This window comes from Cyprinus carpio, chromosome B24, assembly GCF_018340385.1.
Source record: "Cyprinus carpio isolate SPL01 chromosome B24, ASM1834038v1, whole genome shotgun sequence".
In the NCBI taxonomy this organism is placed as follows: domain Eukaryota; kingdom Metazoa; phylum Chordata; class Actinopteri; order Cypriniformes; family Cyprinidae; genus Cyprinus; species Cyprinus carpio.
The window spans coordinates 20,624,001-20,734,472 of NC_056620.1; the positions used below are offsets into that span (position 1 = coordinate 20,624,001).

A 110,472-nucleotide genomic window follows, 5' to 3' on the forward strand; every position below is an offset into this window, starting at 1 on the left:
AGTTACGCAGCCTGTGCAATCAAAAAATAACCGTAAATGTGGCCTTTTATGAAGCTGAGGCTGATGGTGGTGAGGTCAGAATATCACAACAAAGTGAGGTTAAACATCAAATAAAAATGATTTAGACAACAAAAACCTATGTTAGAATATAAAATCATATTCTTCATTGTTTCTTTACTGAAAAATTAAAATTCTGTCATCATTTATTCACATTGATACAAACCTATATGACTTTACTTTCTTCTGTGGAACATTAAAAAGAAATATTTTGGGATTTTTTGGTCCACACACTTCCACAGAAGAAAGAAAACCACATATAATGAGTAAATGTTGACAGAATGGTGATTTTTGGGTGAACTATCCCTTTAAGACCCATTACCGTTGTTGTGGAAGCAGTTCTGTACTTTACTAAGAGACCAGCAGTCTGACTGTACATAAGAACAGACCGCCGAGCCCGGCGACGGCTGCCACGGCGACGGCCCTGACGACCAGGAACTCCATTGAGTCCTCCAGCTTGGTGTGCAGCCGCAGCACCTGTCTGTGAGTGTCCTCGCGAGAGCCCGAGTTCTCGATCACATGACTGGCGAGTCCACGCTTCTCTTTGAGGGGCATCTGAGCGCCGATCCTCTGTTCGGCCTCCTCCGGACTCAAACCGTCCCTCTGCATGAGACGGGACAGCTGCGTCGCCGGGTCACTGCCGAAATACAGACACATGAGGTGAAGGCTTATTACTGTTAACTAAAATTATTTAAATCGCTAACTGTAATACAGCTGAAATAAAAGACAAAATAAAATATTACAAAAAAGTAAAATAAAAAATTACATAAAAAAAGTCCTTCCCTGAAAAACTGAAGAACTAAAATGACAAAAAAAAAAAACTGAAAATAAATTGTAAATAAATAATAACTTAATAAATTTAAATTAAATTATAAATTTATAATAAAAAAACTATTTAAGAAAATGAATGGTATATAAATAATGCTAAAATAACACTGAAAGACCCTTTATTTGCTTTAAAAACTAACACACAACCCAGTCTGACTTATGTTATAGCAATTCATGAAAACAAAGAAAGTGAAAGAGAATATAATATGAATATAATACCAGTATACGACAACAGTGTGGGTTAGGAAACGGGTGAGACGTCGTGTTTCGAAAAGCAGGGGCACATCCAAAATCACATATCTGTAGCCTAAAGAACAACCAACAAAAAACATTAGTTCATGAGATTTAGCCACACTTTTCTCATTATTCTATTTGATTGCATGCATGTGTGCGTATACCTTTAAGGAAGTACAGCAGTATTTGTTTGAACATTTCTTTATGTATTTCTGGGTGTGTGATGGAGTTGAGAAGTTTTCGTTTCTCGGGGCTGGAGAAGATGATCTGCCCCAGTTTCTGTCTGTCAATCTCGCCATTGTCTAACAAAATTTCACGTCCAAAATGCTGCACGATCAGTCTGTACGCTGGGCTTTGGGGCTCCACCACTGACACACAAAGAAAAATCACACAATTAAAGCATTTAATAAATAAATAAATCTATATTAAGTAAATAATATAATTAAATAAATATTAACAATTATTTTTTAATTATTATATTTAAAAATCAATTTTAAATATTTTATAAAATATGTACTAAATACCAAATATATTATTTTTTTATTAATTCTTTTTTTTTTTTTTTTTTTTTTTTTTCAATTTTAAATCATTTAGTGTGTATTTTTCACTGAAGTAATTTTGTCAATAAAAAAAAAAAACATTATTTTTATTATTAAATGAAATAAAAATCTATACACATAATTACACTTATATATTGATTTAATATTTAAGCTATAAAAAATGAATCTAGAATACACACTTACTAAAGTTATTTAAGGTTTTACATTTAAATTCTATTGAATTTATTTTATTTTTCATTAATTTGTCATCTTAAAAACTATTTTATTTATTTCAAGTTAGTTTTCTAAATGGTGCCTACCTTTTTTTTGCAAAACACAAAATCCTATAAATTTATTTACAAAATAATGTTATGATATACTTAAGACGAACAAGCACTAAACACCTTTCCGGGCCACCACATCTGCATCGATGACAGGACAGCCCAGTTCTTTCAGCTGAGAAGACACTGTGCTCTTCCCTGAGGAGATGCCTCCGGTCAACCCCACCAGAAACATGCTGAAACACACAAATCATAGTTATTTACCCTCTAAACATCTTATTATACAGTATGTGGCTGATGAATATTGGTCGTTGGCGCCTTCTAGCGGCCTCTACTGGAACTTCAATAAAAATTTGACCTCATAAATATGTAAAAACACGAGTAATAGGTAACCTAGATTCAAACAACATTTCTAATTACAATAACGACTTGCATTATAATAGATGTCGTGTTATGTTTACCACATTAAGTGGTAAAACTTAAGTTAAATTAGCTAATAAATTTTGCTTGGGTTAAAAATCACCCATACCACAACAATAATGTGACTAACGACGTTAATAAACAGCACTGACATTTAAAAATGTTACAAATATACAGAGAACGCACTTACCCAACAGCACTGACCTACTTCATATGCTGGAAACACAGATTATAAACGCGTTTCTGCACAGATATACAAGAAAACAGAGACGAACCTCAAAACACAATATGACGGTTAATAGCAAGTATCTAAAAAGTCTGAGGGCTCTATAATAATGCTAGATAAATATAATCCCATTATTTTTGTTCATAACATTGACCTGTGCGCTTTTGACGTAATGTCTGTCTTCCTCCTCTTTGTAAACGAGTTCAACGCGTCAAATAAGCGCCGCCACGCGGCCTGGAGCGCAACGACGACCCTGTTTTGAAATAAATAGCTATTTCTGGGTGTTCAGCAAACGTTGATTATTTTTTGTATTTAGAGTTTGGAATTATTTGTTTGGAATGATTGATGTTTTTGACACAACATTACACAAAAATGCAAAAAATCTCAAGCCTGCATTTATTTGATCAAAAATACAGAAAAATATGTAATATTGTGAAAATATTATTACAACTTTAAAATAATAGTTTTCTATTGAATATACTTTAAAAAAAAATATATTCCTGTGATGCAAAGCTGAAATTTTCAGCATCATTACTCCAGCCTTCAGTGTCACATGAGTAACATCCAGTCTATCTACATGATCATTTAGAAATCATTCTAATATTCTGATTTATTATGAGTGTTGGAAACAGTTGTGCTGTCTAATGTATTTGATGAATAAAAGGTTAAAAAGAACTGCATTTATTCAAAAAAAAAAAAAAATTCTAATAATATATTTTTCTAATAATATATTTTTCTTTACTATCACTTTTTATCAATTTAACACATCCTTGCTGAATAAAAGTATTGATTTTATTTTAAAAAAAGCAAAGAAAAAAAAAATTACTGACCCCAAATTACTGACCAGTAGTGTATATTTGTTATTACAAAATATTTATATTTTAAAAACATAGTTTTTTTTTTTTTTTTTTTTTTTTACTTTTTATTCATCAAAGTATAAAATATTTATTTTTTAGTTATGTAGTTTTATTTAGCAGCAGAACTGTTTCCAACTTTGATAATGAATCATCATATTAGAATGATTTCTAAAGGATCATGTGATAATGATCCTAAAAATTCAGCTTTGCATCACAGAAGTAAATGATAATTTAAAGTATAATAAATTTAAAAAACAATTATTTTAAATTGTAATAATATATCACAATATTACTGTTTTTTTCTGTATTTTTGATCAAATAAATGCAGGCTTGATGAGCAGAAGAAACTTCTTTCAAAAACATTAAAAATAGTAATGTTTCCAAACTTTAGGTCTGTACTGTATATATATATATATATAAAGAAGGATAAGAATGTAGACGTTTTTAAGTAAAACGTCTTCATTGCCATCCATTTGTAATGATTGCTAAACACCTGTCTGAACCAACAAACTGATTTAATGCCATCTTTGGTATTTATGCGATGACAGACAGCCATTTCAGAACAAGAGCAGAAATTGTAGATTTCCAAGAAGCTATATTGAAAAACCTTGCACTATTGTGACATTTGGTTAATGATTTTATCCAACACACTGTGTGGTTATCTTATGCTATGACTCTATGCTTGTAGACAATGAATGAATCCTTCTTTTTAAACAAATAATGTTTGGGGTGGAACAAAGGTGATCAACCTAGAACCAGTTAATCTTGTTCGAACACACTGCATCTAGTTCTCTAGTGAGCATAAGGACTATTATTGTTAACAAGTTTGACTGTGTTTAATTAGATGATAGAGCTTTATACGGCAAAGTACAAAGGTATTAATATGTACTGTACCTTTAAGGTAACAATATGCACCCAGTAGGGATAAAAAGTCACAAAGGTGTATCTTTTGAAAAGGTACCGCCCCAGTGGCAACTTTTGTACATTTTTTGAGTGTATGCCAGAGGTCCGAAGTCATTTTCATACTTTGTGTATGATAATAAATCTAATTATTGTCCCTTAAATTTTGTTTTAATTGAAGTGTAAAATTGTATATCTATTAAAGTATATGTATTTTTTCCAAGAAAATTAAAGGATCAAACATCGCCAAAGATCACGCCAGACTTTAGTGCACAAAAGCTTTTGAATGTGGGTAGGTAATATATCTCTATATCAATATCTGGTCTAGATATTGTCACTGAAGTGAATTCACTCTTTTAGTGAGTTTTGTGTATAATGTTTTTCCTTGTTGCATCAATGCAGTTTTTACATTTTAATAATGACCTTTGGCCTTTATTATGTGTAACCAGTACAAGTTTTTAAAAAAAAAGGCCTAAAAGTTCTAAACTATTAATACTTACAAAAAATGGAAAATTACACAATTTTGTGAAATTGCAGGACAACAAAAATGCAGGAAAAACCCCACAAGAAATTGAATTTATTGTACAGCACATGACTTTTGGACACGTCAGAAGTGAAACAGTTTATTTCACATGTGATTTATTTTTTCTAGGATATTATGAACAAATTATAAAATTGCAAAAGTTCCATCTGACATGATTTTAGAACAATTAAGCAAAGCCGTTGTGCACAATGGAAACAACATCATAATATCATCAGAGTCATATTCATATTCAGTCAGAGAGAAAAATATTTACATAGTACAGAGGGAAATGTGTTTCAGAGCACCACGTCACGTGATAAATGTACACTGACAAAGGCATATCGAGATTTCCTGTAAAAAAAAAAAGTACCCACAGACTGTGAACAAAATATAAACAGACAGAGGAAGAGAATGGCTTTGATTTCAGTTCTAGTAGGTTTGAGTGAAACTCGTGCTAAAAACAGTGTGCAAATCTAAAATCAGTGAAACTGTGGGTCAGTATGTAAGGATTAAGGGTTTCAGCACCTAGTATATAATATAAAACATACTAAAATCCTCTTAAGAATTCCACCATTACAGTTTACACTAGATGTTAAATCTCACTCTTAATCACCATCTTAGTATAATATAATCCAGTACTTAATCTCAGTTCCAGTTATATTTGTGTCAGTTATTATAAGGAGGTTACGAAGGGTTGCGAAACAAATGACACACATATGAGACATGTTGCAACAGTGGTGTCATTTGTGGCAAGTTGACAATCATCAGAAGAGACAGCGTTAATCACTGCTCTACATGTGATTGGCACCAGATCAGCATGAGCAGAGCTATTTTAGTTAAAGTCTCTTTGTATTATGTTTGATAGTCGTCAAATAGCTCTCGAGTGTCTCAGCCTTCACGCTCCTTATGGTACTCAGTCTTAATTATTCATAAAATGTTGGTCTTGTGCTTGCTTTAATTGTGGGAAAAACAATAGAAAAGTAACAGGTAAGAAGTGTCATAAATTATTAGCTTTTAATATTTGAATGGCTTGTTAAAAAGATCTGAGTCAGAATTTTGTCACAGTCAAAGCAATATATTAACATATTAACAGCGCAGGAAACGTTTCGATGGAAATACATTGGCCAAGCACTGGCCTGTAAACTGGCATACAATATTTCATTTGAAATTTTGGCAAATGTCTTCCCATCAGGCATCTGTAGCAAATGTACCTATTATCCACCTTCATGCTTTGATAGGGTCTATTTTAATTTGTAGGCATAAAAAAATCTGTTGTCCTATACTAGTTATCTCATGCACATATAGGCTATCATACATATACACAAAATGCTAATGGCTCTCTTTTGAACAAATGATAAGCTGGACTGAAAATGCTAATGGTGGTGAACATACATTCATATCTACTGTATCACAACCAATGCTTTTTCATTGTAAGTGAGATTGGGGCCCCGATTCAGAATCAGCTTTTCCTATACAAATCTGCACTTTAATGCAACAAGTGCTAAGTTTAGGCCTATCACACTTATAAAGATTATATTCAAGAACAGCATTGGAGTGGAAAATGTGGTATGGCATAACATTTAATACAATAAATTGAAAAATGCATTGTGTAAATTGCTATAACATCACATAAATGTGAATTTTAAGCCTTCTTATCTTAATTAATCTACTTAGGGACAAACAGTAAGAAATCTGGAATGTTTGAAACCTGAACTGTAAATTTCAGATTAGCACTGCACAAAACATATAAAACAGTATGAAAGATTGAAGGAAATTGAAACTGACATCAAAATAATGAGTAGCGAAGATAGAAGAACGGCAAGTTGGGACCAGATATCAAGGAATATACTGCATCGGAACATAAGAAAACTCTAAAAGTTTTACAAGACGTTTTGGAAAACATCAAGTTCTTGATCCAATATATTGAAGAATCAAGCTTTAGCGAAAGCCATCCATTGAAAAAGTCTATCACCAAGCCATTGAGAGTGAAAGGGTACTCGGGTACTTTTGGATGCAATCGTTTGTAAGAGTCTAATTGGTATGGAAATAGAAGGACTGTAAGATAATGTCTTTGTGGACTGCAAGATGAAGTCTTCCTGTTGTAGACCAGCATGTTGTGTTGTGCTTTATTTTAATGCACTCGCCCAGTTGTTTGGTATCTTGTGTTCCTCCATCTGCAATGGCATTCTTTTTACTATAACTAGTCTTGAATTTAATGTGATTCTTGGTGTGCAGAACACTAAGATGGTATAATGCCACCAAATTCATGTTCTTTGACCCCTGAGATGCATTCAAATTGATCATTGAAAGTACATTTTCATAGAAAGACAAAAAAAAAAAATCCAATGGCACAACAATCATTTTGGTAACATCTATCAAATTATAATGACACAAATAGTCGGTCCGTGAAAATATCACTGGGTGACGTTTGTAAAACTTCCATAGTCATTATCAATTTGAACACATCTCTAGTTAGTCCAATTTTTCAAGGCAGCTGCTGGGATTGATTTCTCACTCTATTTCTTGGGATGAAAAACCATTAGGGGGCGCTCTTCAATGCGCTGCCAGGGACTCTTCTTGTTCTCATCCTTGTCATCCAGGTCGTTGTCATCTTCTGGGCTGGTGACGGAGTCACGCCGTGTTTCGCTGTTGCTACTACGTGAGCTGTTCCCCCGGCTTCGACCCCTTCTTGGCATTGAAGACCCCCTTGGTTCCTCAGGACCGTCATCCAAAAGAGGGGTCAATGGGTTTTCCAGTGGTGAACTGGCTCCCATGCGGCTCACCCCTCCACTTAGGTCCAGAGGGTCATGGTAGGTTGGTTTGGAGTAGTGTTTCCCACCACTTGTACTGTTGGAGCTGCTTCCTCCATTGCCCTTACGTCCACTTCCATGGTGTTCCTCTTTGTTCTTGCGACTGGATGCGGACTTGCGCTCATGTTGGGTGGCTTGGAAACTTGTGTCTACGTTTCGGTCTTTACTACTCCCGGCAGGGGCACTCAACGTGCTTTGGGCGCTGTGGTTGCCACTATGTGTTCCACTGTGGCTGAGATCGGTACCTACATCTATGTAGGAGTGACGCACGTGAGCGTTGGCGCGTCCGTCGAGTGATATGAACCAAGCACGAGGATGTTGCTTCACCCCCAGTTCCAGAAGCTTCTTCTCCGTGAGTGCTTGCAGCTCCCCGTTCATCTGGGAGATGGTGGAGTCATTAAACAAAACAGGGATGTGAACCGGTGCTGGTGTTCCACCAGGGGCCCAAACACTCTCGTCAGAGCCTGCTGGAGAATCACCTTGCTGGGATTCTGCATGGCCTGAACCAGGGGTTTGGTTTTGATGGTTTTGGCCTTGAATCCCACTGCTGGTACCTTGCGTACTCTGTCCATCTCGGTCTGCTTGGTTTGCCCCATCTTTACCCTGATCTGTGGCACCAAACTCGGATGAAAACCTCATGTAGTGGGCTGGGATCACAAGAGTTGGTACCATAGAACGGTACATATTCTCCTTCATCTGATCCAGTGAGCTGCAGAATATAATTTGACCTGGTTGTGTGTTGAGCGACGTTGGGCGAGCGAGGTGATCTGGCCCTTGCAAAACCTGCGAATACTCCGGTGGCTTGTCAACAATTGGTGGAGAAGGAGGGTCAGATGTGTAGCCACGGTTATCATTGACAACATGCCTCCGTCGATAGTCATTATCTTTGTCGTCAGGGCTATATTTGCGTCCATAGTCTTCATGTAGAAGACTGCTATCCAGATTGCTCGTATCTGTGGATCGATGTACCTTCATGGGGAAACTCTCTGCATTCTTTTGGGCTCCTTTAGACTGCTTGGTCTTAGAGGAATGGCGAAGCTTATGGGCAGGAATGTGCCTGGTAAACTCATCCCGAGCACTCTTGAAGGCATGGGATGGGGATCCCTCGGATTTGTTGGCGTCCAAGTTGCCATTGGAGGAGGCAGATTCAACATGACCACCACAGATGAGGTTCAAGTGGGACATGGAGGTGCCTTGGTCCCGCTTGGATCCGTTCAGAGCAGATGGAGCTTGAACCTGTTTCTGCTGCCGTCGGGGCTTCAGACATCTTCGTCTGGAAAACAGATGTTGACATTTAGGAAAAGCAGTCTTTTGCTGTAATCTTGTGAAATATACCTTATAATCAACCCATGCTCAGTGGGAAAACATGCCTGTGGTGACAGTTCTTCAAAATGGTATTATGTTGCTTCTTGCACATTTCAAACAACTTTCAAAGTGAAATACCCAATGTTAGGCACCAAAAGTACAATCTAAATAGAGGCATGTCTTTCCAATGAGCCCATGCTGCATTTAATTACACATAATTCAGGCAAACTAGTACAAACCTGCAATAATAGAGTAGGACACAGAGCAAGACTAGTACAAGCAAAGCGAGAGATCCCAAGATGGACAGGAGGAAGAAGGTGTGGTAGGCAGTGATGTCCCTCAGGCCTGGGTGAGACAAACTTGAGCCTAATGTTCAAATATAAAGCCTGATTAGCATTTGTCTTCATGTTATTGTGTTTGAGTCAAAGTACAAGTGTGTATATTGTGGCATGTACCAGTGCAATTGCATTCGAGTATGTTACCTGCTGAAGAACGGAAAGCTGCAATCCAGTAGCCAAGCTGGGAGGCAGTGAAGTCCCACATGAACTGTGATCCTTCTCGAGTGATAAATCCTGTTCCGTTTCGTATCCATAATCCTATCGAACAAATGCATAGCATTATTCCCAAAAAGAGGATCTAGCATTGACTGAACTTATGCAGGATGTTCATGATGCTTCCATTATAACAGATGGGACAATGTTTACACAGTTACACACACTACTTTTTGGTGCCTAAAGCATGGTTGAGCGTACCTGTCTTGGTGTCGTACATCCATACAGGTATGCTGGTGGCAGATCGTATGCGAGTATCAGAAGGCAGTGGCACAGAGATGTGAACTGGCTCGCTGACCTCAACCGCTTGACCCTCACGGTCAAACAGTTGTGCGCTGACCGCTGCTATTGTTGTTAGGTCTGTCCAGCCATTCTCTCCTCCTAAACAATTTACATTATAAATACACTGTATTATCTATAGCTATATTTTATATAACAAGTCTCTCCTACATATTTTTTTGTTTTTGTATGGAGCATTTATAATGGTTAAAATTTTTTAATATCTTTATATAGAAAGACTAGTATTTTTCATACCTGTGTTGTTTGGTTCCAGAGCGAGTGGGTAAGGGAATGAGTTAATTTCATTCTGCTCTCTGGCTGTTGTTAAAACTGCTGTCAGTTCTGTGTAGGAGGAGTTAAACTGTAGGCTCCGCCTTGGAACCTGCAGCCATGGCTGGCTCCGCCCACCTGAAGGTTAAAATAGTAAATTAAGTGTAATGACTAGCAAGAAACATAAATATATATTTTTAGAGAAGTTAACTTATATACTATGTAATTCAATTTAAACTAAATTAAATGTGTTTCTTGAAAAATCAAATGTACTTTTTTTTAATGCCTTTCCCATTATTTGGAGCCTTGGAAGACACACAGAATTGTGCATTTTGTAAAACCAACAATATTCTGATTGCTTAATAGACTGAATTATTAAGCCTGGGAGCCTAAGTAGTGTATTCTGGAATAAAAATATCTTATGCCAGTTTCCAATGTGTGTGTGTGTGTGTGTGTGTGTGTGTGTGTGTGTGTGTGTGTGTGTGTGTGTGTAGGACTTTGTTTTGAATAAGTGTCTGCAAAATGACTAAATGTAATGTAATGATTGCGCTATATAGCTGGGTTGCCACTTGGGCAATTCACTTCTTTTGTTCTATTATTTTCTGAAATGCAAGCCTCTCCGAGGCGCGTAACTGATAACCTTACAATAGATGCCTCTATGCCGCAATAAACGCCCTATCATTACAGTGGAATTAGAGCAATTAGCAGATTCAGATGTCAAACGATTCTGTAATGGAAATAGAATATTTCTGCTGTTGCTATGGTGACAGCTGCAAAAAACTGAAGTGTCAGGTTGACGTAAGCTGAAAGCCTCAATAGCTATGTTTCCATCCAATGATTTGATTTAAACTTATGCGCAAAAATGGAATATTGCATAAAACATTTCCGAATAAAGCACTGTTTCCATCCAAGGAGTCAAAGAGAACAAAATCATCACCTCCTGGCAAACTAGCACTAAATATCACTAAGAAAACTAGGAGAAGCAACTGAATATAATAATTTTCATATAGCCTATGATGAATTACTTGCACCTCAGTGCGAGCAGATGAAACACGATAAATGGAAATAAATGGGAACGCAGTCGTTTAAGACAATTATACAGAAATACTTTGACAACAGACTTTGCTCAGGCATTTCAGAATGAACATATATAGACGCTGTAAACTAAATCAGTCCACTGGTTAGTCAAGTTATCCCTTCTCATAGTGCAAAGTCACATGACTTTTTTTGATGCCAATGGAGAAATGTATTCAGTAAATATGTTTCCATCGTAGTTTATGCACATTTTTTCTTATCGGATAAAAAGTTTATCCTACTCAAATGTGCGCATATGCTTTTTAGGCGCATCTTGGCATTTCCATCCAGCATTTTTTAATGCGATATTCCAAAATGTGCATAAAAATAGTTGGATAGAAACGCACACAATGGGTGAGAAGGAAAAAATATATTGTTAAGGACATGCATATGCCAACTCTCACTTTTTTCATACACCCAAAATAAGCAATAATAATAATCTTGTATTTTCTGATATGAATGTTGAGATAATCATGCTTGTTTTTGTGTGTGTGTATATGTATATATATATATATATATATAAGTTAATTTAATGGTCATTGATGTTTTCTTACTCGGGGAGCCATGAAACACCTGGATGACATCATCATATAGGATTAGTGTGCCGGGCTTCTGGGCCATCAGGTAAAGACTGACAGAGGCATATACTAACAGAGAGAAATACAGATGTGTTAAAAAGGTAGTAAATTAAAACAGGCATAGATGTTATGCCATAATGAACAGCGTGTTAAGGTACATCATTCTAAACTTCCCTTCACAAATGGTAGATGTGACAATGACAGTGTGGTACAAAAAGTCTGAGACTGCATCTCTTTTTCTATCGTTTAACCCTTAGGTTGTGTTCTGGTCATTTTGACCCAGAGAGGATATTCTTTTTCCTGAAAATGCTAGTTAATGTTGTTGCACTGGGCTCAAACTTACTGTCTTTGCTCACACAGTGTATGTCCCCCCCCCCCCCCACCCAAAAAAACAAGAAATTGGATGATTTTTGTACTTTTGTACCCTTGTTAATGTTGGTGTTTCCGGCCAAAAATGACTGGCCTACAAATAATTACTTGTACATTTCTTGTTAAGCTACATTATGATTAAATCTTTGATTCTGTCTTTGTATCTTCTTTTTTTTAACTAGCACAGGCTTTGCATTTCTTTTTTGAACTGATTAATCATAAGCCTCATTGATCTTAGCTTATACACCTCAGTTTTGGAGTGAACATTGCCAAAATTATCCATTTATATTTCTTTTTTCAATTGATTATTGATATGCTTAATTTCATTATAATGAGGCCTACTATTAATCAGTTCCAGAAGGAAATACAAAATCTGTGCTAACTGAGAGAAAACAGGTTGACAAAAAGATTGAATCCAAGATTTGGTGATAAAGTAGCATAATAAGAAATTTAAAAGCAATTTTTCAATAGGCCAGCCATTTTTGACAGGGAAAAGTAAATTGGGTAGTTTTTTTCAGCACAGTATAAGGGTTAAACATGACTAAACATTTTATATGAGTTTATTCAACATTGCATCTTACACTTAACACTTAATAAACAAAGTTTTAGGATTTTGAAAATTTGAAAACAAAGAAAGTTTTGACATTAAATGAAGAAAAATTACATTCTGAACAAGATGAGACTTATATATGCATGGTTAATTCAGTTCACATTAGTGTTTACTCACAGGGTAAACGGCTGGCGTGCCATGGCACAGAGCTGGTGAGGTAATCTCTCCGAGAGGCTGTAATGATTACCCATGTTCCCGTGCGGTACAAGAAGCTGACGACCTGCACGCCATCACTGCCTGCTTTACTTTGTGCCAGCAGAGTCTGGTTACCATGAACAGCAATAGCAGCACTGGCCAGGGGTGAAAGATCACCGCTGTCAAACACCTGGACCCTCACCTGCACCTCTGAGGGGGTCAAAAACAAGTTCATATGATCAGATGCATGGCAAGAATGTCTTCAGACACGTTTGGATTCAAAAATAATAAGTCCATCATAAGATTCTAACCAAAAAATATGAAGAACTAAAAGACCAAATTCATAAAGAAAGATCTGAACACAGACAACTCCATGGTTCTCATAAAAATAATAACAGGTAGCTCTCATATAGCATTCACAGCTCACTCTGAAACAATAGCATGCAATCCTATAGTAGGCAGTTGAAGTAATAAATAAGCACAATTCTATTGAGCTGACAGTGGGCCTCAGTAAATCTCAGATTTGCATAATTGACAGACACACAAAAAGCTGTTTAGAAAGATTTCGTGCAGCCAAAAAGCTTGAGTAGGCTATGCCAAATTGGGAATGAATTTGTAAAGGCCGGTATTCAATAATATGCACTTATTGTGTCCTGTCTATAAAGCCATGCGATGCATTTAGAGTGAAATTCGTCAAAATCTACGTTTCAGAATTTGCGTTCAGCAATCATAGACCGATGCATACAAATGATACGACTTTGCAGTAGGATTTTGCTCGTTTGCTCGATGTTTTGGGGACAAAATAGCCCACCACTCCCTCATCCAGACCCGCTATGCGTCCCTTTATTCTCTACTCACCGAGAGCTTCCCTTTCAGGGATCGATTTGCCAGCAGTCCCTTTAAAACCGCACAAAAATATAAAGAAGAAAAAACGAGGAACGAAAAGGGATGGCATCTTGAAAGCTACATCGCTGTTTCCACGTCGTCGGCCATATGTGGATGTGTGTGTGTGTTTTCAGACATGGTTGCCAGCATCCTTCAGTGTGATGCGGGATGCTGCGCTGCTGCCGCCTCTCATTGTTAGTGGAAGAGGAAAAACAGCGCCCTCGCGTGGACAAACAGGGCGGTACGTTTAAATAAACCTGCAGCAATTGTGTAGTGAGTACCTACTATTTGTTTTAGGAATCTGTGCTGATTACATATAGATAAGACCGCGATAAGGGAGGGTTTGAGTCAAAATCCAATGACACAAAATTCTTCTTTTCTGTAGGAATGGTTTTGGTTTCAAATGCCTCATACAAAGCTTTCTTAAAGGAATAGTTTACCTGAACTTTAAAATATAGCTGAAAATTGACTCATGCTTGGGCCATCTAAGATGTAGATGAGTTTGCTCCTTCATGGGAACGGATCTGGAAAAATGTGGCAGTACGTCACTTGCTCACCAATGCATTCTGCAGTGAATGGGTGCCGTCAGAATGAGAGTCCAAACAGCCGAAAACATCACAATAATCCACACCACTCCAGTCCATCAATTAATGTCTTGTGAAGTGAAAAGTTCTGTTTGGATTAAACAAATCCATCTTTGACGTTTTAACATCCTTTATCCATAATATTGCTTTCTCCAGTGAAAAAATCTGAACTTTGAGATAAATATTCACAGATCAAGCACTGTTTATAAGCCACAACAGTCCAAAACCGTTCTAAACAAATATGTACTATAGATGGACTTTGATTTGAGAGGACAACAGGGGATAGACTTTTTCACTGGAAGAAGCATTATTATGGGTTATGGACTCATATTTTAGCCAGAAGTGATGGCTTTAAAAAGTTAAAAACAATGGATTAGTGTCTTACAAACACATCGCTTTTCACTCCACAAGTCATTAACTGAAGGACTGGAGTGGTGTGGATTATTGAGATGTTTTTATCAGCTGTTTAGACTCCCATTCTGACGGCACCCATTCACTGCAGAAGATCCATTGCTGTGAAGCAGTGGCGAGGCTATAAGGGCCAGGGTGGCACTGGCCCACTCAGACTGACAGCTGGTCCACCAAATATATTTATATCGTCTACGATAATATAATAATTGTTGTTTTAACAATGTGCGATTTGATGTTATCTAGTTAGTTATATCGAAAAAACCTAACAAAACAAATCTACAGAGTGCACGCATATACATTACGAGATTTTGTGTTTTTGGTTTTGTATGTTATAGTTTTTTTATTGTATGTTTTGGTTTTTTAAGTTTCATTAATTAAGAATGACAACCAAATTCAAGATATGGGGCAGAAAATGTTTTTTTCTCCAAAATCAGCATGATTACAAATCTGATATTGATTTTTACAACATTTCAAGAAACAGTAAATTAATTAAGAGACTCACGTTTTAGACAGCATATTGCCTGTTTTTTATTTATGCATTTCTAACTGCAGTTTAAAGTATTCAATGTCCCTCAGAGCTGCATTGCATTGCAAACATGAATTTTGTCAATCCTGACTTAATTTGTTTGGTAACAGCCCAAATGTCTGATTATTCTAATTGACCGATTAAATGTAAAAATGTAACTCAAAAGGTGATGCACACTTTTCTATATATATAATAGCTTTATAATTGTAAAAAAATGGCCATAAAGGGTAAAAATCAGTTTAAACTTATAGGAAAATATTTATTTCTATCACTGCTGTGAACTGATCTTGGATATTTTAAAATGGATAAAAAGTTATTCAGTGCAGTTTATCAAAATGAACTACTGAATCTTTTCTTCAAAACAACTGTGTGTGTGTGTGTGTGTGTGTGTGTGTGTGTGTGTGTGTGTGTGTGTGTGTGTGTGTGTGTGTGTGTGTGTGTGTGTGTGTGTGTGTGTGTGTGTGTGTGTGTGTGTTTGAATTGCGCTGCAGGGAAATACTGTATTCTGTAAAAAGCTCTTTGTGAAAGACTGCAAACAATTTACTGCATTTGCCTGAAAATTCCTAGAGGGCGCTATTTAAGTGATTATTCTGATCTGACTTGATCATCAGTGAGAGTAAATGAAACAAACTTAACACTAGGTCCAGATTCATGCAACAGTCCACATCATGAACAGCTTGACTTCAGTAATTGTGAGAAAGGTGGCAGACTCTAATTAAACAGTGTGGTAGAACCTGTTCATTGATGTCCCAGAGGTAATTCCTGCGGTGAAATAGGTCAGATGGACAGCTTATGTAAGACAAGAGCGGGGGTCGAGGGGCTGGGTGGTCTTTTCATACTTCTACACAAGAAAATTAATCCTTAAGGAGGATTAACAGTGAAACACAAACAATCTGTGCTAATGTCTGTAGTAGTAAATTTATATAATACTTTATAAAACATAAAGACTTGTTAATGAGTTGATAATGTAAAGCCTTTTCGGTTTCGCTTTTCGGACAAGTGCATCCAGAATTTTCATTTCGGTGCATATTATAGTTTATATGACTTGAACTGATTTATATGTCTGCAAAAGTAATTTATAAATTAATTTTAATTAAAATATTCCAAATTATTTTATTACAAATATCTAATATATTTCATGTAATTTATAATATTTTATATGTAAGCATTTTTGTATAGACGTTTTACTTTGAAAACATTAAAATATTTCATAAAACATGGATTTAAGGAGCAAGGAAAGTATTTTTCTACTTTTTCCTTAAATGATTAGTTCACTTGACATTTTTAGAGTCATTAAATGAAAATATTTATGGAAAGTGTTATAAATGTTTTAAGGAAACTAGCATTGTAGGAAACTAATACTTTAAGATAATAATAACTTTCCATGACCATGGCACATTTAATTAAACTAGATTTTTAAAAGATTCTCCTTTTTATAATCTCAGACATCCTTATTTAATTGAGCCACATATGTATGTAGATATGTATATAACATACAGAGAAACAAAGCAATACATAATAAGTAAATAAACAGAATTAGTAAAAAAAAAAAAAAAAAAAAAAAGATAAAATATGAACTAAATTGACCACATAATGAAAGTACAGTTTATATATGACGTAAAGGAAATGGTTTTGCACGGATATTTACCTCTGCTTGATAGGAACACTAAATTATTCGCGTTTTATTCTCCCCACTCCACACCCAAACTCAAAATGTAAACCATGTCACTGCTGCCTGGCCGTGCTCCTTGATTGACAGCCGAGACGTCCAATCAGAGCGAAGCCTCCGACGCTTTTTCGCGGAATTCTCTCCGCTCATTTGCCAGTTCGCTCGTCAAACTGTACCAAGCACACGTCAGCAGCGCCTATCCAATCACAGCTCACTTCCGAGCCGCTTGTTTCCCGCCCTCTTCGCAGTATCTGTTACATTCTTTCGCAGTTTGTATCAGAGGTACTTACAGTTACGCTTCATACCAGTGAGCCCTCAGCATCTCTATTGGGGTTATTACGCGCTTATCAGTAATTATTTTCCGTGTTTATGTTCCTCAAAAGCAGAAGAGAGGAGAGGAACCCGTCCCTTCGTTCCCGTCATCAGTAACATCAGTAAACAGCAGGTAATGTTAGGGATGATGCTTCTGACACTGTAATGCTAATCTGAGGCGGGATGGTCTGTGTGCTGGAGACGATGGATGATGGAGATGTGTGGGGTGTTTATTACGATTACGCTTTTTAAAGCTGGAGTGGTTAAGCATCATCCGCTATCCGCTTCAATTACGTTTCCAACTCTATTTAATGACACTGGACTCCCAGTTTAGCTGCATGCTGTCATTTTCATCTTATAAAGCTCCTCACATGCTAATCATGCGCCGTTTAACGTATATTGGCAGTGTATTGTGTTTTCTGGGTCTGTGTGTGTTACGCCCGCCAGTTTTTTTTTTTTTTTTTTTAGATCAATATAGGTGATTAATGATTAACAGTTTTGTTTTGCAATAGACCTTTTTATATAAAAGGTCGGTGTCTTTGTGGGAGGATTAAATTGTCGTTTAATCGATAAACCTTTGCTAAAGTCTAGCACCTGTTCGTTACGGATTTATATGTCTTGTTACGCTTTTATTTTTTATTTTTTGAGTATTATTTTGCTTTGTTATTCCAAATGACGATATTCCAACGATTTAATGCAACCTATGTGAAATCGTTGAAGTCGTTTTTTTTAATTAGGTTAAAGTTCATTCAATTCATCTCTGTGCAGCGCCCTCTTCAGGTCGCTTGTGAAAGTGCCTCATTTGCATATTGCCTACAGTTTAATTTAGTACTAGAAAGTGGTGTCCCATGGGGTGACCTGGGATTGTGTATTTGCATACCCAAATAGTGTTTTGAACGTACTTTCTTATTAGAACTTTGATTAATGATTAGTAATTTTTCTCTAAAGTTGAGTATGTGTTTACACTTAAAATGTACACTTGTATAGTGTGTGTGTGTGACATATATATATATATATATATATATATATATATATATATATATATATATATATATATATATATATATATATATATATGTAATATTTAGATTTATGTCAGAATTTAAACTTTTCATGTCATTATTGTGGCTTTTTTATTTCTTAATTTTCTGGTGTTCATCAAGCCTGCATTTATTTGATCAAAAATACAGAAAAAACAGTAATATTGTGAAACATTATTACAACTTAAAATAATAGTTTTCTAATTGAATATACTTAAAAAAAATTTTTTATTCCTGTGATGCAAAGCTGAATTTTCAGCATCATTACTCCAGCCTTCAGTGTCACATGTAACATCCAGTCTATCACATGATCATTTAGAAATCATTCTAATATTCTGATTTATTATGAGTGTTGGAAACAGTTCTGCTGTCTAATATATTTGATGAATAAAAGGTTAAAAAGAACTGCATTTATTCAAAAAAAAAAAAATTTCTAATAATATATATTCTAATAATATATTTTCTTTACTATCACTTTTTATCAATTTAACACATCCTTGCTGAATAAAAGTATTGATTTTATTTAAGAAAAAGAAAGAAAAAAAAATTACTGACCCCAAATTACTGACCAGTAGTGTATATTGTTATTACAAAATATTTATATTTTAAAAACATAGCTTTTTTTTTTTTTTTTTTTTTTTTTTACTTTTTAGTCATCAGAGTATCCTAAAAAAGTATCACATGTTCTGAAAAAATATTAAGCAGCAGAACTGTTTCCAACTTTGATAATGAATCATCATATTAGAATGATTTCTAAAGGATCATGTGATAATGATCCTAAAAATTCAGCTTTGCATCACAGAAATAAATGATAATTTAAAGTATAATATATTTAAAAACAATTATTTTAAATTGTAATAATATATTACAATATTACATTTTTTTTTTTTCTGTATTTTTGATCAAATAAATGCAGGCTTGATGAGCAGAAGAAATTTCTTTCAAAAACATTAAAAATAGTAATGTTTCCAAACTTTTGACCTGTACTGTGTGTATATATATATAATAGTAATGTTTCCAAACTTTTGACCTGTACTGTGTGTATATATATATGTGTACTTAATGAAACTTATTTAATGAAAAACCATGTCACGTATGGTGTAACTCTTTGATGTTCATGACTCAAAAATCCATGATATTAAAAAATAAAATTAATCAGATCCAAATATTGTAAAATATTACTTGTTTTATCCCAACATGCTTATCTTTAGTGTTGTTTTTTACTATTTATATATTATTAATATTTTGAAGTTTTATTATATTTTAAATTTTCATGTAGACATTTATGTTTGATTAGTTTTTGTTTTTTAATATTTCTGTTAAGTTTATTTTAGATTTATTCAACAATATCAATGCTATTTGTCATTTGTTTATGCAGTATGAATTGTTTATATGCATGTGCAAATACATAGGTATATAAATTTCTTTTAATAAATCTTTGACAATATAAAGCTTTTTTTTTTTTTACCAAACCTGTGTGCATCACTGTATATATGAAGATGAATGTTGATGAATACTGTAACTGTGTTTTGGTTGAGCAGACTGGTAGTCATGAGGGAACCCTTTGCTCCTGGTTGCCATAACAACACTGTTGCCATAGATACATGTCTCTGGATGTAGATGTGGGAGTGATTTTATTTATTTATATGTTTTATTTATATATAAAGTCTAAGTGTCTAGTCTGTCTGTATGAGCAATGAAAGCATGACAAGGCTGGATAAAGGCAGAAAGAAGAAGAGTATGGAAGGAAGTTTCCCTTCATTTACACAGGCTGGAAACGGACTCTTTCGTAGCTGTTGATCGGTTTTAATAAGCATAAAATGAGCCCTTAAAAGAAATGTCTGTATCAGCACTCACTGCTCTTGCCTTAATGGATCATAACTCAACTTGTTGATTTATAATGGATAATGGATGCTGGATGGTGCTCAACTAAGTGTAAGTGAGATAAAGCGATGAACGTCGAGGGCTGCAATCATGCACAAAGTACTGTACCTTTGCTGCAGGGAAATTTGAGCTGCTTTTTTTGAAAGCCTCTGTCTTTGTCTCACGCTCTCTTTAGAAATGGCAGAAGCCCATCAGGCCGTGGCGTTTCAGTTCACTATCACTCCAGAGGGGATCGACCTGCAGCTGTCCCATCAGGCCCTGAGACAGGTCTATCTGTCCGGCCTCCGCTCATGGAAGAAACGCGTCACACGGCTGAAGGTAAAGTAAACTTACATTATACATACTAACAGCTTTAAAGGTAACATGAAGTGCTATTTGCAATGCATTTAACTTCCTTTATGTGATGTAATTTATGTGAGAAATTGCTTCTATTGTATATGCTACACTATGATATGTGTATATAAAAATGTTTATTTAAATGTTAATTAATTTTTATATTTGGTTATAAAATAAAAATTTATTTATTTAAAAATATAATGCACAAATGAACAAAAAAAGGCACAAAAATCTTTATTACAAAAGCAATTTTCATTTTGATTTATTTTGTTGTCTATTAAACAGTCAATTTTATACTTATTTTTGTTTATGTAATAGTGCATTTAATGTTGATAATACATCTGATTAATTATTAACACATTTATTTATTTTAGGATAAAATTCACAACAAACAATGAAATGCACAATAAAATCTTTATTACAAAAGCAAATGTCATCTTGATTTTATTTTGTCACCTATTAAATCCATCCATTTTATACTCTAATTTTATTTTTGTTTATGTAATAGTGCATTTAATGTTGCTAATGCATCTGTATACTTGATTATAAAGTACACATTTATTTATTTAGGATGAAATGCACAAATTAATAATAAAACACAATAATTTATTTATTATAAAACCAAATAGCTCATTTTGATTTTATTTTGTCATCCACTAAATTTGTCTGTTTTATGTTTATTTTGGATGTTTTTGTTAATGCAGTAATGTGTTTAACTTTGATAATGCTTTTTTTTGATCATTTATCGAGCATTTATTTATATTAGAGTAAATTGCACAAACAAACTGTACAATAAAATCTTTATTACAAATGCAAATAGCTCATTTTGATTTTAATCTGCCTGTTTTACTTTTTCTTTTTTTTTTGGACATTTAGTAGTAGTGTATTTAACTTTGATAATACATTTTTATATTTGATTATGAAAGCAAACTTTTTTTTCTAGAATAAAATGCACAATAAAATCTTTATAATAAGAGAGCATTTTGATAATTTGTTGACTACTAAATCTGCCTGTTTTTTGTGCATGTAGTAGTTTTTATGTCGATAATGCTTTTTTGTTTTGATTCTAAAAACAAACATTTATTTTATTTTACAACAAAATGCACAAATGAACAATAACATGCACAAAATCTTTATTACAAAAGCAAACTGCTCATTTTGATTTTATTTCATCATCTGCTAAATCTGTCCATTTTATGTTTATTTTTGTGCATGTAATAATGTGTTCAAAGTCGATAATGCATTTTCTAATTGATTATAAAATGTATTTATTTTAGAATAAAATACACAAATGAACACTAAAATGAGCAATATAGTCTCTATTACAAAAGCAAATAGCTCATTTTGATATTTTGTGGCCTTATTTTTAATGTTTATTGTCAAACGTTCCCCAGCTGGATTTCGTAATGTGTCTTTTGTTTATTCGGGAGATCTTTCCTAATTTTTTTTCTTGTGTTTGTTTATTTTTTCATACAGAACAATGTGATCACTGGTGTGTATCCTGCCAGCCCGTCCTCTTGGCTGTTTGTTGTCATCGCAATCTTGGCCACCATGTACACACGCTCGGACCCTTCCATGGGCCTCATCGCTAAGATCCAGGAACATCTGCCAGTCGGGTAATTGAGGTCACATTACCACATGGAAATCTGATCCCTTGCTCTTTAAAGGCAGAACTAGCAAAACAAATGAATTATCTGCAGCGTGAACCGCTTCAGTGGCTCTAAGATACACTGAAACATTTGTCATCCTCTTGTGTAACTCACATTGAAACTTTTAAAAAATATGGGGTTCCCACCCATGAAATTATAAACACATGCCCGAAGAGGGTGTGTACCTTCACACCTTCATTCAGTTGCTTTCAGACAAAAGCAAAAGAGTTATTCTACAAAACAGATGTTTTTTTGTGTCCCTCATATGTGTGTAACAATGACTTTAATAATAAATAGCTGATTTAATATAAAATTTTTTAAATATATTAACAATAATCCAGTCATTTGAATTGTCATTTTCGTTTTTTGTTAGTTGGTGAACTGTGTTTTAAAGATTTTTTTCATCTCTATTAGCATTTCCAATTAAAACATATTTGGAAACAACAGCTAGCATTAAGACATTACTCTTTGATCCATTCAAAAGTTTGGAGCAATGCGTTATTTTTTTGTTTAAGTAATTGTATTTAGCAAGGATGCATTAAACTGATGAAAAGTGACCATAAAGACATTTATAATTTTACAAAAGATTTCTGTTTTTTGTCATCAAAAAGCAACTGTTTTCAGCACTGATAATAATAAATGTTTCTTGAGTAGTAAATCAGCATATTAGAATGATTTCTGAAGAATCTTGTTACACTGAAGACTGGAGTAATGATGCTGAACATTCAGCTTTACATCACAGGAATAAATTACATTTACAATTACATTAAATGCAGCCTTGGTGAACATAAGACTTATTTCACCAATGTGTAAAAAAATCTGTCCCAGGCTTTTGAATAGCAATGTACATATTTGTTTTTCTTTATTTTAAATAGCAGGTGTTATTAAAAAATAATTTTAGTTGCGTCTCCAGTCTATGCGCTAATGCTATAATAATTTTTTCCATTTTAAAATAATGATTTACTCCTTATCGTAGATATTTACAATCTTTTTAAAAAATGTGCTTAAAAAATGATCTTATCAGACTGCCCCTGTTTTCATAGAGTGTCCCAACACCTAATAAAACATTAATTACAGTATTGCATGCAGCAGTGTAATGTTGTGTCTCTTTGTCTGTAGTGATTCTCTGAGCATTCAGTGTCGGACGGTGGTTTCTGCCGTGTTGTTCAGCACTCTGCTCTGGTTCTCACTGATCTTCACCATGAGGCTTTGCCTGAAGCAGTTACTGTCGTATCACGGCTGGATGTTTGAACAACATGGCAAAGTGTCCAACACCACCAAAATCTGGGCGGTTAGTACAGTCATACTACAGACACACCTAACCTACAACCACCCAACCTGTAACAGTAAATAAAGGTGAAGTTTGTACTTTTGCAGCTTTGGTGGAGTCATTGTTGTTGTCCCGGGCTTTGAGGGAACCATCCTACAAATAATTTACTTGTCAATGCATATTAAACTGGATAGGAGAGTATTTTAACATCAAAATCACACTCTTTACCTTCAAATATGCTTGATTTCAGGCCATGGTCCGGATCTTCTCAGGCAGACAGCCTTTATTGTACAGTTACCAAGGATCTTTGCCCAACCTGCCTGTTCCAGCAGTGAAGGACACTGTTAAGAGGGTGAGATCATTATGTCATCATCATCACCAAAATAGATCACTATACCACTTTATATGGGGGAAATTTTTTTATTTATTAACATTCTCTCCTACTTTTAGTACCTGGAGTCTGCGCGTCCATTGATGAGCGATTCTGAATACGAGAGGATGACGACTCTGGCCAAGGAGTTTGAGAGCAGTCTGGGAAACCGCCTGCAGTGGTATCTCAAACTGAAAGCCATGTGGGCATCCAACTATGTGAGAGCAAACAGCAAACCAGACACATAAACGTCACACAATACCTGTCAATCGTCTTATGCAACCTTAAAAATGCTTCCCTAATCTGACATTAAACAATCAGTTTGGCTCTGAAACATAAAGAAAATATAGGAAGGAATTAGATTTTATTCCAACAGGAACTGATTGGATTGTTAAAAAAAAAAAAAAAAAGTGGACATTGCTACCAAAATAAAGGTGTTTTGAGAAGAGAGGTTAAAATTAAGAAGGATTTGTGATTTGTTTTAATTTTTATTTAATTTAGAATACACTGTGTGCTTTTAAGCAGAGATGAGGAATGTAATTTTTGTTATTTATTACATTTTAGGTTTAATAGGGGCATTACATACCATTACCGTTATTAAATATTACGTTTTGAGGAGAGAGACTGTAAGGTGAAAGTGACGTCAGTTGAATCCAAGTCCTTCAAAGAAAAATTGCATTTTAATTACGTTTTGATGAATGATTACAAAAACAAACATTTCTATTTAATTTAGAATAAATAATGTTCATTAACAGAAACAAGGAATTTAATATCAAAAAATGAAACTCCTCACCTTTCAGTGAGACTTTTTTTCTTGAAGACTGGTCGTAACTTTTACTTTTTACTTTTTACTTTAAATACTATATTTGTAAAAATATTTTATGTATTTGAGATGTGGGAACGGTGAAGAGAGAGAGGGCAATCATTTTGCATTTTAGGTCAGCATTGCCATCTAATCAGCCAATATATTCTTAAATAGCTTGCATAGCATTTAATCTGTTATAACATGGGATTTTGACCAAATATATTCAATCTTGATTTTTGTAAAATGTTGCAACAAGATTTTTGTTTTGTTTTTGTTCTTTTTAAAGTAACTATAATTGAGCATGTAAAGCAAATATTATTATAAGAAATTCTGTGTGGCGCATGCAGTGTTTTCACCTTTTTTTCCCCCTTACCTGTTTGCATCTTTCAAATTTATCAAATATTACGTTTAATATGGGCGATACATACCAAATTAAAGGTGATATGAGGAGAGGATGGAATTACATTTATATTATATTTAGAATATATGTTGTCTTAATAAGCAAAAACAAGGAATTAAATATTTATTAAATATTAAGTTTAATATGGACATTACATAACAAAAAAATAAGAATAACTAATTTTATAATTTAATATTAAAATGAATATTACATTTAATATTAATTTAATAAGATGGCAAATATGGTCAGTTTTAAATTCATGTTGACCTGAAAATCATATTTTGCTAGTGGGTTTGAACTGTAGGATGGTACAAAAATTTCATAACCATTTTGTTGTTATTATTTTTTTGCATCTTCAGGTCAGTGATTGGTGGGAGGAGTATGTCTACCTGAGGGGGCGTGGCCCAATCATGGTCAATAGCAACTACTATGGAATGGTAGGGCTCACAGATGCATAAACAAGCAGGAAGTTCTAAAGTGATATTTTTATATTCAAGTCTCTTGAGTCCTTCTCTTTCATCTTCAGGACTTCCTCTACGTGACGCCTACACCGATTCAAGCTGCGAGAGCAGGAAACACACTGCATGCCTGTCTCTTATACCGCAGGAAACTCAACAGAGAGGAAATCAAACCTGTGAGTCCATATTACAGTGCTGACAGATGCTATTGGGCGGGGTGGGGAGGGTGAAAAACGTGTCGCCCCGAGTGATGACAGAGATTGATTGCAGAGCTGTTTTTAACTGTGCATTGAACTTTGTTAGGTTATGGATGGTTGATGGAGACTGTGTGTGAATAGGGAAGACCCGCAGGGATGTTTGTATTGAGTCTGTGTTTTGCATATTTGCATTAAAGAGAACATAACCGGAAAAAATTACTACTTTAAAAGTATAGTGTGCTTTGTATATGTAATGTTAACACTATAAAACGTCTTCATAAGTTCAGTTTGATTCTTCAAGACAGCTAAACTTGAGTCCAATTTACATACAGTATTAAGCAGTTTAGCATATTACATGCATTTATATATCATCATATTAACAATTTGGCCCATTTTGATGATCAAGCTTTTAAACTATGCCATGTGGAGTTTAGATATTGATAACAGGTCATTTACTTATCTTAAAGTTACAGTAGTAATAACAGCAAACAAAAAAATTGTAGTAAGAATGAATATTGTTTTTTTTTATATATATATATTTTTGGTTGGACTGTACCTTTAATTGTGGGCGAAGAAAATAGTTATTTAAACTACATTCTGGTTACCTTGACTAACAGTGTAACTCTGTCTTTTAGAGTCGTGTGCCAGTTTTAAATGTTCCTTTGTGTGCCGCTCAATGTGAGAGGATCTTCAACACCACACGCATTCCAGGAGAAGAGACAGGTAAGGCTAGAATTAGGGGGGTTTTAATAGTTTTGAAAGAAGTCTCTTATGTTCACCCAGAATGTATTTGTTTGTTTAAAAATGCAGTAAAAATAGCAATATTGAGAAATATTATTACAATTTTAAATACCTGTTCTTTATTTGTATTTATATGTTGAAGTGCAATTTATTTCTGTGATGTGCAGCTGAATTTTCAGCATCATTACTCCAGTCTTCAGTGTCACATGATCCTTCAGAAATCATTCTAATATGCTGATTTGCTGCTCAAGAAACATTTCTTACCATCAATGTTAAAAACAATTGTGCTGCTTCATATTTCTGTGGAAACTGATACATTTCTTCAGGGTTCTTTGATGAATAGAAAGTTTAAAAGAACAGCATTTATTTCAAATAGAAGTCTTTTGTAACATTATGACTGTCTTTACTGTCACTGATCAATTGAATGCAAACTTGATGAATAACAGACGGATAGATAGATAGATAGATAGATAGATAGATAGATAGATAGATAGATAGATAGATAGATAGATAGATAGATAGATATGAAAATAAAGCTATTTATAATTACTGAAGACAACTATAATTATTTATCTAAATATACAGTAGTCAACATTTAAAGCGGATCAAAAAAGTTAATATAGCATTTTGGTTTTAGGTTTTAGGACAACTTTGATGAAAGGTTTTGATCCACTTCAAATGTTGACTATAAACAAACAAATATATAGGAAAAAATACATCTTCTATATACTCTTCTGTATATTTGTGTGTGTATGAATATATGAGTATATACAGTATATATACACACACATATACTGTATACCGTTTATTTGTTCTTCCCTTTAATAATCTCTTTAAACTGACAGTTCAAAAGTTCAAAATGTGCATTTTTCAGACTTTCCTCCACCATATTTCCTCATACTTTCTAGGATGAAAAGATATTTGACTTTAGTCTTTTCCTGGAAGTGTCACAAGTACAAACACATCTTACTGTATAAACTTACACTTCTATAAACTTAATTTTTGCCATCATTTGCTGATGCTTGAAAAGCACATAAGTGCGGACGGTGAGAATTGGCGTGCATTTACTAGTTTTCTGTGTGTATTTAGATTCCCTGATCCACTGGCAGGACAGCGAGTATGTGGCGGTGTTCCACCGAGGCCGTTATTTCCGCCTGTGGCTGTACCACGCCGGCCGCATGCTGTCTCCCAGAGAGATCGAGCAACAGATTCAGCGTATAATGGACAACCCATCACCCCCGGTGCCCGGAGAGGCCAAACTTGGGGCCCTGACTGCAGGAGACAGGTACATACATGTATAAATACTTTAATATATTAAACAAAAATGTGATTGTATTTTAGTATCATTCTTGTAGATTAGATTTTATTTGTTTTTTTCGGTTTCCATTTTAATTTTAGTAAGTTTTAGTAATTTAGTTTTTGTCTTTTTATTATTTATTGGGTTTTTAAATTGTTTATAGTTTATTCATTTTTGTTTGAACTATTTTAGTACATCAATTTAAACTGTAAATTTTCAGTATTTCTCATGCATTTATATTAAGAATCTTTCTTGATATGTAATCTGTATATTGTGGAAAAGCTACCTAGATTACTTTTTCAAATTCTTGCTACTACGAATGCTTAGGTGTTTTGAATTTCATTCCCAGAATCCCTTGGGCTCAGGCCAGAAAAGAGTTCTTCAGCTCAGGAGTGAATAAGAGATCTCTGGACTGCATTGAGAAAGCGGCGTTCTTCGTTACCCTGGACGACGATGAGCAAGGCATGAGGGGAGATGATCCTGCTGGCAATTTAGATCGCTATGCCAAGTCCCTTCTGCACGGCAAATGCTACGACAGGTGAGATGTCTTTCAATCCAAATTTGTCCATCAGTTACATTTTTTAAATTATGGAAAATGTTGTCTTAATTGTAAATAGAATAAATAGTCTCTTACACAGCCAGACGTGAAAGTCTTTGTCTTTGCTATGGGAGTGTTTTACACTGTGTTTGTGTTTCAGGTGGTTTGATAAGTCGTTCACTGTGGTGGTGTATAAGAATGGGAAGAACGGCCTCAGTGCTGAACACTCCTGGGCAGACGCACCTATAATGGCTCACGTGTGGGAGGTGAGAGATGGAATGAGAGAAAGAGAGAGTATTGTTTAGACAGCACAGAAATTAATGAGTATAATATCAGATAAGCTAAATAATGATGCTTGTCGTTCAAAGGACTCTTTCTTGTCTTAAGCGTAAGATGTCATAGTCTAGTAATTAAATATTCTTGCATAATAGGGATACAATGACAACACTAATCGGACGGTTATTTTGTTAATTTTATGGCTGATATTAAAATTCTGTTCTATTTTGTATTAAAAAAAAGTAAAATCTAAATTGATCGTTTTACATCCTGTTAGTGAAATTAGGCATAACCACATTATTATGTACAGTATAAAAATTTATATTAATTTAGAATTTTGCTAAAGTCTACATTTCACCACATTATAAACGTATTCATGTTTTTAAAAGTTTTACACGAGCTTTAGAGGATGGTAAAGGTAATCTAAATGTAAAAGTAAAGGAAACTAAAATGCATTATCAACCCATTTTTTAATAAAATAAATTATATGAAGTATTTTGAATTGGCTTTTATTTTTATATGTTCAGTTTTCTTTTGCTTTAGTAAATTTGTGCTTTTGTCCATTTTTTTTTTTTTATTAGTTTTTTTTAAATAATTCTCTTTAGGTTTTAACTTAAAATTTGTTTGTTTTTTTTGTTTGTTTGTTTTTCAGTTAATTTTTATTTTATTTAATCTTAAATTCCATTAAATATTTTAATAGTTTTAGTTAATAATACTAACACTGCATAAGCTTATATATAATTTTCATTATTCTTTTGCTGGCTTGCATTGTTATTCAGTAAATGCAATCTAGTTGTCCTTGTTATGTTTTCTAATACCGCTGTGTCTCTTTCTCTCTATATGTGATGACTACCGATAGTTTCCAGCTGGGTTATACTGAAGAAGGTCACTGTAAAGGAGACGTGGCCTCCTCCCTGCCTCCACCTACTAGACTAACCTGGGACATACCTGCAGAGGTACAAACACACCGTCACACCTTCTCATGTTTACAGACAGGAGTATATATGGTGACCGCTAATGGACATACTGAATAATTCATCTTCCTGTATGTGTATTTAGTGTCAGGAGCGAATCGAACGCTCTCTCGCTGTGGCACAGGCACTAGCCGATGACGTCGACTTTCATGTGTTGCCGATACAAGAGTTTGGCAAGGGCGCCATCAAAAAGTGTAAAATCAGCCCGGATGCCTTCATTCAGATTGCGCTACAGTTGGCCTATTATAGGGTAAGACTGAACCCACGTAACACACAAAACCACATGTAGTGTACTGAAGTCAGTTGTCCTTCACACTTCACACTAACAGAATGTAGAGAATCTCATTAATTATGAATATGTTCCACTAACGCTTCACAAATGCTGTGGCACAATACATTTTGTTTTCATTTTTTAACCCTAGATAATTTTTTTGTTTAAGGTAGTGAGCTTAACTATTACTTATACATACAAATTTTATAAATTATTAAAATATGATATTTATATTATATATTAAAATAAATATTAAACACAGAATGTGTTGGAAACAGTAAAGATGTTAGAAACATGCTAGACATGCTAGAGGCATGTTAAACATGATAGTAACCTGCTAACAATGTGTGAAAACGTGTTAGAAGCTTACTAAACTTGCTAAAAAAAAGTGTAAAAAATGTTAAACATGCTAGAAACATGTTAAACATGTTAGAAGAATGTTGCAAGGTTAGCAACATGCTAACATTGTGTTAAAACAAAAAAAGTAGGAATGCATCAAAATAGAAATTCTTGGCCAAAAATGAACAAAATTAAACTCTGGGCCGAAGGCTGAACACACATTTTTTTTTTTTTTGGTCATGTATTTTTCCAATTTTTTTCACCATTGCATAAATAGCCAAAATGTGCATTTTCTTTTCTTTTTTTTTTACTGTTTTGTCTTGCTTTTCAAAGAAAAAAGCTATTGCAAAACAATAAAAAAATATTTATTTTAACACTGAACTTTTTTTTTAACATTTAACATTATACCAACAAAGCACAATTTAACTCAAAATGAATGTTAATAAAATAAAAAAAATTTTGGGCTATTTGAGACCCCCTTCTTGAATCAGGCATATATTTTTTACTGTACAATTAAATGCAGCCTTGCTGAGCAGAAGAGACTTTTAAAACATGAGAAAATATTAACGATCCCAATTTAAACACTACAGTATGTGTGAATGTCATAATACATGTATATTCTTACTTTATTTTATTTTACCGAACAACAGTAAAATGACCATAAACATTTATGAGCATTGATGGAGTTCTTGCTTTTTCTCAGTTTTTTTGGTGGAAACCTGCAGGAAGACCTCACAGTGCTTCTTTTTGTTGTCAACAGCAGATTTATAAATGATTCTCATTATGAATTTGGGAAGATGTTTGTCGCACTGTCACATGCCTTGTAAAAAATCATAAAAATGTTACTGAGCAGCTGACGAGTAACACTTTTTCAGCACAGATTTTCCTTGCGCTTTGAACTTTGAACCCTGGCTAACGAGCTCGTGCAGTGATGTTTGAATACATGCTATTCATGCGTGTATTAGAAAACAACGTTCTGCAGTTTTTTTTACCAATTGTTTAACGCCATTTTGCGATTTCAATCGTTATACAGTAACCAGCAAAAACCACCCCTTCCGCTTCTCACTTACGATACAGTAAACAGTCTCTAGCTGTCGGTGCTTGTAATGATTTTTTGCGTCTTTCTCGAACAGTTTTAAATGCTTCCACACTATTGAAATGTTTGCTGCATTATAAAGAGTGCATGCCCCTCACTCTACACTGGTTGCTATTTGATCGCATCACATCATTGTTTGTTACAATTATTATTTTTTCACTTGTTCGCTTATATCGCTATTTTTGGCTTAATAATTTCGGTTGCCAAACATTCGGTGCATCCCTAGTTAGAACCTTATTAACTTGGTAAACATGTTACCAATTTGTTAACAATGTTAAAACACATTAACATGTTAAATGACATTTTAAAACTTGTTAGTAACATGTTAAAACATTCTATTAGTATGTTAAAACGTTTAAGCAGTGTTCTAAAACATGCAAGCAATGTTAAAACATGCCAGCAACGTGCTAAGACAAGTTAACAACATAAAATATGCTAGCAATTGATTAGCAACTCTCTAACAATTATCCAAACCCTTAGCAACCACCCAGGACACCTTAGCAATGCCCTTGTAGCTACGCAAAAGGCCCTAGTAAACACACTTTTTTTATCAAGTTATATTGTATTAAAATAAAATAAATAAAATAAAATAAACTTGACTGAATACTTGATAAAACAATAATATTCTTTCGTTCTTGTTCCTTCCCCACATCCAGAATCGAGGCACGTTCTCTCTGACCTACGAAGCGTCTATGACCCGTTTATTCCGCGAGGGCCGGACCGAGACGGTGCGTTCCTGCACCAGCGAGAGCTGCGCCTTCATCAGAGCTCTGGAGGGTGGAGAGGTAACCAGTCCACTAATATATCAACAAATTGATGAACAACAACCTGCTCTGATCTTGTAGTGACATAAACATTTGTTAAATGCTGTTAAATTGAATTGTCATGACTAACACAGGTTATGATGGTAGCCATAAAAAATGCATTCAAATGCTGTAATCACTGTAATTTTCCCAATTTAACGCAATAATAAAAAGTAGGTTTATTTTGTGTTTGATTACATCATTTCACACTGTATTGCTACATTGTGAATCGTTTAAGAACAATTAGTTCACAAACTGAGTACAAATTCAAACATGAGTGCATATTGAAACATCTCTTTCCTTGTGACTGTAGAGTAAGGAAGCGTGTCGGCATCTCTTCCGCACGGCGGCTGAGAAACACCAGCATCTGTACAGGATGGCAATGACAGGAGGAGGAATAGACAGACACCTCTTCTGCCTCTACATCGTGTCCAAATACCTGGGAGAGGAGTCACCTTTCCTTAATAAGGTGTGTAACACACCGAACTATCTGCCTAACGAGGAAGTTTAAGTGATTTTTGCTTCCTTGCATGTGTGTCATAAGTGAAAGAAACAATTGTGCAAAGAACATTTCCTCTTTTTTTCCCCCACAATTTCCTCTTTTTTTTTTTTCCGCATTCATGACAGTTCTCATTACCGTTATACAAAAAATTCTCATTCTTGCTACTGAAATAATACCTATGCAAATAAAAAATATATTATTTTGTAATATTAAATTTGTGTGTGTGTGTGTGTTTTCTTCAGGTGCTTTCAGAAACGTGGCGTCTGTCCACCAGTCAGACTCCTCTTCAGCAGGTGGAGCTGTTTGATTTCGTTAACCACCCAGAGTACACCACCTGCGGTGGAGGATTTGGCCCGGTCAGAAATATTCATGCAAATTCACAAATTAATTTTTTCTTTTGTGTGCATTTCATTTATTTTCATTTGTGTGCTCTTGACAGGTTGCAGATGATGGTTACGGCGTGTCTTACATCATCATCGGAGAAAACATGATCAACCTGCACATTTCCTGCAAACACTCTTGTCCTCAGACTGTTAGTACACCAACTTGTGCTTTTTTTCATTACCAGTTTCCTGAAACTACAGAAAAGGGAAAAATAGAGACTAGTAAACTAATTGACAAAATGTCTTTTTTTTTAAGTTGGTTAGGATCTAAACTCAAATTAAAACCATTAAAACATTTTTGTGGTAGTTGAAATAAAGGTGAAAAATAAAATATAAACACAATAAACTTAAAAAGATTAGATGAAAATTAGAACTATTGATAACAGATAACTGATATAGAATAAAGCTGAGGTACAAAAATTGTTACATGTAACAAAATTAATAAATCTTAAACTGAAAATATACAAATAAAAGCTCACAAAATATTAATAAAAATTATAATAGCACTGATAGTGTATAATAGCAATGATATAAAAATATAATAAACGCACTGATAGAAGCTAAGAAAAAGACTAATTACATAGTGTATTTAAATGTTACAATGAACCGTACGAATTACAAACTTAAAATTAAAATGGTAATATATAAAAATTAAAATGGTAATATATAAAAAATACTAAAAATTAAATTAAAAGCTAAAAATAAAAGATTATTTAAAATGTAAATACAAACTATAAGAGTATATAAATAATGCAAAAATAACACTGGTTAAGACAAAAACTAAGATGCAAATCCTGTCATCATTTACAGTTGCTGGTAGCCATTGACTTTCATAGTATTTTGTTTCATACTTTTAAAGTCAATGGCTACCATCAGCTGCTTGGTTACCAACATTGTTCAAAAAATATGTCTAAAAAAAGAAATATAATAAAAACAATGAATAGATTAGGCTTAGGACAACATAACATTTTCATTTTGGGTGAAATATCCCTTAATAGCAAATATAACATTTATGCATTTCTTTATGATGCCACACCTGGTTATGGCAGTGTTAAATGAAAATAACGATTAATATTCTTTCTGAATTGCAGGATTCTCACAAGTTTGGAGCTGATATCAAGAAGGCTTTGGAGGATCTTCTGGAGCTGATGTCACCAGAGAAACCAGACCCGTCCAAAGCTGAGCTGAACCACTCGAAGAAAAGCAAAAAAGACCTGTAGAGGTAGAACAGAAAAGGCCCATGACGGTCAGAAGAAGACACGAGGTCACATAGAATTAGGAAGTAGCGTGTTTGTGTGTGTTCGTTTGAATGCATGTTTGTTATTACATACATACAAACATGCATTCATACATTCCATGCTTGTTGTACAAATCGATGCCATGAAGCCATGAACAACATAATGATGTAAAATGGTGGAAGCTGCTTCGTCTAAAAAAGTATTAGTTTAATAAAATGTATAAAAGAGCATTAAAAGTAAGAGATAGTTTGATAGCGGAAAGCCTTTCGTGTTTTCCAGAAGGACCAGTCCATTTAGATTTAATTTGGACCTCATTTTTAAATAGAATGAAGAATTGAAATGATTAGCGTGCATCACCACCAGGGTGATGGGAGTCTAATGGTTAATGATCTGACCAGTTAGTGTAATGGTTGTAGGTTCATTAAAAGAAAGCTTGACCGAGGATCTCAGTAATGCATCACCTCTGTACCTTCTGATGAAGGCACTTCACTGCTCTTACAGTACCATAAATCACATCCAAATAATAACTCCCCATCTGAACTGGATATTTTGAGATGTTAGAATAACTTGACTTTGGACTAAAATCCAGTGTCATTTTACTTGAATCCCAGAGCAGAAGTATATTTAAGATTTCAGTGACTAATGACTCAGAATATTACATGTGACTGCAGTTTTAATGTGATTGTCCAGACACATTGATGTGTTGATCTCACTATTAAGTCTATTAATTTTAACAGTTTTTTTTATTGTTATTATTTAAATGTACTCTTTTACTTTGTTTCTTTTTTTTTTTTTACACAAGGTCAAGTTAATATAAAATAACTTAATAATTATTCACAATGTATTTAGCAAGCTTGAATATGTCTAATAGGCAAAAGCCTGAGAAGAAATCATTTACGCCACAACACATTTCTGTTATTATCTCAGGTGTTTCAAATACACGGTTTAACTTCAAAAATAAATCAAGGCCAGTTAATTGCAAATAGTTCCTGTTTACTTGTACCCAAAGAGACGTCTCCTTAACAAAGCTAAGTGTATTGTACAAAATCTGATATGATTTTAATTCTAAATAGTGTGTACTTGGAATTAAATGATATGGTTAACCTTCTAATGAACTGATTAAATTGCATTAGGATGCTTTCAAAGCTAAATGTGGTTATTATGTATTTAATAGTAATACTAAACCATTTATTCTAATCTTCTATTTTCAAAAAAGTAGAAAACTTAAGAGTGTGATTTAAAGGAAAACTTGACTCAAAAATGAAGATTTTCTGAGAATTTACAGGTACTATACTACTATAACCACTATATGATTGAACACAATTGTTGCATTGGAACATACAATACCAAAAGCTATTATATTGGTGACTGGTTTTACAGCTAAATGAATAATATACGCTCATCAACATCAAACATATACAATCACTATATAGTCTGCATTAATGCTGTATTTCACTAGAATGTGTTTTGGCTGAAGGCCCTTTGCGTCACTTGGCTGGACTGAGAGCAAAGGCTTCTAAACTTCCTTGTAGTTTTTCAGTTTTGTCTTTGCAATCCGTTGGCAGCTCTACTCTTTATCTCTGTTATGCCCTCATATTTGGCATTTTAAACAATATAAAGTTGCCTTTCAAGTGCACGAGATCTCGTTTGCACAACTAGGTATAGTCATTGTGGAAATATTGATATATATATACTTCAAAAAGGTCTTGTCTTTTTTTCCTGTACTGCCTAACACTGCTTACACTGTATCTCTCACTTGAGTTTAAACCTTACTGAAGAATTGTATTATTATTGTTATTATTGCCACTATTCTAATGATTAACTTGAAACTGAAAACAGTAGCAATGCAAGTGTTTGTGTAGTGCTGGTATTAGTCTGGAGCGGCAGTGTTTTACCTCATCTGTCTGATGAATGTTAATCTCTCTTTTCTCCCGGGCCAGTACTGTATTCTGTATCTGCCTGACTCTTTCTCTGATTTTCTTTGGTTTGAGACTATCTGTACACCGCAGAGCTTTACACTTTCTCTCTCACTCTGGCAGTCTGTCATTCCTTGACATTTTGTATGTGAATGAAAAGGAAGAGACAACAGGTCACTTTTTTTAATTAAAGTTGTTCAAGCATTCAAGTGTTTGTGATTTTATTATAATGGTCTTGATGTTTGTTGGCATAATATATCAGTGTCACAGTCTTTGTCTTTTTTCCGTGTGAATACTTCATATATATATCACTTCTCTGGATGTGCACAGGACTGAATCCCGAATCCCCAGCGATCTCCGTCACTCTGTCAGAAAAACCTGACACTTGCTCTTTTGAAAGGTCCAACAGGTATCTGAACAAGAAAAACACAACAACAAATCATGAGTATTCAGTGCTGTTTTGCTTACATTTGTGCTCATGCCAACCTTTTTTTTTTTTTTACACAGCTTGTTAGTCATTGGGTTAGATTAGCATGTTTAGGGTTTTGTGTGTGTGATGATGGACTCACTTTGCTAACTCTATTACCAGAGCAGCATCAGGCGCTGTGATCTCTCTCAGAGAAGAATCCAGCTGATGAACCATACTGAGAGAAATCAGAAAGATTGCGTTATTCTGTATGTATGCAGATATTTTGACACAAACTCAGACACTCGGTTTCTGTAAACTGCATATGAACAGGCTTCACCTGGCTGAACAGAAGATGGTATTAAACAAGTTCCTATATTTGTTTTTGAGAGGAAGCTTGCTGAGAGAAATGACACTTTCACTCCATTCAAATTGAGCACATCTGCAAGAACACAGAAATAGAAAGCAAATATATTGAGAACTGTAAATTATCAATACAAACTGTTTTGTGGCTTTTATAACTATGCAGTACAGTTTGTTCTGAGGTGCATAAACTATAGGACATAAGACAGCGTTACCAAGCTCATGTGTCTGTTGTTCTGGTTGATTTTGCTCAGGTTCAGTGTGAGTTTGAGAAAGCAGGTGGATAATTCTGTATCTTCTCTTCTGTTATGAGACTGTCTGTGGATTGACAACAGGAACTTGAAAGATTTGGATCATTTTCATTCAATAAAGCGCTCCCTCTAGTGACAAGACGTTCAAACAACGCCAGGATGTTCACTTCTGAAATATCCTGAGCCGTCTGAGAGATGGATGGACAGAGAAAGGTAAATCATGATGTAAATTTTAATGCAATACAATATAAAACATTCATTTTGAATTACAAATTATATCTGTGAGTTATAAATGAGGTCTTGAACAGAGGACTGGAATGTATCATGGAATATAATGATTACAGTTTTGGTTTGAATTTAGTGGTTAATTAACTACTTCCTTTCACTTTCACATGTTGTTGGTTCTGTTTCTTCAGCAGACCATTGTTCTCTGTCTCTACGCCAAAGGATAGATATGGAGTGGAGACGATGTTACCCCAATATCCTCTAACAGCAACCCGATCTCCTCTCTGGTACAAATACACACAGTTAAATGAAAGTGTACGATGGGCCGCACAACTATTATAATAGACAGTAAAAATACTCACATGATGACTGAACACTCATGTGGAGAGCAGACTCTCATTGGCTGTTTGGTGGAGCCCCGCCCTCATCTCAAATGCCACACCGCTTTCCCTCCATTTCACATACTGCTGTTTGCTAATGACACCACACTGAGCGAGAAAAAGCACAGGTAATCACAGAAAAATCAATGATACTTAAATAACACTGAATTAAATTATTGTCACTTCATAGTTGGAAACATGGAACAAGTCTCTGCTATGAATCATAATTTGTAATTTAGTTCAAAAATTACCTTAAAACTCACATTTGTAAGAAAATATGGCCTGAAAATTTATTTGCCAGATGTCTGTGTAACACACAGTAAAGTGAGTTTTAATTTGCACTGCTCTGGGGTGCATTTCCCAGAAGCATCGTTTGCTAACTATGGTCGTTAGTTCCATTGAACTCTTTTGGTAATGACAGAACTTGTGACCTCAGTTGTTCTTGGGAACACACCCCTGATTGGCTGTCAGGGGTAAAGGTGTATAAGATGTGGTACATACACCGCTCTGGTGCAGTTTCATAGTGAGATCCCAGTCGAAACAGCCATGTCTAGAGTCATAGCGAGTCCCCAGGTGCTGAGTGCCCAGACCTTACGTACACTCGCTGGCACTGACGGGGGCCGTTCCCACTGTTTAAAGATCCGGACCAACTCCTCTCTCTCCTTAAACTATGATAAAACAGATGAGTGGATACTACTGAGCTGAGTTTGATTATGACATGCCGTATAAATGCAAATATATCAGATTAACGTATGCTGGACCTTCAGAAGACTTGTGTCAAGACAAGGATGAGTGCGAGTCAGAGGACATTCGTCTCTTTGCGAATCTCAGAGTTTCCAAACACCTCCAGGAACACTTCTGTTTTCCCTGAAAAATACAACACAAATAAACCCCAACTATATTTTACCTCAGTATACAAACATGAAAGCAATATGTGACACCTATAGTCAGTGTACAACAGCTAAAAGGGTCTTTTGTATTCTATTTCTGGACCTTATTGCTTTATTTGTCTTTCTATGCCTTTTATAAAAACATTAATTGAAACAGGCATAAGGAATTGTCTAAATGTAATTAAAAATATTAGTTTATTACTTTTTTATTTAATAGCACATTGTGTTATATTATTTAAAATATTTGGAACATGTTGACTTGACTGATTTTATTAAGTTCTGAATGCTTTATTAACTTCTGAATTTTTTGACTTTTTCTTTTTTTTTTTTTATGTGTATGTGTACACGGTTGAATAATGGGATATAAACAGTATTTATTTTTAAACGAGCAGAAGTGAATGAATGAAGCACATACTGTGTAGACTCATGTTCTCAGGGGTCAGGAGTGACAGATAAAGTAGTAATAACTGTCTGGCGACCACCTCCATGCTATTCTCAATCACCCAAACCTGATCCATGCATGACACACATCCAGCACACATCTCATCATTACATTAACATGCATGACACAGATGACTTACGACATTGTTATATACAGTATCTCAATTCAAACCCTCAGTCAATATGCTGTATGTAAAAGAATCACTGACATGTAGTGTATCAGGGTCTGTCAGTCCAGTGATGGTCTTCAGGATGTGTCTGGGATCTGCACTGCCCACCAGCAAAATATTCAGCTCTCCGTGTGGTCTCACACTGTGTGTGTCTGTGAGTACATAAAAATAATGACAGCTCAAATATAGAACAAATATAAGTGAATACTGATAGATGTTTACTGTGTTTAGTCAGATACTGTTTGTGACTAGGGTTTACTATGACAAGTCTCAAATATGATTTTTTTTTCTCTTCTTTCTCTGGTTTATCAGTGTTTAGACTGATGAACAGTGAGGACAGGCCCGGTTCCAGAATCAAATCACTGAGGGTGCTCTAACTGTATATATATGGCGTACGTTGCTATGGCACAAAGAGCGCTTCGTTCAAAATCACTAATGTAAAAAAGCTGTCACTCATATTAGTTTATCGCGACCTCATTTTGTTTGAGGATGATTAAGGAATACTGCAGTGTTACTGAAACTGTAATTTTGTATCTATGATTGGAAAAGCCATTGCTTATTTATTTTTCATTTGCATACTTAGACTCCCAGAGCCTTAAGTGGGTGTATATGCTGCATGCAATTGCTGCCATATAGCTATAATATACATAAACATTTAAAGATTTTTTTCTTCTTTTATTCCATTTAATGTATATTTTATTTAATGACTGCTTAACTGTAAATTTGCCTGCTGTCATCATATCAGTACTTTCATGTCCCTGCAGACTCTTTCTTTTCGTGCCAAGTTGGCACATTAAACATAAAAGATATGGTGCACGTGGTAAATGTTAGGTATTATTTTTCATTTTTATTCAAATATGGCTGCTAAAGGTCTCACCTTGATATTTGGTTCATTATAGAGCATCAGAAAAGTAAGAATGTTGACTGAGATTGATGACCTTGATGACTTTTCCACCAAAAAAACAAACCTCACATATTGTAACTGCAATTAAATTTGAATTATTTTTATATGTTTAGAAGAGTCACTGAGGTTTATCTTGTGTTTTCCAAGGTGAAGCAACTGAACTTTTAAATCAACTGCAGCAACATCAGGAAAGGGAATCACAGGGATGTCCCTTAGACCCAGACCCAGAAGTGCATTCATGCATGCAATTGCTGTCAAGTAATTAATGAAATGAATAAATATTGTAATTCTCTATAACTACAGAATATGTTAAAATAAATTATTATTATTAAATTAAAATTATTATTTTAAATTATTTTGTGTTTGATTAAGTTAAATGACCATTTTTTAAAAATATCTTTCGATATTGTGTGTTTTCCCAGGTCAAATAAGGAAAGTTTTAAATCAACTGCAACAGCAACTACATCAGAAAATCCATCTGTCACTCTTGAGGCAAGGAAGAGGTGAGGATCTAAATGCAGCACAATTTATTAACAAAAATAATAAAGGAATCCAAACAGGACAAAAAAAGGCAGAGGAATCCAGACAGCGTAACAAACAAGCAACAGTTTACATAAAGTAAAACAACGACCTAGGTAGTACCTACCAGGATAGAAGACTTGGCATAACTGTTTGCTAATTTCGTTTTGGTTTCAGTTTAGAGATGACACATTACCACTGCATTTTTTTATTTTATTTTTTGGTGATTTAATTCAAGTTCATGGAAGTTAAGCATGTCCTGTTTCTTTGCTTTGTGTCAATGTTGCAGAGAAAAAAGAAAGGGCTGGTCAAAACACAAGACAAATAAGTGAAGGGCAAACTGCCACTGAAGAAGACTCCCCCTGTACATCATCACAGGCTCTGCAAAGAGAAAGAACATCAGAATCCGTATCAGCAGGAGCTACACAAACACAAGTGAGCCCTGGAGCATCAGCGCAAAGCACTCACGAATGGACACAAGAGAGTGTACAAGAAAGAGAAACAACATCAGAATCAGCCACAGCAGGACATACGACACAAACACCAGAGAGGCCAGAAGACACAACACAAAGTGTTGAAAGTGTGGACTCCGAGGAAGACTGTAATGGTTTAGCGTGCGATGGGCAGTGACCTACAGCCAAAGAGAGAGCACAATACAGAGCAAGGGAAAATTCAGGGGGAGGAGTCACAATAGACCTGCAACAGTACATTAGCAAGCAAACAAGCATTCTCTCATTCATATTCTTGTTTATTTTTATTCTTTTTTTCAATGCAAACCAGTGTACAGACAACTAAGATTGCCAGACAGTCATGCAGTGTGAGAAGAGCAGCGATCCGATGACTTTGAAAACTGTGCAGTGTATGTCCGGCTTAACTCGAAGAGAATTCTTAGTAAAACATCTAAGATTTATATTTTCAATGGTAACTTAAAAATAAAGTGAACTTTTAAATAGTGAATGGTTAACCTTCTAATGAATATTCCAATGTAACTTTTCACTTAAAAAGAAATTAAATTAATAAACAAGCTTCCTCTTATTTATTTATTTATTTATTTTTCAGTTTTCTTTTAGCAGTCCATTGGCAGCTGTACTCTTATCTCAGTTACATACCTCATTTTTGGCTGTTTTACCAAAATAAATTTGCCTTTCAAGTGCACAAGATCTCATTTGCATATACAGATAAAAACAGTGGAACACACCAGAAGCACGTTTAAGTTTAACATGGCTAATGACGGAAAAGGGTAAGTTTTTTATTATTTTTATTGTGTTAATATAAGTTGAAGTATGTTATTTTGTTTAGTTTAAGTTGGTGATTAGTTGGGTTTGTATTTTTAAGTAATCTAGGCTTTTATGGGGTACTGAAGTTAAAGTAAAAAGTCAAACTATTTCGTTATTTTTAAACAAAGCCTTATATTCTATATAGGTTTTGTCTTCTTATCCAGGCCCTGAGAGCTTGATTGTTGTTTGTCTATTCGACCAGTAGGGGGCAATAATATTCCGCTATATATTTTTATGCATTATGCATTTCTGCGACAGAAATAATAATGGAATTGTTTGCTGCAAATTAAGACATGAGGAAAAAACTGTTGAATTTGTAGGATTTTCAAACTTGTCACAGAGTGCGTACAACAGGAGAGATACTTCATGGAGAGGCTCTGATGTTAATTTTAGGCCTGTCAGTCGATTACATTTTTTTGAATCTAAATAATTACATGATGGTTCGATTAATTAATCTAATTAATCACAATTAATCGCAAAATAAATTTGACTGTGAAAATACCCACAAAAGATTATTTAAAGATATTTTGTGTTAAATGAGAAAGTATCAAGTAGACATTACAAAATGTAGCTTTAAGAATATTTTATTTGATTCAACAACAAAAAAAAACATTCATTCAAAATTTTTTATGCTACGGCGTAATATAAATTATGTATGGTAAATAGAAGATTATTATTGGAGAATTTTTTTATTGTTGTTTGTTCATACAATGAAAGACACTGATAAACAAAACAGTTTAAGTTAGTAAAATTAATTATTCTTTTATGTTCTACAGAAGAAAGGTTTGAAACGACATGAGGGACATGAGAGTAAATGATGACAGAATTAATTTTTTGGGGGGTGAATTCTCCCTTTAATGTTTTTATTACTATTAATTAATTAATTAATTAATTGATTAATTATATGATACTATAAATAAGAAACTATATCTGAAAGCAGGTGGCGGTAAATGTCTTTCATTCGATTCGTTCAAACGACTGATTCATTCAGGAATTCATAAATGGCTCACCTAATGAATGGGGTTTAGGATTGATTCAGAAACTAAACACCAGTGTGTTGCTCGAAGACTCTCAACAGTTCTGCCATGGCTTTAATGTAATATAATCTTTGCAAAAACACATAATGTTGCAGATACAGCCCAATATCAACTTCTTGTTTACTGAACCTATATCAGTTATACAGTGGTATTGTGGCTGCTGGGTGTCACATAACAAGCATGAGAGGTTATACAGTGGTATTTTGGCTGCTGGGTGTTAAATAAAAATGATGAGAGTGTTTTTACATTTTTATATTATTTGTATATTGTATTTATTATTTTTTAACATTCATTTTAGTTGAAATTGTTATAGATTACTTCTAGACATTGCAGTGATACATGATAGTGAAAATGACTGAATTAATAATACTTAAAGTAGGTTAAGATGAATTTTAAAATTGTGCCCCCTAAAAGCACAAGTTGCCCACTTTCTAAAAGCTCTAGCAGAATCTGTTTGCTGATAAATGTTGGTAAAATTAATAGTCTACATACATGCTATGTAAGTGTCCAAATAATAAAAAAATACATGCCAACCCTTGAAACTTTATATGATACTAAACAGTCTATTCTACACCTACAAATTAAGCTGAATGATAATTACTTAATTATATGTGACCCTGGAGCACAAAAGCAGTCTTAAGTCGCTGGGGTATATTTGTAGCAATAGCCAAAAAAAAAAAAAAAAAAAAAAAAAAAAAAAACATTGTATGGGTCAAAAGTATAGATTTTTCTTTTATGCCAAAATTCATTAGGATATTAAGTAAATATCATGTTCCACGAAGATATTTTGTAAATTTCCTATCGTAAATTTATCAAAACTTAATTTTTGATTAATATGCATTGCTAAGAACTTAATTTGGACAAATTCAAAGGCGATTTTCTCAATATTTTGATTTTTTTGCACCCTCATATTCCTGATTTTCAAATAGTTGTATCTCAGCTAAATATTGTCCGATCCTAATAAACCATAAATCAATAGAAAGCTTATTTATTCAGCTTTCTGATGGTGTATAAATCTGAATTTTGAAAAATTGTCACCTGAGTCTGGTTTCATGGACCAGGGTCACATATGTTGTTTCTCATTTGGGTGTTCTGTGTAGACATTGGAATAGTATTAAAGATATTCGCCCAGTCTGGATGTGGTCACTTATTATTTTACTCATTTTTGATTCAGTGTTCTTGGAGGAATGATGGAGTTGACTTTGTTCAGATCACTTGTGATAAGGGTCCCATCTTCTGGTGTTGTTTTTCTGTTTGTGTTTTGCAGTGGAAGGAGAGAGTAGCGGTCAGAAACACAGGACAAACAACAGAGGCAGCAGAAGAGAGTTTCACCACAAACTGTCCTCCCTAATAGCTGACTTTCAGTTGGCAAAAACTCAATAAAACAATTGTGATTTGTGAAAATTACGTAATCTTATACGGTGTGCTATTGTAAAGACTGTAAATGGTCATAGATTCGTTTCTGTCTGTTATATTCAGTATGGCATCTAACCTAACTAAGGTTTATATAATGTAGCCTATTACTTTCCTGTGGATAATTTACATGCTGCTAAACTACACTGACGTTTGTTAGGTATTACTCTGTTGTCCAAGTTGCACTCAGATGAGGAATTTTCTGTTGTAGTTATTTCTGTTGGTCCAGAAATCAAAGTATGAACATAACGTAGATAATGGAGTTTCTTTCTGATAGCTGATGGATTCTGATTTGACTTTCATATATATATATATATATATATATATATATATATATATATATATATATATATATATATATATATATATATATATATTATAATGTATTTACATCCGACATCTTTTCATAATAACCTAACAATTTATGTTAAAATTAATTCATAACAGTTACACATAGGCTGGCTGACACAGTGAATCTTCAGTTTACATTTTTTTTTTTCATTCAAAAATACCAAATTGATTACATTCCTAAATCTATAACATTCAGATAGCTACAAGATATAGATACTATATTATTATTAATAATATAATTTTGTATGAAGCGCCCCCCGCGAGCGCCTCTGTTACGATCGCGCGCACCACGTCACAATCACCTACCGAACTCGCGTGAGTCCTCCCACCGCCCACGCGTGACATCTGAAAGAAAGAAAAATTAAATAAATAAATCGAAAGAAAAATATTTAAATAAATACATGAGCAAGGTGCAGTTCCGCCAGGAGCCGTGAGTGTGTGTGCGCGCGTGATTGTGTGTGTGGCGTCTGTCTGAAACATGAACCGCTTGCGTTAGACATCAGGAGGGCGATTCAAAACGGGGGAAATATCACATCAACACCACCATCCTCCTCATCTTCATCATCCTTCTCTTCCGCGCTTAAAACCAGCCAAATTAAATTAGGGTGGTGAAATTATTTGTGCGAGCTGCCTATGAAGAGGAGGAAGGTGTGACACACACACTACAGAGTGTGTGTTGTGCTTTGCATTAGTGTTAATGCTCTCATTTACTACTCTCTTAATTACGAGCTATGGAAAACTGGAGCGTACCTGTCGTGATCTGAGAGAAGCATCGTGTTATTCTTATGGATTAACATATGATCTGAACTCAACCCAGGTCAAGTGAGTATCATGCTTAGTATGGTGCACTAGATGTCTGTATATTGTGTGTGATGATTTCTGTTGCATGCAATTTTTTGTTATTGGGTTTAAATAAACTCTCTATGTAGCATGTTTCCAGTGGTTAATGGTTTAGCTCTGGTAAACTAGGGCGAGCATTTCTTTCACTACATTCAACAAGTATTGTTTTGTGCTGCTTTAATGCTGGTGTGTTCATGGTGACATGCATTGATTCTTACACCAGCGGTCATGTGGAATAACACCAGCAGCATTCATGCACGATGTCAGGTGTGTGAAATGTCAGGCAGAACACACTACATGCATGTCCACATGTTCTGCATGGTCTGTTTGAGCGTCTATCCACACAGGGCCATGTTTATGCGGATGCGAAGATGGAATATGATGGCTCAGGATAATTTTCACCTATTGGCCCTAGTGTAAGGCAGTCACCATGGATAACTAGTGCCATCTCTTTCCTGCAGGGATGAGTAATCAGGGAGAGACGGAGACAGAGAAACAGACAGCAGAGCGGTGCTTGTGTGAACTCGTGAAATAAAAGCATGGAACAAGGCTGAAATGGGAGGCTTCAGGTTTTATTTATATACGCCATAAATAATTAAAGAGCCGTCCATGGATGTTGAACTCGGTGAGCAGTGATCTGGTGTGATTGCTGTAGACATCCAAACGCTGTTTGATAATTGAAAGATCTGACACATGCTTTGTTGATTTAAATTCAAAATCCATCCTTATTCCTCAAAGTTAGTTAGACAAAATCAGCCCTTGCTCTTGAATAAAATCCCACATTGAGCTAATAGGAACACGTGTTAGATATATTAGAATGTCAGTAAGTTTTAGTAATTTTTTTCTACTTTAGGTTGATGTGCTTGTTTTATGATAGGCTACAGTTTCAGATGTTAGAATAACATTTGACAGAATTAAAATAGGTTAATCGTGACTGATGTGGCTTAAGTATTTCAATATTATTCCCTATTTTCTCCCACTTTTATCTGTTCTTTTGTAATAAACAGCCAAAAGGACACAAAATACTTAGGCTTTTAAGTTTTAGTCTGTTTGGATTATCCTAAGTGAGACTGAATTATGAAGAAAAGTTTTTTTTTTCAACTCACTAAGGATGCATTTTTTGTCAAACACACAGTAAAATTGTGAAATATTATAACAATTTAAAATGCCTGTTTTCTATTGTAATAGATTGTAAAATGTAATTTATTTCTTTGATCAAAGTTGAATTTTCAGCATCATTACTCCAGTCTTCAGTGTCACATGATCCTTTAGAAATCATTCTAATATGCTGATTTGCTGCTCAAGAAATATTTATTTATCATGAAAACAGTTGTGCTGCTTCATATTTTTTGGAAAACTTAAAACGTTTTTTTCAAGATTTTTTTTAAATAATAAAATGTTCAATAGAACATTTATTTGAAAAAGAAATACTTTGTAACATTATAAATGACTTTAATGTCTTTTTTGATTAGTTCAAATGCATCCTTGCTAATTCTTTTTTTTTTTATCTTACTGACCATTTGTTTTTTTGTTTTTGTTTTTAGAACAATTCAGTGCTTCTCTCTTTTCTTCTTCTGGTTTCATATCCTTTTATTAAGACAAAACACTTTTCCTGTTTCCCCTCTGTCCTTTTTGCGGTAGTTACATTTTTTATGTTTTTTTTTTTTTTTTTTTTTTTTTATGAAGATATATGTAATTTATTTATACTTATTTGCTCAATATTTCTAATTGGTACTTGATTTTATGATTGACTTGTAGACAGTGTGAAGTTTGTCTAGATGGCAGTCAAATACATGTGGTAAAGCTAAAGTGTCAATTTTTTTAAATGTGGCTTAAGTATTTCAATATTATTCCCTATTTTCTCCCACTTTTATCTGTTCTTTTTTAAATAAACAGCCAAAAGGACACAAAATACTTAGGATTTTAAGTTTTAGTCTGTTTGGATTATTTTAAGTGAGATTGAATTATGAAGATAACATTTTATTTTTTTTTACTCACTAAGGATGCATTTTTTTTCAAACACACAGTAAAATTGTGAAATATTATTACAATTTAAAATGCCTGTTTTCTATTGTAATAGATTGTAAAATGTAATTTATTTCTTTGATCAAAGCTGAATTTTCAGCATCATTACTCCAGTCTTCAGTGTCACATGATCCTTCAGAAATCATTCTAATATGCTGATTTGCTGCTCAAGAAACATTTATTATGTTTAACATTTATTTATCATGAAAACAGTTGTGATGCTTCATATTTTTTGGAAAACGTAATTAAATTTTTTCAAGAATATTTGAATAATAAAATATTCAATAGAACATTTAATTGAAAAAGAAATACTTTGTAACATTATAAATGACTTTACTGTCATTTTTGATCAATTCAAATGCATCCTTGCTAATTCTTTTTTATTTTTTTAATCTTACTGACCACTTTTTTTTTTAAAGAACATATTCTTTAAAAAAAGGAAGCATATTCAGTGCTTCTCTCTTTTCTTCTTCTGGGTTTCATATCCTTTTACTTAGCACAAAACTCTTTTCCTGTTTTCATTTCCACTCTATCTTTTTGCTGTAGTTACATTTTTAAGGTTTTTTTTTATGTTTTTTTTTTTTTTTTTTTTTTTTTTTTTTTTCTGAAGCAACATATCAGAACTATATGTGACCCTGGAGCACAAAACCAGTCTTAAGTTTCTGGGGTGTATTTGTAGCAATAGCCAAAAAAACATTGTATGGGTCAAAATGATTGATTTTTCTCTTATGGCAAAAATCATGAGGATATTAAGTAAAGATCATGTTCCATGAAGATATTTTGTAAATTTCCTACCATAAATATATCAAAAACTTAATTTTGATCAGTAATATATGCATGCTAAGAATTCATTTGGACAAATATAAAGGTGATTTTCTCAGTATTTAGATTTTTTTGCACCCTCAGATTCCAGATTTTCAGATAGTTGTATCTCGGACAAATATTGTCCAATCCTAATAAACCATACATCAATGGAAAGCTTATTTATTCAGCATTCGGGTGATGTATAAATCTCAATTTTGAAAAATTGACACTTAAAACTGGTTTTGTGGTCCAGGGTCACATATACTTGTTAGCTCAATATTTCTAATTGGTACTTGATTTTAAGGCTGATTGACTTGTAGACAGTGTGAAGTTTGTCTAGATGGCAGTCAAATACATGTGGTAAAGCTGTGTGGTAAAGTGTCAATTTTTTTAAATGTGGCTTAAGTATTTTCAATATTATTCCCTATTTTCTCCCACTTTTATCTGTTCTTTTGTAAATAAACAGCCAAAAGGACATAAAATACTTAAGATTTTAAGTTTTAGTCTGTTTGGATTATCTTAAGTGAGACTGAATTATGAAGATAACATTTTTTTTTACTCACTAAGGATGCATTTTTTTGTCAAACACACAGTAAAATTGTGAAATATTATTACAATTTAAAATGCCTGTTTTCTATTGTAATAGATTGTAAAATGTAATTTATTTCTTTGATCAAAGTTGAATTTTCAGCATCATTACTCCAGTCTTCAGTGTCACATGATCCTTTAGAAATCATTCTTATATGCTGATTTGCTGCTCAAGAAACATTTATTATGTTTAACATTTATTTATCATGAAAACAGTTGTGCTGCTTCATATTTTTTGGAAAACTTAAAACGTTTTTTTCAAGATTTTTTTTAGAAAAATAAAATGTTCAATAGAACATTTATTTGAAAAAGAAATACTTTGTAACATTATAAATGACTTTAATGTCTTTTTTGATTAGTTCAAATGCATCCTTGCTAATTCTTTTTATTTTTTAAATCTTACTGACCACATTTGTTTTTTTGTTTTTTGTTTTTAGAACAATTCAGTGCTTCTCTCTTTTCTTCTTCTGGTTTCATATCCTTTTATTAAGACAAAACACTTTTCCTGTTTCCCCTCTGTCCTTTTTGTTTTTTGCGGCGGTAGTAGTTACATTTTTTATGTTTTTTTTTTTTTTTTTTCTGAAGCAACATATCAGAACTTTATACTTATTTGCTCAATATTTCTAATTGGTACTTGATTTTAAGGCTGATTGACTTGTAGACAGTGTGAAGTTTGTCTAGATGGCAGTCAAATACATGTGGTAAAGCTAAAGTGTCAATTTTTTTAAATGTGGCTTAAGTATTTCAATATTATTCCCTATTTTCTCCCACTTTTATCTGTTCTTTTGTAACATAAACAGCCAAAAGGACACAAAATACTTAGGATTTTAAGTTTTAGTCTGTTTGGATTATTTTAAGTGAGATTGAATTATGAAGATAAACATTTTATTTTTTTTTACTCACTAAGGATGCATTTTTTGTCAAACACACAGTAAAATTGTGAAATATTATTACAATTTAAAATGCCTGTTTTCTATTGTAATAGATTATAAAATGTAATTTATTCCTGTGATTTAAAGCTGTATTTTCAGCATCATTACTCCAGTCTTCAGTGTCACATGATCCTTCAGAAATCATTCTAATATGCTGATTTGCTGCTCAAGAAACTTTTATTATGTTTAACATTTATTATCATGAAAAAACAGTTGTGATGCTTCATATTTTTTGGAAAACGTAATTAATTTTTTTTCAAGAATATTTTGAATAATAAAATATTCAATAGAACATTTAATTGAAAAAGAAATACTTTGTAACATTATAAATGACTTTACTGTCATTTTTGATCAATTCAAATGCATCCTTGCTAATTCTTTTTTATTTTTTTAATCTTACTGACCACTTTTTTTTTTAAAGAACATATTCTTTAAAAAAAGAAGCATATTCAGTGCTTCTCTCTTTTCTTCTTCTGGTTTCATATCCTTTTATTAGCACAAAACTCTTTTCCTGTTTCATTTCCACTCTATCTTTTTGCTGTAGTTACATTTTTAATGTTTTTTTTTTTTTTTTTTTTCTGAAGCAACATATCAGAACTATATGTGACCCTGGAGCACAAAACCAGTCTTAAGTTTCTGGGGTGTATTTGTAGCAATAGCCAAAAAAACATTGTATGGGTCAAAATGATTGATTTTTTCTCTTATGGCAAAAATCATGAGGATATTAAGTAAAGATCATGTTCCATGAAGATATTTTGTAAATTTCCTACCATAAATATATCAAAACTTAATTTTGATTAGTAATATGCATTGCTAAGAATTCATTTGGACAAATATAAAGGTGATTTTCTCAGTATTTAGATTTTTTTGCACCCTCAGATTCCAGATTTTCAGATAGTTGTATCTCGGACAAATACTTGTCCCAATCCTAATAAACCATACATCAATGGAAAGCTTATTTATTCAGCATTCGGGTGATGTATAAATCTCAATTTTGAAAAATTGACACTTAAAACTGGTTTTGTGGTCCAGGGTCACATATACTTATTAGCTCAATATTTCTAATTGGTACTTGATTTTAAGGCTGATTGACTTGTAGACAGTGTGAAGTTTATCTAGATGGCAGTCAAATACATGTGGTAAAGCTGTGTGGTAAAGTGTCAATTTTTTTAAATGTGGCTTAAGTATTTCAATATTATTCCCTATTTTCTCCCACTTTTATCTGTTCTTTTGTAAATAAACAGCCAAAAGGACATAAAATACTTAAGATTTTAAGTTTTAGTCTGTTTGGATTATTTTAAGTGAGATTGAATTATGAAGATAACATTTTATTTTTTTTTACTCACTAAGGATGCATTTTTTTTTCAAACACACAGTAAAATTGTGAAATATTATTACAATTTAAAATGCCTGTTTTCTATTGTAATAGATTGTAAAATGTAATTTATTTCTTTGATCAAAGTTGAATTTTCAGCATCATTACTCCAGTCTTCAGTGTCACATGATCCTTTAGAAATCATTCTTATATGCTGATTTGCTGCTCAAGAAACATTTATTATGTTTAACATTTATTTATCATGAAAACAGTTGTGCTGCTTCATATTTTTTGGAAAACTTAAAACGTTTTTTTCAAGATTTTTTTTAAATAATAAAATGTTCAATAGAACATTTATTTGAAAAAGAAATACTTTGTAACATTATAAATGACTTTAATGTCTTTTTTGATTAGTTCAAATGCATCCTTGCTAATTCTTTTTTTTTTTATCTTACTGACCATTTGTTTTTTTGTTTTTGTTTTTTTAATGATTAAGTTTTTTTTTTGTTTTTTTATTATTTTTTCATATCCTTTTATTAAGACAAAAAACACTTTTCCTGTTTCCCCTCTGTCCCTTTTGCGGTAGTTACATGTTTTTTTTTTTTTTTTCTGAAGCAACATATCAGAACTTTATACTTATTAGCTCAATATTTCTAATTGGTACTTGATTTTAAGGCTGGTTGACTTGTAGACAGTGTGATGTTTATCTAGATGGCAGTCAAATACATGTGGTAAAGCTGAAGTGTCAATTTTTTTAAATTAAGAATAAATAAGCTTTCCATTGGTATATGGTTTATTAGGATCGGAAATTATTTGGCCGAGATACAGCTATCTGAAACTCTGGAATCTGAGGGTGCAAAAAAATCTAAATACTGAGAAAATCCCCTTTGAAGTTGTCCAAATGAATTCTTAATGCATCTTACTAATCAAAAATAAAGTTTTGATATATTAACAGTAGGAAATTTACAAAATATCTTCATGGAACATGATCTTAATATCCTAATGATTTTTGGCATAAAAGAAAAATTGAAAATTTTGACCCATACAATGTTTTTTTTTTTGGCTATTGCTACAAATATAACCCAGAAACTTAAGACTGGTTTTGTGCTCCAGGGTCACATATATTTAGTAATGCTGAAATGAAGAAGTAAGTTGCATATTTTTTGCTTCTGATTGTTATTATGTTGTCATTATTTTGCTTCTGAATTCTATGACCTTATGTTATTGGTAAACGGAAACCTTTTAAAAGTTGACTGTTGGATTCAGAACACATCCTGATCCAACGAAACCCAACAGCTATCAGGGTGCCTTTTAGCTAGGTTTTTTTATTTTATATAGAAGCATTTAATCCACACTGAAACTTTGTTGGATGTTCTTTAACTCGTTGTAGCATGCTTCCAGTAGGCTAGTTAAAGAGCCATGTCCCGTGCTCAGTTAAACAGCTGTAGTTTCAATATTTCAGTCAGGACAGTTCTTGTGAAGGTGTGAAGGGTCTTTTGACTATCACATGATAATGTCACTGTGCTCGTCTCTGTGTTATTAATTTATAATTGCTGTTAAACTCGTGAAAGAGCGGAGCTCTCAGACGCAGAGGTGAGGAGGGGTTAAGCTCGCTGTCAGATGATACACTTCCCTCATTTAGGAACTTTGACCTCTCACTCAATTCATATTTCTTGTAATGCCTTACATTTCTCAGTCTTACTGAGGCTTAGATTTCTGTTACACAGCGCTTGTTTTCCACTGATCGACAGAGGTATGAAACTTTAAATACTATGGTTGGAGTTGCAGCAACGTTTGCTAATTATTTTTTCTCTAAAAAGGGATACATTTTTAATTTAAAACGTTTTAAATTTAAATTAGTAGCAAAAATTTGAACACTTAAATTATTATTTTTTATATATATATAATATATATAGATATATATATATATATATATATGTTACATATTATTATTTCCTCTCCCAATCACATAAAATATTTATTTAAAATTTCTTTTTTTATTATTATTTTACATTTTAATTTTAGTTACTTTGTGATTTTTTTTTGTTTGTTTAAGGATTATTATTCCTCTTTCAACCACATAAAATATTTAAATTAACTTTTTATGATTACCAAAGCATATTTACATTTACATTACATTTAAATTTTTGCTACTTTGTGTTTATTTAGTATTATTATTTCTCTATTATCCACAAAATATTTAAATTCACTCATTTTTTGCTACTTTGTGTTGATTTGGGATCATTATTTCTTTTTCAACCACACAATATATTTAAATGAACTTTCTATGATTACCAAAGCATATTAGATATTTTTGCCTTTTATAAATGATTTTATATTAAATTGTTTGCTATTTTTTGTGGGGTTTTTTTTATTTAATTTTTTTTAGGATTACTATTCTTCGCTTAACCACACAAAATGTACATTTTTTTATGTTTACTATAATTCGATTTTTCTCTTTTTTGATTATTTTAAAATGTAATCAATTTGATAATTCAAAGTTTATATCTTACTAATAATTATTGCATTTCAGAATAGAATTGTCTTTGTTTCCTAAGAATTAAATATGTAATTCTGTTGCTTCTTGAATTTTTCATTATTATTCCATTTCATATATTTTACTGCATTCTTTTTTTATTTTCAATTTGACCCTTTCCTGACCACACGTTTTTATTTTCTTAGTTCTATATTTCAAAACCATTATTTCCAGTCCAGTATCTGTAATACCTCACACACAGGTTAATGTGCAGCGCACGTTTCCAAAAAGAGGAAGGCTCTGTGCTGGCAGCCAATGGCGCAGTAGCGCGCTCTTTTGTTTAGAGTATAATGGGCTGCTATTTGTGCTCACAGGTAGCTCAGAATGAATGTTTGCCCTTAAGGAAGGAAATGCTTTTCTACACAGCTGCTGAAGCAGACAATATGGAGTCCACTTTACACCGAAGTCTGTAGTGCTGAATGAAAATGTGAGACGCACACACACAATCACAGTCTGAGATGTGTTCACAGCTGCAGAAATAGACACAGCACCAGTGCATCACATGACGCTTCTGTCTATCCGAGAGGATTTTTATGATTTGAATGCATTTCTTTTCAAGTTTTATTGCTGAAGTATTTTGGTATCAATAAATACCCCATGCATGCAAGAGATAAGACCTCTAGCTGAAGAGAAAAAGATCCTTTTATTGCTCTCCCTCTCTCTCTGTCTGCCCATTCATGCTATATTTCTTTCTGCATCAGTGGATCTGATGTTTTGACCTTTGAAGGAGGGAGAGAGTGACAGGAAGATGTGGGACGGCGTGTGTTTTTGATGAATGTCTCGATAGAATGGTTGAAATTGTTGGCGCACATATCAGATGTGTTTGGAGAGGGACAGTGTGTGTGTCTGTGTGTGTCACTGCAAAGGGGAGGCGACTGCAGCACTCTGCATCGCTGGACTTCCCCTCATGGCCTGACGGGGCTGCACTGCACCAGACAGAGACATGAGAGCGCTGCCAGACTTTTAGAGATGGGGAAGAGTTCAGGAACTGTGGTGGTGGTATACATATTATGCAAACTTGTATTCGCATTCGCTTTATCTCTTTTTCTATTCTTTGTCTCTTTTTTTCTGCTTTTCTTTGTCCTTCATGTATTGGTTTGACAAAGGAAAACATTTTAAACCAATCTAAACTGGTCTCGCAGCCTGGTCTGGCTCATCTTTTGGATGGTTTTATCAAGGTTTTGGACACATTTAGCGGGTCAGGCTTGGGAAACCAACTGAAACCAGCTGCTTTAAAGGGATAGTCTGCTCAAAAATAAATGTACTTTAATAATTTACTCATCCTTATGTCATTTCAAACCTGTATGACTCTGGAATTCTGTGGAATTTTAATATGTTGGTAATCAAACAGTTTCAGTTCCAATTGTTTCCCATTGTATGGACAAAAACAATGGAAGTCAATGGAAACTGAAACTGTTTGGTTACCAACACTCTAAAAAAGCCTATAACAACATGTATTTTCATTTTTGGGTGTACTATCCATTTAGGCTGTTTATGTTTCAGCATTTTGCTACCTTTCCTGAATTCTGCCTTTTCTGTGATATCTTTTTAGGCTTATTTTAATTTCTCAGGTTCAAATTTTTTTTTTATGTTTTAAATTAAATAATTCTAACTTTACATTTTGATTGGATGACCTGTGTGCTAATTAACTGTATTACTTAAAAAATAAAAACTTTAACCGTAATATATATATTATATATATAAATATATATATATATATATATATATATATATATATATATTATATATATATATATATTATATATATATCAGAATTCCTCATTTCACAAGTTGAAGTACTAAAATAACTAAAACATAATAAAACCTATATATCCATTATTATAAAATGAAACCAATATAATGAAACCATACAAACGTATTAAACATAATAATAAAATAATAATAATAATAAAAAAACATAAAATGACTGAAACTTTAATTAAAATTAATTAAAATTAATCAGAGGCCTTCAGATAAGTTTTTGGTTCACTGCACGCACTTGCTAACTGAATTCAGCTCTCACATGAATTCTCTCATAATAAACAACAAAGTGCAGATGTACTTATGATGTAAGAGATTCGTTCATAAAACTGTGTATATCAGCGTTACTGATAATATGAGGAGTTTTTTGAGAGAGCTTAAACTCGCGCTAGACTTAAGTCAGTCGTAATGTTCTTTGACAATGTAAGTTCTTTGCTCGCATTCTCTGTATAATTTATCTGCTGTTTGAAAAACTGAAAGGTAGAGGTAATAAAAAAAGTAATTCATTATCTAATCCATGAACATCTTCCTTAATAGCATCATCAAGCTTTGCCTTTGTTGTTGTTTTGAAAATGCGACCTCTAGTGGTGAAAACTTTCATATTGTAAGTGATGTTATTTCACTTAGTATTTTATTTAAAAAAAAAAAAAAGTACAGTTCACTGCACAGTATTCAACTTCAATCTGCATCTGACACGCCCCCTCTCTGTCATTGGTCAGAAACGGATAGCTCCGCCCCAAACTCGCTCCATTGGCTGCCGCTGAGTCAGTGTTGCTGTGTGGGGCTGGCTGTCATGCTCTAATAAACAGACAGAAAGCAGTGCAAAATTCACAAGTTTTTTTTTTTTTTTTTTTTTTTTTTTAACTTATCAATGATTCCCTAATAGTTATCTTTACATATTAGGCTCAAGATAAAGACGTTTTAACATGAACATCACCTGTGAGGCTTCAGGTTTGAAGCTAAGGTCAATTATTTCTCAAGATAAAATCACTGTAACGCATGACGTCTGGCTTGATATCATCTTCACATCTCCTGCTTTATCCATTTCATTTGCTTGTGTTCCTCTTTTCCAGCCCCCTTCCCATCTCTCGCTCTCTTTCATGAACAGGCTTTCCATTTTTTTTGGCCAAGTACAGAAACGTAAGTCACTCACTCTCTCTAGTCTTTTAAATTCTCTCTCTCTCTCTCTCTCTCTCTCTCTCTCTCTCTCTCATCCCCTCCCCCTCTCTCTTCTGCTGGTCTCTTCTGATCTGTTCTGCTCTCCCTCCCCCTCTTGCTGCAGTGTTACTGCTAATGTATATTATCGTCACTGCAGTCCTCCACTGCTCACCCCTCTCGTTCTCTCCTTCTTTTACCCTCTCTTTCTCTCTCCCTCTTCTTCAGCTTCCATTTCCTGTTCAGTGCTAACAGCATTTTTACTTCTCAGTGTGTTGTCTTGTTTTGCGCAGGTTTTGTGTGACATAGGTTCACACACACACACACACACACACACGTGGGGTAATTATACCTCGTCTCCCTCACCCTGTGTGTCAGGATTTCTCACGCTGCTCACATGCTCTCTAAACCCTGTTTTTTCTTGCCTATCTGCTCTTTTTCTGGTCGTTTTTCTCACCTATTCTTTGTGACCCCTTTCCCCTTGCAGAAAATAGAAATAAATAAATGCTGTAAAACATCACTGCTGCTGAGCTCAGTTCTGGTGCCTGCTTTACAAACACACACACACAGCACAGTAGAATATTAACCCTCTCAGTTCTTCTGCACTTCTTTTTTTTTTTTTTTTCCTTTTGCATTTTTTATTTAGTCATGCACATTTATATTTTCTTATTTAAAAAAAATTCCTAATATTATTCACTAAAACCGCCAAATCACAATGAAAAAAATGGTGTAGAAACTTTCACTTTAAATTACACAAAGAATTGCAAAGAATTGTCAAGTGACACATTGAATTAAATATTGCATTTTAAAGTAGAAAGACCAAAAATCTTTGTTGTATTTACAACTTAGAAAAAAATTACAGTGCATAATTGTTTCTAAAAAGACAGATTCAGATGAAAATCAGATTTTTTTATTCATATTTTGAAAATACTTTACTGCACCTGATCCGTGTTTTCTCTACCCTTAAATCATTCAAAGTAATCTTTTCTATTTGTTTGTTAAGTTTCAGTAACCCTTTCTCCTCTAAGCGCTGCAGTGCTGCTGATGATAACAACTCAATTCAAACTTCTGAGTCTGCATTTATTTTTTCTTCAACAAAAGCACTTTTTTACTTCCTTTTATTCTCAAATATCTTTCCCCAGAATTTTTATGTCAGATTTTTACCCTTTTCCTCCATCTGCACATTCACTTATCTCACTTTTTAACTGTTTCCTTTTATAATCCCTCTTCTGGGATCATTTAAGTATCACATTATTTCATTAACATGCTCTCTGAGTCTCATATATACACACTATTTTTATAGTGCATTACATGCATTAATCTAAAAGCTCTGTGGCTATGCAACAACACCAGTTTTATTCTGTTTTATGCTTCCTAGTACAAGTACAATATTTTAATTTCAGACTATTTTTGGATACCATGCAGTTTTAAAGTGTGTAAACTTTATAACTAGTTAGATAAGAAATTATTTTTTCAAAGTTGTAAATAAAATAAATATTACTGGAATGAAAACTTTTTCTACTTTCAGATTTCAAGTATAATGTGTGACTTGCCATTTGTTTGTAATTTTGAAATATACTAGCATTTTCTGAGTAAAAATTGTTTCTACACATTTTTTTCAGCGTAGTGTGCATAACTTCTAATTCTAGTTCTAATAAACTTACCAAAACAGTATATTCTAAACTAATATAACCAGCACCACTAGACTAAAAATAGTTTTCCTTTGCAGTCTTTGCATACAGTTTCTTCAAGAAGTGAATAAAGTCTTACCTTCAATATTTCCTTCTTCTTTCTTTACTTTTTTCTAACCTCCACTGTCTAAACGCAGATCTGAAAGAGCTGACTTACTTTCTTCAAGCTGCCTAAAAAAGAATTAGAATAGACAGAAAGGAAAGTGACAGAAAAGGGAGGAAATGAGTTTCTAGCTGGCAAAAAGTGTTCAAACAGGCAAAATGGATAAAAAGAGTGATGGAAGAGGAATAATGTTCTTGTGAAATGAAATGAAGAGTGAATCAGCTGAAAGGAGGTGATGTACAGTAGTAGAAAAAGAGAAAAGTGATGCTGGGCTCCAGAGTCATTCTCAGTGAATTGTGCTTCCTTAATGCGGAATTGGAGAGCAAGGGATGGTGGTGGGGGCTGGTGGAGAAGAGGAGGAGAAAAGGTAAGGTGTGGGGGGGGGGGGGTTAAACAGAGATGGGATAGGATCAGAAAGACAGCAAAATGGAACAAAGTGGCCTAATACTTTAAAAGCAACTATATCAGAAGCATTTCAACCAGGGCTCTTCACTATAATAAAAGACAGAGGAGAGGGAGAGAAGAAATGCACAAAGTCAGGTTTTTACTGCAGCAAAACTGCACTGTTCTCTCCAAACCTCTCTCGCCCTCTCTCTCTTTCCCTCCTCCTCCTCCTGCTCGGTGACGCTGGGCTACAGTGCTGTACTGCTGTGTGTGCATAATAACCTTTCTATCTCTCTCTGTCTCTCTTTCTCTCGCTCCTGTTTCCCTCATGCAATGAAGCTGCAGTGAAGCTCTTGACTTACTAGCTGCTTCATTTTAAGATAGAGAGACAGAGGGAAAGAGAGACAGATAGAATTTTAATCAGTTGCAATAGTCTCTCGTCCTCAGTTGCATCTTGCAGTGGCATTGCTTCGGTCCATTGCAATAATCCAAAGGACATTTGAAAGCAATATGCCTGACTGAGAGATTGACAGATAGTATCTGTATTCAATATGCATGGGCTATTTATGCTGTTAAATTTAATTTTATATTAAATGCATCTTAATTTTCATGCATTGACTTTCAAAACGTTAAAATGACCAGTTAAAGGGCTTTTTTGTGATCTTTGATGTGTTGATTCTTTGATTGCCAGTTATATAATGCTCACTTGCATTCTATTCTATTCTATGGTCTAGTGGCTCTACTTATTGTTTTCTCTTATATTAATTGCTTTTGCTTGCATTATTGCCATTAGATAAGAGCATTGTCTAGACGATTAAATGTAGATCTCATTGTTGATAACTTGTGTTAAGGGACTATTGATCTTGTGATCCTATTGTTTATTGTATCCTCTGTGTTCAAAATGATTTCAAACCCCTTCTTAATGCACAAACGGTTCCATAACAGTGATCTGTGATATGCTTTGATCATTTTAGAGATGAGTTGACACAAAATTCTCTTGGGAAGTCCTGCAGTGTGAGATGCCACCTCTAAAACTATTTTAAACACACTTATTTTTGAGTATTATGCTGCTTGTATATCCTTATATTAATTCAGGGACTGCATGAAATAGTATATTGATGGGAAAAGGTGATTAAATAGAGGATAGTTACTGTACATGACCTTCACTTTTAAAAATGAAGCTTCTTTACTGTTTATTTAACTTCATCCAAGATTCTTTATAGTGAAAGAAGGCTCTTTAGATGGTTAAAATGTTCTTCACATTATTTTAAGGACTGTTCACTGAAAGGTTCTTTAGGGCGACCTTAAATGGTCCTTCTCTAACATCACTGCAAAAACCTCTTTTATGAAGATTTATCTTTAAGATTGTATGACATACATCCATTGAAATTCTTCATGCTGATGTCATAAAGGTCCGCGCACACGTCATGCGTCAATCACCAGCACGCATGAAGCAACTTTCGCCAAAAACACACAAGGTCACATGGCAGCCTTTATGTCACTGCAGTATTTTTGGCATATCAATAGCGGGACCCCCGTATCATGTGCAAGATCCCCTCCATTTTTACCTTTACTAAACATCTCCCCTCTTTCTCTCCCCCCTCCCTCCTGTCCCCCCGCAGACAGCTCCTCTCTCCTCCCCTCTCCGTTTTTTCTCCTCCTCTCCCTCCCCAATGCTCAGTTCGGTGTGTGTCTCCTCATTCAAAGGGCGCAAGGGTGGGAACAAGTCGTCCAACAAAGCATGTTACAGCGCCGACATGACTTGCCCGTCGGAAAGCGAGAAAATCGTCATCAACTGCGGCGGCGTGAGGCACAAGACGTACCGGAGCACCCTGAAGACGCTGCCCGGGACGCGTCTGTCGTGGCTCACTGAGCCGGACGCCTTCAGCAACTTCGACTACGACCCGAAGTCCGACGAGTTCTTCTTCGACCGGCACCCGTCCGTCTTCTCGTTCATCCTCAACTACTACCGGACGGGCAAGTTGCACTGCCCCAACGACGTGTGCGGTCCGCTGTTCGAGGAGGAGCTCGCCTTCTGGGGCATCGACGAGACCGACGTGGAGGCGTGCTGCTGGATGAACTACCGGCAGCACCGGGACGCGGAGGAGGCGCTGGACAGCTTCGAGACGCCCGAGCCGGAGGTGCCGGACGACGACCCGGCGCTCGCGGGGGACGGAGACCTGAAGCGGCTCTGCCTGCAGGAGGATGCCAGGAAAGTGGGCTGGTGGCGAGTGTGGCGACCGCGGATCTGGGCGCTCTTCGAGGATCCCTATTCGTCCAAATACGCGCGGGTGAGTGTTCAGCACCTCTTTACGCGCGGACAGCTCCTCGATCTAGCGCTCTGGTAACTTAGTTTAACCGGTGACGGTGGGCTGAAATGTTGTTGAAACCCTAATATGAGAGCCCTATTCTTCAAAGCACTGTATGCATGAACTAGTTTGGCTGGTAACAGAAAGGTTTTAGGTTCAAACCCCAGATGCCCTTGAGTTTGAGCGTCCTGATTTAGAAAATCTAGGCACTTTTTCGAATGGACAAATCCATATTATTAGTATACTTATGATAACGCACTGAACTAACAGGCTAACAGGGAACGTTCTCATCAAGGTTCGCTCAAGTTACGAACGTTCTTTCGAAGTTTACTTTGGCAAAAAAAAATAAAAAAAATCATATAGCTACATCACTCAAGGAACGTTTTTTTTTTCTATAAGAAGTATTTGGATGTTCATCTAATGTTTTTTTTTAACGTTACTACTTACGACTGGTTTCAAAACATACGAAGAATATTCAAAAGTAACATTCCTGTATTGTTTGCAAAATGCTAAAATGGAACGTTAATGTTCGCATAAAAGGGGAAAACATTAAAATATCACAATTTAAACATTCTGAAACATGGTTTCATAACTTAATGTGAAAGTTATCAAAACAGAACCTACTTTTGTTATCTAGGTTTCGGTTAACATAAGGTGAAGTAGCCTCATAGTAAAATATTTGATCTGAAAGGTTTTTGGTTTAAATCCCAGATTGTGCCCTTGATTTGTGCCGCACATATTTAAAAAAACATAGACACTTTTTCCAAATTGACAAATCCATAGTATATACTTGTTTTAATGATATAGATAATGAATAATGATCAAATGTAACATTCCCTTAAGAAACACTTAAGAAATAAACACTTAAGAAATAACTTTTTAAAAAACATTAAAAAGGACAATTTTATATTTAATAGCAATGTTATACATAAATAACGTCTTGTTTGGAAAGGTTGAAACTGAAAGATTATAGGTGCAAACGCCGCAATCATTGCTCAAATATCATTTTGTCTTTGAATAAGACATCCTCAGGTAATTAGTGTACTGTAAGTAATTTTGGATGATGGCATCAACTAATTAGCAAATCTGAGCACTCTTATTCCTTCACAAGTGGTGCTGAAAACTAGCTGATTGTATTTAAAGCACAGCTCCTTGGTTTGTTCCTCAGTTAACTCAATTTGCTGCTAGTTAGTGGGATGCACAATAAAAGTTAGTTGGTTGAAACTTAAGAAGGGTTGTTCTATTGTGCCTTTAAGATTGTTTTTATGCTCTGTTCTTCAGAATATGCATTGGTAAGTGTGAGTAACTTCATAGTTTAATCTACTGTATACAGCCTAGAGGTTAATATCTGGGTTGGTAATGAAAGTTTGCAGGGTCAAATACCATGAGCGTTCAACCATCATTGTGCCCTTGAGCAAAGATGTGTCATTTAATAGATGTACAGTAAGTGGCTTTGGATAAAAGCATCAGATGAATGACTAATGAGTAAGTAACTGTGTTTGGGAGTAGATGAAGATCTGTGCTAATAATTGAAAAGTTGTGAGATTGTGAGCTGTCCTCGATCAAGACATTTAACCTGAGGTTGCTGGAGTAATTAGTGCAGTAATGTGTGTTTGCAGTTCATCCTTCATTCTCAGACTGTTGCAGCGAGTGGATAAAGTTGCATGATTGCAGTAGTTGACCCAGTTCAAGCTGGTTAAATGAGCTTTGAAGGATGCAGTTATCAGCCTGTCAAAATGAAATCAGCACTGCCAGTGGATATTCCCCCAGAATCACACATTGCACCACCATCAAACAAACATCAGCCTCATATTTATGCGCGTAATTGCATGTTATCATGCGCCATTACGCACGAGCCCCCTCTTAGATCCATCTGCACGCTCTTTGTTTCAGCTGTTTTAAAGTGTTGCACCTTACAGTAGCAGCCACAAAACTGTTACTGCATTTATAACCCATAAACCTGCTGCTCTTATGAATATTTAATGCTTCTGATGCCCGACACAGCAAACACAGACGCTTGTTTCTTAATCGCATCCTTGGTAATTTTCATTTAAATGCGGGCTTGTGGTTTTTTATTTTTAGCTAATAACGAATGCTTATGTTCAGTCTGATGCGATTATAAGCGCTGATACGGGAGCTGCTGCAGAGACAGGGTGCATTTGATTGATACTGCACAAATATGATAGACTATCACTCATATTTTTGCCCCGAGACATGGTCAAATATTTGAAAACAGATGCCTTAGTGTGTTCATACACTGTGTGGATGTATCAGATCCTGCTGAGGAAGTGACTTGAGGTTGTGTTATCTACGTTAACTCACATACAAGTTGGTTTATCAGCATATTTGCTGATTATTGCATGCTGTACTCTTGTATTGCACATATTTTAGATGAAATTGAGATGCATTTAACACCTTATGTCATAGAGGAGCTCTCATCTTCCTATCTGAAACCAGATATAATGACGTTACTATGAGAATTTTAAGAAAGAGCTTTAAAGCAATGTCTGCGTATACATATACATAGATGAGACACATGCACAATGGCTGTCTGCAGTGTGTTTGTGCACTTGTAGGTGGATCTAGACATGGCTTATACCTGGGGAATGCATCTCTATTGTGCAAATGTCACTGGCAGGTCAATATTTGCCACAGTTCGTTCACTGTTTTGTCAGTCAGGGTTTACTGTACAGTTGTTGCTGTGTGCATGCAAGCATTAACATGCATGTTGAATATTTACATATAGTAAACACAATCAATCAGTGGTCAAACAGTGAGGGTTTCTTAATGTCCAGTGCTGAGAGAGCAGGGTGACTGATGGAGATATACTATATGGAATGCAGCTGAATTATAAGATGCTCAATTTAAATTACTTATATTGGGCTTTATTCATAAGAATAAGGACAATACATTTCTGAGTAATTTTTTTTTCAATAAATGAATACTTTTGTTCATCAAGGATGCATTAAATTGATCAAAAATGACAGTAAAGACATTTCTGATGTTACAAAAACTTATTTTGCAAATAACTGCTTTTTAATGTTCTATTAATCAAAGAATCCTGATAATCATTAATTACAGTTTCCACATAAAAAATATGAAGGAGCACAACTGTTTTCAACATTGGTAATTATAAGAAAAATTTCTTAAGCAGCAAATCAGCATATTAGAATGATTTCTGAAGGAGACACTGAAAACTGGAGTAATGATGCTGAAAATTCAGCTTTGATCACAAGAATAAATTACATTTTACAATATATTCAAGTAGAAAACACTTATTTTAAATTGTACTAATATTTCACATTATTACTATTTAGTGTATTTTTGATCAAATAAATGCAGCCTTGGTGAGCAGAAAAAACTTTTTTCAGCAACTTTAAAAAATTCTTTTTTGTGATATATAATGTAAGAATGTTTGTTGTCACTGTGTTTTTGTGTGAAAATTTATGTTACAGTTTGTGTTTTTTGACTATTTTACAAAATAAATTTTTTAATTTATATATTCACTTTTTTTTTTATTGACACAAAAATTTTACTCTTAATGGCCATGTTTTCAAAAACAATGATAATTAATTTAGAATATTTTTTTATTTATTTCTTATTCATTAATTTTTTTCCATTGAATTGAATGCAACAATTCACTCAATATTTACTCAAAATTCAGAAAACAATATAAGCGCTAAAATATCTGCCAAATTGTTTCAGTTTAGTGACAGTAAATAAGATACTGAGTTTAAATAAACACTATTTTACTCTTTTTCATCCTTATTCATAAAAACAAGAACACATTTCTTAGTAAATCAAAATCACTGCTAAATCCATTCTGGCTTAAGTTATTCTGTTTTAATTAAATTAAATGCACCAATTTACATAATGATTTTGCCTGTGATTTACACAGAACTTTATTCTGCTTGTGTTTCACGAGTTACGCTTATTTGACTGTATTTATGCAAAATTCTCAACAACAAAAAATATGTAAACATAAACATAATGCTCCGCCAAGTCCAAACCCGGTTTCTCAGAAAGCATTTTAGCAGTGTTACTGTGCTGTGTTTCTCTCCGGTCATGCATGAGCACATGACAGTGCTCCGTAACCTACAGTAACACTTCACTGATCTCAAATCTAGCAGGACTAGACAAGACAAAGAGGCACGCTTGTAAAAAACGATGGACAGAGGAAGGCAGAGGTGAATGGAAGGATATTACTGGCGTGATTTAAAGCCACTCGCTATAGATTCATGGCGCGGGTGAAGTGTGAAACATTTATGAGCTGAGCGATAATCTGCATGTTTTTCACACCTACAGCAGTCCAACACACATAAAGCTTGAACACACACACACACTCGTGCGCAACACTGCCGCAATACTGCTCTCCAGCAGCCTGAGCTGTGCACTAGAGCAGGAGATGAGTGAGAGAGGGTCAGATGTAAGAAATAGAAGGGAAAAAAAGTGAGCTGGAGGAAGCAGAGCTGTGAGGGATTGAAGGAGATGCACGTTTGAGAGGGGGAGTGGTTGGAAATGAGAGGATGGGGGTAGAGGAATGCTTTATGGATTAATTTTAACATCAATTATAACTAAATGCACCGGATGCCTTCCTCCCCCACTTCTGTGGATTATTGTTTGATCGTTTATCGATCATTTGGGTCTTTGTCGCTCTGAAGGCATCTGATCTGTACACACACACACACACACACACACACACACACACGTACAGCTGACTGCATTGTAAAACTGTTCAGTGACACGTGACTCTTCTGAAGGTTATTGAGAAAGAATCCTTTAATGTATGCATCATAAAATGATCATACAGAGATCAATACTAATTTCCTAAACATTTTCATTGATGCTTAAGCGTAATTTCAATCATTTTCTCTTTATATATATACAGTGTTGAGAAGGTTACTTTGGAAATGTAATAGGTTACAATTTACCCTATTTAAAATGTAGTAACAATTTCAATTACTTTATTAATGTAACTGACTACACTGGATTACTTTTCTACATTTCTAATGATTTTTTTCTGTTAATCATTTTCAATCATTTAAAGCAGGCAGGTTTAACCTTACAGTAGTACTCAACACTGATTACTGTCAGACTTTCAAAATCCTTCATCCCTTGAATTAAGATTATAATAATTGAATTTTAAAGCACAGAAGCAAAGAAATCAGACTTAATTTGAATTAATTTTAGATGTTTCTGTGGTTATTTAAAGTTTTAAAATGATATAATGAATATTATTAATATTAATACAAGAAGTATTTAGATGTAACCGCTTTGTAATAATTAACATTTTCATTAGTAACATTTGTTCTCAGATTAGTTACATTTATTTTTTGTAACTAAATTACGTAATGCTGTTAAATTAAGTTATTTTGTTTACATGAATGTATTTATTTAATGATATGTTTTGTTTGTTTTATGATCTGTTTTTTGTAGATGTCTGACGAGGTTTTTTTATTTTATTTTTGTTATTCTTTTTTAAAAGGATTTTGTTTTATTGATAGCTACGGAAGCCCATTCTATCACAGGATAAGAAATAAAAAAAAGTTTAAAAAGGTTAATTGTGACTTTTTATCTCACAGTTCAGACTTTGTTTCTTGCCATTTCGAGGAAAAAGTCAGAATTGTGAAATAGAAACAAAATTGCAAATCAGAATTTTTCTGTCTCACAATTGACACGTTTTTCTCAGAATTGTGAGTTTATATCTTGCAACTCTGAGATTATATCTCTTTTTTTCTCAGAATTGTGGGGGAAAAAAGTCAGAGTTGTGAGAAATAAACTCAGAATTTGAGGAAAACATCAGAATTGTGAGTTAAAAAGTTGAAATTACCTTTTTATTTTTGCATTAAATGGTGGAAATGGGCTTCCATAGAAAGCACAGTGCATAAGTTATATACAATTGTCACAAAACGTTTTTTTGGAAACTTAAAGGGATAGTTTTAAAAAAAACGCAATTGTCTATTTACTCACCCTCATTTTATTGCAAACCTATGACTTTCTCTGTTAATTCCATTGAAATGATTGCAACAGATTACTTTGGATTGGTTACACACATTGATCCCAAAAAGTTTTTAGACACTTAAAGCAATAGTTCACATCATTTATTCACCATTATGTCAATTCAAACCTGCATTGACTTCCTTTCTTATGCAGAGCAAATCATATTTTGAAAATTGTCAGTGGAATCCAATGTTATTTGACTTTCTTGGTATGTGTGAATGCCACTGCATTAGATAAAGCACCAGTGGATGAAGGAAATTGGCTTTAGTAAAGAGAAAAGCTTGTGCAGCAGATGCCATTTGCTCTGTTATTTTATTATCTAATGCACTGACATTCAGACGTTTTAAGTGTGGCTTAAATGTCCAAATACTTTTTTGTTTCAGCTGTAATTTACAGAGGGAGTACTGGTTGTTTCTAAGAGTGACATGCACACAGCACCGTGAATACAGATCTCAGACAGCGTGTGTGAAATTTTTTTACAAACAAATCACGTGATAATTGTGGCTTGATTTCAAGTGACATATTGCCTGGGAAGAAGCAGAGATTTGCAAAGTCTTACTGAGCACCTGCTTGTAATCTGTCTTCCATATATAGGAGACATTTCTGGCACACTTACAAACACGCTGTTTAATGATCTAACATATTATAGATATATAGATTATGCATAGATTTATTCTATAAAGTGTTTATTTGGATTTTGAATAGGCTTTTATTTGTGTTTTCAGGTTTCCATGTGCTTTTTATGGTCTTTTGTCATTTTGTCAGTTTTGGCTTTTTTTAACACACACTGGACATACAGTAAGGATACTTATGCACAGCATGTGTAATGGTTTCTGCTTGTTTTTTGATCATTTATTCATAAAATTGATTTTAAATTTTTTTGTTATTTTGCTTTTGATATTAAGTTTTAGTTATTACTTTTTATTTAAATTTGAGTTGAATTTGATTTGGCTTGAAATACAAGAACACAAAATAATATATATATATATTATAGTATATATTGATAAATAAAGTTTCAATTGGCTTTTATTTGTATTTTCAGTTTTTATTTCAATTTTAGTTGAATGTTGTAGTAATTAAAAATTTGTTTTAAAAAAGTTGTTTCCATTTTAATGTTAGTTTTAATAATTTTATTATTTCCACTTCAACTTTTTTCAGGTATTTTAATTTTAGTTTAAGTGTAAGTTTTAGTTTATGTGCTTTTGTTGTTTTTAAATAAAGCTTTTTATTTATTTATTTTTTAGTACCTCAACCTCAACTTATTTCAGTTTTATTTCAAGGCTTTAATTTTCTTCATTTCAGTGTTTTACGGTTTATTGTAAAAGAAAAAAAAGGACAAGACAATAATAAGAATTCTCATGTGATTTCATCAGAACTGCATTATGACATCATTAGATGATGTTTTCTTTCTGATTATGACATCAGAATCAACTGTCAATCCGTTAGTATTCTGATGTAGCATTGTAGCGAAATACTAATTTGATAAGATTTGTGTATATTGTGATGTAAATAGACAGCATGAACTTATTTAAAAGAAATATATCTTGTTTTGACTTGCTGCTGCCTAACTTGCATTATACTGTCCTTTTTATTCTGGTTACACCCCTGCATAATGTCTGCAGCTGCATATATGTTTGACTGTGTATTCAGCTCAGACATGAAGGTCACGTCTAACAGTAATCTAGAGTAGTCTCACATATATAACTAGTGTTTGGCATGGAGTCTGCTTCCATCAACAGTTCGCCGGCCACACGGTCTCTGAACACCTCCTCCTGCCGGTCGAATCGACGGGGTGCATGAGTCCCATGCATAGCAGTCCTGTTAAACAAACTGTTTTGGGCAGCTTTTCATGACATTGGCACTTTAGTCCGGGACACTGTGTTTTGCCTAGAGAATGAAGGTCCCTTCATCTGAGCTCTGCTGACACAAACACACAAACACTGCCTCCTGCATACTCAGTATGCACATACTGTACTTACGTAAGGATACTTATTCAAAACAGGAATAATGGATTCTGCTGATAATAAATCTGATAATTTCAGAAAATAAAGTCTAAAATGCTTTGAAATTTCCTATAAAACCTTTTTTTTTGAGAGAGAGAGAGAGAGAGAGAGAGAGAGTTTGAGGGCTTTTGTTAGTATTTTTAGTTTTCATTTTAATTTTAATTGTAGTATTTTTTAATAGTGTTTTTATATACATTTCTTCATAGCTTAAATTAGTTTTTATTGTAATTTTAACACTTCACCTTTAAAATATTTCAGTTAGTTGCCAAGACAACATTTCTAATTTTATTTTTGTTTTTTTTGAGTTGAAATATTTCATCTAATATTTATAGTTTGTGTTATTGTAGCATAAAATTACCTACAGTTTAAAATGCCTTGAGATTTGGCTATAAAAACATATTTGACATTACCGCTGTTAATAAAATGTAATCATAAGCTTGAAGTACATAAACAGTAACATTTTTTAATTAAATAGATATATAGATAGTTGTATTCATTCTTTTAAAATATTGTTTTAAATTGAGAGTTTTTATATATTTCTGTATAGCTTTATTTATTTATTTTTTATTTATTAATTAATGTCCATTTTAGTTGTAGTCGTTTTAGTATTTCCACTTCAACTTATTTATTTTAGTTAGCTGCAAAGACAACAACCTGTTTATGAGTTTGTTAGCTGGACAAACTCATAAACATACATCAGCGCTTCACTCCCTGTTAAATCTGTCATGACGACTCCAGTGCCCTTCAAAAACCAAATGCCATAACAGTGAAACACTTAAACAGAGAAAAGTGCCTTCAAAGTTCATTTTGATTGATTTGATGTCAATTTTCATACTCCATTTTCTCTGAATATCCGTATAGTTGAGCCAAACTCAACTGTCACAGGACAGATCATAGTCTAAAAGACCCATTTCCAGTCATAACTCAATTTGGACATAATGCATAGATTTCCAGAGCAATGGCTCTCCCAGAGACAAGGAATCTTTCTGACCAATCACAGTTTAAATGAATGAATGAATCAGGCGTGAGGTTTACTGTATGTAATGAACACAAACACAGAGGACAGAAGTGCCCATACGTTTGATGAGGGTTTATGTTGAGCGTGTTCTGCTGATGCATGAACAAACCTGCTCATCTACAAGAATTTGAGTTAAACTAGCTGCAGAATTGCAAGTCAAATTTGAACGTGGAGAAGTCGAATTAAGAATAACTGACTGTAATTTCCAACTAAAGAAAATAAATTTTCAAAAAATTTCGAATGTTGGCTTGAAAAAGCCTTGTTTGAGAAGTTTGAAAAAAATGTTGTAAGCCTTGGAGCTTTAAAGTTTGAAGATTTAATTAAAAAGCCATTTGTTCTTGTTAATTAAACACAAGCAGTGTTTCAGTGTCACGTGATCCTCCAGAAATCCTTCTGATATGCAGCTCAAGAAACATCATGCAACACTGAACACTTGAGTAACGATGCTGAAAATTCAGCTTTTAATCACAGGAATAAATTACATTTTACAATATATTCAAAAAGAAATGACATATTTTAAATTGCAATAATGTTTTGCAACATTACTGTTTTTACTGTATTTTTGAGGAAATAAATGCAGCCATGGCGAGTCTTCTTTCAAAAATGAAAAAGCTTAATTTTTCCAGACTTTTGACTGATAGTGTATTGAAGAATCACTCACATGTGCTAGACTGTGACAGGCGCCAGGGCTTCGAAAGAAGTGTGTGTGTGTGTGTGTGTGTGTGTGTGTGTGTGTGTGTGTGTGTGTGTGTGTGTGTGTGTGTGTGTGTGTGTGTGTGTGTGTGTGTCGATGAGTCGATCTCTTCAGTTTCATGTCGGTTTCACAGGGAGCCTGAGCTCGGACCTGCTGGGTAATTTTATCTCAGTGATAATTGGAACTTCCTGTGGCGATGAGATCATATCCTGCTGAGGCACATCAGAGCAGCAGCATCACAGCCTGGTGTCTGACTCGCATACAGACACTTCATCTCTATGTGAGGACGTTCCGTCGTTAATGTGATGGGGAATACTGGGAATGTCTAACATGATTTCCTGTTTTTCATATGGATTGGATGCAGGAGGTTTGTCTGCAGCATCTTTGTTTACGATAAACGGATAAACATAATCGAGCTATAAAAGGACCATGATTTAATGTTCACTAACGCTTGTCTAATTATTGACAGCAGTAATTCCATCCATCTCTGAGGAGCTGTTTTATTCACAGCCTTATTAGTAGGTCATAAATATTTGAACCTAATAATCCTGCATGTTTTTGTAAATGTACCACAGGAATTGCATGGTACTTTTTAAGGACTTTTTATTCAGCAAGGATGCATTACATTCATCAAAACTGACAATAAAGACATCAATAATCTTGCAAAAATTTCAATTTCAAAGAAATGCTGCACTTTTGATCTTTATATTCATCAAAGAGTCTGGGTGTGGGGGGGGCACATATGACGGTTCACACAAATGTTAACCAGAAAAACTGTTTTCAACATCGATAGTAATAATAAATGTTTCTTGAGCAGCAAATCATCATATTAGAATTATTTATGAAGGATCATGTGACACTGAAGACTAAAGTAATTATGATGAAAATTCAGATTTGATCAAAAAAATAAATTACACTTTACGATATATTTACATAGAAAAGAGTTATTTAAATTTTTTTACTGTATTGTTAACAAATAAATGCAGCTTTCATGGGAATAAGTAGCTTCTGAATGGTAGTGTACATAAAAAAAAAAAAAATTTAAAAAACGTCATTTTGGTGCTTTTTTTGTTTGTTGTATTGCATTGCCCCCCAAAAAAGCTTTTGTGAGATATTCTGTGGTTGATAAAATACATACTGTCTGTTTGATCATCACTAGTCACCATATCTTTAGTTTTGACATCATTTGTCTTCTCTTTGCCCTCTTGTCATTTTTGGTTTGTTTATTTATGTATTTTTGTGTATTTTTGCTGACTCAGGAGAATTGTCCCAAAGTGTCTGTGTCTGGGAGACAGGACAAGGGCAACAACAACACACACACACTTGTTCTTTTACTGAACTTACAAATATAATTTAGGCATGACCTTGGACAGGTGGACAAGCTGTAGATATATATATATATATATATATATATATATATATATATATATATATATATATATATATAGAAGCGTGCACACATATAGATGTGCCTGTTATATTAAGCTTCATGTGTGTTAATATGTTCCCAATGGTCCTGCAGATCACTAGCAACTCTCTTTACTGAAGGACAGTGTGTGTGTGTGTGTGTGTGTGTGTGTGTGCATAAAACCATCTGCTCCTTCAGGATGGATGCGATAGAGTCCAGCATGGCCAATGCTGAATTCATCACTTTGACTTTCTGCTCAGGCAAGAACACATACATGTACAGGTTATGGCAAGATTCCCAAGTTATCACTGTGACTTTGCCCTTTCTCTTAAATTCAAAAGCTGTTTTCAACAAAGATAATAAAAAATGTTTTGTGAGCAGCAAATCAGCTGGAGTAATGATACTGAAAAATCAGCTTCGCATCACAAGAATAAATTACATTTTACAATATAATTACATAGAAAACTGTTATTTAAAATTCTAACAGTGTTACTGTATTTTTAAACAAATATACTTTTTGTTCTGTATTTCTGCTCAGTGCACTAGCACACACATGTAATGCACATTTTAAAGGCAGGTTAGTTCCTGTGTAATTATGCGCTTGTGCACACCGTGACTTTGCCGTTTCTCTTACAAAGCAATATTTAGTCACAAAAGCTTCAGTTAGATTAAGGACAAAGATAGAGCAAGATGAGAGCAGAGAGGATAGAAAGAGAGAGCGATAGAGAGACTGCAAGTAAAAGAGGTGAGTGAATGAGACAGGAGCTCTGAAAAAGGGGGTGGGCGCTGTGTCGCAAGGACAAACGTACATGGCAACACCGCAGTGTTCTAGAGAGAATACAAAACAGGCGGAACGCTTAGACGGCCTCGCACGCAACGGAGCATGAGCGCTCTTGCTGGCACTGCAAGCATGCACGCATGTGTGCATCATGTTTTACACAGAACGTGTTAACTAACGAAACGTTTTCAAAATAGCTGATGCACTACACACAAAAGTGCATTTGTTTGCATGCAATCATGCACATGTATGTGAAGGAACTTTTAATGCACTAATGCATGTGTGAACCGGTGTTGTACGCTGCTGTTTGTCATTATAGACGTTCTGCCGGCATGCATGCTGTCTTACAACACACACACACACTGTCCCCCTATGACCTTCAGTATCCCGCAGTGTCCTGTGTTACATCAAATGACCGATCACTCTCTCTCTCCATCTCTCTCAGGTGTCTCTCCTAATGTTTTGGGTCGTTCCCATGTGGCAGGCAGCTTGATATATTTCCTTCTTTGCTGATGCATGAGTGTGTATGTGTGTGTGTGTGTATGTGTGCGAGTGTACTTCTAAAGCATTTATTCAGTGTCTATATGCATCTATAGAAACGTATAAATCTTATTTATGCATTTACATTTCAGATTGTGCAAAATGCCACATTAGATTGTGTTACGGTGTAGTAGGTGTTTTAGGCATGGCATTATATGGTTAAGCATGGTAAATACCTATAAAACAAATCCTTGGGTGGCTTTTACTAAATGGCACAAAAAAATTATGATAAAAGACACTGATGTTCAATAATTAGTGAGTTTTATTATTTAATAATAATTTGGTTAAAAATTCTATATTATATATTTTTTAAAAATATAATAAAAACCAATGAAATGAAATGTAAAATTTTGTAAATTAAGCGTTCATTTAAATTAGCATTTTATGTCTTTGAATGTGACTCATCCAATCATAATTTAATGTCTGAACTATATGTTTGATAATTGTACTTTTCCTATTGCCTGCTGTTGGCTTTTATAAAACCGAACAACAGCAATATGATAAAAGACACTGATGTTCAATAAATAGTACATTTTATTAATAGTAATTGGATTAAAAATTCTAAATCGTATTTTTGTTAAAATTATGTATTTAAAAAAACTAAAGAATGTAAAAAATAAGTGTTCATATAAAAAAATAAATATTAAGCATATATAAAAATTAAGTAATTTTAAAAATTGCCAAAAATATAGTTTTTAAACTTTAGCATTTTAGATTGTACCTTTATCAGCATTTTACATATCTGAATGTGACTAATTATATTTGAAAAATAATAAATGTATATTTAAAAAATCCTAAAGTACATAAAAATAATATTCAATATTAAACAAAAAAAATTATTGTACTGAAGTCAAACTTACTGTCAACTGAACAGGAAAGTTGAATTGAATTGAAATGGCTTTTAAAAGTGTGTGAGAAGGTTGTACTTTTGTAGGCAGGAGTGATCTGACCCAGAGTCTTGAGGGAGCGTGTTTGGATAATAATCTGTGCAGGTTCTGATGTACACTGTGCTCATGTTCACCCTGGAGTTGCCTGCTGCTTACTGCACAGCACATACTGTGTACTGTATATGAAACAATATTCAGTGCTAATTTATGTGCTTTTTTATTTTATTTAACAAGTGGCATCCAGTTTTCAAGTGCATTTTCCAATTTTGTGTTAAGATTTTGATGGGATTGGAAACTTGATGGGATAGTTCACCTAAAATGTAATAGAGTGAGAACTGTATGGCTTTCTGTTGAATTTAAAAGAAGATATTCTGAGTATTTGTTTTTTACAATGGAAGTTAATAGGGCCCAATGTTATTTGGTTCCCAGTGTTTTTCAAAAAAACTTCTTTCTGAAGAAGAAAGACAGTCATACGAGTTTTGAATGGCATGAAGGTGAGGAACTTATAACAGGATTTTCATCTTTGGGTGAACTGTTCCTTTAATTTGGCAGTGTGATGAAATAATGAGTCAATGGCTGATACATTAACTCGAGTTCATTCATCACACTGGAAATGGAACAGAATGCTTTGCATTGTGGGATACAGTACCTTGCACAGTGTGCTCTGATGCATACTACATTTTAACAACAGTAGTACAAGACCTTTTCTGATGCTCCCTTAAGGTTGTGATTCTCAAACTGGCATTTGTCAATTAATAACAAAGCTAAAAATTAATCAAACAATAAAAATGTTAATATTTATTTTAAATTAAAATAATCTAAATGAAATACAAAAAAAAAAAATGTCATTTCGTGTCATTTACATTTAAGAACATGCTAATGTATACTACTGTTCAAAAGTTTTGGGTCAGTAAGATAAAATAATAATAATATTATGCATTAGGCAGTAAAGACATTTATAATGTTGCAAAAAGATTACATTTCAATTAAATACTGTTATTTTGAACTTATTAAAGAATCCTGAAACAAAATGTATCTTAGTTTCCACAAAAATATGAATCAGCACAACTGTTTTCAATTTTTATAATAATAATACATTTTCTTGAGCAGCAAATAATAAGAATATTAGAATGATTTCAGAAGGATCATGTGACACTGAAGACTGGATGATGCAGCTTTGCCATCACAGGAATAAATTAATTTTTTTTTTTTTTTTTTTTTTTACATATATTCAAATACAAATCAGATATATTAAATTGTAATAATATTTCACAATTGTACAGTTTTTACTGTATTTTTGGTCAGATAAATGCAGCCTTGGCAGGTGTAAGAGTCTTCCTTCAAAAACAGTAAAATATCTCCAAATGACTCCAAGCTTCTTTATGTCTTAAAAAGATTTAGTGTTGTATAAACTACTTTTATGGACCTCTTTTGTCTTTTTTGGAGCTTGACACTCAGATTTTGTTCATTCATTTTTTGAGTAGTCTTGATATCCTGCTAAATATCTCGTGCAATATGAGTGTTGTTGACATTAGTGTGAGTCGACGGTGACAGAATTGTTCATTTAGGCTGAAATAACCCTTTAACATCAATTTTAGCGCTTTCTGGTGGAAATTAACATAGCTGGCCAATGAAAGAACGTCTCGCTCACTGTACAGTGCTGTTCTGTGTGTAAAAGCGTGTGCACACGAGTGTTAACGTGACTCTAATGACGTGTTTACCGCAGCACAGCTTCATCACTGTCTCCATGACAACCGCTGTGCTCGCTTCCCTTTCGAGCAGCAAAGACAGAGCGATAGCGAGAAGCGCTCCAGTGCAGACGCCTGCAGCAAATACCCAGCTTAATGTGTGAATACCATGTGTTTGACAGTGTTGCATGGAAATACCATTTTTCTTAATTATGGTGTCATGGAAATACCACATTTTTTGACATGGTACTATGGTAATACCAAGTTTTTGACTGTAGTATTGTATTATCATTATTATTATTTTTTCTTTTTCAATATGGCACCATAGAAATACCATATTTTTGGACATGGTATTATGGTAATACTATATTTTAGGACATTATAGTGCTTTTTTTAATATGATGCTATGGTATAATTAAATTTTTTGGAACTTGTACTATAGTAATCCTATGTTTTTAGACATTGTAGTATGTCAATACTGTGTTTTTTGAACATGGTGCCATGGTAATACCATATATCTAGACATCGTTCTATGGTTATACAATGTTTTAGGATGTCAAAATATGGCAATGCTATGCCTTTTTAATATGGTGCTATGGTAATACCACATTTTTTGACTTTTTACTATGGTAATCCTATGTTCTCTGACATTGTAGTATGGTAATACTGTGTTTTAGGACATCATAATATAGTAATATTATCTTTTTTCAATATGGTGCTATGGTAGTACCATATTTTTGGTAAGGCTAATGTACTGTTAGTACCATGTTTTCCGACATTGTAGTATGGTAATATTGTGTTTGAGGACATCATAGTATGGTAATACTATGTTTTTTCAGTACATTACCATGGTATAACCACATTTTTGGACACTGTACTATGGTAATACTATATTTTTGGACATTCAGGTATGGAAGTACAGTATTTTTTTAATAGGATCCCATGGTAATACTAAGTATTTTAACATGGTACCAATGGTAAATCTATGTTTTTGGATTTGAAAATTTAAAAAATATTATGTAATGGTAATACCACATTTTTGGACATGGTACCATGCTAATACTATGTTTTATTCATTGCACAAAATTTAGTAAAAAATGCAGAGTAAACATTTAATTCTGTAATCATGACCAGGTTGTAAGTTATATGATAATATTGTACCATGCTTACATTTATCTTCACATACCGCGCGTTGTTACATATACTGAGACTGATTCATGAAACAGACGCTAAGTATTGCATTAACTGTTGCAATCAGTTCAGTAAAACAGTTTTCGAATGGATTCATGAATTTGCACAGCTTGTGTATAATAAATTAGTTTTTACAATTAATTATTTAATAAAAAGGCTTTTTATATAAAATAGTAGGCAGTTTACAGTATGCAGGTATTCCATGCATTTCAAAAGTTTGGAAAGAACTAGAGAGTGTGACTTAAACAAGCAACTGGTTAGTTGACCAGTTTTCTCGTTTAAACAGCCAATATGGAGCGTAAGAGAGCACTGCTGTGAGAGATGGAGAGAGAAAGACATGCATGAGGAGAGAGGGGGACCTGGGCAGAGGAAGCTGGTTACTGCAGCAGTCTGTAACTAGGTCAGGTTGAGACTGAAGAGGGAGAGAGAGAGAGAGAGAGAGAGAGAGGAGGGAGGCTTATGGGATAAAGCAGGTATGCTTTAAATGTAAAAAAAAAAAAGAGTTGTGCGTTCATGTTCACCTGAGATCAGCACCTGTTCTTCTTCACAGCTGTCGTTCACTGTGCTCTTATTCCCCCCTTTTTTTTGTTTTCCATATTTCTGATTGCATTTGCCTTGGTAAGATGATTTTCATGTACTGGAAATGTGAAAAAGAAAGAAATGTCTGCTCAATCGCTTAAAAAAATGGCGTTGGATTTACTTCAAAACAATTGAAATATCACAAATAATAAAAAAATAAAAAAAGAATGAATTAAATGTGAATTTTTAGAAGTAAAAATATTGAAAAATTGTATTTTCTTGTAATCACATTCCTGGTAGCATAATTCCAAATATTTCTTATATTAAGATGGTTTATATATGCTGCAAATGCTGCAAAAACTGGTCCAGAATTTACTTTCTAGCTATTTTTTTAAGCTCAGAAATTGCTAAATTTCACAAAGAAAATTACAAAGACATGAATTAAATGTGAAATTTCAAAGTAAATATTGAAAAAGTATTTTCTTTAGAACTTTACAACTTATTTACAACTTAAACATTTTTTGGTTTGTGTGTGTATCTTAATGAAAATTGAAAATGCAAAGGTTTACAAATGTCATTATAGAAATATAAAAATATGTTCAGCACAACGGAAAGTCTCAGTCATGACAGAGAAACAAAAGTGTGTGTGTTAGAGAGGGAGGGAGATGGTTCAGTACAAATCCTGGGCAGCCTGTGAAACAAAGCAGTCTTGGATGGAGGGATAAATGGAGCGAGCATATAGAGGGGTGGAGTGGAGGAGAAGCTTTCAACCCTGTGTCCTCACTGCCTGGAACAGCTCATGCATACTCATGTATGAGTGGCTCTGAGTGTGTGTGTGTGTTAGAGAGATCTCTATATAAATACATGTTTGATCTTTCTCTATTATACTAATTTGAGAGAGAAATTGCTTGCACAATCAGATGGTTGCATGAATATAAAATGTTTGGCAGTTTTCGACTAAAGCTAATCACAACAGGGTGATTTCCTAACAGGTGACACACACTAGTCATGGTCCTCTGAGCTTTCAGTGGCCTTTATTCTGTGGGTTACAGTCGGATGTAAATGAGTGTGTAAAGAGAATTCAGGTGAGAGACTGTATGACACTAATGTAGATCAGAGTGTGTATGTCAGGACCTAGTTTAGGTTCTGGCACACTTTTGAGTGGACCAAATACAGAGGAATGAGTATCCAGGGACCAGAAGAGGGTTTCTCATGCTTGAATGATGAAATTGATTATTATTATAATTATTATTACCCTCACTGTTATCCTCATTTGTCCAACTGTTTATAGAAAGCAAGCACACATTTTACATAAATATGAATGTGAATTATAAATAATACCTATATTTTCTATTAACTTTAAAATTATATTATATTATTATAAATAATATTTTATTACTATAAATATTCATATGAATGTTTTAGAAAATGGTTAACATTAAAAAACTAATCTAAAATACATACGTTTTACAAACTTTTGCTAAGAGTTATTTTAGTATTATTTCTGTGCTGTTATAGTATTCAGTAATAATTTGAATGAGCTTTTATTGTAATTTATATACTTTCAGTTTCCTTTTTAGTATTAGTAATTGTATTCTGTCTTTTTATTCGTTTTTTTAAATAATTAAAAAATATATTTTAAATAGCTCAAATTAAATATATACATTTTTCAAAGCTGTAGTCAGTGTTATTTAGTAGTTATTTAGTAGTTAGTAGTATATTTATACTGTTATAGTATTATTATTATTATTATTATTATTATTATATGTATTATTAGTATTTTTAATTAGATTTGATATTTTCAGTTTTCATCTGGATTTCAGTTTTCGTAATTTTGTTATGCATGTTTGTACGTAACTGTCTTTTGAGATTTTTTATTTCCGTTTTAGTTTCAGCAATTTTAGTACTTCAACATGTTTATTTCAATTTGTTGCAAAAGTTCAATGAGAAATTGACACTTCACTTACACAAAGATGCCTTTTAAATACATTTTTTAACCATCTTTTAAAATTTCAATATTATCATGTTCAGAATTGTCGGACATTCATCCATGTTTATTCACTCATGTGTGATATTGTGATAAACAAGACTAATATTTTATCTTTAAAAATGGAGTTTAATGTTTTACTCAGTATCTAAGCCTTTCTCTGTAAAGTTACTTTTTGGGGAATTTTTAATTGAACTTAATTGATCACAGAATCTACATTACATTAGCACTGATCAGTATGTAAAGCTATGATACTGTATGTATTTGTTTACAGGCACATATTGTTATGCTTTAGTCAATAAACAGTACAGTAGAGAGGCAGCATATAAGTTAAAGTACTTGAGCATTAATTGTAACTTCTTAATTATATCATTTTCATTTTCACAAAAAAGGTTTAATTTATTATAATACATTTTATTTGTATAATCCTACAGAAAAAAAATATTTAGGTATTACGTTTTATATATTATATCTGTATTTTATTGTAAAATCTAAATTCTATTGGTGCAACTCCAAGTCTAATTTTCAACACACTGCAGGTTCCAAGTTAGTTTTATAAACTTTGTCAAAAAGCCAACAACTGCATATGTTTTCTATTTCTGATGTTGCAATTCAATTCTTTTATGAATCTAAGTTAAGTCTCAAGGTTTTTTGGGGATCTTTTTTGTGCATTTTGAGTCCAAGTATCTGTATTTTCGTTAATTGAAATAAAGCAGAATATATATATATATATATATATATATATATATATATATATATATATATATATATATATAAGACGAAAACGTAAACAAAATTTGAAATGTTGCCTTGAAGTAATAAAACAGGTTTTAGTTACTAAATAAATAAATATAAATAGAAATATAAAAAATAAAATATATTAAATATGATAAAATAAATTAAGGATATTCAGAAATATGAAAAACAAAAACCTAATAAAAATAACAAAAATAAAAGCTCATTCAAAATGTTAATAAACACTAATGCTAAAATACTGGTGTCTACCTAATGCATAAATGTAAATGTTATAGAATAATATATAATGCATAATGTGGGTTCCAGCACTTAACTTCAGGTTACTCCGCAGGGATTGTGTCCGTAATAAGTGTACCGTAAGTTCCTTTGGATACTGGAGCAATGCACTTTGATAATACATAGTTGCATAGCATTGCATTGCATTGCATTTGCATGTACAGCAGCTTTCAAAATTAGCAAGTTACCAATCATTTTTTAGTTATAAAATATTTGAAAAAATGACGCTGATGATAAACGAACAAACCCCTCTGTGAAAACCCTCAGAATGTAGATGGGAATAAAACTGTAAAATTTGGTGTAAGTGCTGCTGAAGTGCAGCCTTTAAAAATGAGTACCGTATTTCAGTCTACAGGTGCAAATAGATATACTAGTGCAATAAAATAAAGATTTTATGTTTTCTTTCTACTAGTCCAAAAAAAAAAAAACATTATGAAAAGCCAAATAGCCCAAAATCTCAAAACTGACCAGTGCATGAAAAAGAAGACTTGTACTTTTCTTGTAGTGTATTGCCTTAAGCAGACTCAACAAATGTTGAGTTACAACTTGTGCTTGTAATATTGAATAGTTCTGTATGTTGTTCCATAATTTTTGGTTACCTCTTTCTTTCTTTCTCTCTCGTTTTTCAGTATGTGGCCTGCGGATCCCTTCTGTTCATCCTCATCTCCATTTCCACCTTCTGCATGGAGACGCACGAAGCCTTCAACACCATCTACACCAGAACTGAGAACGTGACGGAGGGGAACGTGACGAGAGAGGAGATCGTGTACGAGGTGGTGACGGACAGCTGGCTGACGTACGTGGAGGGAGTGTGCGTCGTCTGGTTCACCATCGAGGTGTTCACGCGCATCATCTTCTGCCCCGACAAGGCCGAGTTCTTCAAGAGCGCGCTGAACATCATCGACTTCGTGGCCGTCCTGCCTTTCTACCTAGAGGTCAGTCTAAGCGGACTCTCCTCCAAAGCGGCGAAAGACGTGCTGGGCTTCCTGCGAGTGGTGCGCTTCGTCCGAATCCTGCGCATCTTCAAGCTGACGCGCCACTTCGTGGGCTTGCGCGTTCTCGGGCACACGCTTCGCGCAAGTACCAACGAGTTCCTCCTGCTCATCATCTTCCTCGCTCTCGGCGTCCTCATCTTCGCCACCATGATCTACTACGCTGAGAGGATAGGAGCCAGTCCGGACGACCCTACAGCGAGCGCACACACCACCTTCAAGAACATCCCCATTGGTTTCTGGTGGGCCGTGGTGACCATGACCACTTTAGGCTATGGAGATATGTATCCGGAGACGTGGTCGGGCATGCTGGTGGGGGCGCTGTGTGCCCTCGCGGGGGTGTTGACTATTGCCATGCCTGTCCCCGTCATTGTGAACAACTTCGGCATGTATTACTCTCTGGCCATGGCCAAGCAGAAGCTGCCCAAAAAGAAGAACAAACACATCCCGCGAGCCCCGCAACCCGGCTCACCCAATTACTGCAAGCCGGATGCCCTCGCAATGGCGACAGCCTCGCCCCAGAGGATCCTGGGTAACGTGCTGGGCGGCGTGCTGGGCTCGACCGGGATGACAGGGGACTGTCCTCTAGCTCAGGAGGAGATCATAGAGATTAACAGAGGTGAGAGACTGAAGGGATACACACAGAATTTCATATCATGCACCACCAAAAAGTCTTTCATTGACTGGTTTTAAACTCATGGTGAATTTCTGTAAAGTTTTGGATATAAGGAGCTTCAACAATATGGTCAAAAAAAATTTTTATGACTACTGATTTACATTAGCTTGTTGGAGTGGTTGATATGACTAATATAGCATAATATAGTTCATTTAGCTTGAAATAAAAATATGGTTTATAAATATTATTTTTATTTTATATATATTATACTGTATTATTTAAATTTAATTTAATTGATAGTTATTTTAATCCAACTGTAAAAATAATTATTTCTGTTGATTTCCAAGCTTATATGTGTGTTTATGTGTATGAACACAACAGAATTCAACAAAAATTTATATTTTATGTATATCTGTAATTTGATATATTATATATCAATGATTTTTTGTAATATTATTTTTTAAATATTTTATATTAAATTACCTTTTATACTATATAAATCTTTATATAAATCATTTATTATAAATATTATTTTATAATATATATATTTGAAGAATTCAGTAAATGATTTATAAATTTAATGTCATATATCTAAAATGTTATTTTTATATTGTATTTTATTCTAGATATTATATATATATATATATTAGATGTTTATATTTATGTATTTAATAACTTTTTAATAGCTATTAATAGCTTTTTTGGGATAAATCTGTGAATTTAATGCTTTAAAAATGAAACTTAACTCAATTAAAACGATATTTGATTTAAAAATACAATTTAGCCACAACTATTAAAGACATCTGAAGATAACCAAGAGATGTTTTGGAGCTGTGTGGGGAAAACATTTTTGGGTGCGTTTTTAAAACGATGTTAAAATTGCTACAATACAAAATGCTGTCCAACACACAGTACAACAGCATGTGTATTTGTGAGTGTGAGTGTTTTTTTCCTGATGGACTGCTCTTCCTGCTAATGTCATGTCTATTATCAATTATTCAATGTTTTTTAAACCTGGAAGTATGGATCTGAATAGATCTATAGGGTCACTATAAGTTCTACATGCCTTCTAAAAGATACAGAACAGGAAAAGGGCAATGCATTAACCTCTGAACTAGTCTATCATCATCAGCTTATCTTGATGCCATCACATTATTTCCAGTTATATGAGTCGAGTAGTAATTTCTTTGTTTACGACATGATCGATAGTTAGCTACTAGCTACTGTTCTTTAACTTACATTTTACAAGTACATTTATTCTTTGTTTATAGTATTATTTAGATATTATTAGTAGTATTTTGATTCATATTATTATTCATTTATGAATATTTTTTGTTTTATTTACAGTTAGTACTTTCAGTTTTTCAAACTCAAACATTTCTCATTTTTATGCATTTATGTTATATATTTTATTTCAGTTTAATTTTAATTAACAATAATAACCTTGTTAAAACAATGATTAAATTCTTTATGCACTGCTACAGTGCTAGATTTTAAATACTTTTTTTTAATGTTGATCTATGCACAAGCTATTGTTTTGAGTCGGATCGTTTCAATGAATCATTTGAATTGGTTCTCAGAACTGGTGTGAATGATTTAATGATTTAGTTCTCAAATTCAGCTCACTGACTCAAGGAACAAAAGTCATACAGGTTGAGAACGACATGACGTATCTCTCTCTCTGTACATTCGTGTCTCTCCTCAGACTCGAAGCAGAACGGTGACGCAGCCAGCGCCGCTCTAGCAAATGAGGACTGTCCAACAATCGATCAGGTTCTTAGTCCAGACGAGCGTAGCCCAGTGGGCCTAACACAAGAACGCTACCAGCAGGACAGAGCCTGTTTCCTCCTCAACACACGAGAGTTTCGACCCACTGATGGGAATGTGCGGAAAGGTATGTTTTATCGCTTCTGCATGCGGGTTATACACACACAGTCACACAGTCATGCAGTGAAGAGAACATCAGTCTCGGCCCAGACCCAGTATCTGTGATAGACGTCTTAGATCTTACACACAAGCGTCCTTTCAACAATGTTCCAAAAAAACGAGTTTTCCATCTCACGCCATCTCTCTCGTGCCCATCTCTCCAAAAATACAGATTACATAACCACTGAACATCTCAGGGTGTTTTCACACTTGGTTGGTTTCAGGGGGCTGAGAGTATTTACAGGACGAGTCAAGTCAAATTTTGTTTCAAAAGCACATTTACAGAAAGTCATGATGTTAATGTTTATATTTACACAATGTTTATAGTTACATCTTAATATCCTAATGTACAATAATATACTTGACATTTTGCCACAATGAACAATTTTTTTAAATGAAGCGAGTTTATGCTTAACACTAGAACAATATCTGAATACATTCAAAGGGAAAACAAGATTATAACAGACTGACTGATTTTTTTCTCATTTTAAGCATAAACCCACTTAATTTTGATCCTTTTTTTTTCAGAAGACAAGAAGAGTAATAAACATTTTTCTTGGTTTAGGAATTTTTAGACATCTATAATTGAAAACAAGACTAAAATACAAAATAAGAAAATCATTTATGAACTGCTATCTGCAAATATATAAACCTTTTTTTATAAATATATAACCTTTTTTGTTTTTTATGAATGTAAACAGGCTTAAACATCTGAACATATTCACATACACATATATGATATACTATAAACTCAAAAATTTAAATATTCATTTTGAGACTATTTTAGCTCCATACTTACGGGTTTGGGATATTTTATGTTAATAAAATAATTTATTAATTAATAAATAATAAATAATATTTAAATATACAGAATAAGAAAATAAATAAATAAATAAATACTAAACAAAAAACAGATTATTAAAAGAATAATTTTAACTACACACATAAAGGTCTTTCTTCACTTTTATGTAAAAATGAAGGCTAGCGAGTTTAAACCGACCAACTGTGGTGCATCAATTTGAGAAAATCATTACAGAAATTTATTCATATTTTATATTAGATTTAAATTTCTGAACCAATAGCGGCACCAAATGAAATTGCAAAAGTACTGACCAGCAAACAGATGGGCCTGCCCCACTGGTCGATCCAATGCTAGTGAATGAGCATTAAATTGGGTCAAAAAGAGATCTGAACACACTTTTTAGGCCAGAAACAATCTGAATACAAACTGAACTGGTATCTACATTTGGTTAGTTTAGGATTCAAGTGTGAAAACATCCTTCAAAACACACTGATATCTGAAAAGTCTTTCTTTTAACTTTTTTCTTTTCCTCTTCTCTTGTTATCTTTTCTGTCTTTCTCTATTTATGTTTGGTGGTTCTTTGCATGTCTATTTTACTCAATTCTGTTTCTTTCCTGACATGCACTATCCTCTTTTTACCCTCTATTCTCTCAATTTCTTTTTTGGATTGCATTTTCCTTGATCCTATTCGTATTCGTTTCAGTGACAAACCTTCTGTTACACACAACGTCATCCCACAAAACTTTATGACCCTGCACTGACACCTCCAACAGCCACAAAAAACTCCTCTCTACCCATAAAAACACACAACAAATGACACAAACAATGTCCAATCCATGCACACACAGTTCTCCAAACCCAGTTGTTCCACGGTTGCCCTTTCCTCAACACAACCCAACCACATTTGGCACTGTTAGCATCAGGAGATCAGCTGACCATCCTCTCCTTACAGATGAATGAAATCAGAGGTAAAAACCAACCACAGAAATAGAAACATACTACACATACATGCACAGAAACAAACAAAACAAAACACAAGCACATTTACACCTGCATGAGTGTGTTGTTGTTGATGGGTGTAATTTTTCGTGTTGATGTTGTGTTGTTGTCCTAATAAACTATCATTAGTTTCATCAGTTAAAGGAAATGAATCTAATGTTGTATAATGCTGCTGAATATGAGTTGGGTTGGGTTTCACACACTCTCTGACAGATGCATTTGCTCTCATATGTTTTCTGCACCTCTAAAACTGCTGACCATCCCGCTCTGGACAGTCAATGACAAAAATGTCTGTGCACTGGGGAGAATTTATCACCCAGTTTAACACCAGACATGAAGAAAACTCAGCACAAATACAGTGAGACGGCACGAATCTCACTCTGAAAGTGCATTTGTCTGACACTCTGCGTAGAGGACAGATGACTAAGCGATTAAATGTATTTATTGGAATATTCCAGGTTGTTTTCAACTTCTAAATCTTCCTTTTAAGGGAATTCAGTTCAAGAAGAATCCTGCTGCATGTGCACTGGACTTGGAACAATCATGCAACTGATAATGTATAATATGAAAAACAGATATTATTTAAAAGATTAAAGATTGAGTTTTATTAGTTAATTGAAGTTAATCAAATAGGTCATAGGTCATCTAAATGTAAAAATAAAGAAAATGAGCACTAATTAAATATTCAATTTTGACTGGTACTAATAAATTATGATAGTTATGATAGGTTAGAGTTACCCGCTAGGCTTCTAGTGTAATTGTATGACTGCAAAAGAGTCAAAATTGTTAGGTTGGAAATAACCTGGAATGTTTAAAGATGCTTTAAAGTGTTGAATAAACGTAACGACTCATGAAGAGAGCAGAAACCCGATCTTTACTCGGACGTATTCAGGTCTGTTACACTAACCTCACACTCTCTACTGAGTATTACATGTATAAGGGACACAGTTGGACACTGTAGAGTTTGTGTAACAAAGATTGTTTTAATGTCATATGAGATCCACTGCAATTACAATTGCAACTGCAGCTGCTGCAGTGTGTGTGTGTGTGTGTTTTCAGTGGGATCTCACACGCTCTGTATTGTCTTTTTCTTCAGGTTGTGTCATATCCCGCGTTTGTATGTTGGCTTCTTCATATATTCTCTCACTGTTCTACTGTCTCCCCCCGTCCTCCTCCTCCTCCTCGCTGTGTGTGTGTGTGTTTGCGTGCGTGTGTTGTGTTTGTTGTGATGTGACGTCGCTTACTGTGTTTTCAATGTGTTTCCCTCACACCACCGCTGACCTTTAACCCTTGCACAAGGGAGGATGCGCACACGTGTGCGACACCTAAAACTGCACGCACATAGAAAACAGACTCAAAGGTTGTTTAGGTGTTTGTTGTGCCGTGTTGAGTCACCCCAGGGTTAAAGGTCAGGGGTCGATAGAGGTCAAGGTGAATTCAAATGAGCGTGAGTTCATGGTTCTGTGCCATGCTGCGAACACCGCATTCTCTCCAAAAAAATACTTAGGACCAAATTGAAGATTTATGTATTTGAATTGCATAAAATCCAGTCTGATTACACAGTTTGAACGTAAACAATCTAATAACGTTATTGTGATGCATTTCTGCAATCAAAAAAATCATTTTGCACCTGTTTGATTCAAGGTTATTAACCGTTAACTAAAACAGAAATTAAAACTATTAAAAAAGGTGCGACTTGAAATAAAGTTTAACTGAAATAAAATATAAAAGACATTATATTTCAGCTAGTTGTTAAGACAGCATTGCTCATTTTATTTAGTTTAGTCTGTGTGTGTGTGTGTGTGTGGGTGTAAATTTGTATTTAATAATTTCAGTTTGACTGTAAGTACTAAAATATCTCAAATAAAATAAACTAAAATGAATAAACAAAATTAATTAAAAAAACTAAATTACTACTACTTAAAACTTAAACAAATAGAAAAATAAAATCTAATTAAAAATATTAACAAATACTATAATACTATATCAATGATAATAAAACAGCACTGTTTTGGTTTTATTTAAACAATAATGCTTTTATTAAAATTTCTTAACATTAATTCATTGTAAAAAAATGTATTTATTCTTTTAAAACATATGAACATGGTTATGGCTAGCTGTAGATGTATGAGATAAAAAAAAAACTTTGAATGTATTGATAATAAATATTTAAACCTGGTTATTGTACATTTAAAACATATTCAGTTTATTAGTACTTTTTACAGAAATCCTACCAGTTTCATGAACATATGACTGACAGATATGCATCACATTAAGTTTATTAGTTTGTTTGTTGAAACTGGATGGAAATTTTATATTGCAGTTCAAATACACAAACCTTAAATGTAGGTCTAAATATTTTGTGTTTTTTGCCGCAAATTGTGACACTCTGAAGCTTCTAGAAAGCGACAGGGAGCTCGGGATAAACCAGAGGCAGATGGAGAAAAGAGTGTTTATGTGTGGCACAGTCCTATGAATCTGCTCATACGACCTCAACCTGCTTCAGTTCCTAGTGTAGCTGGAAACTCCTACATGTGTGCGAAGGTCTGTGTGTGTGTGTGTGCTGTGTAACTGACGTCTGACTGACTGGTTGACAGACAGACACTGGGATATTTGGACAGACTCACAGACAGACTGACGTTGAGAAGGTAAGAACAAACTGTGGTAAAAGCCTGGGCTTCAGCAAGGCATCGTCTCCTGGACGGCAGTCGCTCTCAGTCACTTTAACATCCAGAGCACCTTTAGACACAGAAATAAGATTATAACAAACATCCAGTGTCTGTTGAGGATACGTGTATGTGTGAGTTCTGCTGTATGGCTAAAGCATCTTCTTAACTGTCTCTAACTAAACTACCATACCGGCTCTGTTACAAAACCTAGTGAGCAAACATCTACATTTACTGTAGTATAGACCATATAAAACACATACATTAATTTCATCGTTTCACATTTTTACCTGACATTAGAAATTAAAACGAAACAGATAATATTCTGATTGTAAAGTAATTTATTGAGGAAATAAATATCCTTAAATTTTTTTATTATTTCTTATGATATTTTTTTTATTATTATTCATATATTTATTAAAAAAACTTTTTTTTATTTAGCTTTAATTTTTATTTTAGTTGTATTTTAATTGTTGTTTTAGTAATTTTGGTACGTTATTAAAATTATTTTATTTAACTTATTTGCCAAGGCAACATTTAAATATTTTTGTTTATTTATATATTTATTTATTTTGTTTCATATTTTAATTTTGATTGTGGAAAGTCAAGTAAAATTTAAATCAAACTTGACAGTCAGCGATCACCATACTTTTTTATTGTATGTAAAAAAAAATCAACTATATTTCTTGTTCCGAATACATTTATGAATCAAATATTCTTAAATCCTTTGATATAAAAGTACATTTTAATATGAAGACTTTTTTACAAAAACAAAATTTTTTAAAAATCTTATTGCTCTGTTTAGTTAAATATTTTAATATTGATTTTATTAAATCAAGCAAAATTGACATTCAGCTTGACAGTCAGTGATCACCATGCAGTGTAATTTTAAGCTTATAATTTTAATAATTTTGTGGTTTGATTTTAATTACATTTATTTTTTTCTATTTATCTTTAATTTATTTTTGTTACAGTTTTAGTAGTTTTAGTGCTTTGGTATAAACTTATTTTGATTTTAAGTTTAAATTATAATATATATAAATATATATATAATATATATACACACACACTTTTATTTCAATGAATGAAAAGTTATTTTAATAGAATTTTAAATTTTTGTAGTTTTAGTTAACAATAACAGCACTGGTTTGATCATTTATAAAAGTAATATCAAAGGGTATAAAATACTTAAGTAAGACTAGAAATGATTGACAAGCAAATAACTCTAGGAATATTCATAGCAAGCATCCTAATTATGCTGCCTTAATAAGGTGGGATCACATGTAACCCACATGAAAAACAATCACGTAATGCATTGTGGTTTTCTTCCAAAAATGTGATCAGAAAATGGTTTTATCTATTCATAAAGCACTTTTTCACCCATTATTTGAGTGTTATTTGTGCAACTGCTAATGTCAGGTTTCAAATAGAAATCAACTGCAAGCATCCGTCTCCTATTTGTGTGCCGTGTGAATAACCATTAACAAAGTTTGTGGCCATGAAGAGCATTTCAGATCAGTCACTTACAGTATGAGCTTCCATTTTAGCTATAGGATGCTGCCTCAGAAGCTTGCAGCCTAAGCAGACAGCGAAGCAGCGCACTAGGGTTTCTAACAGAGCTGCAGTGCCTCGTCAAATGGACATTAGACTGTTAATTGGGCACGATACAGCGAACGTACGCTGTGTGTGATGCTCACTGTGCCAATGGGAGTCGATTTAAGATCTAAATATACTCCTGTTTTCACTTGCCATCTGTGAAAACCTTCAGACACACACACACACACATATTGCTCTGGGTGTTAAAGGGATCTCTTCCTGTGCAATATAATCCCTAAATGCTATTCACTGTTCTTAGAGGTGTGTGTGTGTGTGTGTGTGTGTGTGTGTGTGTGTGTGTGTGTGTGTGTGTGTGTGTGTGTGCACCGACCTGCCCTGCTCTAATGCTGTTTGCATGAGGCTATTTGCTCAGAGTCAAAGTCAGTATCAGACTTCTGAAGTCTCTGTGAAGGATCTCTGTGAGTTCTCTTTCTCTCTCTCTTCTCTGTCTCTCTATCTCCTGTTGTCTTACTCCATGTCCTCTTGTTCGTCTTGTATGTTTATGGTCTTATGTGTGTGTTCAAACTGGTCAATTGTCGTGTGAATTCAGTTGGACAAAGTTCATCAGTGCCCCTTTTTCTGTTCTAGTTAGAGCAACTACATTAGTTTCAGTTATTTTTATTTGACACTAGAAACAAAAATAAAACACCTCACGTATTGATAATAAAGGGGGCATATCAAATAAAAGAATCAAATATTATTAAATCTTTTGTGATAAACCAGTTTTAATATAATATATTTTAATATAAGAGCATTTTGAAGTTTATTTATTTTTTTTAAAATATTTTTGTATTGTTTTTTAAACTTTATTATTATTATTTAATAATTATTTATTTAATAAATAGTTTATTTATTTTTATTGTTCTATATTTGTTTGTAAAATGATTACAAGTTCATAAAAATAATTTATATAGATATAATGAATTGCATATTCCTTACTCTTTTAAGATAAAACATTTATTTTTAACATTTTTATTTTTAAAAACCTTAAAAATTATTTTGTTATTTATTTATTTTAATATTGATTTTAATAAATCTAGCAAATTGCTATTGAACTTGACAGTCAGCGATCACCACGCGTTTTTATATATATATATAAACTTTTTTTTACATTTATACATAACAAATAAAAAAATAGCATGACCCCTTTATTGATTTATTAATATTTTATTATTATTGAAGCACTTAAACTGTTTTCAGTTTTTAGGAAGGTGTAAAGCACAGTTGTCTTGTACATAACCATCTCTCAATTTATTAATATTTCCATTTAAATTGTAACCTAATTTGGCATTACAAGGTCAAAGTGAGAACCTGTATGAGATATGCCTTGAGAGCAGAACATTTTTCAGAACTACACAGGTGTGCTCTAGTTCCGTCAAGGCAACAGCATGAAGGTCTATATTTAGTCTGTATATAGTGAACCTGTTATGCTTTACAAATAGAGGTGTAAATATTTACACTGATGGTTCGATTCAGTTATGATCCTTTCTAAATGACGCAGTGCATCATGATATCTGCATTTAAGTCACAACTTGGTTCAGTTAAATTGGTATGATTCGTAATTATTTCATTACAATTGAGCATGTTCTTTTCAGAATTAGATTTGCTGGATTTTAATCAGTAAAAATTGGTATTTTGCATAGTAATTGATAGTAATTATAATAAATTCAAAAATTCTGAAATCAGTCCATTAAATTATAATTGTTAAATTGATGCATTTATCAAGTCTAGTAATGAATCATTCATAAACTACAATGACAGAGGCCTTCTCATTATATCACTCAACTCATTTCATATTTCTCTCTCTCTCACACACACACACTCACACACACACACAAACACTCCTTCCATGTCTATGCATGTAGATATTAATGTTGCATGTTTGTGTTTCTACTGCAAATGTGCATTTCTTGTCTGCAAATATCACAACTTCAATCATTTAGAAACCCATTTTGACATAAACAACATTACAGGCCACCTACTCATTGTCTAAATACAAACGTCTCTATTATTATACATGGTGCCGTCTTCTTAAAGGTTAACAAGTGGCACTGTTTAAGGACTAGTTTGATAACACAGTCCAGTATCAGCGCAGTGGATCTGTTCTCCAGTTACAGCAGATTTCTAGCGCTGAGCGGCCCGTCATGGTTGTGGTGTTCAGTGTTCTGGTCACAAGCCGATCGATAGAGCTTAATTGTGGGTAATGTGAGCTCTCTCTGTCTCTAACAGCCCAGTGGTCGATAAGCCGTATACCGTCTGGAAGAGCTTTTCATTGCAGGTTATACATGGGACCTTCATAGCAACATATATGACATAAACTAGAGCTGGGTACTGACACAAATGTAATGATTCTGTTTGATTCGACTCGACTCGATTTTGATTCACAAGCATGCAATTCGATTCAATCTGTTTCAATATCAATTCATTTGGATATATATCAGGTACAGTACATGTTATTTAAGGAAAAAACTAATGCTGTAAACTATACATGGAACACTGTCAGTTGATACATTACTGTAACGTTCAAGGTTAAAATTAACAACTGATGTGTATACAAACATCTGAACTGCACATAAGGAAGTTTGTATACTAATAATGTTATATTATAATAATAACATTTTAATGTATATTATGTTGTTTATACTCCAGTTGGCTGTTGATTACATCAATATTTTTAAAGGTAAAACTTGTTGTTGTTGTTTTGTGACGTATTTATTCAAATATACAATAAGTATTGAAGAATAGATTAAGTAAAAATATAATGAATATGTACAGTGCATATTCTTAATAAAATGCTCCTCTCTAGGCTAATTTTCCTAGCTAACTATTTAGCCAAGGCCATTGAATGGCTTTTCTGAGGTAAACAAAACGTATGTCATATAAAGTTTTTTGTTTAAAGTGCCCCAATTATGGATTTGTAAAAAAAATGACCTTTCATGTAGTGTGCAACACAGCTCTAAGTGAATTAAAAAGTGAAAGTGCATCGTTTATGAAATGATTGTCTCTCAAAAGAAAGTGTCGACTCTGAATCATTGAAACGAGTCGTTTTTAAAACGAATCCCAAGACGTTTCATGCTGACGTCAACATGAAACATTAGCATATTGCCTGCCTACTTGTTGGTCTTTTCGTGTTAGTCTGAATGAAAATGCAAGTTCATTCTTTGCCACTAGATGCCGCTTTTGGAACGGTAAAAAAAATAACGGTTTCCACAGAAATGATGTACCCAAAGCAGCACTGCAATCACAAACACTGATTTTCAGGCATTACAGGCAAGATTAAATGAAAATGAGACCAATCGGACCAATCACCGCAGATTAGTGTCAGTCATAGGAGGGGTTTTGAAAAGTTAATCGTTGAGCGAATTGTTTAGGAGTCGTTGAGCAAGTAAGGTAAAAATAAATGCATATTATAAGACAATGAAAGTGTTTTTTGACCTTGCATGCTTGTCAACCTGTTGTTGGGGACTCCCAAAACTAAAATATGAACCTTTCATTACCCATAATAGGGGCACTTTAACATTACAAGCTTTTAAATCACCTGGCATAAAAACTTGTTTTTGACAGATTTATTCAAACATAAATTAAGTATTAAAGAACAGTAAAGTACAAATATAATGAGCAAGTAACAGTGCATATTTTTATAAAAATATTCCTGTCTAGAGTTATTCTGGCTTTTCTGAGGTAAATGTAACGTAGGCTACATGACGTTGTTTACGAGGTGTTTTATTGACATCTTTACGCGGTTGAAACTGATTGAGCAATTACATGTGACATGATACATTTCAGTAAGTTGACTGTACCTTTGATGATCATTCATGTTTAGTTTGTGTTGTAATGATAGAGGAAGAGATGATCTCACTCGCGTTCCTCGCGGCCGTAATGTAGCCTCACGCCACATTAAAGAGCACCGAAATTCATTATAATTTCGTAATAAAACGCACGTAATTTGGAAGCTGAAACTTTATTTTATACCAGACATAAAAAGACACAACGCTTACTGTGATTTGGGATTTAAGAATTGATGTCAGTTCAACCAAAATCGATATTTTCAATTCAGACGATAACAACTGACTAATATTGCCTCAACGTCTCAGGTAACACGTTTTGCTAACATTTTCATTGTTATTAAAAAAAAAAAAATTATTAATGTTCTTTGAACTTGCTAAAACGTCCAGTTTTTTTAATGTTTAAAAAAAAATTCTTGGTTAAACGAACATTAAGTGAACATTCCATTTTATCATTTCAAAAACACTATTAAAATGTTACTTTTGAATATTCTCTGAAACTAGTATAAACATTTAAAAACCCTTGTCCAAAATTTTTTTTTAAATAAATTAAATTAACAATGTATAATTTTTTGTGCTAACAATTTGGGAACATTATAAAAAAGCTTTGCATAAACGTTCAGTTGACATCACTAGAAGAGCGTTTGTTTATAACTTTGAGAGAACCTTGCCAAAACGTTCTGAGAACATTCCCTGTTTGCTGAGGTATCTTCATCATCATCACTTAATGACTGCTGCTGGTGGTCACATGCACATCACATTAGGGCATCTAAATGTGGTTTTGATATTTGCACACCCCCTTTTTGTTCTTTCATGTCATTCACTCTCTTTTTAACTCTCCACTGTGTGACTAACACTCATCTCATCCTTCATTCGCCTCCAGGCCGTCAGTGCAGCGCCAGAGTTTCTAATGCGTGACTGTGGGTAGGTACATCAACTGTCTTAAATTGTTCCTCACATGTTCAAACAGGAAACACTTCTTTATGAGGTTTTCCTGGTTCACAGTAGGTATGCAAATCTTGTTGCTCACATCCTACTGGACATTTTGAACATGATAAAAATGAAAAATATTGTGTGTATGATAAACTATAAAGCACATACTTTAGCAAGTGAGCTGGTTGCATTGTGTGCATTTAACATGATAAAGGTGTTGGAATTCAAGCATTTATTCTATTGTGTTGCATATTTCATAATATAGTGTAATATATAGGAATAAATAGGCAGTATACTGTATGTAGGAATGTGCTATATAAACCATTTTATGTATTAATGGGAATGCTTTAGTAGATATACACACCTAAAGACAACATGAAATGTCATATAGAGGAGTGTGGAGTGTCATATAGAGTGAAATGGTGTTTTGGTATAGAAAATAATAATGTAGAACAGGACTTTATTTTGTCCATCTGGATTCATTTGGATCATAAAAAGTGGGTGTTTATACCTAAACACTAAGCTATGATATTTATAAAAATATAATCAGTTTAAAAATCAGATTTAAAAATATTAGATAATTTATATATTTATAAATCATATATAATATACAAAGATATAATAATAATAATAATAATAATAATAATAATAATAATACAAATTAAAGTATGTAAATTATTAAAGTAGTCATTTGATGTGATAGTAATTAAAATATTATATATTATATTTTTTCAGTAATATTTCATATATATATATATATATATATATATATATATATATATACTGTACACTGTGTGTGTGTGTGTGTGTGTGTATAATCTTATTACATTATATTTTAAACATGTCAATATTTATAATTACAATAATATAGCATACAAACATTTATATTTATTTAAAAACAAAAAGTAAAATCTATACTAAAAAAGTATTGTAAAGACCAGGTATATTTACTAATAAAGTAAACACGTTCCATTTTAATTTCATGTTGTCTTTAATATATGCATGTTTGCTTTTTTTTACCACACTGTCACGTAAACATCCCGTTGTTTTAGTGTTGTGAGGCGATACACTCTCACACACCCTCCTTCTTCCATCGAGTATCCATCAATCCCATGAAATATATTCACTCTTCCTGTCTTATTCCACCCTCACTAATGCGCTCTGTCTCCTGAGGAATCGTTTTAAAAGCTCTTACTAGACAAACATAAAAAAGGACGTGTGGCTGCTCTTGACCAGGCAAAGCGGTAAAAGAATCCGCTTGTTTTTGTTGCTCTGTTGTCCAAACTGACAGATACAGTGCAGGTTGTGTGCTACTGAAGTACACCTGTAGTATGTGATCAGACTGTGAGCGTGCTGTACTTTAATATGAGCGCTGGGTGTTCTGCATGTAGAGGTTGTTGGTTTTAATAAACAGGAAGCTGCTGTTTTGTTTTTAATGCAAGTGGACAAACTCCACTTTTAGGCCAAAAGGGTATTTTATATAAGTTTATGGCAAGCCGTTTTAACTTTTATTCATTCTCAGGATATGAATTCTTGATCTCAACAATTACATTTTCACTAGTTAAAATGCTTAGTACTGATATTTGGAATTAAATTTCAACTAGTAAAAAATTTCATTCTTGATATCTGTAATTGTATTTTCACTAGTTAATGTCACCATAGGCTGCCATTCAAATTTAATTGTTGAGATCAATAATTACCTTGTTACTAGTAAAAATGTGAATTCTTGATATCAAGAATTCAGTTGTTTCTAGATGAAATGTTAATCTGTAAATGTATTTCAACGTTACATTTGTTATTTCTAATATCAAAATGTATTCCTGATATCAATATAATTTGTGAAATCTAAAATGGCTTACTAGTAACAATCACACTTATGATATCAGAAATTAACATTGTCACTAGTGACAGTCGAATTATTCATATCAAAAATGAACATTTTAACTACAGTAGTAGCAACTGAATTGTTGATATCAAGAATTGACATCTGTACTAGTAACCACGTGATTACTGATATCAAAAATAAAGGTTTTTACTAGTAAGAATTGTTTTTCTGATTAAAACAAAATTGAAATTTCAACTAGTGAGAAATCAATTCTTGAAATCAACAATTGATTATGAATGGCAGCCTATGGTCACATTTAACTAGTGAAAATACAATTGCAGATATCAAGAATTATAATTTTGACTAGTTGAAATTTAATTCCTGATATCAAGAATTAGCATTTTAACTAGTAAAAAAAAAAAAAATATTGATGTCAAGAATTAACATTTTTACTAGTGAAAATTAAATTGTTGAAATCAAAAATTACAATTGTTACTAGTAGAAATCTAAATCCTGATACCAGTGATTAGCATTTTAACTAGTAAAAATGTAATTGTTGATATCAAGAATTCATACCCTGCAATGGCTTGCCTATTGCCATTCCCAGGATATAAATTCTTGATATCAAGAATAATATTATTTACTATCTAGCTGTCTGTCTCTCTCTCTCTATCTATCTATCTCTCTGACCTGAAGCTGAAACTGACAGTAGAAGAAGACAGTTATGTTATATCTTGCTATGGCACCCCTTGTGGTGAATAGTAGGTGTATTTTGTAGTGTATTTTGTAGTGTGGTTCTGTACATGTTTGAACACAACTACTCACAGAATATAGAATTCATAGCAGCATGAGTAGGAAAAAATTCTATGCAAATTACTTGTAAAACCATTCTTGTATACATTTAATTGAATAATTTGTGAAACCATTCTTGCTACATTGTTGCTTTAAATTGATTGCAAAACATGGACATTAATTAAATTATCCATAAAACCATTCTTACTAAAACGTTGCATCTCGTATGCATCTCAAATGTTAAATCTCGTATGCATTGACTAATTTATAAAAAAGCAAGCAAAAAAAAAACGTAATTTGTTGCACTGAATTGTTCATAATGCAACAATTTACAAAAGAATGGCTTTTACAAACTAGTTACACAGAAATTAATTTTGTACCATCGACTTCATAGTATTTTGTGTGCACATGTGATGTGTATGGCTGTGTTTGTTTGTGATTGAGTGCACATTTATGTGGAAATAGAGAAGAAATAGAGAAGCCATAAGTGTGTGTGTGTGTGGTGCATATTATATCAGACCTGACTCAGCAAATTTCTGTCTAAATGTGTCTGTGTGTGTTCAAGCTTTCTGAGGAAAGTTTCCTTGTCTTTCCTTGTTTCTAGAAAAAAACATTTTTCTGTGGTTAGTGTGCGGCAAACCTTTCCCACATTCACCTCTTCCTCTCCCAAATAAACACACACATATTGGGAGAAACAGGGAGAGAGACAGATAAACGGGTCTGATATGTGGGTTAAAGGTTGCTGCTAGTCACTTCACTTGAATGATTGGTCACAAAAGCCTGACTATAAACTCACTAAAGCTCAATGTAACAAACATAATTCTGAATTACTGTAATTATAGGTTTCTAGGCAGCTACATGTAGATATATTACCATTTTTGCATATTTAATTGTAGCTGACAACTTTTAGATCAGGTTTTATATAAATAAAACTTACCATTAGTTGCTTAATATTTTGCATAAGAATATAGATGTGAATTCATGTAATGTTTAGATATTTTCCTATCAGCAGCAAACCCATATATGTAGGCATTTTGGTGCAATGAGTGTGAAAATGTAACTGGCATGTAAACGTATGTGTTGCCATCTCGTAATTACGGTAATTCTGACACTACGTGAATGCAGCAGGAGTGCTATAGACCCGTTTTGGTCATTATTATGTTTTACAAATGCAGGCTTTATGAGCTCCCAGTCAAGTGAAGTATAATAGGATGTTCAGGAGGTTGTCAGAGGAACCAGCCAGCAGTCCACGAGAGCATATCTCAACTGCAGAGTATTAATCAGCATCTTAGAGTGAAATTTGATGGTACAGAAATGATTGGATGAGAATTACTCCAGTAATTACTGCAACAATCAGTCTGTTCCAAAACCTAGTGAGTCACCTAGACATACTTCTTGTGTATATTATGGGCACTATATAATTAAATAAATATTTGTTTTATTATCTATTTATTTGTTTGGTTGGTTGTTTAATACCAAAATGTATCTTTGTAAAATATATTTTTAGCTTTTAGCTTTGGAGCAACACTATAGAAATAAAATATTTATTTGTATTTATTTACTGCCTGTTTAATACCACCATTGTTCACTATATTTTTTGGTCTTGTGCTTTGAAAAGGCACTATATAAACTTTAGACCATGAGCTTTTTTAATATATTTATTTATAAAATTTATTGATATGATATATTTTTGACCTTGAGCTTTGGTAAAGCACTATATAAATTCAATTAATTTATTTATTTACAAAATCTATCTATCTGAATAAGATGTGTAATAAGATATGTACTTAAATCACAGACCCTACATAAATTAATAACATCTATTTATTTATTCCAAAATGTATCAATACAAAATAAAATAATACTTTACCCAATAATTAATATTAATGTCTCAAGTCGTAAGCTTAACAGTTCATTAGGTTTTGGTACAAAGAATTTTTATTTTTTTTTTATAAATTGCCACTAACAATCATTTTATAAGGTTTTTTATGCTCATAAATCTGTTGAAATGCTTCACAAACGCTGCCGTGGTTTCCTCGACAATCTCCTACAGTTTGGCCGAGAAAGACTCTTCTGTCTTATTTGTTGTCTAGTCTTACTCTACACTGCCCTGCTTAACTACCACTGGTTAACTGAAACATCTTTACCACTTCCAAAATATAAAACAATCCAGCTGGTGTTTTCTTCAACCAGTGGCAATGTGTGAACGTTTATGTGTGGAGTATTTGTTTCTGGAAAACTCGTTGTTTTTATGTCGTGGAATTTTTTTAGAAAACCAATGTATGACGAATTTCATAACTCTCATTTTCCTGTTTTGTCCTGTGTGTGTCTTCTGTCTGTCTGTCTTTTACGTGTTCACCTTTAATTTCACATTTGTCTCACTTTATACTTACTTACGTTTATTAAACGTTTCCATTTGTTTCGTTCCTTTACCCATAAATCATTTTCTGTCTGCCACATCAATATATTAACCGAACATGTAACACCCAACCCATCGTCCATGCTGTTTAATCTAAAAACACACATCTTAAAATTAATTTAACCTGTCACTTACGATTAAACTTGGTAATACGATCTGCCAGCTACGGGTTACGAGAAATCTCGCAGCCTGAACAACATATCAGGAATGGCGGGGTCTTCCCTGCGTTTGACCCCCATCACCAGCACGCCCTTTGACCCTTACGAGGCCCCGGGACCCCTCCGTCGCTGCCGCTCACCCATTCCCTCCATTTTGTAGCAGAAAAAGCGGAAAGAGTGACAGAATGACTCAGGAAAGGAGGAGAGAAAGGCAGGACAGCTTCACACTCACATTCATAGCAATAACCACGCCAGTAGATACACTAAACAGAGCTGTTTGTGAGTGACCACGGGTCATGTTAGTTACGAACTGAACTTGGCAGTTTAACCAGGTCAACAACTGTACATATGTTTATGAACAGAAGGAAGTGCTTTGTTTTTTCCCCACGCTTTCTGGGTTAGACAACATGTTAAACATATGATTTTGATGCTCAAGGTAGATAAATTAATGCATTTTCTTTTCGAATACTGTTCCATTTCCCTCAAACTCTGAATTAAGATGAACATTACTGTGAATACATGCAATTCTGGACTGTAGAAAACTCCAGAATTTTTTAATGCAAGAATAATGTACATATGCAATCATTAATCTGCAAATAGGGGTTAAAAATTAAGTGCATCACACTCATACGTGTATGCTTTGTTTGTATTTGTCTTTGAACTGAAATAATTTAGCTTATTTGCAAAACTATTGAATCAAAATTGAATGGGTGAATCTGGCAAATTGATTATTTGAGCTGTGATAATACAGTCTCTCCATGACCGTTTATTTTATTTTGCACATGGTCCTCATCATTGTTTGTTTGTTTAATCATATGCATACTGTGTTTTGCCCATTATAACATGTTGCCAAATTTCGCCCACCTCTGAGCAAAGACTTGCGATCCAAAAACTGTACATGAGGAGCAAAAAAAGAACATCTGATGGAATTATTTCCCTTTGATTGCCATTGCACACTGTGTTTGTGATGTGTTAGTGTTAGATTTTAAGATGATGCTCCAAAAAAAAAAAAATGCTCATTCACCCATATATATGCAAAATGTGCAATATTCCATCCTTATTCAAAATGCTGCAAACGTACGCACATGTGGTTTTATAAATGTATGTGCAAGATAATTAATCTTGATGAAAAGGTTAAAATAATGGAAGATGACGAAGAGGATGTGTTGATGACTTTAAGAGCATTTCTTGTTTGTCTCGTCAATGTTAGTGTCCTGCTGTTGTTGTTTTTTATTATATTTTGAATGTTTTTCAAAGACCAGTTGTTTTTGTTTTCAAAAACATTACATGACAGTTTCATTTGTATATGATATATACGTCAGTGTTACTGTGTTTCTTTTTGGATAAATAGACAAAAAATATATGTATATGTATTCAGGTCGATGTGACCTAGTGCTTCCAGAATCATTAACAAAAAAGGTGATACTAAGTAAATAAGCCATTTCTGAGAATAATACTTCCCTGAAATAGCAAAAACAGAGAAAATAACATGTTGCAATAATTGCAAAGTTGTAGTATATAGGGAACTGTATGTTATCTAGTTCTTAATCATTAAATGTGATTTAGTTTCCCAATGGAGAACAACCCACTGCTGAGACAGTTAATATATCAGTAAGGAGCCATATTGTTTTAAACATGGCTCCTCGATCATGCAAACCTGGATCCTACGATGTACCCGGCGTTGTGCAAGATTCAATCCTCCAAAGTGATTTCGATTTCCAATTCAGGATTGGTACAGTTTCTATGATAAGAAAGTTTGGCAAGTTAGAATGACCCAGTTAAGAAAAAGGTATTATCTGATGAAGTCAAAGGACATGAAAAAAGTATAAAAAGAAAAAAATATACACTACCATTCAAAAGTTTTTTTTTTTTTTTTTAAGAAATAATACTTTTATTCAGCAAGGATGCATGAACTGATCAAAACTGACAGTAACCAAAAGTTTTCTGTTTTAAATAATTGCTGTTCTTTTGAACTTTCTATTCATCAAAGGATCCTAAAAAATGTTATCACGGTTATATATTTTCAACATTGCTAATAATAATAAATATTTCTTGAAATTCAAAACAGCATATTAGAATGATTTCTGAAGGATCATGTGACACATTGAAGACTGGAGTAATGATGCTGAAAATACAGCTTTGATCACAGGAATAAATTACACTTCAAAATATATTCAAATAGAAACAAGTTATTTTAAATTGCAATAATATTTGCTATTTTTACCGTATTTTTTTATTTATTTTTTTTATCAAGTTAATGCAGCCTTCGTGAGCATAAGAGACTTCAAAAACATTTAAAAATCTTACCGACTCCCAACTTTTGAATGGTAACAGTAAAACTTGAATTTTAAAGTTTGAATATTCAGAACCGATAATTATGTAAAAGATAAAATAAAATAAATAGCATATATTAATGCAAAATCCACACAAACTATAAAAAATCTTTAAATATACTATAATCGTCACATTATTGTACATGCATCTGCGGAGGGATTGAATCCTGCACGACACTGGCACCAGTCCTTGTTAAAATGATTGTATTTTAACAAACACGCCAGGCCTCCTCATACACTGTGAAACCAGAGACTTTCTTCCTCTAAAACTGATTAGTCTCCATTAGTTATGGATCTCTAGTGATTAGTTAGTTGAGAAGATTCATTCTCTAGATAAAAAAATAATAATAATGTCTTTTCTCCATTTGTGAGTTGATGTTAAATTGAATATTGTGCTGTTCTTGTAGTATGCAGTTGTTTAAAATGTTAAAAAAGGACTTTTAAGAAATTATTTTTTTTCTTGTGTATACTATGTAGCTGTGCCCTATACAACACTGTCAGGTCACTGAAACACATCGAACATGTTTATATTAAAAAAGCAAGAGCCCTCTATGAGGATAATTTAGGCTACAGTGTTGTTGTAGAGACTCGTACACCGCTAGCTAGATTTAACTAGCTTCACCTATTAATGCAAAGCTTCTAGGCCCACATGATCTGTACAAATGTGTATCTACACGAGCGAATGCCCATTAAACTCACCTCTGCCTTTCTCTTTATGTATGTTGGTCGTTCTTTAAAGACTCCATGTGTTCTGTTAACATTTACTGTATGTAAACGAGTGTTTGTTTATGGTCCGTGTGTGCGTTTGGAATTTGTGTTTGCACATTAACTGTAAACTGTTATTAAAATGCACTCATTCACCCAGATTACATTCGAATGTGCAAAAACAACACAACGGTGAATTTTGACAGATTTATTGCTTCTTAACTGAACTAAAATGTACAAAATATTAGATATTGTTAATGGTTTAGGCATAATCTCAATGTTCTCATATATTGACGCCACCTGACAATAAATGATTGCGCTTACATTATTATAGTTGAATGAATTATCTGTTAACTGAATTCTTACAGTACATGCTTAACTTTTACCAGCCATCCACAGGTAAACCTTCCCCAGCTTTCTACTGTTCTCAGTTTTAATCAATAAGTTTCCTTTATCAGTGATAATGTATATTTTAAATTGATCTAAAATGTATCTGGGGTGGACTATTCCATTCCTGCTAGATCTAGAAAGTGAATTGGCCACATAAAGTGTTAATACGCAAGTGTGATCTCCAGTGTCTTCGGATTTCAGGTTAAACACTGTGTTATCGTTAATTGTAATTAGCACTTGTGTGTTTTCTCCGGGATTGGACTTTTTCACCTCTGAGAAGATACATTGCACAACCGGTGTTCAGTGCATGCAACTTCATCTTGAGATCTGTGTGTGTGTAGAAGAGTTTTAACTGTGTTCGTCTCAAATTCGTCTCTTTTTTTTCAGTAGCTTTGTATTTGTGTGATTTTCTTAAAAGCATTTCTACATCTTAAAGGAATAGTTCACCCAAAGATGAAATTTGCTTACAGTTTACTCACCCTCAGGTCATCCAGGATGTAGATGAGTTTGTTTCTTCATGGGAACAGATTTGGAGAAAATTAAGAAATACATCACTCATTCAACAATGGATACTCTGCAGTGAATGGGTGCCGTCAGAATGGGAGTCTAAACAGCTGATAGAGTAAAAAAGTCCATCTCTTGTTGTTCTCTCACACCAAAATCCACCCACATATTTGTTTAGGACTGTTTTGTCTTGTTAACATTGCTTGATCTGTGCATATTTCTCACCTGATTCATGTGAGAATTCACTGGAGAAAGCTAAATTATGGATAGAAGACTCGTATTTTAGCTTGTATAAACAGTTTGTAGTTAAAAACACAGCATTTTGCTTTACAAGATGTTAATTGATGGACTGGAGTGGTGTGGATTATTGTGATGTTTTTATCAGCTGTTTGGACTCTCATTCTGACGGCACCCATTCACTGCAGAGCATCCATTGGTGAACAAGTGCTAAATGATGAACAAAAAACACTTCTACATCTCGGATGGCATGAGGGTTGGTAAAAAAATTTCAGCAAATTTTTGGGAGAACAATTCCTTTTATGTTTTCTGTGATTTTTATTTTGAACGCTTTGCTTAATTAATGTTAATTTCTAACAAAATCATTATATCTCTGTTTTTGTCCACAGTGTTAAGTTTCTAGCATTTGGCAATTCTATTAAGGAGACACGGTTAGTCGCTGAATCCTGAAAATTTTGTCGATGGGGCCGTACCATCCACACGGGACATGTGAGGAATGTAGGAGTGGCAAGAGGGTGTGACTCGGAAACAAAAAAAGGAAACTGGAATTTTCTGAGGCCGGATCTTCACATGGTAACCAAAGCAACCTCACCGAAATTCCGGACCACTCCTCTTTCTACAGACTGACTGACTTTAAAGCAACAAAACCGAACATTGCACTGACACCTGAAAGAGAAAAAAGACTCTTGAAGGAAAGAACGAAAAACATTCCAATGTTTTAAGATCAAAACACCAGGCGTTTTGACTGCCGCACTCACCTGGGCCCTGAGTTTCTGTATATTAATCTATATGTAAGAATGAAGGACCAAGTTAGAATAATTATGTAGCATTTCTGCTAAGACCCTGTAGCATTTCTTGGCTTGGAGAACTCTCCGACAGACTTTTTACGGACTGATATTTCATTGACAGTTTGCACAGAATGACTAAAAATTGCTTAGTCATGCACAATTTTTCTTGATTTTCTTCCCCCTATCAGCATATTAGCGGCAAAATGTGTTGTTTGTGCATTGCCGTGTGGTAGTTCCCACTCCCTGTCCGAGTCTTATTAGAGTAACTTTTCTTTGTGAATGAATCTAGAGCACTGAAAAGTGAAACGCAGCACTCTGCTTTTGGTAACAGATGTACGTTGCTATTCCCAAACAGTCTTCCAGTTTTTTTCCCCGAGCGTTCGGGGGAGGCAACATTGAAAACAGTCCTGACAGACCAAAGCCCAACTGTGACCAAATAATGTATGAAAGCTAAAATGGCACAAAATAACTTAAGACGTTCCCTGTCAGATCTGAACTTTTCGTCCCTTTAAATATGAATGGATTGGCTGTTCTGCCAGGGGTGCTGTTTGTAATTCCCAAAAACACCCTTAAATTGAGGACTTTTCCCAGGGGAGGTCTCTCTCGTTCCTGATTATAGAGGTTTATTTTGTGATTTATGTAGTAGAGCTGATGCTGCCATTGATTATATATACATGCACATGCGAGTGCTTGGACCAATAATAAGTGGAAGTTTGTTTTTTCTTCATAAAGGTCAGGGAAATGCAGAGACATTCTTAAAATCTCCCTTTCTAAAAATCGTCTATACGTCTAAAACTGCCTTTTCAGAGTTTCCCTCCGTCTATCCCTGTCTTGTATTCTCTCCTATTGGCTTGACAGCATCGTTCCTTCTTAACTAATCAGAGGGAACGCAGGAGGTCATGCCAAATGAATCAAGAAGAATAAATGTACAAAAAAAGAACAAATTTATATTTTGATAAGTAGTTGCAAAAACATCTCCATGGTTCACAAGGAACGCGATTCCACCGGTGTCCAAACGCGACTGTAAAAACAACGCCGACCACCCTACGAACAGCTGCCGACTTGTACAAAAAAAGGACAAAAGAAAAGATATTAACGCGCTCTTTTGGAGAGAGGGCGCAAAAACAGAGATTGTTTCCTCGTAGACTGAACTGTGAGAAAATGGATGTCAAACTATATGAAAAAAAATACTACTTGGAGAGAAAAAAATATGAAAAAATGCATTTTTGTAACTTTGTTTACCAGCATGAGAACTTTGCATGACTGTATTTTCTGCTAGCCCTTAGTTGAAGTGGGGAGGGCTAAAATAATAATTAAAAAAGATATTAATAAAGATGTTAATAAAAATAAATAAATAAATAAACATGATATGCAATGGATATTTAAGAAAAATATATTTAAAAGAGCTATATTTTGTTTTGAAATAGGAAAAAAAAAGTGAATAAATTCTGACTGCGAGTTACACGCTGAACTGTTTTATTAGTTTAAGATTTAAAAAAAAAATCTCATTGCCACCAAAAGCGACATATCTGCTACATACTGCCCCATGTTACATTCTCGTTTGGTTTCATTTCTTCCATTGAAACGCCGCCTGGACTGTATATTTTGGTTGCGAATCTCTCTCTGTATGCCATAGGAGTCGTTTATCTCGTCTCTTATTGAAGTGTTCGGCTAATGTTTGTCTGCGTACAACATTAGTTCTCTCTGTAGCCATGATAACAACTGTGCTGATGCTAGAATCCTCTGTAAGCGGGATATGGCATCTTTTCCCACATGCATCGGGGCTGATAGCGTTTCATTCTCACTTTGAGTTCACCTGCTCTCATTGGCAATAATATGAATGATGATCCAGAGATCTGCTCGATGGAGATTGTAGCAAGGCAAAGTGGAGACTCATATCAGTCTCAGTGTCTTCCTTACGAACGGATGCAGAGTGGAAAACTGTGTTTTTGTAGAGGCATTGTGTCTCTAATCTCAGGTGAAAAATGTGAATGCTCAGTTCCGCAACGGACCTCTGCCTGCCCATGCAGCTGTTTTTCACTTTCATCTCGTCTGATTGTTTTCTTAAGTAGTATTTTTGTGTTTTTTGTTTGTGTTTTTTGTTTTAAAAGGGGGTGTGGACACAGGCATCATCCCTTGCCAATAGTCTTTAGCCTTTAGCTTAGCAAAACCACAGCTGATAGCTTATTCAATGGACGAAAGCTTTTTTTTTGGAAGATGAAAAATTTGTATTTGTGTTTTTTTGGTTTTGGATTTAGAATTGGGATGGTTAGCATTGCTAATTTGATGTCTTAAAATCACCACCCAATTTTTTTATCTTTTGTTTATTATACAACTTGTTTTTGGTCTCAAGACGCCAAGTTAAAGCTAAATCTTTAGCATTTAGCTTTAAGCGAATAAAACATCACTGTTGAGTTAAATGTGCTTATTTGTCATTCTGTAATATAGGCTACGTAATTAAAATAGCTAATTCTAATCATGCTGATTTGGTGTCCATAAATGTGCAGTTTTGCAATTTGTTTAGCAATTGTTTTTGTATCTTGGGACACCGGGCTGAAGCTTAAGCTTTAGCAATTAGCATTAGGATAATGTGAAACATACCAGTTGAGTTAAATGTGTTATTCTAATGCTACAGAATTAAAATAGCTAATAGTTCACACAACATGTTTATCCTGGAATTTGTTTTAGGTTCTCAGGACACCAGGTTCAAGCTACACCTTTAGCATTTAGCTTTATGTTAATATGAAAATCAAAATTAAATGTTTAGTTGCCATAATATTGGCTACAGAATTAAAATAGCTAATCTGGCATCCTAAGAATTCAGTTTTACACAACATGTTTATCATAGAAGTTATTTTACTTTTCAGGACACCAGTTTGAAGTTAACCTTTAGCATTTAGCTTTAAGCAAATGCAAAACATCATAGTTAAGTTAAATGTGTTAACTGTTATCTGTTCAGTTTTACACAACATGTTTCATAAAATTTGTTTGTAGTTCTCAAGACAACAGGCTAAAGCTTAGCTTTAAGCTAATGAAAAACATTTGAGGTTTTTGTTTTCTTTTCAGATGGGCCTCAGACTTTGGCCTCACTCTAGTAGCATCTTTAGCATGGTAGCACTGCAGCTAATCGTTTAACATTTAACACGAGGGCATTTGCAAACTTGTTCACATCACTGAAGAATGTGCAAAAATTAGTGAGGGTCCTATGCAAGACATATTAGCTATAAGCTACATGACAGGCGAATCACATGAATCATATTTTCAGTCATTTAATCATAGTCAACTTAAGCAAATGAGTCAAGGTTTATATTTTTATCGCAGATGTGTGTGATTTCGTTCAATGACAGGGCAGATAGAAGATAAAATATGGCCGCTTGTAGCCAGTTGCCCTTGAAAAGGTGCTTGACTGTCTTGTCACTGATATTGTAGATGAAAAGCATCTGCTAATTAGCAAGTCGACTGAAATGATGGAAAGGACAGAGCGAAGTGAATATGAGAGACGGTTCGAGCAGGCAGCGGTCCGGTGTCTGGTGTGGGGGACGGTTTGTGATATTTCGGGTGTGCTGATATCATCGGCTTCTGATATATGGTGGAAGTGGACATGCGACCTTTAGGGGAAAGACAATATGACACATCTTATATTTGCGAAAACTTGCCAAGCGAAAACGAGATGTCTCGACCGGTGCTGGGTCACTGGGTCCGTTCCCAGCCCAGAATGAAACCTTATAGCCCAAATAGCTCTTTGAGTTTTCAAAGTTGTGCATATTTATAGTTTTATAAATGCTTTTGTTTATAATTATCAATTTATTGAATAATTTATATTTTATACAGAGTTTTTTTTGTTCTGAGTTTATCACTTTGTTGCATTTCGAAGATTGTTCATATTTTTTTATGACCACTTTTTTTTATGACCACTTTGTTGTCGTTCGCTATGAATATAAAAAATAGCCTGTGTTTGGTTTTATTTTAGAAGGCATTAAGACCACTCTGGTCCAGGGGTCACAGATAAATCATTTAAAGCATGCTTCTAGCAGGAGCACGACGACGCATATCCACACAGGCAAACGCCAGTCTGATTTAGTTTTAATCTCAAACATGTTGGTTTTGTTTTCTGGACAAGTTGAGCTTGTCTCTCCGTCTTTCACGCACATTAAGCACACTGCCCTCTTAAGATGATTTGGAATGGTAGATCTGTCTGCATCTAATTCTTCTTGTTCGATTTACTGTGCCTGCTCTTGTATACAACGTCAGTTCGATCACCTGTTTCTTGTGTATTAAGTTTGATTTGATGTACTTGAATTACAGATATGCAATCACCATCTCTCTGACCACTGCCAATCATCCCGATCAATCAACATGATCAGTAATCAACATGATTAAAGTGATTAACAACCTTGATGTGTTTTTATTCATATGAGACCTAATGCACATTGATTGACAATTGTATCCATACTGGAAGATATTTTCCTTTTTTGTTTTTGTAACAATATGAAACGTTGGGTCAGTTAGAAAAAAAGTTTTCAGTCAGTAAAGTTATCTTTATATTTATCTATTTTTATATTCAGAAAGGACAGATTAAATTGATTAAAAGTCACAATAAATAAATATTTCTATCTCAAATAAATGCTGATATTTTGCTCATTTTATTAATCAAAGAATCCTGGAAAAAAAAAATCATACTTCTTGAGCAGCAAATCAGCAAATTTTAAAATGCATATATTATTAAAATGGAATTTTGAAATTTTAATTTTTTTATTTTTAATTTTATAATATTACTTTTTTACTGTGTTTTTTATATGATAAATTTGTGTTAAAATAGAAATAAGTGATTTTAAATATATTCACAATATTACTTTTTTTTTACTGTGTTTTTGATCAAATGAAATGACTATGAATGAATCTATATATATTTGTTAACACATTCAGATATGCTTAATATAAAATATGTACTAATAAAAATTATAACATTTTTATTAAAGGGGTCATTGGATGCCCATTTTCCACAGGTTGATATGATTCTTTAGGGTCTTAATGAAAAGTCTGTAACATAGTTTGGTTAAAATTTCTTAAAGGTAGTGTAAAAAACAGCTCTTTTCAGAGCAAGCCGTTTTGTAGCATTTTCTTTTAAATGTTAATGAGCTCTGCTGACTCCGCCCCTTTCTTCTGAACTGCTCT

The 110,472-nt window shown here is 33.7% G+C and overlaps 4 protein-coding genes, 1 long non-coding RNA gene and 1 pseudogene across 16 annotated transcripts; 2 read left to right on the forward strand and 4 right to left on the reverse strand.

The window, feature by feature from the left end:
* Positions 1–247: 247 nt before the first annotated feature.
* On the reverse strand, positions 248–2,814 carry dcakd (dephospho-CoA kinase domain containing). The gene is made up of 6 exons (XM_042752138.1): positions 2,740–2,814; positions 2,550–2,602; positions 2,063–2,175; positions 1,284–1,487; positions 1,105–1,192; positions 248–694 (listed from the first exon to the last, which is right to left on the reverse strand). The coding sequence occupies exons 3-6, from the start codon at positions 2,172–2,174 to the stop codon at positions 409–411; spliced, it is 690 nt and encodes a 229-aa protein (XP_042608072.1). The 5' UTR covers position 2,175; positions 2,550–2,602; positions 2,740–2,814; the 3' UTR covers positions 248–408.
* A 2,138-nt stretch (positions 2,815–4,952) lies between these two features.
* Positions 4,953–13,921, reverse strand: LOC109065871 (protein FAM171A2-like). The gene is made up of 8 exons (XM_042751775.1): positions 13,705–13,921; positions 12,829–13,056; positions 11,709–11,801; positions 10,066–10,218; positions 9,733–9,912; positions 9,463–9,576; positions 9,220–9,346; positions 4,953–8,948 (listed from the first exon to the last, which is right to left on the reverse strand). The coding sequence occupies exons 1-8, from the start codon at positions 13,799–13,801 to the stop codon at positions 7,382–7,384; spliced, it is 2,559 nt and encodes an 852-aa protein (XP_042607709.1). The 5' UTR covers positions 13,802–13,921; the 3' UTR covers positions 4,953–7,381.
* Positions 13,922–17,133: 3,212 nt separating this feature from the next.
* On the forward strand, positions 17,134–36,225 carry LOC109065872 (carnitine O-palmitoyltransferase 1, liver isoform-like). 4 transcript variants are annotated; one of them, XM_042751778.1, is made up of 20 exons: positions 17,134–17,203; positions 17,308–17,366; positions 20,333–20,475; positions 21,970–22,109; positions 23,262–23,433; positions 23,663–23,764; positions 23,863–24,000; positions 25,347–25,424; positions 25,514–25,621; positions 26,278–26,365; positions 27,473–27,668; positions 28,030–28,218; positions 28,379–28,484; positions 29,334–29,450; positions 29,554–29,718; positions 31,831–31,959; positions 32,291–32,446; positions 32,722–32,835; positions 32,919–33,011; positions 33,954–36,225. In XM_042751778.1, exons 3-20 carry the CDS (start codon positions 20,335–20,337, stop codon positions 34,080–34,082), a joined length of 2,361 nt encoding a protein of 786 aa, XP_042607712.1. In that variant the 5' UTR covers positions 17,134–17,203; positions 17,308–17,366; positions 20,333–20,334; the 3' UTR covers positions 34,083–36,225. The 4 variants fall into 4 exon arrangements, with proteins under 4 accessions (XP_042607712.1, XP_042607711.1, XP_042607710.1 ...); XM_042751777.1 differs by having other exon boundaries at positions 17,135–17,203; positions 17,305–17,366; XM_042751776.1 differs by having other exon boundaries at positions 17,150–17,366.
* On the reverse strand, positions 36,222–40,286 carry LOC109065867 (annotated as a pseudogene).
* A 3,505-nt stretch (positions 40,287–43,791) lies between these two features.
* LOC122142183 lies at positions 43,792–58,937 on the reverse strand. Its single transcript, XR_006158422.1, has 3 exons — positions 58,370–58,937; positions 44,950–44,988; positions 43,792–44,129 (listed from the first exon to the last, which is right to left on the reverse strand). It is a non-coding gene; the product is annotated as an uncharacterized LOC122142183 (long non-coding RNA).
* Positions 45,024–106,630, forward strand: kcnc3b (potassium voltage-gated channel, Shaw-related subfamily, member 3b). 9 transcript variants are annotated; one of them, XM_042751785.1, is made up of 7 exons: positions 45,026–45,465; positions 60,400–61,068; positions 81,461–82,442; positions 84,145–84,333; positions 87,263–87,283; positions 95,097–95,137; positions 104,899–106,630. In XM_042751785.1, the coding sequence occupies exons 2-6, from the start codon at positions 60,451–60,453 to the stop codon at positions 95,129–95,131; spliced, it is 1,845 nt and encodes a 614-aa protein (XP_042607719.1). In that variant the 5' UTR covers positions 45,026–45,465; positions 60,400–60,450; the 3' UTR covers positions 95,132–95,137; positions 104,899–106,630. The 9 variants fall into 9 exon arrangements, with proteins under 9 accessions (XP_042607717.1, XP_042607714.1, XP_042607718.1 ...); XM_042751783.1 differs by lacking the exons at positions 95,097–95,137; positions 104,899–106,630 and adding an exon at positions 100,346–101,869 and having other exon boundaries at positions 45,024–45,465; XM_042751787.1 differs by lacking the exon at positions 87,263–87,283.
* Positions 106,631–110,472: the final 3,842 nt, after the last annotated feature.

What these genes read in the sequence shown, in the direction of transcription:
- dcakd (XM_042752138.1), bottom strand. Translation starts at nt 2,174, where the DNA reads ATGTTTCTGGTGGGGTTGACCGGAGGCATCTCCTCAGGGAAGAGCACA. An exon ending in ACTGCTGTACTTCCTTAAAG is followed by an intron (nt 1,193 to 1,283) that starts GTATACGCACAC and finishes GTTGTTCTTTAG; the next exon opens with GCTACAGATATGTGATTTTG. An exon ending in CACACTGTTGTCGTATACTG is followed by an intron (nt 695 to 1,104) that starts GTATTATATTCA and finishes GTATTTCGGCAG; the next exon opens with TGACCCGGCGACGCAGCTGT.
- LOC109065871 (XM_042751775.1), bottom strand. Translation starts at nt 13,801, where the DNA reads ATGCCATCCCTTTTCGTTCCTCGTTTTTTCTTCTTTATATTTTTGTGC. An exon ending in TCTGGAACCAAACAACACAG is followed by an intron (nt 9,913 to 10,065) that starts GTATGAAAAATA and finishes TAAATTGTTTAG; the next exon opens with GAGGAGAGAATGGCTGGACA. An exon ending in GATGTACGACACCAAGACAG is followed by an intron (nt 9,577 to 9,732) that starts GTACGCTCAACC and finishes TTTGTTCGATAG; the next exon opens with GATTATGGATACGAAACGGA.
- LOC109065872 (XM_042751778.1), top strand. Translation starts at nt 20,335, where the DNA reads ATGGCAGAAGCCCATCAGGCCGTGGCGTTTCAGTTCACTATCACTCCA. An exon ending in AACGCGTCACACGGCTGAAG is followed by an intron (nt 20,476 to 21,969) that starts GTAAAGTAAACT and finishes TTTTTCATACAG; the next exon opens with AACAATGTGATCACTGGTGT. An exon ending in GCCCTGACTGCAGGAGACAG is followed by an intron (nt 27,669 to 28,029) that starts GTACATACATGT and finishes TTTCATTCCCAG; the next exon opens with AATCCCTTGGGCTCAGGCCA.
- kcnc3b (XM_042751780.1), top strand. Translation starts at nt 60,451, where the DNA reads ATGCTCAGTTCGGTGTGTGTCTCCTCATTCAAAGGGCGCAAGGGTGGG. An exon ending in ATTCGTCCAAATACGCGCGG is followed by an intron (nt 61,069 to 81,460) that starts GTGAGTGTTCAG and finishes CTCGTTTTTCAG; the next exon opens with TATGTGGCCTGCGGATCCCT. An exon ending in GATCATAGAGATTAACAGAG is followed by an intron (nt 82,443 to 84,144) that starts GTGAGAGACTGA and finishes GTCTCTCCTCAG; the next exon opens with ACTCGAAGCAGAACGGTGAC.